Source organism: Sturnus vulgaris, chromosome 11, assembly GCF_052056855.1.
Source record: "Sturnus vulgaris isolate bStuVul1 chromosome 11, bStuVul1.hap1, whole genome shotgun sequence".
Classification (NCBI taxonomy): Eukaryota; Metazoa; Chordata; class Aves; order Passeriformes; family Sturnidae; genus Sturnus; species Sturnus vulgaris.
The window spans coordinates 16,098,282-16,241,590 of record NC_142253.1 but is presented as its reverse complement, the minus strand read 5'-3'; the positions used below and the strand labels follow the sequence as shown (position 1 = coordinate 16,241,590).

Sequence of the window (143,309 nt, the reverse complement as noted above, 5' to 3'; positions counted from 1 at the left end):
ATTTCTGGATCAACTATGGAAAGAGATCTGAGAAGCTTTTCTATTTGTAAGAGAGACAGAGACCAAAACATAGCTGCCTTCTAGAAGGCCACAGTCCTGCACAGCAGTTTTGTTTATGCTTCTACTTTTCTAAATCCCCGTGTTCTCACCATTTGGAAACAGTGCTGTTCAGCCAAAACATCATTTGTCTAAGGGAGAAACCAGATGAGATTTTCTGGAGCAGGACAGCAATGCGTGTGGCATTTCAATTTAACAGAAACAAAGCTGACAGCACACTGTAAACCGGGCAGCAAATGAAAATGCCAAGCAGAGTAAACTAAGCCACAGAGCATTTTAGGAAAATAATCAAAACCCTGCAATATCTCCAAAACGATATCTTGTGTTTTCCCACACCAAAATGATTAGTGAAATTCTAACCAGTTCCAATTATGGATATGGGCTAACAAGAACAACAGGGACCTCCCAATTACAGCATAGAGTGCTTGACTGACATATGGCTCTGGGGATGAATATTTTTGCCTGTTCAAGCCCTTTCCTCTTGAGTACCTCTGCTAAAATTCCATCCATTGAGTAATTTCTATCCAGACCCTGGCTGTGCTGGCTCTGTTTCCATTTAAAAGAAAACCTGCATGCAGAAAGCAGTGCCATCTGCCCAGTCAGGAGCTGCTTTAACGGGCAAGTTTGATGTGAAGGGGAACTGCCTATTACACTTTATCTTCAGTAGCAGGAGTGATGTTGTTCCTTTCCCAGGAGCAAGTTACAACAAGCACTCTCATGCCTGAAGTATTTGTCCACAAATATACATAAATCTCAATGGATATGTACAAGCACAACCTCCAGAAAAAAATCCATCCAGCATCTCTTTTTTTTCATGTTCAACTTGCAATTCAGTCCTTCCATTTCTCTTTACCTGTCATACCAGTTGGGTTTGTTCTGTGACAGCTTCATCAGCCTCCAGCTTCCGTTCCTGTAAGTGAATGATAACTCTGCCATACCACCTGAGAAGAATGAGCAGTGGCAAGGCCCTGTTGTCCCTACACAGAGAATTTTGCTCTGAAGCCATTTCTGAATATTTTTTTCCAAGCTTCTTGTCCCTTTTACGTAACTGCTTTGACTGGTGATTTGCTCTGAAGTGTCATCTGGAGCAGGATTGGGACTTGTGTGGCCCAGTTCAGGTTTCAGAAGAAACAAAGGAAAACTTCCCCTGAATATTTTCATCCTTGCAAATATTTTCAGGGCTGGGAAAAGATCTTTCTATTCTTGCCAATTAACCAAGCAGAGTTTTTATCCCTCCTTGTTGGGCAATCTTCTCACTAGACCATCTTTGCAGAGAGCAGTGGATTCTCTCTGGGCTGCTGGCAGTTTTACTTAATTGCATGTTTAACTTTTTATTCAGCACTTAAACCCATAAGGATGAGAAATGCACACAGGCAAGCAGCAAACTGTTATCTGCCATTCAAACTCCCTAGATAACTCATAAACATCTTAATATTGCTGTCATACTTCTGTCCCTTTCAGAAGAAAAGTGCACACATTCCACAGCTGGATAGGAAAAGGATGACAAACACATTTACATGGTAAGTTCAGTGATACATCAGCTGTTGCTGACCTGTAATGACTGGGGAAGTGGAACTTTGGTCCTCAATATATATGAAAATTTCTGAAAAAAATCAGCCAACTCAATCAGTGCTAAACACAAACAGGTATTAGAGACTCCACCATAGGTTCCTCCAACCCATCAAGCAGAAGACATTATCAGCACAGCAATTTCCATTCTCTTTTCCCTCTCCTCAACTCTGAGGGCTAAAATAAAAAGATATTTTCCAGATGCTAATATGCATTGGAATATATTTCCTCCTTCATTCCAGAGCTACAAAATTTGCTCTGGAACATACTTGCTGCTACTGGATTGCCCTCTGGAAAGGCAACTTGTGTTTTAAAATGCTTCCAGCCCTTATGACTGCAAACCCTTTGAAGTATGAATGATCTGTAACCAGCAACAAAGCCACTGAAGTCTTCAGGAACAGCAGATCAGCTTCAGCATTAACTATTATCCTTCATCCCAGTATGCTAAATTCAGAAATTAACGTTGCTAGCACTCCAGAAGGACCTGATTAATGGATCACCTCAGAGATGCAAAAATGTGACATTCCCCATGGCAGGTGCAAAACCCCAGTACCTGCAGTCTGTCAAAACCTCCAGCTTCCCTATGATAAACTTCTGGGAGTCAGCTACGTGAAGCTAACACAAAAGAGTGTGATAAAGTACACAAGAGTGTTGGAAATACGTGAATTAACCAGCAAATTATTGTTTATAAGCTTTTCTAGTTCCTCTATTATTTTTTTTTCAGTACCCAAAGCTGCCAGGTATTTCCAGGCTTCTCTAGCACAATGCAAAGGCTTTGGTGGGGACAGCAGCTCTGCTTGACAGAGATCATCTCCAGACCTTGGCAGAGCCTCCAGCTGACCACTGGCAGATCCACTCTGCTCCCAGCACACATGGAGTGTGTTTAGGGAAAGGAAGGATACCTGAGAGCCTCCTAGACCCATCAGATTAACACCAGTCAGCAATCTGTAACACCCATAAGTAATTCTTATGAAAATTACTTCATCTGCTTTTAAGTCTTCTGGTTCTGAACCATCCAGGTTCTCATTTAGGATGCTTTTTTTCCCCCTAATAATGCAGTTTAAGACCATCAGGGAAATTTTCAACTTTAAAAGCTGCAGAACAAAAGGCAAGTAAGCTTTATGCTCTCTAATGAATAGTTATTGCTCCATTTATTTAAGTGGTACTTATCACCATAAATATCTACTAAACTCACTTGCCACGCTGGTGTAATAAGTGCTTTCCCAGGAAATACCCTTGGTAAATGGATTGCAAATAAATGAACAACTAGAAATGCTCATTAAGAAAAGTCTTCAAAAAGAGGAAAGACTGAAGATCAATGAACATTTAAGTATTTCACAGCTTAGGCCTATTCACTGCACAAGATCCAAAATAGTTTCCTTTGTGAGTATTGCATAATATGTTCATTCAAAATCTAGCAAGTTTTCTCCCAGAACACACCAAGACACGGTTCTCTCCCCCGCTTTTTTGTCTTTTAAATATGAACACGAGAATTTCACAGCTGATAACATTACTCTGGAAACGACACAGAATATTCTGGAAAAGCCTCAAGCTGGGACTCCAGTGTTGCAATAGCAAAGTTTCCACATATCCAGATTCTTCATGCATCACTGCTTGTGAAAAGTAAGCAACAGAACAAGTAGCTTTTACAGGGTTCTGGGAGTGAACTCTGGCCCCCAAAACATAAATAAAGGAAAAAAGACAAAACACACATACCTTCAAAGCACATTTCTGGCCTGTTTCCTTGTTGAAACACTCCAGTACTTTGCCATTGATTCCTAACCCTAGCACACGTTTGGAGAGTTTGTAGTCGTCTGTAACTGCATGTTTTTTTATCTCTAGTTTGACATGGGCTGTTCCTCCAGGCAAGGATTTCACGCTGCTCTTGCTCTCCACGTGACTCTCTGCCTGGGATTCCTGTTCACCTTCACTTTGTTCCATATCAGGGAATGTCTGGGATGACAGAGATACCCCACAGGAATCTGTCGGGTATCCTCAGCAGAGCCCCTTCTCTTAAGCAATCAAACCCAGTGCTTCAAACAGTCCATTTGCTCGCCATTTAGTCCTGAGTAAAAATGTAAACAAGTGTTAGTAATCGATGCCAGCTAACTGCTGTCCCACCTCACCGCTTTTCTCCTAACAAGGAACCCAGAGAGGACAGAGGTGCAGGGTTAGCTCAGGAAAGCACACCTTGGCTTTACAGACCAGCCAGCCCAGCTCCAATCCACTCCTCTGGCTGCAGGTGTAAATCACTGCTTTTACTGCAACAAAAAGTAACTGAGTAACTGCTGAGTGTAGGAATCCACAGCTAAGCTCTGTACAGCAGAGCAGAGCTTTGAGCTTATAAACCTGCATCGACCACTTGTTGCCTCAATGTTTTATGTAGAAAGCCTCACAATGGTCCCCTGCCTCATCCCGACACTCCCAAATTACGCAAGAGAACCACGAATACCTGGACTGAACCCAGAGTGGCACTGCCTGAGCAGGCAGCGAACCCCGGGACTGTGCTTTAATTGCCTGGGTCCACAAGCGAGGAGCAGGGACCACCAAACCACCCAAGAACTGAAGTCCGTGGAGATGCCATGGCGTGGCTCCCGAAGCCGAGCGGTCCCCCGGGGCCCTGAGGGGATCCCCGGGCGGGTCCCGGTGCCGGCAGCCCCGTTACCACGAGCAGAGGGGCCGCTCGCTCAGTGCCCCGCGCTCAGGCGGCGGCGGAGGGCGGCGGAGCCCTGAGGCGAACCGGGAGAGCGGGGAATTGGCGGCGGCGGGAGCCGGGCGGGGGCAGCTCCACGCCGGAGCTCGATTACCTGCCTGTGGCGGCGCGGCCCCAGCCAAGGCTTCCCGGAGCGGCTCGGGGAAGGCGGGCTCTGCCTGGGTCCGCCCCGCCGCCCCGGGCAGGTGCGCGCCGCGCCGCCCTCACGGCCCGAACCGCGCCGGGCTGCCCGCGGTGGGACCGGCCCGAGCCCTGACAACCGGCCGGGACCGGGCCGGGCCCAGCGGGAGTGCCTCGTGTTCAGTTCCACTGCTCTGGTGCCCCTGAACAACCCTGGTGGGGAACAACCCCCGCGGTGATTTGAAGGTGATTTAGGGCGGTGATATTAAGCACGATATTAATTTATTGGGGTACAGGGCTCTGATAGCGGGGGGAAGCGAGGCTGCAGCGGCGGCTCCCGGCCGGTACCGCAGCGCGCCCGCGCGGTGGCACCGCCGGCCCTTCCCCCGCTGGCTCCGCCGGGAGGGCACAGTCGCCACGTTCGCTCCACAGCCTCAGTCAGACAGGCTGCTGCCATGAGACTCGATAGCCGGCAATGATCCGTCAGGCGCTCGGCTACCCTCACTACATGCAGACACTAAGCGCGACCAAAGACCGGTCAGTGTTTCTCGGCTCTTTCGGATGCACAGTCAGGACACTAAAAGTGATGGTTCCCACAGAAACTGTCGCTCATCACTGGTGCTCGGAGTGTGGTTCCAGGGATGTGAAATGCTGAGCTTTTTTCCCTACATGTGAAGATGAGTCATGCATCGAAATGGAGCTGTATTCGTATCACTGGAAGGAGCTTAAAGTTCACATGCTTTACAAGTTAAAAATACATTTGTCATTTTATGTAACATAATGACATCTGGAGTTCTAGCAGTTAGGAAAATAATTAAAAGGGCTAATGAGCCCTTTCTCCAAGGAATAAAAAGTAGTTCAACTTAGCAGGATGCAGATCTGCAGTACATCACCATGTGATGTGACGCTACAGCTATTCTGCCTCAGGTTTCCCTTCAAGGCTTTCAGCAGTTCAGCTGCTGGAGGGCCTGGTCCCCCGATTCAGTTCACCTATTCTGGGCTAATCAAATCCCTGAGGAAAACAGCTATTTCCAATCTTTTCAGGTTTAGCTGTCAGCCGTCTTAGTCTTTGCATCACCTCCCACTCCATAGTCTCAGAGAAATGTATATATAACTGTGAGCTCCCAGGTTGCAAACCTCCAATAACATGGTTCTGTGGTCACCAGCTTGCTCTGATTTTCCTTCCCATGGCTTCTGCCTGTCTTTGCTTTTCTGTTTGTCCTGGATGGTAACTTCCTTCTCTTTGCAACAGGTAACTATTAGTCCTCTTCTCACTCAGTCACTGGGGGCCAGACCCTTCAGACAGCTTCTAAATCTCTCTAGTCTCTTCTGCATACTTTAATTCGAAAACCAGACTTGCTCACACCCATCTGTAACTCCCATTCCTGGCCCTGCTTTGGATCTTTCCATGTAATTCTCACTCAAAAGCCTATGGCTGCCCAAAGCAGGCAGGAGTTACACTGACTAGCACACTGAAGCTGGTAGAAAGCAATTTATGTCTCCCTTATAGGAGATATTAAATGTTGCAAAAATTCCAAGCAGATGTCTACTTAAGGGGTTGCTATTTTTTATAGTGTGTCAGAAGGAATTTCATTAAGAAACTGTGACTCTAACTATTACAAGAATGAGTTTCTAAAATAATAAGTTGTGCATGGAAAGTAAGGAGGAAAAATGAGGGAATGAGACAGGATGTATGAAATTAGTTGGTTCTACAAGTCTCAGTTATGAGCCATCTCCTGATGAGAAGACTTAAACTGGGAGGATACAAACCACATTTTTCTAGTCAGATAAAAAGCTTGTTTGGATTCACCGCCTAATATTGCCTGGATATGCTCTTGGCAAAGTCATCATTTTACCAGCAGCCAGTCATAAATTTAAACAGGGCAAAGCACCTAAAAACCCCAATGTGAGTTATGGTTAATAAGGCCTTACTTCAACCCTCTGCTAATTTCAACCATCATAAACTCCTAAAAAGCTTTTCTAACATCAGCCCAAGTATCAGACAGCCTCACTCTACACAAGGATGACCCCAAAATAAAGAGCAGCTCCTGAAACCTTGAATTGCTCGTGGCAGGTGGAGCTCCATTAGCATTCTCTGGAGATGCAGGCCCACTGCCGTTCCTTGAGCTGGGGGACGTCTTTCATTTATTTCATTCATTCAAAAACAGATGTTTTTATTTATTTATTGATGTTTGCTTTTTGAAGTTAAAAAACCCCCCAAAATCAGTAATAGTTTACAGGCTAAGACCCCACTACAGCAAAAGCTCTTTCATCTTCACAAAAATCTCTAACACTGTAAATTAAACATTAATCCTATTTTTACCAAAAATCCCCAACAGCAACAACACAGAGCAACTTAAATTTCAAAAGAGAATTTGGTATAGTTCAGTTACGCCTGCTTTGTCCCAAAATATAGGAGAAAACAGCAAATATTAAGGTCCTGTTTTTTCAATAAGCTTCGGGGCAGCAGCCCCTTTCCTCTAACCATTGTCTTAACCTGGTGAAGCTTTTTATTTTAGCCAGCACACAGTTTGGATACATTCTCCCTGATTTTATCATCTTGGATATCACAGATACCTGCTTTACAGACAGCACCACTCTGTTTAAATAGACAAGGTTAATTTTGGCTATTCCACTGGGTATTTTCACTGCCTCTTTGCTGTGCTGTAGCAATTCAATAACTGGGATCAAAGACATTTCAGACTTTCAAATGTCTCATTTCCTAATAAAAATGAAATTAAATAACTGAGTTTGCCATCATCTGGAGAGCTAGGAAAGCTCACATCACCAAATGTTCTCTGAGGGATGGCATATCTTGAGGAGTGATACCTGAATGGTACAGGAATCTCCCTTTCCTTATATACAAAAGTGATTTACTCGGGGGTCAGCCCTTTGATAGCAATGTCTCATGGAAATCCCATCAGCTGTGATAAAGAAATTATCAGCTGAGAACTAGTGACTTTTTTTCTGAAACTTTGCTTTGTCTGAGTAACAGCTCTCTATTTTTTTCTGCTGTTATGAGAAATCCATGCTCAGGGGATGCATGACACAGATGTCACCAAAGAGAAAATCCTCTGTACTGTCAGGTTGAATTGAGGACACAGCTTTGTCTGGCTGGGCGGTTGCAACAACCTTATTAAATCCCCCAGCAAGTTCTTCAGAAACTGCATCTGTGATATTAAAAGAAAGAAAGGGCAGCTCTACAGAGTAATATTTTGATATGAAGGAGAACAAAAGCAGCCTTTTGTACAATCTTTAGTTTAGTCTGTCATGTACACAGAGGTCTGAAACACAAACTATATGCATGGTTTTTTGCCTGTCTTTTGGCTCTGCTCTGGAGGTGTCTGTCTCAGGCGTATCAAAAAGGCATGAAAAAAAACAAACTCAAAAAGCTCATCAGCAAACAGCCTGGCTGTTTTCTCTTCTGGCTGACACAAAACCAGGTTTATAAAGCTCTTTCATAGGCAATTATCTTTACTGATGCTTTGTTGCTAGAACAACTTTTATTCTCAACACTCTCTGTCCTTGTGTCTGTGGGATTATAGCATGGTTTCCAGGAGGAATTAAAATTCTGGCTATGAAGCAGCTTCTAGTTAAGGAAAGGAAAGTCTCAAGAACACCACTCTCACCATCTGGAGAGCCTGTCTTCATACCTGACTTGGTTCCTCAAGATTAATTCCTCCATGTTAGCACATAACAGGTATTTTCCTACAGAAATACAGACAAGGATAGAAAAGCTGCTTTTTTATGCCTGGCCTCAGACACCCTATTACAGGTACCTTGTCTTGGTCATTGAGAAGGTTTTGGGAGGCTCCATCTATGTTCCTCCACAGGTCATTGATGGGGGAGTCAGAGAGATACCAGCTGGACATTTCCCTTTCTGCAGACAAGAAAAAAGAAAGATACATTTTTTTTTCCACAGAAGAATCATAAATCAAAAGCATATAAACCCTTCTAATCTATCTACAAGAGATGGTAGATGGCTTCATTTTAGGCTGCAGTGGAGCAGAAGAAATTAATCTCTTTCATTGAAACATCCTGCAACTAATGGGTATGACAGCGCTGCCTGATAGTCCTGGGGTGGCCTTGCACATCACTCAGGAACACAATTTTTGCAGCTTTTGAATCAAGCAGCAGAACTCCTAACAGATGCCACACTGCCATCACCTTCTAGGTCACCATGTGCCACAAGCCTTGGGACAACGAATATGCCAAGCTCCTTATAATTTTTTCACAGCTTGATATTAAACCCATTCCTGTCTGCACACCCTACTTCTCATGGAGCCAGCTCAGATGTCCCTGTATCCATGGTACAGCTCACCCACACCCTAGAGACTCCCCCATTGTTACTCACAAGGTTGGGAAATCAAAACCACAACATTCAATGCACCACCTGTTGTTGATCACAGGAATTGGTGTGTCCTACTCGAATAATGAACTGGCCCCTCTAAACAAGGAACAGCTGTTTGTTATTGGTAACGCTGGGTGACTCAGTGCGGTTCCTTAAACTACAGCTCAGAGTAAGGGCTGGGCACTAACCAAAGGCATGACTTACTTTCAGTCTTTCCAGCTACTGGTGAAGGTAAATCCAGTCCCCAGGCACACTGGCCCCTTTCAAGAGTTAACGATTTTGGATGTCACTTTTCATTTACACCAACTCCATAAGATCACAGCAATGTTCAAATGTCCAGCAGAAGCTGTGTAACACCCGCAGTGGGAAGGGATTCTGGCCACCGGTTTTCCCAAGCACACATTTAGCAGCAGATGGTGCTGTTGTGTCAGTGAACCTTCCTGAGGGACTAACTCACTGTGTCTGGACTTTCTTTCGTGACTACTGCGAGCTTTGAGCTTTCTCTGATACCTTTCATAACTAAAGCCTAGCACTCAATGGTATCACTCAACAATATTTCTTGATATTGCCTCTGTAATGTCCTTATTATGCAAGACAGTACCCTGGAAATCTGTTTATATGACTATAAACTGTCTTTAAACAACTCATTTGTGTGAATAGCAGCAATTCATATTGACTGTGCAGGGCCTGGGACATTTGCAAATCGGGCACACTGTGCTGTTCCCCTCTTGGGACATTGGCCTGTGCCCGAGGAGTGTCAGTGGGCACGACGTTCATGCCGAGTGATGAAGCACTGCTAAGCGCTCCTGACTTCAAAACGATCACTGATTTTTTAGATAAAACAGCCCAGGCATTAGCCTGAAGTTTCCAATGCAAACGCAAGCTCCTTTCGTTGATGCGCACACCCATCAGCTACTTGGAGTCTGCTCATCCCTCCGGGTCGTGCAGCACTGTGGGCACAGCGGTTCGGGTCCGGTGACTGCGGCTGGAAATCAGTGCGGGAGAGCGAGACGGGCGCTGGGAGCAGCCGCTGCCCGCACAGCGCTGGGGGTATTTCCTCTGCACAGTTCTGAGCGTGGCTTCCCTGTGCAGGCGATACAATGGCTGCTCGGCCCCCAGCACAGAGCCTGCACAAAAAGCCTCCTCCAGGCGAGGATCACTAGATGGAGCCCAATTCTAAGTAGAAAAGAGATGCAGACAGCTCCTCACTGCCGGCGCTGCAGCGCTTCTACCAGCACACCAAGCTGGGATCTCAGGGTCCCTCCCGAGGCTGAAATAAACGCCTTCTGAATGTGCAGACTCAGTGTGGTTTGCCGGAGACAAGAGCTGCTCCCACCTCTGTAGTCTAGACCTGTTCAAATCCATCGTGCTGCTGCACCACCGACAGAAGGCTTAAACAAGCTCGGATTTAGATGTGAAGGGTCACAGGTACGCAGGTGTCCTCTGCAACCGTGAGCTAGGGCTACAAGGGGCCTCCGAATAATCGTCTAAATGTTGTGCTTGCTGTGCACAGGAAAGGCGAGGATTGCCATTCCTCTGCCAGCCCCTCGCCTCCCCTGGGAATTTACACACATTCAGAGGAAGTGTGAGCTGAAGTAGGAGGCTCAGAAGTAAACTGGTCAAGGAGTGTCCGCAGGGTGGCATTCCCACTGCCCTGAGGCCCTCAGAGTACTTAGATGGATGGATCAGGATACTGAGATGGCCCTCAGCACCTCTCTCTTCGCATAGCTGGGTATTATTAGCAGCAGCACTCATTACTGCACTGCCCCGATTCAGAACAGAAAACGGATGGAAGTGTGCAGGAGGCTGAGCAGCTGCCAAATGAAACTGCAAGGAGTGAAAGGCTGAGTCAGGAGCCCAACACAGCCTGCTTACTCTCAGGCTCATGTCCATGAGGTTAGAAGGGTGTTCCCTTCTAACCTCACCCTTATCAGCATCCTGCCTTCCCCTCTGCTCCCGGCCCCATCCACTTCTGAATGTTCTGAATGGTAAAATGATTACTAATATTTTTAAGTATTCGACCTACTCCAATGGAGGTGGCAGACAGACCAGTCTCATTCTCTCTTATCTCTAATAAGCGAAGAGGTGGCAACTCGTGGAAGGAAAGACAAAAGCAACCAAGCTTTTACTATAAAGTGTTCAAAAATAAAAGGTTCAATAACCCTAAAAGAAAATGAAGTATTTCCTCGTAAATTGCCCCGACAATGTTCTATCAATGCAGGTGGTGGTGTAGCCTTTTCCAGGAGACTTTGCTGAGCTGATACGTGATTTACAGGAGACTCTCAGGCGACCAATACAACCCTTTTAAGACAACCTGTGCAGCGTGACAACCACACAATCGCTGCCCAGAGTAGCAGACCCTGCAGCACACCCTCCTCCTCCTCCTCCTCCCCAGATTTCACTGGAAATTGCCCCAGTCCCCCTGTGTGCCCCTCCAGCCCCAGGGCCTTGCCCCTCCCCGCTGCACCGGGGCTCAAGCGACCCGGAGAGGCGCCGCCAGCTCGGGGAGGATGCAGAACCGTCGGGGAGGGGAAGCATAAAATGACACCAAAACTACAAACGCTTCAAAACAAATGGAAGGAGAAGGAGCCGTAATCGCGAGTAAATGCAGAGGAGGCGCGCACAAGGCCGGGCGGGAGCGGTGGGCGCTGCGGGCCCGCCCCGGGCCGGCCCCGCGCATGCGGCGGCGGCGCCCATTGGCAGCGCCCGGCGCGCCGGCCCCGCGTTCCTGGAAAGTTCTTGGAAATGGATCAGAGGCGTTTCCGCGAACACGCGCGGCGGTGGCCCCACACGGCTCCCCCGCCCCACACGGCTCCCCCTCCCCTCCCTCCCTGCCCGCCGGGAGGGCTCCGCTCCGCTCTCCTCCCTCCCTTCCCTCCCTCCCCGGCCATGGCAGCATGGACGCGGCCGTGCTGGACACAGCTATTTATACCTTCTCTCTTTTTTTTTTCCCCCCTCCCCTCGTGGCTGATATAGGAAGAGTGATGCGAACACAATACGATTCCAGGAATCCCTCACTTCCTGGAACAGATTAAAAGGGACACACAAAAGATTACCAAGGAGGTTTGTCTTTTTTTTTTTTTTTTTCTTCCACGGAGCTTCATTTCTCCGGAGCCAGCGCTGAGACAGGTCACTGCTCCGGTTCTTCCCGTACTACTCGGGGAGATCTTATTTATTGGTACCTATTTATTATTATTTCAGAGTGCTCTGAAGGAAGATCAGTTCCTCTTTAAATATATGTAATTTCCTTTTTCTCTGGTTATTTTTTAAATTTTTTTTTGCTTTTTTCTGGAAAGCAGAACAAGAATATTTTTTCTAAAGCACTGAGAGTGCACGCATTTTCTTGGCCAAAGTTGCTGAAGTCTTTGTCGGACAGCTTGTCTTCTGCTTGGCTCTCCTGTGTCTGAAACAACCTGCAGAAGGGGTTTGCTGGGACTCGCCAGCCTTCTCTCACCGTGAACCCCAACTAGAGGCTGAACTCGCTGCTTCGGGCAAGCAAAGAGGAGAAATCATTTCCCATCTTCTTGAAGACCTAATGCTTTTCCCTTGGTCCGGGAGTGACATGATCCTCTGTGTTCAGGGGTAAGATACTTTGTGCCTTCTGTGAAAAGTTGTGCTGCGATAATTGTAATTAGGAAGGTTCTCTGGAACAGTTTTTCAGCTCTTGTGTATTGCCATGTGTGACTATAATGGAATGGGAATGACTTTGGCCGGCTAAATGCTGAGTTCTATGTGTCTGTCCTGTGTGTCTGTTTTAGATTCCAAGGCCAAAATCCCAGAACCATAAAGTATTCCTGATTTCTGTGCTTTCTACTGCTGAAAAACGACACGGTATTCAAAGTCTTTGGGAGAGTAAGAATAACTTAGAGTGTGTTGGTCGGTGTGGTGGACGCAGCACCAGTGTGGACACCAACCCAACACCTTAGGTGCTCTCTCAAGTCCTCTTGGCATCAAACTGCTTACAGGAGAAACTTCCCTGGAGTCTAGGTGCTTTGGTCTATTTTTAAGGAGATATTTATGCTAAATTAACGTAAATTTCCTGTCAGTTTAAGTGTATGTACATATACACAGCTTTCTGTAGAGCGAGAGCCACAAGGGGTACACAGATAGTTCCACATCTGCCTTCAGGAGAGCAGGTGACATCCAAATGCCTTCTCTGGTATCAGTACTGATGTGTTGGTACTTAAGTGTCCCTGTGACCAGCTCGGTTCATCAGCAGAGGAATACCTGGTGTGCAGGAATCACTTGATATTTTTACACATGCTGTGTACTTGGAAATTGTGAGCATTTGTTTCAGTCTGAGACATCCTATCAGATTTTCCTATCACTCTGGTGTATGGTGGATTTTTCTCAGAGTAAAATCTTCCTTGTCTGCTTGCAGTGACTGAAGCATGGGGATTTTTCTGCTGTTTCCCCCAAAAAATCTGTTCCACAGGCAAGGAGAGCTTGTGCTTACCACCAATTTCCTATGCAAGGGGGTTTGTTTTCACTCTTATTTTCAGTCTGCAGCTGCAGTTCCTATAGCTGTGGTGAAGGGAATTCAGTTTTCAGCTTGGCCTTTGGGAAACCCTTATCTGAAGCTTTTCTCCAGGGTCAACATAGCAGAGCTACTGCTTCCCTTACCCACCAAGAACTTATTATGGAGCCAGATGTGTAGATGTTTTTCTTTTAATGTCTGTTTTGAAGACCATTTATTGCTCCATTTTCATTATCCTCTAGGATTTCATATATCTTGGACTCCATACTCGCTGTCCTATTCAGACCAAGCTCCCACTGGAGTGATGGGATGGGGCTGATGGAAGGGAGAGCAGCTCCACACTTTTTCTTGTAGTGCTTATACTGTTACCAAGTTTAGCTTATCAGTACAGTAACTACAAAGCCAACATTAAATGCTCTCAGACATATCTGATTCTCCTGAACTTTCTTGCCATTCCAAGGCTTTCTGAAACACAAATTGCCAAAGCACAGGCAAGTTCATTTGCTGTTTCTCTGGAGAGTGCACCCAGACTCCCAGCTAGACATGCCAAATTTCATGTGTTTGTTTCCTTCCTCCTTACAGCTGTTGTATGAGCACTTTGCTCTATTCAGTCCTGATTCTCCATGTCTCTCCTCTGCTTTCTCTCGCACAAGCACTATTAACAAATCCTTTCTTTGCCCCACCAATTGGCTGATTTTTTCATGTCAGCAAACCTTTTCCAACCTGTCCTTATCCCAGCAAACTCTTCTTAGCCCTCTTGCAAATGTTCTTGCATTAAAAGCTGTAGTCTGCCATTACTTGCTGATCCCTCTGCTCTCCCATTCCTGTGCTTGGAGCTGCTCTGTTTGCTCCTGGCAGCAGCTCTTCTTTCTTCCACCTACGTACAAAGTTGTTTAGGACACCAGCACCTCCCAGTCTGTCCAAATTTCTAGTCCTTCTCTCTTCCACCATGCTCCTTTGAGCCTACAGCTGCACTGGGATGTTTTGTAGGGGCATGAGGCCGGTGTATAGAAGGAAAATAGGAAATGTGTGAGCCCGGCCTGTGGAAGGATCCCCACAGTGGCTGTACAGGGTCTGGGCTCCTCCAGCCTCATGTGGCACCAAGTGTAAGGCAGCAGAGCATGAGTACAGTGGGAAAATTCATCTCAAGCACAAGATCTCTGTAAAAGAAATCTACTGAAAAATTCACACAGTTGATGTGGTTTTTGGAGAACTGAACTGTGAACTGGTATAGCCGAAAGCAACAACTTTCCTCCTGCTCCTTGGCAGACATTTCCCTGTGTAGCTTTGCTATCTCTCCCTTCCTTCCTCACCTCTCAGACAATTCCCAATTTCCTCTCTGAATCTGGAATATAAAAGGAAAAAAAAGTTCCATGCTATGAAAAGTTTTCTTTATATTCCAAACCTTTGTGGAAGGGTAGGCCAGAAAAATTGTCCCGGAGAAAATAAGTTCAGAGAGATTTGGCACTTGGACTGCAGTATTCGAGTTCCAGGGAGTGAATGGTGCAGGACTGATTTTCCTTAGTATCAGTCACAGTCATTTTCAGTTCAGGGAACAGTTGGTATGAGAGACACTGCTCTGCCAGCAGGCCCCAAACACCCTCCCTGTACAGCACCAATTGGTAATTGGGTTCAGCACAGGCAAGGATCAGAATCACAGAACATTCTGAGTTGAAAGGATGATTGAGTCCAACTCTGGATGACGTGTATGGAGATCAAATCCATGACCTTGGTGTTATTTGCACCATGCTGCAAGCAGCTCAGCTGGTTTATGGTCTTCTTGTGCAAAAAGGGAGGTAATGGAGAACTGGGAATCTCCTTTCCTCAAGGAGACAGGTAGCTAGGCATTTGTGACGACCATGACATTAAGAGGGAGACATGCAAATATCTTGAAAAATGTAGCCCTCAACACCTCTAAATGTATCTCCAGGAGGATTTAAAAGAGAAATCAGAGCTTTTCCAACAATGATCTCCAGATATAAAAATATATCCAGATGTACAAAAGCCCCTGAAAATGCAGGTCCTGTGACCAAGGGTCCCTGGTGAGGACAAGGGCCAGCAATCACTTTTATTCAGACTGGCTTTCTACCCATTAATAGAAATGAAGAAACATAGATTAGATGCCATCAAAGCCAAGCAGGTATCCTGCTTCTGAAATGTGATTTGACACATGGAAAAAGAAAAAACGTTCTTCCCTAAATACCAACAGAATAGCAGGGAGTTTGCTAGTGCAAGGGCAAGGAGTCTCTCTCTGTAGATTTAAATTTACCACTGGTTTTACAAAATCTACTCTAATTTAATTAAAAATGCAGAGATGTGGAACTGATCATGGTTTTCACCTACAAGATGTGAAGGTGCTTTCAGGTTCTCTCTAATCAACTTTCCTCCCACATCCCTTCATCTTGTTCACTGTCCCATACTTGAGTCTCAGCAGTTTGAGGTGATGGAGCGCAGCTATGACCAGGTGCAGATCAGTTTACAGCACATTTATTTATGCACCTGAAGTGTCCCTCTTCACATAGAGCACAGGGAAGGAGGAAAATCCAAAGGGAAGCACTTCTGACTTCAGAGTCTCCTTCTGCTTCTGTTCAGTGATGTGGGGAAGTGGCTGCACCCTGTGCCATCACTGTCGCCTCCAGTGGTGCTGTGGCAGTGTCACACTGAGGACTGAGTGTTTTTCTCTCTGCCATCTTTTCTTTAAAGTGTCTGAAAGAACATCTCATGTGTGTTGGTGATGCTGGAGGGATATAACACAGGACATGCAGCAGCACAGGGGACACAGAGGCAAAGAGCCTACACACATTGGGACAGAAGCTAATTTTTGCTCAGGAGCTTGCCTTGGAATGGAGACTTTCCTGGCCTCTGACATCCATCCTCCTCCTGGAGCTCGCTTTCCTGTAGGAATCTCCATGCTGCAGAGGAGGAGCACCTATGACCCATGAGAGCTCCAGGCTCTGTGAAAATGCATTTAGATGCTGAATAGCTACACCACTTCAGGCCACAGAGGAATACATGTTCTATCAGCCTGGCCATGGCAGAGCCTCCTCCTGCAGTCCTGCAGGGATTACAGCCACACTGACTGCTCCATCCAGCTGCTGAACAGTGGGGTGGGTATAGTACACAGGCTTGGCTAAAACAAGAATTCCCACTGTTCTCCTACACCATCAGCTCACTCTGAGTTCTGACAAATTCATTTAGGATCAGGTCATCCTTGAACAGAAAGTTGGTAGGACAAAACCCAAACTATTTCCAATTCTGCTTCTAATTATATTGTAGTAAATTACAATCCCACTGGCAGAAGCTGCTCCAAATGCTCCAATGTTCTAATCATGTAAAAGAAGCTGTAATGTTGTTATAAACCTTACTGCCCCTGAAACTACGTATTAAAAGGCAGGTTCAAATAATCCTAAATGGTAAGACTGACCACCTTTTATAAGGCCAAAGAGGCTAACTCCCTCTCCCTGCTTCTAAGGGCTTGTCTTTAGCTGTGTTCCTTTCTCCTCCCTTGCCTCTCACAAACAAAGGTGCTGAGGATCTGTTTGTAAAACATAAAATGTTGTAGTACAATGTGTAGCCTGCACTGAACAGACCCTTCAATCAATCTGGAGGCAAGGAGAAATAGCAGAGTGTGCCTTTTATTTCAGACCTCATCCTTTGCTGGCGGAGGAAAAGCTCAGGAGACTGTCACTCAGGGGCATTGAGGAATTCTCAGAGCCCATCATGCAGCCTCTCCCAGTTATGGCCTTCCAGGAGGAGTCTGCACCTGCCCTTGCAGCTCCAGTTCCAGAGAGCAACCCACCTCAGACACGAGACCCTGAAGAAGACCTTCTCTGCATTGCAAAAACCTTCTCCTACCTGCGAGAATCTGGTAAGACTCAATTGCAAAGTCACAGGGTCAGAAAGGTACAGGGACCCAACTCCACAATCTGAGCACCAGGAAGAATCTCCTGATGCCACTTCAGACAGGAACCTGGTTTGTCAGAGTCACGGCTGGCTCTTGTGTACACAGCAAGTGTATCTGCAGTCTGTACAAACTTTTATAATGCACTAATTTATTGCTTTATCTTTTGTAACTGAATTGAGATCAGGAATTGCAAAAAGCATATTGCTTTTTTTCTGTAAACTGCAGCTGCAGCAGCAGCCTCCAGCCTCATCCCAAGCCCCAGCACAGCAATGGCAAGCATAGGCAGGAAACCCTTAGAACTTGGTCTTAATTTATGAAGGTCTTGCCAGCTCTGGCTCTGGTTGTTTCCCAGGCCTAGAACGTGTTTGTCTTCAGGCTTCCCTAAATATACTGGCAGTCCTATAATCTGTTCTTCCCCTAACCAATTCTTTCTCGGATGTTTCCCCAGGTTGGTACTGGGGTTCCATCACGGCCAGCGAGGCCAAGCAGCACCTGCAGAAGATGCCTGAGGGCACGTTCCTGGTGCGGGACAGCACCCACCCCAGCTACCTGTTCACGCTGTCCGTCAAGACCAACCGAGGGCCCACCAACGTGCGCATCGAGTACACTGACAGCAGGTTCCGCCTGGACTCCAACTACCTGTCCAAACCTCGCATCCTGGCCTTCCCCGACGTGGTCAGTCTCATCCAGCACTACGTCATGTCGTGCACCACGGAAAGCAAGAGCGAGGCTCCTTACCCGCCCCCGGCTCCTCTACCTCCCCTGCAGAAGGAGATGGCAGCAGCTGCAGTACACCTGAAGCTCATCCGGCCGCTGTGCCGCAGGGACAGCATTCCCAGCCTGCAGCACCTGTGCCGCCTGCGCATCAACAAGTGCACGGCCGACGTGGAGCAGCTGCCCCTGCCCCGGCGCATGGGCGAGTACCTGAAGCAATATCCTTTCCAGCTCTGAAGTGTGGCTGCTCTCTCTCAGGCACAAATGACAGAGACGCAGCCACGAGAACTTGGTGTCTCCGTCCCGCTGAAGGTGGGCACAGCGAAGGCCTGATTGTCAGCAGAGACTGCATCCATCTTTCCTCTCCCCTTCTCTTCACATCCATTCCAGCCCCAGGGAGGAGTGGGTTGTTTCAGTGGCACCAGCTGAGCTCTGACCCTCGGGCCGTGCTGGCAGTGGCTGTGAGAAGCTCTGTGGGCATGGTCACACTACTTGAATGTCAGAGCTGCTGTGACACCGGACATGTTAACGTTGTTATTTTTGCTATTTATTTCCATGGCAGTTTCTCTCCTCATGGTATTTTTAAAGCACCTTTGACTTTATTTTTTTTTTTGTTTCGTTTCTTTTGTGGAATTAGAGATAGCATAAAGGCTCCCAGCCAACTGGCAGCCAAAGCTCTGTGGGAATTTGGATTTGGATTCACATTCAAACAATTTCTGTTTGAGCCTGTCCCTGTGACAGGTTACAGGAGTCCACGTCCAAGTTCTCCTAGGCTTCTGGGGTATGTGAGACTCAGATGATTGTATCCAGACCCACCTCTACAGAGGTAAAGACTATTTGTTTTTTCTTCCTTAGCTACAGAGGGTATCAACCTCAGAGCACAGTGGGAACTCCCAGAGATGTGTGCTGCATCACACGTGGACAGGAGACTTCTTTGAGGAAGCTCTTCTTCCTTGAGAGCTCTAAGCAGAGATCTGGATAGTGAGGTGGGCCAGGGAGCACTCATCCCTTTTTTTTCCATCTTCTCCATCTCCAAAGGAAGTTTGTGACAAAACATTTCAAAACAAGTAATTAAAAACCAAATTTTCTCATATGCAGGCAGAAGGATTTAATTTCAGAGCACCCTGTGTTTGGCTTGTGTTTTCAAAGTGCTGTTCCCTGACCTTGCCCTTGCCTGAGGCAGGGCACGACCGGGGGCTCCTTGAGCAGGTGCTCAGAGACAGCTCTGCTGGGCTGTACCAGCGACACGCACAGCTTCAGGATATTTATTTATTTATTTCTGGGGTAACACTTAGAGGATCTCAGCCCCCAGAGCTGCCCTTGCTCCCTGCTCTCACGATGCCAGACTGCAGCATGCTCTGCTCCTGCCAGCATTAGTCACCGGCCAGGCGGCTTCTGCCAGCTCCAGGCTGGAAACCACAGCTCCACACGCTGGAAACCACAACCAACATCTCTGTTTGCCAAGGTCCAGACCTCTCCTCCCCCCTGCTCTGACTTGCATGTTTGTTATCCAGAATTAGGCTTCTGGCTCTGGGGTTGCTTCTCACACCCCATCCCTTTCACCCCCTGCAGTTGAGTCTCTTCCCCTGCTCTTTTACACACAGGAGGGACAGACAGCAGATGGGATCTGCCCCAGACCACCACACACAAGTTGCTCCTTCCTGTTCATTTCCTGAATCCCGTCATCTTCCCAGCCTTGCCATCAAGTGAAAGTAGAAGAGGGAACAGACAGGTCTACAGAAATTACTCTGTGGCTTATTTTGCCCCTAAGACCCCCGACTTGTTCCTAGCATGAATGAACATGAAGGATTTCTTGTTCATCCCTCCCTGGGACTCTCTCTAAATCAGAATGGACAAAAGCCCAGCTATAGCTGATGTTGGAAGAGAAGATGGAAAAAGATGGGATGGTGACCCAGGAGACAAGCTGAAAAAATGGGTTTCTTCCACCCTATGTTAAAGCTGCCAAAAGGGACAAGAAGGCCTGATGTACTTAGTCAGTGGCCTTTTTTTTTCCTCTCCACATTTATACAAGTTCCTGCTGTTGCAAGCTTTGTTTTTGATACTTTGATGATTGACAGTGTGCACGTGTGATGTCAGGTTTGCTTTTTTGGTATATCCTTCCCCTTTCCCCTCTATGGCAGCAACCATGGGAAGGCACTGAATGAGAACGAAAATTTAGAAGGCAAAAAGGAAAACTTTTTAAAAATAATATAAATGATAAACCACTGAAAAGGCTTCCTTTTATCTGAACACCTCTGTCTGCCTGAGGACACTGGGAACAAGGAAACCACAGCTCTCCAAGGAGCAGCAGTGATCTCAGGATGCCCACACAGCTCAGCCACAGGCCTGGTAACTACAACTTGGGAAAAATCAGTAGGAGAAGTGTACAGCAGGAACGGGCAGGTTGTTCAGCTCTCTGAAACTTGCCTCCTACTTGATCTGTTCTCTGTTGGGGGTGAGGGGGAGGGCAAGCTGTGGGTTTGACTCACTGCCCCAGGAGAGCCAGGAGCTCCATGCTGACCCAGACCTGAAGGCTGTGAGCTCCCACGGGCAGGGACCAGCTCTGTTCTGTGTTTGTTCTGCATTTAGCACAGTAGGGATCTCTAGGTGCTACTGCAATACAACAAATAAACAATACAGTTACTCCAAAAAGTCAGTTTCTTCTATCTTGAGACAGTTTGTTAAAAATCATTTGACTCTGGATTTTAAATAAACATTTTAAATATACTTTAAAGCCACTCAATGTAAAAGTCTTTGGTAAAATCCAAATGGATAAATTCATACTCTGTTTAGAGAAATCCTCTCCAAGAACCCAGGGCAAACTCTTCACCATTTTTTTCAAACAAGACAAAAAGTGTTTTAATAACAAAGAGGCCCTTCAGACACTGGGAGAATAAACACCAAAATCCTCAGTGTGGGCCTGGTTCCTACAGCACACAGATGAGCAGTAGCAGATCCCAAGTTAATAAGGACTGAAGGCACATTTTTTTGTGATGTGGAAGAACACAGGAATGATTCTTGTATTGTTTCTGTGTGCCATAGAAAACCAATACAATGCAGGGGAAAGAAGACAGAACATAAATGGGCAGATGATGCTTTGGGTGAGATCCAGGTCAGATCCATTTTCCTCCCAGTAGGGGCCATTGGGCTGCAGTGTCCCTGTACCTGTGGTGTGGCCCTGCAGCCTTTGCCCTCACATCACCTGAGACACCTGGTGGGGAAACCACAGGGACGTGGATCTGCTCTATAATATCAGAGGGAGACAGAGGACACCCCATCTGTCCTGCTGCTGAAACACAGGGAACACATTGAGGCAATGCCACTACTGGGAGGTGACTCCACTGTGGTCCCTCCGTGCTCCTCTTCCAGAAGAGATGCCCAAGAGATGTGTCCCCATCCTGCCCAAAGCAAGCATAATGTGCTCCCAACCACTGGAAAATGGAAAACGCTCAGAAACCACTCACAAACGGAACTGTTCTTCTGCCATCCTTCTCCTCTGTGAATCCACGGGCTTCTAAGTTCCAAATACTGCTTTGAAGGATTCCTGAAGCACGTGCTGTGCTTCCTATGCCAGCCATAGAGCTGGCATTCCCTAGCAAATATTGTTTCCACAATCTCATCAATGTGAGTCCATGGGTAGACTTCCATTGCACACCAAACCAGGAAATGTTGGCAATGCCATAACGTGTTCCAGATCAAGTTGTTAAAAAAACAAATCACATCTCTGTTGCTTTAATGGGAAATATGGAAAGAGAACTACACAGGGTACAAGCAAACCACAAAATAAGCGGAAACACGAAAACAAAGGACGGAAAAGCTGCATCCATCTTTAAAAAGAAACTCTGCAAGCCCTGGAAAAACCTGGAAAGAAAAATGCAGCATTTCTGGCACATTATTGAGTGATTTCTTAGCTGGGCTAAACTCTTCCTCTGAGTACACATAGGAAACCCTGCTGTTCCCTTTGCACAGGCTGAAGGTGGAGATGATTGGCATGAGCCAGGCTGGTCCAGAGCTGCAGTCACACAGGGTTTTACCTCATCAGCTGTTACCTTAACAACTCCCACTCTTGTACCTCCAGCACATTTCATTAAAGAAAACAAGTTCATGTTCTGAAAACTCCCGTGCCAAACCTCTGTGCAGACTGAGCTGATTTTCACAGTTGAGTTCCACATCTCTGCAACCAGGAGCATTTGTGGCAATGCATATTGGCCTTTATCAGTACTGAAGTACAGCTGCAACTTCTCTCCCAGTGACACCTGTATGGTTTGTCGAGCCAGGGCACAACAATTTGGATTCTCTCTTGGTTTACAGTTTCTGTCTATAGATAGAAACATGGGTGTGGAGCCCTCACAGAGTCTGAAAAGCAGATTGATAGGATTGGGAATAGAAATCCCAGTCCATGAGTGAAACCACACTCCCATGGCCCACTGCCACAGCAGAACTTCCCAGCAGTTTGTCAGGCACATATGGTATAATTTTCTGTCTTAAATCATCATTTCTGCCTTCTGAAAAAGCAACAGATGCAAGAGTAAAATAACCAGTTCACATGCACATATCCCTATCCTTTCTAACTTACTGAAATCTTAGTCCTTTCCCCACATCCTTTCAGGTGCCCAACATCTCTCAGTCCAAGGCAGGAGAACCAGCATCAGATCAAGTGAATCAGCAGAGTGTATTTACTTCTCTTAGGACAGACATGGTGAGGTGTTTCCAGTTACTGACCTATTACATGTCATTTCTAGTCCCAATTCCATTGTCAGTCTTACCTGCTATCTATGAAATGAAGGGAATTAAAACCAAAATTAACTGGACACTGTGTGGTGGGTCACTGTTTGTGTGGCTGTTCTGCCACACATGCTCTCATGCTCAAATCTGTCAGAGGCCAATATCCCAACCCTCTGCTATGTGTCCCTAATGGCTGCTGAGACCCTTGCAATCCTGATAGAATTACAGTATCCTCTTCCCCTGCCCAGAAATCATCAGCAGTCCTAAGGTCTGGAGTGGAGGGTAAAGCAATATCCAAGGAAGATGTGCCAGAAAAACTTTGGATGCCAAGTAACATCCTGCAGCTCCCTCAGATCAGGCAGCATTGTCACAACATTCACACCATGCTGTCAGTGACCCCTACCTGTTGTTCACAGGAGAAACGGGAGAAAAACCCATCAGTCTGGGCAGCTCCTTACAAAAAAAACAAAACCAAAAATCCGGAGATAAAAAGAAGGTATTACTTGGAGATCTGCCCTGTCCTTGGGCAGAAACGTTCATCCTGTGTGTGTTCACAGCAAGCTTTGAATTTGGGAGAGGGAGTCCAAGGGAAGGCAGCGCTGCCAGCATTGCCCAACACAGGGCAGCCAGGAGCCCTGGCACTGCTCTGGGTGCAGATAACGTGAGCAGACTCAGACATGTCTGCTCCCTGCCCACACCCAGGCCTGCCTCTGTGGGCTTTTTCTACTGCCAGCTGCCACAGCCCAGGGAACAGGAACACGTGGAGGCATGGCTTTATCTGGAGGCTAATGCTGCCTGGAATGAACCTCGTGTTGATCTCCCACTTCCCGGGAAACTCAACCATCATGTGGCTCCTGCTGCTCCCCGCACACACAAGGACAGCAAGAGGCACAACCCTTGCAGCATCCATCACACATCTGTCATCACCTCTGCTGCACTGCAACAAACAAGCTCGGGGACAAATGACAAAGTGGCCCTAGCAATAGAATCAGAGTCTTTCAGTGTTCAATTATGTGGACTAAGGAGTTTACACAAACATACTCTTGCAAACTTTAGCAAGAACTAGTAATTTTTTCTACTTGAAAAATAATGTATTGCTCAGAAGAAAAGGCAACATGTTGACCAGAGAGAAAAAAAGTAATTTTAAGGGTTTCTCTGTTAGCTTGGGCATTACATTTCAAAAGAAAACTATGGAAATTAAAATACAATTTGAACTTAACATCAATAACAATCTTAACATAATAATTCAGAGTGGTTTTTTGGATTTGGAAATGGGAGGAAAAACAACAAAGTTTCGGAACTCCAGCTTATATTCACTACAGATGAGACAACAAAAGAGGAAGTTTTACTGCAAACCACTGCTGGCTTAGTCCTTCAATTCCCCTGTAACCAGTTGTGGCAGTGGTCATGGCTGGAAACAGGTTGTTGGCCCATCGATCCCCCCTGTTGCAAAATCCTCATTTGATTAATTTAAACACAAGAAAGAACAGACCCAGAGGAAGCAGCCTGACCCAGCAGAGGAAAAGGCTCAGTCAGAACTGCTCCAGCCTGACATACCAACCTAGATTTGCAGAGAAGGGTTTCCTTTCATGAACAAGAACTACCTTCTCCCTTTTGCTCCTCTTCCTCAGACCTCACTGGCAGGGTTTTCCCCTCAATGCCATTACTTCCTAAATGCAGTGTAAATACACTTTACAGCAGCTCAGATTTGAGTTGCAAAAACCAAATACAATGTTAGTTTTTGTCAAAATAGCTATTTTAAGAGAACACTCTATCTAGCCAGTAAAGACATTTAATTACCCCATGACAATAGAAGCTTGAAATAATACTGGTTACTGCAGCATCAGATTGCCCAAATAGATCATCAGAGACTTGGTATTTCTCAAAAACCAGATAAAAATATACCAGATGGAAGGACAAAAGAAGAACTAGTCAATCAAAACTCAGTGGCAGAGCTCAGCCAGGACTGGAGCTCCTTGGACTCTGGCCCAGCCAGTAACTCCATCATGTGACTGCCTTGGTCTGAAGGGATGCTGCAACTTTTCCAACTGTGGCTCTTGGAGAAATGCTGCCGTTTGCTGAAACAGCCCTGCCATGGAAACCTGTAAAACACAACGGGCTAAACCCCAAGGAGTGGGATGGGAATTCATTTACTTCAGGGCTGAATTTGGTCCACTTCATACTCCTAGTTTTACAGACAAGAATTTTATCCCTGGTGAAATTCTCACATGAATTTGTCTTCAAGGGAAATTGTAACACTGAAGTGCTGCTGATTTAAGACAAAAAACCCCTTTCTTTCACACACTGTCTCCATCATGCACAAACTCAGCACAGAGGTTTTTCTTTTAAAAGCAGAAGGAAAGCCCATGGTGCAGTTTACAATTAAGTTCTGGCTTTCTTGAATTCACCTGTAAATATTCCAGTCAGAACATGTGCAATGCCACTTCGGGATGTAAACATCAGCCCGTGGAAAACTGAGCAGCCAAGACTGAATTGATCTCAGCAAACTTATTTCACCTTGGCTAGGACAGAGCTTTCTGTGATGGCAACTCCTAAAAACAACAGATCTGGGTTATATTTGGGACAAAGAGACAGCAAGACCCACTGCTCATGTCCTGGGGTGCCCTTCCTTGCCAGCTGCCCCTCACTGCCTGTTCCTTGTGGGCTCACTCAGTGCAAAGGAGCAGAGATTTAATAACTGATCATAAACTATAGAGTCTTTAATGTCAGAGCTGTTTCCTCCCTAGAACAGCAACATGGTTTGAAACCTAGCTTACAGAAGGCAGAACTGTGTTTATACTTGTCAGAAGTTACCCAATTTGGCAAGGATTCTTCCCATAATGCAAGTGTCACCACAGTCATTGCCAAACACTGTAGAGGCAGAGTTCAAAACACTACCTCCAAGCCTAGAAATATAATGAAGAAATATGTTGCCCAGTGCACATGCTATATGTTTGCACTTGTCTGAAAGTGCTCAGCACTAATAAAAGGTGTTGTTATAATTAAAATAGAAATCTGAAATAGCCTAAAGCATGACCTAATATTATTTATTATTTCCAGGGAACTCTTTGGAAAATCTCTCTAACTTTTTGAAAATATCTCACTCTCTTCTAAGCCCTTGGTTTTGGAACACTCCTTACATTCTTTTAAGATTCTTTGTAATTCACCTCTTTCAGTGCTGTTCCCTCCAGTCCTGTGCCATGGAAATCACCTTGGCTGGGAGGCACGAGGCAGCATTTTGGGACAAAACAGCACTGAAGGCTGGGGATGGATCACAGGGGCAGAACAATCCGGGTGTGGCTGACATGGAGACTCCACATTACTCTTTTCTTCCCAAAAATGCAGGAGCCTGAAGGCTTCCCTGTGCAGGCAGACCCTTTTGTTGCTGATGAAAGCCTTTGGAGCGGGGTTAGCGTGACCTGCCAGGCAGCTGACTCAGGACTATCCACAAACAGCTGCTCCAAGGCACAGCCTGCAGCTGCTGTAATGCCCTCTGTGCCCTAAACTGCAAACCAGCTGGGACGAAAAGCTTGCCATGGAGCTTGCTTGGGTGCAGAAGGTGTGGATTGTGTTAAACAGGGAATAGCTGCACTCTCCCCTCTCAGTGCAGAGCTCTCTGATGACACAAACCAGACTGGTCCCCACTGCCCCTTCAGTCATCTCTCTTCACCCACAGCAGCCTCCATGTGACATGTTCATGCACCCCAGGCTGCACACAACCTTCTAGCTCGGCTCTGGGTTAAGGGAGGAATTTTCCCGTGGCAGGAGGGGAGGAGACCTTGTCCACACCCACCTCAGTGCTGGGCCCTCCTGTTCACAAGTGCCACATGAAGAAGGCACCTGAAGGCAGGTTTTGCATCCCTTAGCTCTCTCCTGCCTGGCTGGAGAGCATGGCCTGAAAGAGGAAACTTCACTACATAAGCCAGAACAAATCAGGCACGCAGCTGAAAACAAAATAACTTGTGCCAGTGTCAAGTGACAGTGTGACACTGACTGGTGCAGTAAGTGAAGATGTCACATGCTAGCTTCTGTTTCCTAACATAGAAGTGCATTGGCATTAACAGAAAATATGCATTGATCATCATGCTGGTATTAGTGCTTGTACAAACCATCATTCCAAAGGGATGGTTCAGCACAGCTACTGGAAGTGGAAATATTCCACCCATCTTGGATGAAAGACAGGTGGCTTCAGAAAAGTCCACTCTGTAACACAAGCAGACAACTCCATCACATATGATCAATCCAGACCTACTTGACTAATAAACAATAAAAATAATGTATTACCCTGCTTATGCTTCTCTACCCAGTTTGTAGAAGGCAACAAGCAGGATTTTGCACATTAATTTTGTAGTTCATTTTGTATTTGCCTTTTGGCCTATAATTTCTCCAATAATCACTTCCTTAGTCTCAGCTCTTCTTAGAGGAACTAGCTGATGAAAGAACAACACTTCTGTCAAAGAACTTCTTAAACCAAGCACAATCTTTGTCCTGTGAGTCAAAAGAAACATTCTCCCCTTATGCTTAAGTGAAATAGGAAACTGTCAAAGAAGCTGTTTTTTCTCTCCTCCCGTTTCTCACCAGCAGCATTGCTCTTCAGCCTATTACTTACGTGAGTTAAAACCCAAAAGGCTTACAGGAAATACTGTATCTCCTACAGTGATCCCTATAACTAGCATCATCAATTCTTATTGGAACCTGGTGGTTCCAGGTAGACCTGGATGTCATGGAACAGCCCAACAAAAATCATGTGACTCAGCCAGCTGAGGTCACACTCCTCGTGGGGTTTACCATGCCCAGCTCCAGAGAAAATGATAAATAAAAATAAAAATAAAAATAAAAATAAAAATAAAAATAAAAATAAAAATAAAAATAAAAATATAAATATAAATATAAATATAAATATAAATATAAATATAAATATAAATATAAATATAAAGTATTCCCAGGGCTTGGATCTTCCAAGGTGTTTGCTTTCCAAGACAGGTACTTCAAATTATGATGTCACAGAAACCAAAGTATAAGGGAATTATTTTTTTATCCTTTCCCTCAAGCCTTCCTAGGCTGATATAATCAGTGCAGCAGTGCTTGTTTGGAGGCAGCTGATCATTAAAGCCTACAAAAGGAAGCACTTCAAGTTCTGTCAGAGAACACAGACTTTTCATGTCTCCTTTGCCTTGTAGAGATTGCTTTTTGATGCAAAGGGAAATAAGCCAAATGAGGTTTGTATGTTATGCTGCCAACCAAAGGAAAAGGGGAAAACCCAGGCCCTTTAACCTCTCTGCCATCAGGTACCTGTGCCAGCTAGAATTACTGCTTAAGAAAGAGCCCGACTCATTACTGGGGAAGACACCCCCAAAACTCCACCTTTGTGGAGAATGCCAGAGAGAAAAGATGGTTCCCATAGACTCTCTTCAGCTGCATGTCCCAGCCCCAGTTTTAAACCTCGGGACCAGTACATATGCCAAGATGACCACGTTAAAAATCTGCATGAATCGTGTTGTGAAGTCCTGCCCCATGGACACAAACCCCTTAACTTGACCCTTATCCTGAAAGAACCATGGCTGGATACCTTCCAACAATAACCAGGAGAAGGAGGGTGGTATAAGGATAGAAGAAAACCTGTGAACAGTTTAAGCAAAGACTAACACTACAGCAAAATGTCAGACACTGACAATCTGCACTACAAAGTCTCTAGATTTTTTAATTTTTTGATTGTTTAGACCTATGAACTTCATCATAGGTTATGAACTCATGAACTATGAACTTAAACTATGTGCATGTTCAACAAACATAAGGAAAATTAGCAAATAGAGGAAGTTCCCTCTTTGGTTCTTCCTTTTATTTTGCAGAGATGTTGGGCCTTTGTGTGTCCTCCCCATAACCTCCAATGGGGAGGCAGGAACAAAAAGGTTGAGGACACCAGGACTCAATGGACATCTCGTGCATGGTACCTGACAGAAGTGCCTGAATGGGTGGAGTTTTCATATTATTCCTCACTTCTCTCCCTGTGCTGGTGAGCTCCTTCCACATCATCAGAAAATACCTGAATGATACAAAATTATCAGTGGTGACCAGCCTGACCTTGAGATGCACAAAGGCAACCACGAGGCTCAGCAGCTGAGGATAAACTGGGATGCTGAAGGCACTTGAAACCCTACACAGTTACCAAATAACAATTCTGTTTTCAAAGGCCAGCTGTCCCTGCCGAAACTGGGTCATTTCTTCTACATCAAAGTCAAAGCAGCCCGACCAGAGCTGTGTTCACTCAAACCAGTTATTCTGCTTACACCAGGCAGCTCCTCCTGCTCTCTTACACTCAAAGCAATCTTGTGCATCTTGTCCAAAACCCTTCAAACCACCCAACAACAGAGTTCGTATCATTCCTTCACCCAAGGGATGACACGAATGCTTCCCGTTGGGTCAGTGCATTTACAGGCAGTGGCACGGAGACAGGGGCTGCCCATGGGTGACCTGGGGAGGACCCTGGCCTGGGCTCGGGTCCCCCCGGTGCCTCCTGTGACCCAGAACCTCATTGGCGCCGGGCTGGCGGCGCCGCCGCGGGAAGGGCCTTTATGGACAGTGGGCAAAGCGCCCAGCGCCACAACAGCGGCGCTCACCCACGCCTGAAGAGCTCACCCAGGGCAGCTTCCAAACAGCCCCGCCAGCAATCCCAGAGAAATGCTTATGGCAGCACGCAAAGGGGGCGGTTCTGTGCGCCACCGCCTCCGCTGAGCTCAGCCCCGCACCAGCAACCTCGACACAAAGCAAGCCAGGCCCAAAGTTACTCTGTGCAAAGGTGACTCTTTCTTGCCCTTGCAACGCTGCCTCAAATCTGAGCAAGAGCAATTTGTGAGTGACCCAAGCTCCCTCGTTCCCTGCACTGCCAGAGGAGACAAATGCATTGGAGGGGTAGGACCATAAAGGAAAGCACCTTTATGGTGGCTTCTCTCATCCCCACAGCAATCCACGCCTCATTTCTGATCCTGGCTTCACATGCTCAGGGAGAAAAGCTGTCCCTGGGCTCTCACCATACAAAGTCTTCCCTTGGTCCTTTCCCTCTCAAAGTGCAAACTCTGGCTTGACCTCTGATCCCAGAGCTTGCACCCTGTGCTCTGTTGCTCTTGCACAAAGCCCAGTGCTGTGCTCAGCACTGCCCAACCTTTCCTCCCCACCACGGGAGCTCTGCTGACCAAGGAATCGCTGCTGGGAGCTCCCTGGGAGCTCACCCTGATGGAGCAGCAGGGGAGCACTGGAGTACCTGAACAGGTCTGACTCCTCACTAATGAGCTTTTCATGGAAAGTTGGATTCTGTTACTAATTACATCCAGTTACACCCTTCTCATGACAAACATCTCTTCCACCCTAGGTTTACTTGACAGAAGAAAGTTAAGAGGATTTGCCTGGAAAAGAATTAACTACAAGCCAGCATTTCCTCATGCTGTCTTCATACAATGTATCTGACTAGTTTCACTTCCCTGTGCTGTTAAATGTCAAGTCTTTTTGTTATTAATATTAGACTTATTTATCTATATATATGAAAATATATACACACAGATATATATACAAGCACTATCCTTATTTTTTGAGTCTCCAATGCTGACCAAAGGAGCTTGGAAAAATAAAATTTTAATTGTACTTAACCCCCTCTGCTTGGAAAATTACTTTTTGCCTTTTCTATAGGGTGCACTAATACATTGTAATGTATGAAGAATTCCTCCCATGTTGTGGAAAATGTGGTGCAGCTCCCAGCTAAGTCACTCAGGTGTGTGGGAAAGGGCAGGTCACAACCCTCTGTGCTGCAGTGGCTGCAGACAGCCCAACAAAAGGCTTTGATGTGGGAATAGAGGAGCCAGTGGGGGAAACTCAAGTTCCTGGGGCAGGAAGCAAAAGCAGAGTCCTTTCTGATTTTCCCTAGTCAAGAAGCAGGGTTATATTTGCTGCTGGTTGAGCACGATCCTTGGATCAAGTGTGACATCAACAGCAGTATCTCTTTCTTCTGCTTAAACTTCGAACCTGTGCAGGCAAGAAAACTTTAAATCTTAGTGCCAGTGGCACTTGAAGTCTGAGCTGAGACTCACCCCACACTACAGGAATGGGAATCAATCCCGAGTGGATAACTTCTCAGAGCAATAGTCTGTCCTGCTGAGAGCCCAGCAGACCCTGAAGGAGGTGGCAAATCCCTGCACCTCAGAGCACCCCAGATCCCCCATGTTCTGGTCTCAGTTTCAGACACAAGGTAATTAAGTCGTTTCAGTGAGTTACATAAAATCAACCTCTTGGAAGACACCGAGTACACAGAGCTTGCACAAGCACCTTAAATCCAGGCCCTGCCTCAGTTCACTCTGACTTCCTGACAAAGACAAGCTCCTGGACTCAGGGCAGCTGAAGCCACAGGCTCCAAGTTTGCAGCCTTCAGGAATGCTCTCACATTTTCCTAGATGGCAGGCTCAGTCTGACAGCACTAAGGCAGCAGCACCTTCCCTGCTCACACCTCAGGCTGCACCCACAGGACACTGCACCCAAAGCAAGCTGGGGTGGGAAGAAGCTTCCAGATCTTTCCACTGGTGTCTTATTTCTTGATTGTGGCACAGGCAGATTTTTCATTTAATGTGAACTTCCTTAGGCCCCTGCCATAAGGACTGAGATAGCATTTTTCCCTTTTTCCCTGGTTGCCCTCAGGCATGAGGCAACAGATATTTTGCCCAGATAAAAGAAGATAGCAGTGATTCTGTAAATATCAAAACATCTGTGGGATGACTGATCCAAAAAGATCAGTCCAGGCCCTATCACCAGTCCAGCCCAGAAACACAAGTGAGGAAAAAGATTAAATCACAGCTATGAAATTTGCAATTCATGTTTGCTCCTTTAAAAGCAGAGGGGTGAGAACAGTGCAAGTAAAATAGTGAAAGGTGAAGGAAAATATCATATAAATGGGAATATGATGCAGAATTACAAATCTCTAGTGTAAGGAAGGAGTGGACAAATTTATCTACCGAGCCTTTGGGTCTCTGGAGATGAGCAGGATGCTGACAGCACCCGGAGGCACAGAACCACCAAAGGATGGCCCGATGTCTTTACTGAGCAGGATGCTGCATTAACACCCTACTGATGTGACTGAAGCTGTGTGCAACGCTGGCACTCCCTCCCTTTGCCTGTCAGGCTGCAGAAAGGAAACGAAATGAGCTCTTAAAGCCATCGAGGCTCAGGCAGCCCTTCCCCCATCAGGTTTCTGTGGAAAGCCCATTGCTCCCTGGGGTCATTTTCATTGCGCTTCAGCTCTTCCAGGAACTGAGCCATGCTGACAGCAGTCCCTCCTCTGCCACACATCCAATCAGTGCACCGAGGGAGAGATTTCTAAGCAAAATAATTGAACAGCTTTATCGCAAAGAAAAAAAAAATAAAAAGGAAAAAACCCCACCCAACTGAGATCTACTGCTTTACTCGAAGAGCAAATTCTATGAAACACAGAAAACACAGAAAGGAAGATGGATCAGCTGGAAATATTGCCTAGGGAAGCACAGAAAGATGAAAATAAAGTTTCCCTGGAGTCTGGAAGGAACCACATCTGGCTCGCACCTTACATGACAAGGGGGTCTCAGTTTGGGAAGCAGTGCCCAGAAAGGAGGTAAGATGGAAACCCCCCCCACACTTTTAATGAGAGCTGTGGAGCAAAATCCACTCAGAATTCACCCTGTGACAGGAATTGCTGCTCACTGTGCAAACCCATTGCTGGTGATCACGCAGCAAATGGGGGAAGCAAGGCCAAGGACACCCAGCACATGGCCTTTATTTGTGGAGCTCCAGTGGTGTGTGTGTGTGTGTGTGCTCTCCTGCTGGGGCTGCTGGAGCAGGTGGCTCTGAGCTGTGGCACTGCAGCACCTCCTGCCAAACTGGGATCATGCAAACACCCCCCACTGCATCCTGGCAGCTTTAGGGGCCCGAGTGTTTCTGGCTGTGGGGTCAGGGAGGGCTGTGCCAGCAGGGCATCAGCCCCTGCACTGCCCTGTACTGTTATCACAGATGGTTTGTACAGCCTTTGAGCTGCTTAAACATCCCCTTGGGACTGAGAAGCATCGATAAAGACAACTGCTAATGTCTTATTCCAGGAAATTGTGTTGTTTCTAAACGCTTCACCTGCTCCTGCTCCCTTCAGCCTTCTCCCAGACAGTCTCCTGCAACAGGAGAATAAACCAACAAACAAGAAGGCAAACAAAGAGGGAGAGATACACAGTCTCAGGAGGGAATTAATACACTGGCACTACATCATGTTGCAGCCATATGGTGCTGTGAATGCCTTTGGAAGCTTCCTATCCACTGCTGAGCAAGAAAACTGCACAGGCCTTCCCCAAACCCCACCCAGGAGTCTGTTCACAGGGAAAATCCTCTTCCAAGGACAGCACTAATTTCAGGGTGGACAGATGTCTCCCCTGGCTAACAAGGCAGGGAGTGTCATGCTTTCTGCACCTTCTTTAGGACACCACAAAGAGACCAGGGCAGTCTTTAAACATTATACTGCAGCTATTCCCACTTCTCTTCAGCTGCTCCACACTCCTTGCTGTGCAGCAGCAAGCTGTTCCCAGCTCCCAGCTGTCAGCAGCAGTTCCATGGAGCCCAGCAAATGGGATTTTCCACTGCTAATCTTGCCATGACAACGTGGCACAGAGAAGACCCCAGAGGAGGAAGGGCAAAAGCTGCCTTTTTCTAGGAGCCCATGGCACAACCTAGTTAGCCAAAGAGCCATGGGCAGCCAGTCCAGTCTGCAGGGGACACAGCCATGCTCTGTGCCTCAACCCCAGGCATTGCTCATAACTCACAAGGAAACTTGCTCAGGCAGGAACTACCTCTGCATTTAATATCTGAAAGAGAGTTCTCTTATAGGACAAAGTAAGTATTATAGTAATAAATTTGTATGGTTAAGGAGGGGGAGGTTTGCTTTAGGACTCCAGTTTCCCATAGGAAAAATAAGCTGAACGTCTTCCTTATCCTTCATAATAGGTAATAAATTCACTAAAAAATAACTCCCTGACAGCTTCTTTGAGGAATCATTGCACAGCTTGTTTGAAAGTAAGCAGCCAGAAAAGTTGAGACTTGTTTCACCCTTTGCAGACGCACGTAACAAACGAGTTACGTGCAAACTTCAAAGCAAATGTTTGCTAGAAGGAAAGTCAATAGAAAATGCAACAATGCATGGATCAAAAATCCCTCAAGACTTCACAAACAAACAAGATAATTGCTCTACTTCTCTGCCACTGATCTACAACAACAGCAAGAAGCTTCTGTCATCAAACTACCCCTCTTTTCTAGCAGTGAGCAACAGCTGAAATGCAGGGTCTATCCACATAAGCAGCAGCTGATAACTGAGAGAATAATGACATGGAGCACCCACATCAGTTGCAGAAAGGGAAAAGGAGAGAAGAAAGTGTGTATTTTTCCCCCCTATCTTCATATAGAATTTTCTGGATTCCCCTCAGCTTCATCCTGTCTCTTTGCTGCAGCAAAGCAGCAAGTCACAAACCCAAGGAATCCTGTGTATTTTAAACACATGCCTGCATCCAAAACAAGAATAATTGGTGAACAAGGGAAAAATGTAAACACGAAAGAAAAGCTACTTCTGCTGTTTTAGCTACATTCAGGCTCAGTGGAGATGCTCTGAAAGATCCTGGGAATAACTCCCTTAGAGCAGAGCATCTACAAACAAAGCAAATATAATTGATCTCCCAGTTCCTGCAGGACTTTGCACAGAAAGGTAACAAAAAGGGAACTGAACCTGTATGGGGAAAAAGGAAGACTCCAGCTGAAGAGTATTTTCTTCAACAGCTTTATTCACTAGTACCTGCATCAACTACACACCAGCAAACTTGGGAGACCAGGAAGAAGCTGTGCCAAGGAATCTCTCTCTAGCCAGCACTCACCCTTGTGGCACAACAGGGAGAAGGGTTGAGGGAGGGTGGACTGGAGGGGCTGAGTTCAGGATTTCAGGTGTGTCCATGTGAGCAGGAAGTGAAGGAACCCCCTGCAGACCATGGGCAGGAAGGATGCTCCAAGTGCAGCTGGCAGAGCTGCTCCTGCCTGTGGCACCTGGAGACCCCAGCATCTGGTGAACACCCGACTGTGTCCTCCTTCCATGTACCCCTGATGCCAGGGGGTCTCTGCCCACCTCCCTGCAGAGCACAGGAAGTTCTTAGAGGGACATGATCCTAGCACAGCACTGCAACTCTTTTGTTCTCTTTCTAGGAAAGAGCTAAGCCTTTCGATTTCCTACCAAAATCTGAAAAGTAAATTAAATGTTAATAAACCCTTAATAAAGAACTACTCCTCTGCATTTTAATTAGTTGTTCATAGAAACCAAACACGTATAATAGGCTAAGAAAATGAAAGGCAACAAGGAAGTTGCCATGGCTTTGGCGGAACAACTACTCCAGCAGCACAATCCTGTGAATGCATTAAGATCTTTTACATGAAGAGCAAGAACAGCTGCCTCTCCCACAAACATTAGCATATGTTTCTTCCCAAACCCAGGGCATATGTGAGCTCAAAAGACTTTATTGGTTCTCATTTTATGGAAGTTTCTTCACAGTGGAAAAATACAGAGGAAATAAAGAATGAAGACGAGGAAAGACTCAAAAGCAGTATCAGAAAATCTAATCAAACATTAGAAGCAGAATCTCTATAAATAAATGGGGAGAAAGAGGCTTGGGGCGGACTGGTACCTGAGAAAGGCATTAAATGTGAAAGTAAAGAAAGAATCTGCACTAAAGTCTGGGGGAAAGCTGATGGCATTAAACAAACAGCCCCAGAGGACAACACACATGCTGGGTGGAGCACAATGTGACAGAGCTATGGTTGTCAGCCCAAGTCAAAAAAGAGCAGCAAAATTCAGGGGTAGAGTTGGTAGAGTTCAAAGGTCTTCAAAGAGTAAGACTATACTGGAAACAGTGTGCAAAATGATAACATTCCAATGAAATTCACAGCTGATGAAGTGAAGGCCTAGGGGACTCATCTGTTCTGGCCAGAGGCCACAAAATGTGAGTCCTTTCCTCCTGTCTTGGAGCAACTCGTGGTAGGTTAGCCCACCTCTCCAGGACAGAGACCCCTCCACATGTGCCCTACCCAAAAACTGAGAAGGCAGGCACTGTCTGCAGCATTGCTACAGTGACTGAGAAAAGTGCCTTGGAAACCAATACCCAACTTTCCAGCTTCCTCAATTCCCTGCTAATTTGAAGTCAACTCAGAGCAATTCAGTAACTGCATGTAAAAGATGTGTTTAAAGCCAAGTGCTGTGAGAAATTCACTCCTCCCAGGCTGCCAGCAGCATGTGAAATAATTTTAACTTCTAAGTGGGCAGTAAGAATAACATTAATTTGTCAGTGTCATGCTGAGTATTTTGCTTAGAAACTCTGCAGAGATTGGGAGAATAGTTGCCATCATCTCCTGCTTTGGAAGGAGGGAACACGCAGCAGAGGCCTGAACCTGGGACTGGCCAAGGACTGATGGAAGTCATGGCACCGGGAAGCACGACGTGTGGGACAGCACACCAGGCAGTGCTACTCCATCTGTCTCGCTTCACTTATGCAAGGTCATGTGGCTGTGGGAGGTTTCAGGGTCCCAAAATCTCTGTCTGAGCTCCTGGCATGCTCTCAGACTCCTACCATGGAGATGATGACTGATGGCAGGAAATTTTGACCTTTTAACTCCATATCCCTTTTCTAAATTCCTGTGGTCACTACTGCTGTCTCTTATGTAGCAAATTCCTTCTCCCGATCCCTCAAGAAGCCAAACAACATTCTGTAGTAAAGAGCTGAGCGGGGCATAAATCTCCAGCCCCTCCAGCCTCTGGTAATCTTCCCAGTCCCGTGGCCTGACTCCAAACTTTTGCCCCCGGCCTCGGGGGAGCCTCAGGTCACTGGACGAGCTCTTTTGCCATGCTTGGAATGGCAGCGAGAATTCTCTGAAGCGTCCCGCAGGGCCCGGGGCCGCGGTTCCAGGAACCGGCGCCTGCCGCCCGGGCCGAGCTGTTCCTAGAACCGCCGGGGCCGCGTCCCCCGGGAATGGGAACGGGGCACGGCGGCCAGGGCAGGCCAGGGAAAGGATGGCAGCAAAGAGCCACGCTGCACAGACCTTCCAGCTCTCCACACAGGCCCTTCTCCTCCTTCCTGGCATCCCAGAAGGATTGTTCTGACCCGCTTTTCCCGGGGCTGGCAGTGTCTGCACGGCGGCAGCAGCAGCAGCTCCCACCTGTCCCCCAGCTCCCCTGCCCGGCGCTGCCTTCCCTGCCACATCCCAGCTTTGCTTTCAGCAATTTCAGCCCCTGCAATTGAAAACGACTCTGCCAAAGGCAACAGCCACGCCTAAGTATCACACTGAAAATCCTTTCTAGCGTCAGCACACATTATACCAGGAAACATCAGCAATAATAAATAGCACCAAGATGGAAATCTGCCATACAACAGCGAGGTCTGAACTAGGCTGAGCCTAACACAGGCAATCCAGGCTGGGCATAATTTCCAGTACCAACTGGAGTTGTGCACAAGGACTACACAGCAGGGCAGTCCCTGGCCCTCATTTTATAGAGCACCTTTTTTACCTCAGGCTTTTTCAGAAGCCACCTTGGCTCCTAACACTGCTCTACTCATCTGTGTGCACAGCCAAGCACACACCTAGCTATAAAATTTATTTCTAGATAAATAGATGTCTGTAGCATGAACCAGACCTAGCTGGGAGCAAGTTCTTAGCTAATCCCATGCAATTTCTTTGGTTCAAGAAAACTCTGCCAAGTGGATGGAGAAGGAACCTGGCCACAAGTCTGGGCTTCCCCAGCACAGTATTTAGCTGCAGACACTTTTAGGGTTTACAGAAGGAAACCTCCTCTCTGAGCACCTGGCTGCCAACTAATAGCCAGAAAAACCCAGAACATGGTGGATGAAAATCAGGAGCTGAAGGAAAGTAAATAAACTAAATGGATTTCCCTGGTGTTGACAGCACATACTTTTCTTTCAATAATCTGCACTGCCATGAAAGGTGATGATATTGTTCCATTTACTGTGTTTTTCCTGGCCTGTCCCCAAGGCCACAATACTGTGTGTTTATTTCGTTTTTCATAAGGTCAAAGAAGCGTATTTGGGTAAAACAGAAAGTTTACTATGGACTTTCACCTTTGGGATTTAAACCAAGTGTGACAACTGCAATGAAAAATATTTACAGCTGTCTACATATATGGGGGGGGGCTTTTGGAAGAAAGAGGACTTTCAATCCCACATCTTTCTCAACAGTTGCCTTAAATATGATTTATTACACACAAGAGGAAAAAGAAGAAAATCTCAAGATTTAGACTGCACAATGATCCCAGGACACACTACTGATGTTTCAAGCCATGAATCACAGACAAGTGAGGCACTGGCCTGTGTGGAAGAATTCCAGCAATAAGCACTGCTGTTAGGGAGCAGGCACCTGGGGCCTCTGTGCTCACACACCAGTTTAAATGGGCAGAAACTGCAATAAGCAAGTGATGTGCAATACTGCCTTTTCCATGGCATCCAAAGAAACAATGGCTTTGCTTATCAGCTTACTTTCCTTGGAAACCTCAACAGGCTGGAACTTCACTTATTGCACACCTTGAGATGTGGTTGGTAAAATCAGGCCACTGAGTATGCACAGTGCTCAAAAAGCACTCTGGCCTGCTCTTCACAGCTCCATGGTCCATCTTGTGGCCAGTCCTTTTCCTGGTTGTAGTGGCCAAGGAAAGAGCCAGAAATCAAGAGGACAGTGAGCCTGACACTGGTCCACAACATGGTCTCACTTTTCCAGGAGGAACAACTGCAAAGGAAACCATCCCTTGCTACACAAGTGGAGAACAAACAACAAAAATCCACATTCCTTGACACCTTGTCAAGGGGTGGGTGGGTGGTGTGGGTATCCAAGGTGTCTGTGTGGTTATCCAAGTTGACCTCACCTTATCTCTGAATGCTAAATAGACTAGGCCTACGAGCAACACTTGGTTAGTATCTAGAGAAAATTTAAACCCTTCAAAAGCTGGGATTGGCACAAAGAACTGGTGAGGGATTGGGAGAAAACTTCTCCCACTGTAACTTCCTCACAGTAGGTACCAATCTTAAAGTAACCCCAAAAACACACACATAGTCTCTGATAGCCATGTATACATGTGCACACCTTTCAGAGGAAATTAAAAATCCACAGATTCCTCACCTTATTAATCCATAAAGCCAAATGGATAACACCATAGTTACAGGATCCATGTTTAGCTAAGGGCCTGCAAATGGGAGGAATACAGCCACGACCATGTGCCACCTGAACCAGGGTAAGCTACACCACATGGTGCAACCTAACCAGGTTTCTATATCCAGCACACAAAAAAATAGGTTACTCAAGAACTGTTATCCCTTTTTCACCTTTTTTCTCTCAATGCCCTCAGGCCTCACATTGGGCACCAAAATCTGCCTAGGTTTGCAAGACAAGTGTCTGCTGGGGAAGGCAGGAGCCTCCCTTGGAATGGAGAATGTAAACCCCCAACACCTTGAGAGATCAGAACATGCCAAATGGGGAAGGCCAGGAGCTCTTGCTGAAAAACCACCCACACTGACTCTGGACAAACCTGCACTGGCTTTGACCCAGCAGCACAATGTCTAGAGTGAACCCATGGGAATGCAGAGCCTGACTTCCCTCAGATCCAGGCCTCTTTCTGGCACAGAAAGAAAAGACATTATAAAACACACCAACATCACCAGAGGCACCATTAAGCTGTCTTAACCAGTGGCTTTTAAGCTGCAGCCCTTAGGACAGGGGGGTTTCCATGGATTACTGCTGCCATCCACAAAAGATGACTGACTAGAGGATACCTACTGTCAGGAGGACTTTCTGGTGGCAAGTCTTGACTTACTCATGTTGAACGTGTTGACAACCAGGCCCCTAGTGATGAGTGGCAAACAGTTTCCCTGAGTCTTTGAATGCCTTGGGTGGGAGCTGACAGGTGATGCTCCTCTTCCTCCACCCATACTCTGAGTTATATTCACTCCTTAATTTAGCTCCTCTTAAATTCCAAGCAGCTTCCTTGAGTAGTCGTCTCTAAAACTGAGACTAAAATGCAGCAGGTGCAGGAATGTAACCAGAAATAGGTTACAGATTCATCCCAGATATATGAAAAGGTTAACCATGTTTGTAACCTTTCTGTACCAATATCATGTAAAGCAGAACTCCCTTTTCCAATGGCAGCATCAGATGAGCCGGGCAACATTCATTTCACTTAAGGAAAATTCTTTGGAGGTGGGAGCTGGGCCTCATCAGCTCTACTATGAGGATCCTAGGAAAAACCTACCTATTAGGTATTAATGTATGGTATATGTGGGATAAACATGCAATAGACAGTCACATAGAAAATACCTTCAATCTATTTGAGGTACAGCTGCTGTAACTTAAACTGTTATTAAGTTACAGACAATACAGCCAACACTCTCATTCAGGCAGAGCACCTGAGGTAATTTTACTGGTATGAGAGGAGAAAGATGCAGGAAGCACTCCAAAAAATAAATCCACCATCCTTTCTTCTTCCTATTTACAAACCCAGCCATTATTTTTCCTTACTCTTCACTCCAATTCTGCTAGTCAAAACAGTGAAATTTTGAATCCCAGAAAAACAATCCCTTATGCAATTCCACCCTTTAAGCAACATAAAACTGCACAAATTGAGTACATAACCCTGCCTTTACATATTAGCTTCTCAATACAGTGTGTACCATCACTGCTGCCAATTTGCACACACAGCGTTCTCAAATCTGATAAATCATTGCTCTTATTTCTTTTTCCACAACTCTGTGCTGCTGCTTTGTCTTGCCTTTGACAGGACCTCAGTTCCACCTTTTCTCAGAAAACAACTGAATCAGATGAACAAGATATTCCTTCTTTACTTCATCATCCTGGATGTACTCTTTCTGAAGCCATCAAGGTATAACTATAAATAATATAAGGTATAACTATAAATAATATTTACCCCTCAAGACAGTGTGATTGAAGTTGCTCATCACTGCTAAAGCATCAGATACCTGTCTTGCACCCTAGGACCCACAGGATGGGAGTATTAAGAAAAGAAGTATCTAGGAGAGAAGAGCTGTTCTCCACAGCCCTCTTTAGTCCTTTTGAGTTCTCAGAGTTTAAGCATGACACCAACTCTAAGTCTGTCCAAACAGCCAAAGCCCATTTCTGAGAGAGCTCCTTCAGCCAGCACTTAGTAACTGATGAATTTCCCAGCAAACCATTGGTGTCACAGGCTTGTCTCACAGGACTTTAATTCTATACCCATCTCCAGCAGGTCTTTCTGCCCAGATAGCATAAAATGTAGAGTCATTCCCCACAGAGCTGGTTTCCAAACAGGGTTTGGATTGCCAGGATTTGACTTCATTGATACTCAGAATTTCTCCACTTTTCACCCCCCAGCTACACCTATCACAGCTGGGCAGCCATGAGATTTATCACACCAGTTTATCACCCCTCTCCTGTAATGAACTGCAGTTCCTTGCTGGGGTTGCTGGAACCAAGACTTGGGCAAAAAACCTTGAAAGCCTGATCCAAGCAAATTGCATCAATGCTCAGTGATGGCAGTGTGCCAGTGCTAATTACTTCACTGCCAATCAGTTTATCAGGAGCACCCAGCCAGTGTGCTCATCTCTCCAGTCCTCTCCTATGTCTCCAAGTGCTCCACCTTTCCTTTCTCCCCTGCTGAAACATGTGGGCAGCACCCAAAGAAACACCTTCTCTTCTCACAGGGCAGTTTATAGAGACAACAAGGGCTCTAAGATACAGGCTGTAATTGAATGCAGTGGAGAACAGAATGAGAAACCATAGTATAAATGTAAAGATGTTTTAGGTCCAGACTGGAGCATCTTCTCTGCTGCTTAACACAGAAACATGGAGTTAGTGCCTATATGGAAGGGTAGGAGGCAGCTGGAACAGTACAGCATGGGAGAGATGCATTCATTCTCCTCCCTTTCCTAGGAAGGCTAGGGAAATTAAATCAGGTCCAAGAACTCTTTTTTCTCCATTAACAGTCATCCATCATCACCTTCTTTGCAAGACAGTACCTCCCATCCTCCTTGCTGCACTCACTGCAGCCAGCAGCCAGGCTCTTCCAGGAAATCGGGGAAGAGCAGAATCCCTCATCTGTCAACCATTCAGTCAGACAGGGGGGCAAGAGATTGTAAGAGGAAACATTGTTTAAAAAAAAACCTTCTTACTGTTTCTTGGGATCTGGATTCTGTGTAGAATGACACACAAATAAACTCTTACAACACACAGTGAGGAATTCAGATTAGGGAAGTACAGAGAGAAGTGGAGACAGCTCTGACCCAAGCTTGAAAACTTGCAGATCCTCAACAGGCATGTACTAGGAACTAGAAGGAAAAAACAACCTCTGTTAAATGCTGCTGAAAATTTGGTTTAAACTGTTGGGGTTTTTTTGACACAGACAATCTCCATGCCTGAATTTGAGGTGGGAGGGAGGAAGTAAATGTCCGCCAACACAGCAAAGCAAATCAGATTGCACCAGGGACAATCCTGAGTAACTGAGGCTGAATGGAAGAAATGAACTCATGTCTCCTAAAGGGGTGACTTTAATTTAAAAAATCTCAAAACCAGAAGGAGCTCTAAACTCTTATGCTATTAATATCTCCTAGGCTTATTTTCAATACTTCTCATCCATATGATATGTGTACATAAAAAGAGGGGCAATGCACTTTTGTGAGCTTAAATCTTGGAAAGGTTAAACAAGAGCTGGTGAAAAAGTCTCAAGTTCTATAGTCTGGGCAGCAGTAGGGAATGCTTCTTTACAGGTTGATCCCTGCAGCCAACCTAAAAAACAAGTGATCAGGGACTACAACTCAAGGACTCTGGAAAACTTGTTTCAATTTATTGAGTAAAGCTTTCCAAATCTCCCCCTGGATCCTATGCAGGGAAAGTCAGCTACACCTGAGAGTGCCTTTGCCATCCTGTCCAGAGGCTGAGATTCAGCTTCTAAACTTTCAGAGGCACAGTGGCCCCAAGGACACAGAGGGCAAACACACATTGACCTGAGCAGCAGGGAAAGAAGAATAAAACAGAAAATATGGAACAGTTTACTACAGATTTGATCCATGAGTCAACACTTTGTACAGTCTGCCCAGGAAAGGCTGGCAACCTGAAACTGATGTAAAAATAAGGCCTTTTAAAATAATTTCAGAAACAACCAAACCCCTGTAACAAATCCAGTGAACTTCAGGTTGTCACCGCAGTGTGTTGCAACATTTTGGAACTTCCCAGAACAAAGCCTCTGTCCTCACCACACAGACACTTGCACAAAGCAAAAAGACCCACTGCTGTCACACTGAATTCTGCACACACACAGCCACTGCTGTCACACAGGGAATTCTGCACACAGACAGCCACAGGCACCAGTGTTACTCAGCAGGCAGCAATGGTACTTGCTCAAGCATCTGCAGATGGATGCAGCCACACACAAACAGAGCAATCTGCATGTACAGGTATTTATTGAATTGTACCAGCAAAAGCTTAAGTAAGAGATATTTGCTGTCATGAGCTCAGCAAAGCAAAGAAATAAAATAAATATGCAGTATTGACGTATCCCTCTTCAGGGAGATGGTTTGGAAAACAGGGAGTCTGCTGATTCAATTTTTCCTGGGCTCTTATGACTTTCTGGTAGAGACAGGTGAAGTGAAACTTAAGTAGGGTAACTCTAGCCAGAGAGTGAGATAGAAATAAACAATATTATTCCTGGAAAGAAGGGATAGTAGCTGTCCCTCTGCCAAAGTGCACTCCAGTCCAGAGCCTATTAGCTGCAGATTCTTTTCTGGACTCCACCTCCCAGTGTCAGGGCAACAGTCCCAGGTCTTGACGTCAAAGCTGCCTTTTGTTTGCTGCACAGACTTTCCCCTTGTGCAGGTTTAGCAGAGCGAGGCACCAGAGCAGACAGGCAGAGAGCTCTGCTCTGACCACGACTGCAAACTCTACACAAGCCTCCAAGGAAAGCACCCTCCCCATATCACTACTGTCAACCACTCCAGTGGAAAAAAAAATAAAAATAGTTCAGTGTGTCTAATTTGTTTTACGTCTGAGCCACCCTTTTGCTAACCTTTCTTTCAATTTGTGCCCTGGGTTTTTTCAGCTGTGGTTTTATCTTGCATTATTTAGACTGCAAGTGCTGCCAAGCAAGGACTCTTAGCTTAAGACAAGGCTGTAAAACTGCTTCCTTAGCTATCAGATATACTAGGAGACAATCCTTACATGGGGCATGGGGGATAAACTCCCAGTGTTCCAGAGAATGCTCAGGGATGTCAGAGGGGTAATAAAGAATGAGACCAGGTTCTATCACAAAATCCTTCCACATCTCCAAACTTAGGACAGCTAGAGCCAAATTGATTGTTTTCCAAAGTTAGAAGAGCAGCCTTTCCTCCACCCTCACCTGGACACACACAGACTATTCTTTGTCCTTTCCATCCACCTGACTCCCTGTCCCCAAACACAAGCTACCCAGTGGGAGCATAAGGGAAGAGGGACTTGCAGTAGAACTTGCTGTGTTAGGTCAGGCTTTCCCTGCTAGAAGCCCTTTAAGATACAACTGCAGCAGTCACTGTAGGATTACACCATTCCTAATATAAATTTGACACTCTATTAGAACCTATAGCTTTTTTTTAAAAGGTCAATAAAAGGAGCAAAAAAAAAAAAAAAAAAAAAGGAGCAGTCACATAATGCATAGAGAAATGGGCACAGTAAACACCTGCTACAGATTTCCAAGAGGAGATGCCAGTCACCTCACATGCTCACAGTTAAGATGTGACCATGTCTGTAATCCCTCCTTCTGACAGCAATGAACCTGACATTGGCTGGGACATTGCACAACGCAGCTCTTCTATTCCCCTGCCACTGAGCATCTCCAGACCATCTCCCTCCACCGACAGCAGAGGCCAAAGCCCTTACTCCTGTTCTCCAAACACAGATGTGCTCTGAGGCTCTCCTTGTTCCCCCTTCTGAAAGTTGGGAAACCTTTAGTATGTCTCAATCTTGTAAGACACCCCAGCTGCTACTTGGTGATTCTTGCAGGAGTGCTGCTGCTGGCTCTGTACACCTGTAATTGAGTGAAAAACAAGACTATTATCTGTGGCTCAGGCACGGGGCCAGCACTGTTGGGATGCAGCATTCCTGGGCTATTAGTAGCTAACAAGATGAGAAGCATTTGCTCCTGCTAATGAACACAAAAACAAAAACAAACTTTCTATCTGTCTGATCTCTGCTGTCAGAACAGCAGAAAATTCTATGCTCAACCCAGGCCAAAGTGTTTCATCCCTTGTAGAGTGTTGTTTTGGGAGGCAGAATGCAAGTTCCTGGTGTTTCAATGGGGTCTGGTTGTCCATGTTCTCCTTCTGACCTGCACAGAAAGCCAAAATTCCCAAAGAACTAACCCACATCCATTTCCCTGGGACCAGCTATTCACTTACTAGCGTGAGTAAATCTTCATTCAACAAGACACATCCTGGGTAGGAGGAGGGAGTCCTCACACAGTCACACTTTCCTCCCCTGTCTCTCCCCTCCCCTACCGAGCTACAAGCACACAAATAAACGCAGGAATTGGCTGTCACATTTCTTCTCTTTTCAGCTCCTTCCAGTGTTTTCAGACAAGTCATCCAGTACAGAATGGAAAGGCCTGCTCATTTCCACTTGCCCTCTACCAGCAGGGAGACACAAGCTTGAGGTCAGGAGGGTGATTCCCTACTACTGACACACAGGTGGCATTGGGAGCAGTGTCAAGTCCAGCAGCAGCTACAGCCTGATCCAGAGCCCTGCAGGGCAGTGCTACACCAAACCAGGCTCTGACTTTCTATCAGCATGTCCTGGAAACCCACACTGGCAGGCAGGTCACAGTGGAGATAAGCAGGACTTCTTAGACCTCATATGGATCCTTTCTCTTATCATAAAGACCTGACAAAATTGAGCCCTGGGGATGACTGGCAACCTGAACTTATTCATGTCACAAAGTACACTCTAGAACTAGGCTGTGGTGCAGAGAGAATATTTCCATGTACTGAAGAGGCAGCTATTTCAGTAACTCAGCAATCCCCTCCCATTCCACTGAAGTAGGTGAGCAAGTACTCAAGGCTTATTCCAAGTGCTCTCCATGCAGGAGTCAGCTCTCAAGAACACAATAGAACAAATGCTCATAGTTGGGGTGTCAGGGTGGAACAGCTGCATGGGACTGGTTACTGGCCTTCAGGCTGCTGATGCCTCATAGAGTGGTATTTTCCAAGCTCTCCCTGCCACTACAAGGGCTGAAAATATGCTCAAAAAATACAAGAAAAAAGAAATCCTATCCTAGACTATCTCATGACAAGAGAGACTTATAAATCTAGAGGCTTGAAGAAAAACAGCTACTCTGCAGAGAGAATCCCCTGATGCTGGAGACTGAGAGCTGGCACCAGCCTAAACTAAGAGCCAGCAGCAAGGCAAGCCCACCATCATTGTTCGGAATATCTTGTTTTGGTAATCAGCAGCTCTGCCTGCTCCCAGCTCCTACCTCTTCTCTCCATTCCACACTCAGATGATGCAAAGACAAACTGCCAGTCACAGGAGGATGGTCACTGGTGCATTTAATTTGTAGATCTATGATGGGGTGTTGCCAAATTAAGTAATAGAAACCAGCCATGTAACTGAAAGTGCTCAGCTACATCCCAGCTGTCTCAGGGAGCTAAACAAAACCCTCACCACCTCCTGAGCAGTGAGTGTCTCTCCATACTCTGCCTGCTGAGCAGAACTGCCTTCCCACTCCAACTCACAACAGACAAGGAGCTTGGGCCAGGCACTGCCATGGCTCAGAGACAATGCCTACCTTGACTTCCCTTTCTGTTACTTTTCTTTTTTTCTTGTGATGTTGGTGAAAAGACCTAAGGAAACAGAAGCCCTGGGAGGAAGTGAGTCAGGAAACCTGTACCATGTTTCAGGGGAAGTGTGACTCAGAGTGCTAGGAGCAGAGCTCGCCTCTCCCTGGTGCCCTGGAGGAGGTGATAAGATTGTGTAATCCCCAAGATAACTTTCTGCACATCCTAATTCTGCTGATCCTCCCAGGGGAGGGGTGCTTCTGCCGAGTACTGTACATTGGCTGATTTCTTAGAATAAACTGTGACAGCTCCCTGTGAGCTCATCATGTGGGAGGGGGTGCTGGGCTCCCTGCCTGCACTCTCAAAAGAACCAGGAGCAACAGAAACACCGAATTTATTTTAAGAGCGCAGCAAAGACCTGGCAAACCTTGTTTGGTCTGTTTGTTCTTCTTCAACACATGGTGTGAGGACAAGGGTACTCGACAGCCACAGAGGAACCAGTTATAAAGTGAAGGGAAGGATAAGAAAGACAGAATTTAAGAAACGACAAATGTGGTGGAGACAAGAAGGGAGGAGACAGTCTGTGCTGCTCAGGACTGAGGAGGGGACAGTCAGGAGCACAAGATACTGAAGGAAAGAAGCCAAGAGTGCAGGCCAAGCAAAGGAAAAGAGAAAGGCAGGGAGGATGGAGATAAGATCGCAGGGAGAGCCCCTTAGGAGTGATGAGGAAAGTGCAGCGATAACAAAATGCCCCTGGGATGGAGAGAGCAAAGAAACCCCACACTGAGGGAAAGGGGCCTCTGTCCCTTCTGAGCTCTCAGTGCACACCCGAGCCAGAGCTCGTGTTCCTTGCTCTCTGCTCACCTCTAAGTGCCATTGCTCAAAAACAACTGAAGCCTTAAAGCCAGGGAGATGCAACAAGACACAAAGCATTGCCCTTTTCCAGCCATACAGGATTCTCTCTTTCCTCCTGGCATGAGCTGTGCCAGCAAGCCCAAGCTGTGCCACTACCTGTGCCACCAGGTGCAAAGGGTCTAAAACACCATTAGGCTTCTGGAAATTTCTGCTGTACAAGTAAAGCTCCCAGGACCTTTGGGAGCTTGATGACAGCTGAACTCTCAAACTCCAACTCTCTGCTTTCTGGAGACCTTACAAAATTTTTTGGCAAACAAGCTACTGAATATGAACGAAGAGAGAAGGAAGCAGGAGCCAACAGTAATCAAATCATCAATTTCAGAAATTTTTACCCCCAGCTGAGGGGCAGCAAAGTTGCTGGCTGAGACTCAGAAGACCTAGAGCTTATTTCCCTTTCTGTCTGGACCTGAGACAAACCAGTCAGCTATCCTGAGACAAACCACTTGTGTATCCTGGGCTTCCAGGCCCCTTTTCCCCCTTTACTTGCCTCATTGGTATCACATACAAGCTTCCTGGGAGATGGCTTCCTGTAACATTAGATGCATCCCAGATTGCAAACTGCTGAATGGTAATGGAAGTGATAATGAGCACTTTGGGTTTCAAGCCTAGTATTTCTAGGACAATTGTGACAGCTCATATGACCAAATATCCCAGGGCTAGCAAGCCTGGGAAGAACTGTGGATGGGACCTGTGTGCAGGGGAGCAACTGACCCTGCAACTTCTGGTTACAAAAGAGGAACATTTTTATCATAAAATGTAAATCAAAGAAAATTCTCATTCTTCATGAATGAAAACTCCAGGCTGCTGGAAAACAAATTTGTTGGAAATTTGTGAGTGTTATCATGGGCTCATTCCTTATTTCACTGTGATCAGCCTGTTACTCAGAAATAGGATGACTGTATTTTATTCTTGTGGGTGGTATCTGCAAGGCCACAGTGCAAGGACCAAACCCATCAGGATCATGCCTGGCAAATGTGTGTTAGTTATTCTGCATCCTGCAAACACCCACCTTGTGAGCACAGCACAGGGATGGAGCTGTGTCCAGACAAGCAAATTCACACAGATTTCTGTTTAAATGATGTTTTGTGGGCCTGACTCAGCTGCTGACACCTCCTCACCACACAGGATGCCTGCAGTCTTTTGCAGCAGCTCTGGCTTTCCCTTTGAATCTGTGCTAGAAGGAAAATATCAGGTGGAAGTTATTTTTCTAGTTAGTGTTTTTCAAGATGCTGCCTGCCCTAGATCAATTCCAAGAACTGAGGCAGTCAAACAAAGAAACCCTTACAGGCTGATCAGCAGCATGAGCATTGCTGCTCTGGCAACTTCCCACGCTGTAAGAAGAATGAGCACAAACAAAAATAAGACCACACACACGAGAAGGGCTGAGCTCTGCACTCAGGGAACTGCCAGTGACAGCACCTGCAGCCCCTCTGCACACCCACAGCTGCAGCACTGTGCCACTGCCTCCCTGGAATGCACACTGCAGGACAAAGCTGCCCAAAGCACAGCAGTTATGTGAGCAGGCTGCAGATGGGCTCACTCAGATCACACCCCACAGTCTCTTCCCTGCCTCACAGGACTATGGGATGCTGGCCCTGAAGCCTGAAATTCAACTGAACAGCAGTGAAATCCCTTCAGGGGACAGGATGGGGCAAAGCAGAGTCTTGTAGGATCCAAGTGCTTCAGCCCTTCTTCCTTCACCCTCCATGACAGAAAAAAAAAAAAATTAAAAAAATCAGTCACTTCCATCAACTCTGCACAGGCACAAAAATGATCTCAAGAAGTTGTCTCATTACATGCAGCTACCAGAAATGGTGGTTTTGACACCCTAGGTGACCCCAACACCTTCTCTCCTTTGGGTGCCCTGTGCCAGATGCCCATGCTGGCACATATGACAAATTTGTTTTCTTTCCCAGGTTACTGCAAAGAGGAGCTGAAATCAGGGTCCAGCTCTCATCAGAGCTCCACTGAGAAAGTAAAGTAGCAGTGATGACCTGTGTCAGTTGAGAAGTCTAAGCCAATTTTAAGCACAGGGAAAGAAACGGATTTTTTTTTTTATCCCTTGAATAAAGAAAGCCAAAAACATTGAAAGAGAAAAACCTTTGGACTACTTCTATTAATTGCATCCATGGAAATGACACTAGACATGCCTACATCTGCCTGTTCTGGTCACTTTAAGCTATTTCCTGATCTCATCAGACTCAGCTAAATTTGGCACTGGGGCTATGGCTGTGACATTCACAGCTGGGGAAAAACAAGCTTTGAATCAGTCTAAGGAAAGAAGCAAATGAACCAGTGCATTTGCAGTGGTCTGGTAATAGCTTCTGCTTCTGGAGAGCTCTGCCTGGGGACCCCACAGGCACTAAGAAACTCTCAGGATGCCCAGCTGAACCACAGTGTCAGGGTATCCAACACTACTCAGGGAAACTGAGGCACTGGAGAACCCATCACGCAAGAAGAAACAGAATCCAAATTACAGGACCATAAACTGTAAACTCCTCCTCCTTATCTGCAACCCTCATAAAAGCAATTTCATGTAACTGACTGGAATTTGCCCAATGGCACAATTGTTATATGGCTCTAAAAGCAAAAAATCAAACATTCTGTGCATCAGTGCACAGCATCAAGCTGGAATTGCCCTCTCAAGGTTTTTCTTAACTAGGGCAGTTCTGGGGAAGTGTGTGGCTGAGTTCTCTGCTCTGCAAAAGGCACTTCCCTCACTGAGCACACAGGAGGACATGGCCACTGGTACAGCCTGGCTGAACAATTGCTCTGCTTCAACTCTGAAGGGCAAAAAAACCAATAAAAGGGGTCCCAGCATAAACCCACACCAGGGATGCATTTGCTGATGGTGTGACACTGCATTTCAGAGCAGGTTCCAGACACATGGCCCCTTTCTGAAAGGACACATGTTGTAGCCTGTCTTGGTGCAGAGAGGGTTAATCCTGGCTAGTGAACGAGCAGGATCAAGATCAGCTCATCTTTTCCACTGAAGCAGAGAGCTACAGAAAATGCTGGTTTCTTGATGCTTGTTGTGTCAGTGACTTCCAGGAACAGTGAGCTAAACTCAGCTGCTCTTCCCAGCATCAGCTGAGGGGGCGGCAGGGGATGGAACATAGCTTGTTCTTGGAAGGCAGGAAAAAATAAGGCTCTGGCAGAGCTGAGCAAACTCTCCTCCCTCCTCTCCCCAAAAGATTCTTTTCAGCATCTATTAATGCCTCAAAGTACAGCTGGGTTGGTTTTCCTTTTATCATCAAGCAAACGTAAGAGCAATGCAAGAAGGCAATTCTCAAGCAGAGAGAAGTTAATCAAATAAATAACCAATAAGCTCATCTCCATGAGCTCCCACATGCCCCATGATCTTGCTCAGTTTAGTGTATAACCTATTGTGCTTCTTAACATTTTCCTATTAGATACACACAGAAAGTTATAGAGACATCCAGCTCATAGAAACTATTTTTGGCTGCTTTATCTTCAAGCATTATGAATTCCAAGGGATGATTGGATATTTGGCCTTCTCCCAGCCTGGCTGACTGTGAAGGGAGCAGACAGTAACCTCATTGCTATTCTTCTGGGGAAACAAACATCTTTTAGAAATGACAAGTATCTGGCTTGTAGGTACAGCACTCTGAAGGAGACTCAGGGAAATGGAGCAGTCACCAGCTGTGAGGAATGTGAGAATAGCCTTGAGGCACAGAAAAAAGAAAACCAGGAACCAGAATGAGTTTGTTTCAGTGCTCCCCACAAGCTGCCCTAGAAATACAAGGCAGCAGCACAAAGTTATGAACAGAGGGAGAAATCCTGCTGTGAAGTTTGCAGTCAGTGGCACAGCTGGGTGAGAATTCACATAGCTTTTATAAAATTCAACCGATCTTGCTGGAAAATACAAGAAGTCCTGTGCCAGCTGTTCTAGGAGGTGTGACCCCCGTGTGCCTGTGTGTGTGTGCCTCAGCTGGGCACTCAGCAGCCCGGTGCCCTGAGCCACCCCCGGGGGTGGCAGTGAATGTCCCCGGCTGTGGCGCTGCCATCCCGGGACAGGACCTGGCCCGGTGCCACCAGGGGCTGCCCAGGAGCTGCTCCTCGAGATACAGGAGCTGCTCAGCTCACAGATAAGGCTCTGCCTCCACTGCAATCAGTCTCTCAAGCACTCCATGCTCTGGTTTTGTGTCTGCTGGGTGTTTCTTTCAGCTGCTGGATGGAAGGAAAGTTCCAGTCTGCTTGGTTACACGGGATGCTGCAGGTACCTGCCATGCCAAGGCCACACTCCCAGGGCTGGCAGACAAGCAGGCTCCATTGCTATCTTACATGGATTTTAGGGATATTAAAAACCCACCAGAGAATAGCACAGAAAGCAACACAGAGTGAGCAGCAAATCATGAGACCAGGTTACAGGCTGCTGAACATTTTCCTCTCTCTGTTTTTCAGGTTCTCAAGCACCAGTTAGAGATTGAAGCACCCTGCTGTCCCTCCAGGACTTCTGAACTCCTCAGCATGACACACCATTTATCTCTGCTCCCTTCAATTAGGAGCAGGAAGCAGAGAATTGGGCACTGGGCTCATTTTTAGCTGTGCCAAACTGATGACCCAGCTCCTTGCCTATAAATCAATGTAGATGTGCTCATTTATGCTCTGTGAGAAATTGGTTCATTAGCTAGAATTAAACAGAGGCCCAAACCACACCATTTAAACTTGAACAGTGCTCTTGAACACCCTGTTCTGCCCTGGATCTGGGATTTGCTTGGTCCTCCTGTATTTAGCATACAGTAATGTAATTGAAGCAATAAAATTAGACCCACAAATAGACTGGTTTCTCAGTACTTAATCAAGGACTTTTTCCTAGAACTGCAGAGGGCTGAAATTAAAAGAAAGGAATGTGTGGTAATCAGCCCCGTGGAGGCAGGAGGAAACCACCATGAGTTTAAACTCCAAACACGCACTCTGGCCAGCTGAATGTACCCTTGTTTAAATTAAATGTGGCTTTACAGTGACCCAGCCCAGGGTCAACTGCATGAACCACTTGAGAATGCACAGCTCACATACAGGGAATCAGTGAGCAGATAAAAATCATGGTCTGTGAGTCACTGAACAATAAGAATGTCCTTGGAGCTCCCATCTATAATGGATGAAGGAAACAACAGCTCCAAGGTACCTCTGCAGTAACAGGTACCTCTGCAGCAATGTCAGTTTGTGAACAGCAACAAGCAGAGAAAAAAGAGAATGAAAGACAAACCCAGTGTACAAACTGCAAAATGCATAAACCAGGCAGCAGTCACACTAGCTGGAAAAATGGCAGGAGCCTGCAGCATGGCACTTGTTCAGATTCACTAGTAACAGGTCTTAGAAGATAAACTGAAAAACTTCATTTTCTGGCCTTTTCTTCTGAATAATATAATTTTTATTGGGGGAGTAGTAAATAGGAGAAGTACATTTAAAAAGAATTATTTTCTGTTACCAGTTTTCATGTGAATATTATGAAAAATATCATCTTCATCATTCTAACCTAACAACTGCTAACAGAATTAGACACAGAAAATATTCTGTAAGCAGAAGCACAGTCAGACATTTAAGAAGTACTGAAATGCTTCAAAAACTGCAAAGTTTGTGGCTGACATCTGGAGCTTCGTTTTTATGGATTTCTGCAATATCAGCACCCCAAGCCTCCCAGTGCCACTTAGGACACACAAAGTCTGATGCAGAGCTAACACCTAAGGAGGCATTTTAACATGTATTTCTGAGCTGTGTTTTCCAGCTTTGGCAATACCCTTGAAGAGGTCATTTTACCTCCCCATCTCTTCTGCTCACAGCCTGCAACTGTTCTGCAAACAGATGGAGCAGCCTGTCACACTCACAGCATGCCCCTAAAACATCCTCCAAGCAGCTTGTGCCAAACAAGTTTTAGGACTGAAGTTACTTCCCAGATGTAGAAGCTACTGATTCCTGGAAAAAATTTTTCTGCATAACATGGGATCTCTGTTAGATCAGACAGATTTAGAGAGATTAAGAGTTTCCCTGAACTGGTTTCATTTACTGTATTCCTACCTCCAGGAGATAAGGACAAGCAGGGCCCCCAAGCTCACTTCTCTCCCTCACTGCATCTAAAAATCACCTACTGAAAGCTCCAGATACTGAGAATTGATTCTGTAAAGCTGCACCAGGAAAAGCATTCCTTGTATGGGGAAGATCTTTTCCACTGCAGGTCTACAAAACAATACAGCATAATTAAGCTTTCATAAATACTAATAATTCCATTTGTAATTCAATTTCTAGTTCCTACCATTCATCCAATAATTAATATTGCTTTTACATCAGCATTACAGATACCAGCATGATAATAGGAACAAAAGATTAGGCTGAGAAGCTCATTTGTAATGAATGGAGATGAGTAATACCAGGTGCAAAGTGCAAGAGTACAGAAACTGAATGCCCCTATCTCAGAATTAACTGAATACACAAAGGCCTCTCTATCTGATATTCACAGGTACTGGCATTTCCTAGAAGACTGAGAAGAAATAATTTACCCTTAAATTATGAAACACTCACTGGAGATGTCAGTACCTCTGAAAAATACACATTAAATAACAATTCAGGGAAAAGCACTCCAGCGTTTTAAGAAAAAACAAATTACCTTCCTAGCAAGGCAGCTCTAAGAACATAAAGTGGAACTACCACCTCTGCCATTGTGGTGAATCCATGCAAGCAGAGGCATAGGAGAAGCTGCAAGACAAAGCTGATGGGGAGGTGGGGGACTGTGCATATATTTATGTATTGAAAATACAATAAATATCTTTCATCATACAGCTGAAAGCAGAATGAGCATGTGAACAATGTAATGCTTCACCCTTAGCCTTGCCTTCTTGGCAAGGGAGACAAGCAGAAAAAGGCTGCTCCTTTGATGAGGTTTCCCCCTCCTGCTCCACCCTTTTGCAGTGAGGAGCTCAACGGGCTTGGCTTGGAAGCAGCACCCAGCATGTCTGCCATGTATGTCTGAACCTCCTTGGGCAGTATTTCACCCTTTTATGCTCCAGTTTGTTATGCAGGAGCAGTCTGGGCTGCCAGATCTCATCCAGGCCTCCAGCCCATAGCACGGAAGCCCCTGGTAGTGCCCCAGTGCAGACACAGCCAGCACACAGAACCTTCCTGGAGTTCATCTTGAAAATCCTGTCCTGGAGAGGTACAGAGGTGGGAAAACTCCCTCATTCACAGGCTGCTCCACTGAGCATCCAAGCCCTGGCAGTCCACAGCAACCCCAAAAGCTCACCTGCAGGCACACCTTTCCTTCAAAGGCAGCTCCAAGCTCCCCAGACTCCATGGCCCCTTCCTCACCCATCAGAGGAGGAATTACTGTTTCCAGCATCACCACTCAGAGCATTTCCACAGGAAATGAATCCTTATGTGAGCAGGAGCTTAACTCACTGGTGGACAGAACACCTGGGAATGAACAGCATGGGACCACATCCACTGCCAGTGAACCCAAAATCCACATTGCTTTGGGAACCTCAGCCAGCCCACCTCTCTCTCAAGGCAGCAGCACTTTGGGGCTTTTCTTGATCCAGAGCCTGTTAAAAATTTATTTATTTGATTCCATGACTCCAAACAACCTGTTCCTAAAGAAGCTGACTTGTCATTCTGTCCTGTAAGAGTCATGAGAGGCTGCAAATCCAGCAACTACACACAGGGATCATCTCCCTCAGGGCTTGTCCCTAAGCCCACAGAAAAATGGGAGACAGGGAAGGAGCCCTTCACTCTGAACTCCCCCCGATGGTTTTGCTTGACTAATCCAGTTTTCCTCTTGGCACACTCAAACCCAGCATCCTGGATGTCCCCACTTTAAGAACTGCCACATGCACACCACCTATCCTCTCAACACCTCTTCTGGGGCTCTTGCCTGAACGTTATCTGAACATGTACTTTCTAAAATTCTTATTACTAGTTATTATTTTATAATACTTTTCTTTTCCTGGTGACTAATAATTGAGAAATTATTTCATTGTCCTCCTGTGAGTCTACTGTATTATTCTGCTGTCATCCAAACACAGATCAGAAATACTTACTAAATGCTTCTACTTATTTTCATCATCATTAACAATTGAGGCATTTCCATTTCAAAGAGACCTTATACAATTCCTTTTTCTGTTTCAAGCAGAATGTTTAAATTCTTTAGCGCCCTTGAAGATAGCAGCCAAGCATAATTTTACATTTTCCTTTTCATTTCTAATTTTCTGCTCTTCATTTCTAATTTATATTAACTGCACTCTGCTCACCCTCCCCTTCCAGATTGCTTTCACTTTTTTGTTCCTAATGCTGTCTTCACCACTGAACAATGATCAGCTTTTATGAAGATAACTCTTTCCTGAGGGCAAATGACACTTTTTTGCACTGTTTTTAAAGAATATCTAATTCTAATATTGTTTTCTTACACAACACTCAAGTTTAACTCAAGAAGTCTTTTAATTTTGCTTAAGTTACATGTTATGGTATTAGCTGAGTCTTTTTTTAATTTAGGTTTATCTTTAACAGGTCACAGTCATGCAGCCACTACCAGCTTTGCTCCCAGATATGCTGGGTCTGTTAAAACCCTGTTTAATGGTTTCTTCAAAGTCCACATATCCCATCAATCCTTCCAGTCTGAGAAGCTGCACCTGCTGATTTGTATAACCAACCACCACACGTTTATCTTCTCAGGATGCACATTCCTGGACTCCTGTTGTCACTGAGTCAATGTGGCACGAGGGATTAACATGTCCCTTCACCCCCAGCACCAGGTGAGGACATTGCTGCTCTCCTTGGCATGCAGAGCATCCTCCCACTGCCCTCACTGGTGCTGGACTTACAGTTAGACCTTAGAGTGTGCTCCAAAAATGGGTATGAAGGAAGGGAATGAAAATATTATGGCTGGAATATTGCACAGAGGCACAAAGTAAGAGCCTGAATTCTGCACAGTGCTGATCCTGACACAGGCTGGCAGCTGGGGATTGAGACCCCACTGCCTTAGGGGGACTGAAGAAAGGACAAAAGGAAAGGCAAGGGAAGAGATGATCAGGGAAAGGAGTAAAAATATCTTCTTGGGTCTCTTTTAGCACAAAACCCTTCTAGGTGGAGGTAAGAGGATAAAAACAAGAGTGGAAAAGGACCACAAGAACAATAGCATTTCCTGAAAAGCTTTGAACTCCTAGGACCATGGGTATCTCATGCCACCCAACAAGAAGTTATTGCTCTCAGTCTCTCATGAAGTGTTTGGTCAAACTGTTCCCTCCTGGCCTTTTCACTGAATCATCCTGTGCAACGACAAACCTCCTTGGGGTGGCCAAAACCAACTGCACAAGACACCTCCAGCAGGCTGCTCTTAGGGCCAGCCAGGATTAGAAAAGCCCACAATGGGAGGGTGCACATGACACTAAAGGCACAGCTTCCTAGAGGTATGAAACAGCCCCTTTGCAGCTCTGCCATGGACTCCAGGAGTGATGACAGCTGTCACCAATACCTGTGGTGGCTGTTCCTGCTGCCTGTGCACTAGAGCTGCACAAATCTAGGAACCCCTGGCACAGTTACAACCACAGGCAGAATTTCTCTTTGCTCCCACTTAAGCCAGGAGCAGTTCTGAGAAACTGCTGCCACATGTTCCCTCCATGACTCAGTGCTTAACCAGCAGCTATTACTTGGTGCTGCCTTCATTTTCAGAGTGATTGCAGTGCAGGGTCCCACAATCAATGCCTTGCAGAACAAAGACCACAGCTGGGTAACTGTGGCAATACTCTACAAAGACATATCAATGTTCCTCTGGCTACAAACAAACAGGAACAGTGATACTCAGGGATAAGGTACTCAGGAAGGCTTCTGTCCTTTGGGTCCCACTTAGCCCCTCTTATCTGAGAAGAGTCTGTCCCAAAGCCTTCAAAAGCAGTCCCCCTCATCTCTGAGGCTCTGCTGACAGCCTGGCTTTAGCAAGCAGCCACCACTGAGGTCAGTGATCTGTCTGACACCTCACCCGTGCCATGTCCTTACAGTGCTGTCACTATAAGGGGTGAAGGGCCACTTCCACCACAAACCCACAAGGCACCTTCCCTTCCCCTCACTGGCCATGCCTGCAGGTCACAGAGGTCTCCTGCAATGACTCACAATTATTGACAGTGGCCAGGGAATCCTGTGCTGATACCCAGAGTAAAAAGGTGTCTTTGTGGGTAAGTTTTTCCAGATCAGCACCTGACTCTCCATGTAGGAGAAAGGCACAGAAATTCTGTGCTCTGTGAGGCTGCCTTCCACGCACAGGGAACTCGGAGAAGGAGGAGTGAGAATGCTTGACAAAAAGGGAAACATCTTTGAGGAAACCAAGCAGCTTCCATCCCACTTCCTTGTGCTCTTCTGACCAACCCTTGTGTTTCAGACACACAGGTAAGGCTAGATTTGTTTCCTTTCACTACACATGGAACTGAGAGACAAAGCAGTAACACCTCTGTGCTGATACAGTTATCCTGGGAAGTCAAAGCTTTCACCTATGCTTAGGTTCATGGGGGAAGGGACACTAGGAAAGGGAATATATTCACTTTCCAGAGAACTCTACAATTAACTGCACCACTGAAAATTAACATTAAGCACAATTCTTCACTTCTTTCCCTGCTCACACAGAAACAAACAGTGCTATTGAGGAAATAAATATTTGGTATGAATCAACACAAAGTCAATACAGCATCATTTTGCTGCAAACTCATCCCCACTTTGTGCTGAGCAGCACTGATTGTGCCTCAGTGCCTCTCTACCACTCTATCAGAGAGGAAAAGTGAAACAGGAGAAAAATTAATCAGCACCTGCTTTGAGAGACCTTTACTCTACCAAAGAGATGTGAAGGAGCACTCCTGCAAACCAGATCTGTGCCCAAGCTGCTCCAAACACCCTCTGCAGGAGACTAACTCCTGATTTACACCCAGCACCTGAGTAACACCTGCACCACCAGCAAGCACTTAAGAGCCCTCACCAGTCAGGAAAAGGCCACTGGCCACAAGTGTCCCCACTTACCACATGAGTCACTAAATACTTCAAACAGAGGTCAACCATCCCCAACATGGGCCAGGCTCAGCACAGAACATTGGCAGAACCCAAACCCAAATAATCTGGTCATTGTTTCTGTTGTCACTTAAAAGAGAATGGAAAAAACCACCAAACTCTTTGATGCTCCACAGCCTATGACACTTTGTGCTGTATCATAAATGCAGCTCTTGGGTCTCTCTCATTCAGGTAATGTCACTGAAAAGCCCAGGGGCTTGATGTGAGCTGTCAGCTTCAAGTGAGATGCCTGCCAGCAGAGCCAGGGTGTGGGGACAACACCTACATGAGCTGGTATGATCAGAGCAAGGGATCCTCCAAACCATGTGGCAGAGATTTTATCAGAGCTGGGAAGGCACCGGGCAGGCCCTGAGTCACTTAGCATGAGTCACCTGCCATCAACCCCTGCCAGCAGGATTGGGGTTGAAGGTGGGAAATTACAGGTGCTGCACATCGAGGCTGTGTAACAGGTCACTCTGAGGAGCTGTGCTGCACATGCTTCACCAGCTCTCAAAGTGAACTAGGTGTAAAGCCCTCAGAATATGGGTAAAGCAAGAAGCACTACACCTTCATAGTAACAGGCTAGAAACACCTCACACAAATATCACTGTGATCTTCCATGACATTTGCAGCTGAACTTCACTTTTACCAGATGATGACCTGTCTCTGTGTGATATCCTTTACTCTGAGGCAGTGAAGTGAAAGGCAAATGCCTGCAGGGACTGCCCAGCACTGCTTCTCCTGGTTAGCAGCAGCACAGAGGAGTCAGAACAAAAGGCACAACACTGAGGCTAGAGTAGTTCCTCATTTGTACAGTTCTTATCAGGATGTTACATCATGTTAGTTCATTTCCTCGAGGGGATTTCCTCTCCAGGGTCTGGCACCACTGCCTCGAACACAGATTGCAGCATCATACAAACATCCCTTCCTTGCTGTCCTTCCTGATTGTTCAGCTACATTTAAATCTCACCTCTGCACAATGCTGACTGCTGCCTGGACTTCCTCGCAGTCAGATGTACAGAAGAAGTGTCAGTATCCATAATCTTAGTCAGAGAAGTGGACATTAAAATCCACCTGCTCCTTAGGAGCAGGGCCACACTTCCCAGCTGGGCAATGAGCTCTGTATTACCAAGACTGCACAAGCCCAGTGTAGCCAGGGAAAGGAAAGATGGGGTAATCCCCATTGCCTGCTGCCTTCTTCCTCATTTCATGAATCAATCTTCTAATGCCATCTGCTCCTTCTTTTGATCTGCTGCATCCTCACACTGAGACTGCAAGCAGCGACTGAACTGGGCATGGGAGACTCTCCACATCCAAAACGCCCAAGATTCACCCCCTCAGACACTTCTACAATGAAATGGTACAAAATCCCATGACGTGGCACCGGTTCTAAGTGACACATTTCAAGAACAGGCTCACATCACTTGAATCTGAACAGAGCCACAGGGCTGTGCCAAGTTCCCTCCTGCCACACTCCCCCTCTGCCATATGGAAGGGTGTTTATAAATCCCCAGGGTTGGCTTGTCTTTCAGAGGAAGAGGCAAGGTCCAGTCCTTTGGGTGCTGGAATTCTACACTGCACAAGTAGCACCAGGCTCCTAATGCCTTATGGATAATGGCAGAGCTCGTTTTAGTTCTTCACCTTTCCTTCAGAGCAGGAAGAAACCATCTCAGCACAAGTGACCAACTGCACTGGACAAAGAACAACCCCAGCTGCCAAGCTGAGTGTGGCCACAGGAACAGCTGGTGGGAGCACAGGACAGGAGATGGGGTCTCCTTAGCACCACAGCTGCATTAATGTCCTGAAACACCAATGGGGGACATAACTTCTAGGATAAAGGCCTTTCATTATTCAGTGCAGGGACTTTATCCCTTTAATGGAAACACCTTGACAATCATGAGTAGGAGCATTCAGATTACAAGGCAACAGTAGCTGTGTTTTTCAATTTATTTTGTGCAACACACTCCAAACTCAGTTTGTTTTGACTGAAGAAACTGTTCCGAGTTCCTTCAATGGGATTTATGAAGAACCTTTGGGCAGTCATGTACTCCACCCTGCATTACTTACTACCCAACTGAGGCTGACACAACCAGAACTGGACAGGTTCGAGGAGAACCTCATTGCAACCACCCTCACCCCTGGCACCGGTGGGGAAAGAACGAAACTCAGCTTGAGGGAGGAGCTGAGCAGGTCATTCTGATAGGATAAGCAGGAACTGTGGTAAAAGGACCCTTTCATTGGGAAAAAACGCCTTGAAATGTCTTTTGACCCACTTATGGGTACAAACCAGCAAACACCATTCACCTTCCTTCTCTTACTGGAGAAATCTGCCTGGGTTGCTCCACGGCTGCCTCTCCATCCAGATGAAGGTGGGGTCTGACACCCACTGCTGGCTTTCACAAGCTCCCAGGTCTGTAGGGCAGCCCTGTGATTGTGTAAACCAGGCTAAACAGGATTTTGTGGCTCTGTCCTACAGGCAACAGAGAGATGTGGCAGTGACACAACACAAATAGACACAGAAACATTTTCCAAACATCTGCCATTATTCCGAGGGCACTGACACTCTGGAATGTCCATTGCTGAGGGATTCTCAATATCATTTAGAGAAATACACAAACTCTTGAGGATCCACCATTCTAAACTCAAACACCTGCAAACCCCTGAAAGTTTCAAAACTGAGTATGTACTCAGGGCAAAAATCCCAGTTTACAATTGCTAATTTTTCAGAATTCTTTCAGTCCTTGCTCATATCCACTACAGTTGATTACATCCACTGCTCTGGTTTGGAGTAGCAAAAAGGGAAGGCAAAAGAGATTTGAGCCCTTTATTTCTGTTACTGTTATTTGCCAGAACTAATATAATAAGAATAGCCCCCTCAATGGGCAAAAGTTTCTTACATTAACAAAGAGAATTACAAAGAAAAGGCATGAAACCAGTACAAAACAAACACCTTTCTTGGTTTCATTTAAGATGTGAGGGAAAGAAGAGAAAGAATGGAGCAGCAGAGGAGGAAAGAAAAAATGGAAAGAAATATAGAAAGATAGAAAGTTGTATTGACTATCCCCTATGCAGATTAATATCCATGTTAAATTAACAGAAAGTACAAAAGAATTTGGGGGAAGTCTGAGAAGGAGAGAGATTAATCTTATTTCTAATTTCTTGAGGCTTTCAGCTTCTTAGTGATGAGCATTTGTTGTATTCCTCTCTTCTATTTGCCAGGAGAGAAGACTGTATGTAGGCAACTTCTCCAAATGCCTCTGTGTTGCTAAGGCAAACATCCCACGACAGCTTAGAACAAAGATACTCTTGTCATAGCTGAACAGGCATTGTTTGGACAACTGAGGAGAAAACTTTTGTCTCTATAGAATAATAAGTCTCTAACTCTATTTTTCAATTACTGCAGAAAAAGAAAAGTGAAAGAAAATCCCTTCTCTCTGCAGACTACAGATGTAGGACTCACAGAATCCAACCACTAAATACAGTCAAAACTGGATGTCTGCAGAGCTCAGCTACTCTGAAACTCTCCTCTCCTTGGCTATTGATTCCTGATTACAGCTGCTTCACCTGCTCCTGCAAGTCACCCTCCTGTCTGGACTGCTGGCTCAGGCTGTCTAAGGCATCTGCATGCAGGAAATGAAATGAGACTGTGTCAGGAAGAAAACTTGCTACTGCAGGTTCCTCAGGCTCCTTTACAAAGCTCCCTTGGTTTCCATTTCTCCCTTTGAGACACTGCTCCAGAATCTCACTCCAATGGCTGAAAATCTAATTTACAGGCTAAGTTTATTAATAGCAAATTTGTACCACTTTGTCCTTGTGCCAGCATTGATCTTTATTACAAAGGACTTTTCTTCCCCTCCGGTATTTACTTGGCAATGAAGTGTTTCCAGAGAGACATCCCATTCTTTCCCAGGCTTTGTTTTGTAGGCCCAACGAATTCCTCTCTTTTGGTTTTCCCTCATCTTCCAGGCTTTCTGTCCCTCATTCCTCTCCCAGCCCTGTTCTGCACCTGCCCATTTTTCGGAGCAAACCCCACACAGAGTTCTTGGCACACTCCTGCAGCTCTGTTCAAACTCCCTGTTTGCAGCAGGGCTGTCCCCCTGACACCATCCTACAGCCATGTGAGCCCTGACTCTTCTCCACCATACATTCCTTCTAAATCTGCAGCTTCTCTGGCTCAGGCAGTGGTGACAGAAGGACAGAGTCTCCATTAGACCCTCAGATCTCAGACCTGCCCTACTCAGAAGTTCACAGCCCTTACCTGGACTCTGCAAGTTCTAAAATGCAGCCAAACACAGAGATCCACTGAACTCTCTGCTGCCATGAACAATGGGAACATCCTTCTCCTAACAAGGCTGTTTCCCCCAGGCTTCCCTGCTAATGAAACATCTGTTCCCTACTCAGTGGGCAAACTCCCTGCTGCCTGCATTTCACTGGGGTTTCCCTGCCGTTTTTCATACCACGTGTGTAGCCGTGCTTTCTCCCACATCCCAGCCTTCGCCTTCCTGCCTTTCCAAGATCCACTTTCAGTATAAACCCAGGTGGGAACAGTGGTATATGAAACACCACTTAAGGACAAGCAAAGGCATTCTCACACATGCTTAGAGAATCCATTTGGACATAGCTAGACCCAGATCTTAGCCTAGGAAATAAATTCTTCCAAAGCCCAGATCTGCTCCTCCACTGTGGATGCTACTCCCAAACTGAACATATTTGTTTATAACAAACAAGCTGTTTCTGCAGTATCAGTTCATTTTTTTTTAACTACACAGTGTAATAGCTGCATGAATTTAATTCAAGACTGATACACCCTTCAGCTGTGCTGGGATCCACATTGGAATTTGGTTCCCCAAACCATGGGTTCCCAGCAGTGTCTGCAGTGACAAAGGCTGCAAGGTAACCACAGGAACACGTTCCTCCAGAAGAGCAGCCAAGGCCCAACCACCAGACATCCCATTTCAGTGGAAAGCAGGACAGGAGAGGAAACTCTGGCTCCATTAATTTTGTGGCCTCCTAGCCATGCAAGCCATCTTCCTTGCTCAGGACATCCTGGAGATATTTTGAAATTTATTTGTGCTGAATGTTTGGGCAGCACTTTGGGAAGGGAAGCAGGCATAGTGACATTTGGCATTTCCTGCAGGTGGAGGAGGCTCCATGAAGTCCAGCAGGGAGAGCAGGTTGTCCTGTCCCCTGTGAGGGGCAGGAGGGACAGCAGCTGAGCAGCACGTTCCTGCCTCAAAAAGGAGGATCACCTGAATTCCCTCACACCTGACATGAAGTGCCATAGCACTGCAGAGCCAGGGAAGGGCAGCTGGTGCAGTGAGGGGATTTTCAGGACTTTGATTACAGTCTTGGGTTTAACTGAGAACATCCAAGACTTCTTTACTACAGTGCTCAGCAGTGCAATGAAGAGGCCTTTGCTGGGACAGGACAGCAGAAAAACCCAGCAAAACAACTTCTTGGGAAGAACTTCTTCTAAGAAAAGACCGTTTCTTTACTTTGTTTTTTGAAAGAACATTGATAAAAATTGCTGCCAAAGCTCCTTGGAGCAGCCTTGCTTCTGGCAGCTCAGAAGCTCCATTCCACAGCTTCCAAATTTTATCTTAAGAGGTCTTTATCCCACGTGCACCATTATTACCTTGTCCTGACATGATAAAAACAGTGAAGTATTTTATTACTTTTCAGATCATTAAGATGAACTGCTCTTTACTCCATAATAAAATGTTACCCAGTGTTCTAGATTAAGCCATGGCTGGGTGTTGTAATGGCAGTGCCAGATTCTCATTACATTGCAAACAAGGGAGTTCTTGTTCTAGGGAATGAGATGTTTCAATCATATTAAGCAGCTGCTTTTATTATAGATTAAAAAAAAAGTAACTAACTACCTTTTTTTTTAATATAATACACATACTGTGACCTGCCACTAGGCTTTACTTAGCAAATCAACAGGAAGCATAAGCCGTGCAACAACTTATTATGGATATAACTCAAAACAAGAATTCATAAATCCCAGAGCAAAACACTTCTAAAACTCAAAATCTGGGACACAATGTCCTCATAGGAATTTTTAAACATTATTTCATTCAGATTACAGGGAAAAGAAAAAAAAAAGCCAAACAATCTTTATAGCATCAGAACTTCCCAGGAAACAGCAATTCTGAGTTAGACTGATGTGCCTTAATTCCAAGAAGCATGAGCAGGATTTTCTGCTGGGAGCAAAGTCCAAGAGGATGTGGATGGAGGGAATTCTGCAGGGATCCACAGCACAAATAGAGAGGTTAGAGCAGGGCAGGCACAGCTGGCCCCAGGCTGAGCAGAGCCTTGCTGGAGCAGTGAGGCACTGCCAGACTGCAGAAGAAGGAGAGCAGGGGGTCCCTTCACCCCCCTGCCCAGGGGCTGCAGAGAGCAGCAGGTCACACCTGCACAGGGAGAAGGGTCGTGCTCTGTGTGGGATGGATGATCCCATCCAGATGGGAATGCTCACAGCTCTACTGGCAAGTGCCCACAACTTCCAGAGGGGCTCAGGAAACGGCCCAGCATCAGAGAGGGAGGGGCACCAAGCCCTGCAAAGATGGGATTACGAGCAATTGTTTTGTGACCAGGAATCCAACAGGCTGCAGGACATTCATCTGGACACCTTCATCTTTTAATTTTTGTGCTCATGACTGCCCTGACTGTAACCTTGTCCCTCCCTAGTAACAAAACTACATAATTACTAAATTAAATATTTAATATTTGAATAATGCTATTAAATTATCAAGCTTTCACAAGTTACCAAGACCATCACTCTAAAGACAAAATTTTCCCTCTCATAGTACTTATGGGGTTTTTCTTCCCCACATAGGCAACAGCAGAAGGAAAAGCCAAAATAAATAAATAAGTAACTACCTCCATAGTGTTGGCTTTATTACTGGTCAATAGGACACACAATCAAGCCCTGAATTGGAACAGACAAATTGGAGTTTATTGCACAACTCAGGACCTGCATCACGTGTGTGTGTGCGCTGCTGAGGTGGAAAAAGTTGAGCTGCTGAACAAAGGGCTCCTGTCAGCTGACGCAAACAAGACAAAAACACCACTGATCTGGAAGTACAAAATCTACTTTCAGCCTGAGTGCCGGCTGCCATCCACATTAAATGAAGAAGTCTTGTTTGAATGAAGTATGAGCTCAATCTGCTCTTCTCAAGTAGAGAGAGCACATGCCAGCACCAGGGCTCCACCCAGCAAACTTCACCAGCTGCCAAATCACTGAAGGACAATGCAAGACTCAACTGCATTTTAGAGGGGGATTTTTCTGTCACAAGGTTACTCCAAATTATCCAGCATCAAGAAATTTATCTATGCAAGCCAACAACATTGGCTGGAGGAGAGTTACACAACAAGATACTGGCGGGGGAGTAGAGAAGGGAAAACTTAGAAATGGAGCAACCTGTGAGGAGTTTCTAAGCACTGTGGCAATACAAACAAACTACAAAGGCTCAAAGAAGGATTCCAGAGAGGCAGCAAGCTCAAAGTCAAAAGGTGTAGTGAGAAGGTCACTGCTGGTAAGTGGCATAGCAATCAATACAGGAGAGGAAAAAAGATTAACAGCTTAACAGCCTCCAGTCCCTGGAAAGACTTAAATCAATGACTGGATGCTGGTTTCACAGAATACAAATACCACACAGCACCAGGTGTGCCAACTGGAATGACTGGATGACTCCACTGAGGTCAACACAGTTGTAACAGCTTGCTCTGGGTTTACATCTGGAACATCAAAGTACTACGCAAATCTAAGTAATTAATCATCAGCCAAATGCCAGGCCAGGAATTTTATAATAATTCAAGTCTTTTCCAACAACCCAAGCAACTGTGTTCACATTCCAGACAGTCTGAGATGAGTATTCCAGTAAGAACAGAGAGGATGGCAGAAGCCACACTCCCAGCAGCACTGCTGGGTACTGCAGCTCCTGCAGCAGCTCAGGCTGCCAAGGTAAGGACTCCATGGCCACAGGCACTGTGCTACCAAGCTGATGGACATGTCCCACTGGGAGCATGCTGCTGTGTATGCACAAAGCATGGGAGACAGGCTGACCACCAAGAAAGGAAGAAGCAGCAGGTGGGGAGCTAAAACTATAGGCAGCAGCTGACATAAAGTGGGAATGAAAAATCTCCCACTGCTGAGGACATGCCTCGAGAAGCAGAGTTCTGCCTCACCTATATTCATACCTAGCCAGGCAACATCTACAGAAACTGTGTTTATAGAAACTCAGACCAGTGGCATCTTTGTGACACACAGAGTGCTCTGCTCTTGATCAACAAGAGTGCTGTGCTCTGTCCACTGCTGCTTGCCATCACCTGTGGTCCACCAGGAATCCAGCCACACTGCAGAAGGGGCTCCACTCACCTGCCAAAGTGCTGGCATTGAGGAAAAATGCTCAGTTTGCCTCCTGTATGCAACTTGCACCTTAGAGAGACTCAGTCCCACACTTCTACTTATGATTTCAGAGTGGCAAAGTAGGAATGTGGCAGCACAGGCCTTCCCTCCTAAAACCTCAGCTTCATTTTAACACACCCTTTCCCAAGAATCTTATCTTCCCTAGATGAGTGTCATGTAATGGTTTCTTCACCTCTCCCTTGCTCCAAACAATCTGCTGTTACCATTTAGCAATCACTGCACCAGTAACACACTGAAAATTACCCTCCTGTCACATCCCAACATCATGGCTCCCAAAATCAAACATTTCTCTGGTAACACTCTCCATCAAGGAATAACCATCACTGCTTTCTGCTCTCAAGGCACCACCATCCTTCCAAGGAACAGCTGAGATGTACACTATTTAAAACACCAGTAAAGGGAGGAACAAGTACAGCTACAGCTGTGCTTGCCACAACTGTCACTAAGCATTTGTGCTCTTGCTGTGACTCTGCCATGGCTCTTCTTTTGCTGTGCCTCAGTTTCTCACCACACCTGGATATTTGAATGACAATCTCTTCTTTGCCATGTTGCAAATTTCAGCCCAGGACCTGCCATGGACAGGATGATCTCAGAACATCCCAGCTGCTTCAAAAGAAATGATGAAGTGTGAAACTACTTATGTAGACTTTGAAGCAAGCTGAACCCAGAGCAAACACTGAATGGGGCCAAGGCCCCTTCCTCCCCAGACAGCAGTTTGTTCACATGCAGTGTTCTAAGGACTTCCACCCTGGAGTAACCTTGCTCATGGTTATCTCTGTAATGCTGATAGGGCAGCTGCTACTGAAATCACATTGATGCCCACTCTGTCCAAAATGCTGAGATGAGCACACAAAACACTGAGGGGTGACCATTCAGCTGTGCTGGTCAAGGGAGCAGATGAAGCAGATCTCTAGAGCTAGAAGTTGCCACTTACAACAAAGGTACAGTTCTGACATGAGGCACACTAAGGAAACAAACCACAGAGATTACAGTATGTGACAGCACTTCTCTGCACCTGTCCAGAGCACAGCACATGACACTCATGCACTGTCAGAGCAGCAGTGGCTGCTGTGCACAGGATGCTCCTTCCCAGCCCTCTGCAGCAGCCCCTGTCATGCTCTCATGGTGCTCAGAGAGGCACTTGCTGCAGAGAAGCAACCGCTGGTGCTCTGCTCACTCCCACATCCCCTGGGTTTGCACCGGAAAGCAGCAAAGCCAACCTGGTTTATCACACTGCAGTGGGATGCAGATGAGATGAATTTTATAAAAATGCCCCCCCTGTGTTCACCAGAGACTGGATGGACCCCACTGAGATTTGCCAGCAGTTGCCAAGGAAAAGACACAGAGAATGACTGTGACATGACCCTCCACAGAGTATCTGAAACTTCTGACACTGAACTCAAAGCATCACAAAAATATCTATGGAAGAGGAAATAGCCTAGAAACTGGATTAAGTCTCTCTTGGTACCTTCATTATCTTCTTCAGTGTGAGAAAGAAGCTTTATTATTTGTTTCTCAGGATTGTATTTTATTAAAACTTTAAACAGAGTTTTTGGTAACTCTCCCCCCCCCCACCCCCAAACGTTAATGCAAGTTTTGGCTTGGTACTTACTTGAGAAATGACTGCTCTGTAACAGGGTGAGCTCCAGCAAGTTTATTATCCCACTCACCAGAGGCACAAGTATCACCTCTAACAAGTCTAAAGCACACATGGTCCCCCTAACATTTCTCAAGCAGGGAGTGAAGGATATACAAGCAGCCCACAGAAAGAAGTGCTGCAGTTCTTTGTCCCAGAAATGAAAACTGTGAGGAAATATGAGAACAGACATGGAAGGTGCTCTAAGGAGGACAGCTGTTCTCTACCTCAGGACACCTCAGAAGTGCTCAGCTTTAGTCACAGCAGAGCTGCCATGCCAAAAGAAAACTTTCTAGCAGGTAGAACCACAAAGCACAAGGACAGTTTGCATGCTAAAGTCCTTACCAGCAATGGGAGCCTCTGGGTCAGGCTGGGCAAACATTTGTCAGGAATGATGTAAGGCCAGTTGATGCTTACTTGGATAGGCAAATCGGGCTAGATGACTGTCAAATTCCCTTCCAAGACATTTTCATCTATGGCCCTACATTGAGAAACTGAGTGCTGGCCAGTAATCCACACACACGGTCATGTGGGACCCCAAAGATGTCCTGTGTCACCCTAATGCAGTCCCTCTGTGTCTGTCAGTTCCTCCCATGGAAAGCAGTCTCAGCCCTACAGGAGCACAGGCTCAGCAGAGAAGACTGTGAGGATAAATGTTTGTCTCTTTAAGGTCCCTGCAAAGTCCCTTTCAGCCCATATCTCAGGTGGAGACTGAAAGCATGGTCAGTGCTTGCACTTCAGGGTGCTCACATGGACATTACAGCAGAACAAGAACGGGATCTATCTCTGATCTCCAGCCCTATAGGGGCTTTGGGCTTCCCATTCCCAGCAGGAAGTACAACCTCACTCCTGTGTCACAGCTGAGTCCCCTTCCAGCCTCCTGACATGACCCCATCATGGCCCAGCACAGGAACTGAGGTTACAGCCCCATCTGCAGCTGCACCTCCACTCCAGCCCTTTGCTGACCCCAGTTCTGCTCTCCCTGGGCCCGCACCTTGCCCAGAGCGGGGAGGCTGAGGCAGGAGTGTCTCCAGCATGGACACAGCTAAACTGGGACCGCAGCTCCACCTGCAGGGCTCTGCCAAAGCGGCTCCTCCTCGGGGACGGGAAGTGTCACCCCAGCAGATACCACACCCAGTAACCCCCAAAACACAGAAAGCACAAACACAACCATGCTCCTCAGGGTCCTAAAAGCAAACAAAGCCCCCTTCGGACAGCATCACTGCCGGAATCAAATCATCATTTTGATACAGTTCCCATGACCCAGTAAATTCCCAGAGAATTCAATGTATGTCAGATACTGGATTATGCAGAATGCTGCGTGAAGCCTCAGCCTTTGTGGCTCCAGGGAGCAGCTCTGCCTCTGCAGAGCTCAAGAGCCTGGAGCTCTGCCACTGTCAGCTCGACCTCCTGCCCCCAGGGAACACAGACACGGCCCAGGGCTCCAGCCAGGCTCCTTAAAACCTCCAAAGAGCTTTGCCATGCTTCTGTACCAAGAGGAGCCCGGGCCAACGTGTGTAAAGCATCGAGGAACACACTGTACTGCACCAGCACATTCCCTCGGATGCGAGTCCAACAGGAACATCCAGCCTCCTGGGAGGAACAGCAATTTCTCCTTTTATGAAAAGTTCAGCAGCATCATGTGATTTTCCAAGATATATAACCACTATGCAATGCAAACACACAGAAATGCAAGCGTTTTAGTGATAAATATAGAAATTTAACACTTGTCCTACTGGATTAGACCAATAGTCTGCCTCGCAGGGGATTTGTCCTGCTCAGGGCTCGGACAGGGGATTGATTGCTGCTTCCAAGAAAAAGCACACTGCCTTCTGCACTGACTGCAGTCCAGACACTGGCACTCTTACAGGGCCACCTAACCCCAGCCTGCTGCAGGGAAGCAGCCCACCACCCCCTCCAGAATGCAGCATGATGCTGCTTCACATTCCCATCAGCCCATGGACTACCCAGCTTCTAAGGCCTCCTGCAGAAGCTGGCTGTGTATACGCTGTTTCATACACAAACACTGCTAACACCCCAAAAAAATCTGAGAACTCATTTCTTTAAATTTGCAAATAGAGTCTGACAAACTGAACTTAAAAAATATCCCTAAATTACTATTAAAAAAAAAAATCCACAACCACACGAAATACCACCCCTTTGACTGTACTTTGTACTCATTGCTCTAGGAGGCCAGAAATCAGCTGCACTGAAATCATATTTCCAAACCTATGCTCAAGTGCACCTTAACTGACCTATTTTTGTTCTCTCCTTCCCTAGATTTCCTCTACTGTGTTTAACCAGGGCAGGTACTACAGGCCTGAGAAGACTCACAAATTCAAGTAAAGAGTATACAAGACATAGTAAACTACTGGGGTGGATAAATGTAGTGTGACATGCACAATGGGTGAATGGGAAGTCTGTGAACAGAGCTGTGAGCAGAGAAAGGCTCCAGCTGGAACCCAGGTGCTGGTTCATCAGAGAGAGCTCAGGTGTCTGTGGGAAAGCAGGGCTGATGTTCAGAAGTTAAGGGCATGGAGGAAAAAATCATTTGAGGAGTGAGAGTGTGGGAGAGGCAGAGGGGAAAGGGAGCAGATGTTTAAGTGCTCATGTAACACCCTCTGAACCTGTTGCAGCCTTCCAACAGACTCATTTTGCTGCTGCATGTCCTGCGTGATGCCTCTGGCTGTGCAGCCCCAGGTGAGCCTGGGCAGAGGCTGAGAGCTCCTCCCTGGCACACGCACACACACATCAGGGCCCTGTCTGGACACTCCCACTCCTCCTGAGTGCTCATCTCCATTGGCCCAGCAACTGCTTCCATCTGGACTGGCAGAGCAGACCCTTTCCTTGGCTTGCTTTCCTTCCTTCCCTGGCTAGCTGTGGTCCAGAAGGGAACCTGCACCACTGGAAGCAGCAGCAGCAGCAGCAAGCAGCAGCTTGAATTGAATCCTGCCATTATTTACACTGACATGATGCTGACTGTCCACTTCAGGGACTTCTCTCAGTGCTGTTTCAGGTTGCCCCAGTCTGAGTCACCCTTCCCAAAGGGACAGCCTCAGCTATTCCCACACCTGTCACGAGACTGGGTCCTACTCCAAACTCAGCTTGTCAAATGTTGTGCAGGTCATTTCACCTCCTGTTTTTCAACTTCTCCATCTGCAAAACCAGAGCAGTGATTCTGGCCTTTTCTGTAAAGTATTGCAATTAAATGCCTCATGTGGAATTAGGCATTTCTATCAGTATCAGAGCAATGTGTGGTTGCCAAATGTTCATTCAGGCCTGCCAGCATCTCTGAATAGTTGCAGTGAAATTCTTTTAAGGACCCTGCTCTGAAGCACTGTGTTTATTGCAATGCTTTGACTGTTTCTGGCAGCATCCACCAAGTGTCAAGGGCTGTAAATTCAGGTGCTGTAATATGTGCATTGATCCTTCAGGGACAATCACTCAGCAGGAGTGGGAAACAAAGGGTGATTTGCTATTAAAGCATCAGGATCCTGGAACACAACTGCATTTGAAATGTGCACAACAGTTATGTCCTGTTATACCTGCAAATCCATGTATAAGCCAGGGTTTGGGCTTATCCTCCCATCTGGTCACATTCTATATAAATGTATCTCAAGGCCAACTTAAAAAAATATAATTAAATTCTTTCTAGGCCAAATGGGTGATTTGGCACGTCGGGAAGTTGTATTTTTAATCTGGAGCCGTGAACTCTTCTGTCTTGAGTCCTGAGATGATTGAGTCACTTTAGCAGAGCAGACTGAAATGTTTGATGCAGTTCCCTGAGGAAGGTGAAACACTTCCACATGCTCAGCTGAATTTCTGCATTTCTGGATGAGGTCTGTGTCAGGAAATGAGGGGTCTGCACTGCATGGAGAGTCCAACACTCTGGAGAATGGAGATTCCTTTCACAATGTAGAAGGAGTTTCCAACAAGCTGTTCAGCTGGGCTCAAGAGCAAAAAGCATCCTGCAAGGAGAGTTATGTCTGACACAGTTGTCAGCTGCTTTGTTTCTGGATGCGCAGAAACCTAGGCCTGTGGGAAGAAGAAACACCAGAGCTTTAAGTCTCACTAGGGACAAATGTGCCTCTACCTCCATCCTATAAAAGCAGTAATTTTCCAATGGCAATAACCCCAGCAGAGCCAGTCACCCCATCAGAAAAATGGTTACCTGTGTCAGAATCTCTGACTCAAACACTTGCCAGGCTGTCTCAGGATATCAGAAGGCTGAGATACTACCAGGGACCCCTGTTTTATCAAAGACTGGCTTCAGCTGTGAATCTGCTCTGGGTTCACTCAATACATAAAGGTGCAGGGACATATTCTACAAAGAACACAAAACCTCAAAAATGCAAAGGCAAAAAAAGACTTACTTGCCACAAAAGTCCTTGTGAGTGGCACGGAGGGTGAGCTGTAAGTCTGGGTGTACCTGTAGCCAGTGCTCCACCATATTTGGATGCCTGGGATCAACTTCCAGAAATACACTCCTGAAGAGACACATTTGGGAGTAGAACTGAGGAGATGCACATTTAGCTTGCTAAACTGATAAAAATTAAGATCTTTCTGTATGACTCTGGCCAGTGCAGGAAATTAAAAGGTCAGTAAACACAATGCAATCCAACGACCCTAAACCAGGTCATAGCTGTCCACATAAGACAGATCCCAGCTGCCTCCTTCAGGGCAGAAAGTATTGATCCTGGGGGGAATTCCATGTACTCCGTGTGAGCAGTTAAAGCCTTGTATTGAGATGTAATGAGCCCTTCTGAAGCTCACCCAGAGATTCCACCAGCAGTGTGTTTCTGAAATCCCCAATGATTTGAGGGCAGAAGGCAATTTTTATGCTGCAGGAACACTGAGCACTGGCCTGGCAGTCTGAAGTCCCTCTGTGTATAAGCAGTGAGACAAATGAAGCACAAGTCAGAACACACATTCTTCCACAGTAAATGTCTCCATAAATCAGTTATGAAAACAACACCAGCATTGAGGCCTACACAGAACTGATCAAATAACCTCAGTTAGGGCACCAGGACCAGGCCTGGACACTGCAGGCTACTTCCATGTCTGCCAGGCTTTATGACACTGGCTCATTTCCCATGTCCCCTCCTGTGACAAAGCAGAACCACCCCAGCTCCCAGGCACGAGGAGTGATGGAGCTGGTTATAGCCTGGGGCACAGCAAGAGACATGTAACAAGCAAAGGACACAGGCCAAACCCTGTAAAATGCTCTCCTGAGAACTCTTAAAACATCCCACACTGAATACTCCTTACAAATTCACCCGGCTCACTACAAGCTGGGTGTGGATCTCATTTCTGACCTTAAAAAACTTCCACTCCTCAATGGGGCTCCACGTTATTAAACAAGCAAAAAGAGAAGGAAAAGAAATAATCTTAACAAGCAACCCCACAGGACCAGTCTCTAATGCTGGGAAATTCTGAGGAGCATCTTCTGCTCTTGTGGTCATGCAAAACATGAGAAATGAATTCTGCATGCACTATGCCTCTCAATATTCCCATTCTTCTTCTCAAAACAGCAGAATTTCAACGACCTCTCTTATGGTGGCCAAATGTTAGGAATATTCAACAGGATGTGTGAATACCCTGGCACATGAACAGTACACTCAGACTTTTGGGTATCAGCACGTTGATCTTCAAAATGGATCCCACATGACAGAGAATAGGAACAATCAGTCTTGAATATTAATCATGGAGAAATTTAACATTTAAGAAACTATCCCTGACTGATCTTTCTCCAGGGATATTCAGCATTGTATACTGGTACAAAAAAAAAAAGTTTCCCCTAATGAAAGGGTGGGAGAGAAGTGGAGATTTACATCCAATCTCAGAGTTCTCCATTGCTTCTGCTGCCATGAGTTAGTCACCTTGTAAAGCTCCCCTGCTTTCTGCACTCTCTTTCTTGGTAAGTCTCTTCCATGTTCTTTTTGTTACTGCTTTGACCTTCAAAGACTCTCACTCCTCTAATAACCAGGAAACACCACCAACAGCCAAGGAAAGGGCTCATACCACTTTATTAACCAATTGCAAGCTAATTTTGCTTACACACACGACATTTTAAAAACTGCTATTATCAACTGGGGCAATGAGAGGACAATTGGCAGCTATTTTCCCTCTTCTTTGTTTTCATACAGGGAAATACAGAATTTACAGACGTGGATGGGTAAAAGACATGAAATTCAAAAGAAGATAGTTCTTACCCAGAAGCCTTCAGAAGAGAAGGAGCCAAAGCCAGAATTGTTTTAATGACTCTCATGCCATCATCTCCCCCATCCAAGGCATCAAGGTCCTCATAGCTGGAGTGAGGGAAGAAAAAGACATTTGACAGCAATTCCTGTGGGCCTTGAGACTGCATCACCCCATCAAGAAAGGTGCACCTGACACACCTGAGCTCCAGTGCTCCCAGAGCGGGTGACAGCACTCACCCTTTTTATGGGAAATACAGGGAGGGAGAAGGCAGCTACCACTGGGCTGAGAAACCTCACATTTAGCACAAGCAGAAAACATCCCTTGAAGTATTTCTGAAAATTAGGTGCCAACTGTAGCTGGGATCTCACAGTTCCTGCACATACATCTGTTCTCTCTAAGCTGGCCAGAGAGTGAGAGTGTTGTACAGCAAGGCCTTGATTGATCCCTGACAAACACCAGCTCAGGCTGTGGCTAACCCAGCAGGGCCAGCTGGGATGCAGAAAGTTCAGCCATCAGAACCTCCTCTGGTCCACATCTCATACAGAGGTGGGGGCAGGACTTTCTCCTCACATGCATGACAATCAGTTTTGGATTGGGAATTTGCTAATTTCAAACCGTGTGCTTTTTCCATTTTAATAAATCTTTACAACACTTCCTGCTGCTTCACGTCTGTAAGCAGTATCAAAGCAAGCCTGTATTATTAAATCCCAAATAAACACACCTATATTTTGCATGTGTATATTACATTTCCATGTTTTGTGTGCAATGGTGTGTAGTACAAGGAAGCAGACAGAAAACCTTGCTTCAAGGAACAAGAGAGGAAAAAATCTCTTTGTCTGATTACCGGAGGATTTCTGCATCCAAGGAAGCCATGTCTTCATGGAAAATATACGGGGGGTTACTGACTATGACATCTATGGGGCCCCAGAGCAGCAGCTGTTTGGCAGAACCTAGAAAAGAAGAAGACTCACAAGAAGCTCTCAATCCCAGCATCTTCCCTATAAGCTCCCTGTCAAGACTCTCCCCAGGAAATTGTTTCTGGGTACATGTAAATATGTTTGGCTCTGCTTAGTGATAATAAAATTTTATCCCATTTCTTTCTGCAATAGCCTGCCTTGATCCCTGTCCCAGAAGTGCAAGAGTGATACAAAGGAAAGCACAGATAAAGTATCATTTTTTCCTATCAAGAAACCCCTCTGCTTAACAAATCATGTTAAAAAGCACAGGGGCTTGATGCCCTAGAGCTCTGTGTCCACCTGGATCTAAAGCAACAACCAGAACTCAGAGAGCCCACAAAGGCCTAAGTGGGAGCTCAGACTGGCTGTCCAGATGAACATCCTTCCTCTTACACAGCTACACCAGGACCTCCAATGAGCTGCAGAGCCAGGGCCCCTGAGCAAAAACAACAATGGGCTGTTCTTCTGCAGACCAGGAGCAGCTCCCTACACTCCTGCTGCTGTCTGACACAGGCCAGCCCTGAATCACACCTCGTGGAACCACCTGAGTGTGGCACTGTCCTCAGGCAGCCTCTTGGCACAGGGCTTTCAGCTCTAAGAGATAGCAGAGTGCCAAAAACAAGTGTCAGAAAGGTGTACTAATGAACCACAGAGCTGCAGCTCCTGGCTCCACAGCTGCTAACAAACAGCCAAGCACTATCGACCTAACTGGATAGGCCCCACCAAATGTTAGTTTTAACTGGTTTCAGCTGGCTCTGGGGAAGAAAAGCATCCTTTCCTGGTTCAAATAACCTGATTTCAGGTGAATAAGGTGGGGCATTTAATCCAAGCTAAACATACGGGCTCCCTCTAACATCAATGGAGAGACAGGCATGTACATGCTTACCTAATACCTCCATGCCAGCATGGAATGAATTACACTCCTTATGTATTTGCCTTTCCCCAGCAACAGTAAAGAGCACCTGGACTCCCAGCTCAGACACAACCTTGGGACACCTAAACCCAGGAACAATTAACTTTCTGATATAATCAGAGACTTCTGATTGCTGATCATCTGCCCTGGAAATCTCTGCAGGGAAAAGCTTCACTGTCTCACTTCTTACTGATCTTTTTCTCTATTAACTTCAACATTCTTCTGCATCCCAGAGCGGTCCCTAGGCTGTCTCTCATACCTCCCTCCACCCATCAAAGACAAAAAGGGAAAAAGAAAAAGGGGATTATAACAGTGAAAACAGTTACTGTGTGAAACATCTTGGTGGATGATGTGAATCCTTTCTTGGAGTTGCAGCCTGTAAAATTCCAAATGCAACAAGAGAAAGAAGAAAGATTAGGAGGTGTATTTGTGTTCATGAACAGTACATTCTACAAACAGATCATTAAATGTTGCACCTCTTATCTGATACACGTGTATTAACTGCCAAGATCTTCCCAGCATATTCTCTCCTCCCACCACAGTGGCCTTGTACCCAAGTTCTACTCCCTTTGCTGAGGGCCCGTGGTCTTGCCCTGTCAGGACACACAGGCACCAGGAAAGGGAGGGATTCCTGCACTGTGTGCCATGTGGCCCAGATGGATCTGGCATTGGGATTGATCCAGTAAGGCTCATCTAAGCATTGAGAGAACACAGCTGGGATAAGGGAGCTCTGGAAAGCAGGCAGGATCTAAGCTGGGTTCAGTCAAGCAGTAACACAGCTTATCCTGCTGGCTTCTCTCCCAGGAGCTACAGGGCACCATGCCAGGGACAAGATCACAGAGATGCAATGAAAACATGCATGGAGAAATATGAAGCTCTCTGACATGGTATTTATACTCCCTCATCCACTCTTGAGCCAACAAGCAATATTAATAAGCAAGACAACTTTCCCCAGAGGCCAGAATTATAGTTTATCAAGGAGACAAAGATCTGGCCAGCTTTTATTATATCTATGAAAAATTGCAACAGAATTTGATTCGACACTGACACATTAGGAGGAAACCTCTGCTCCCCATTCCCTGTAACTGGGCTAGGAGGCAAAGGGTAACAGTGAGGTGACCAGTTTGGGAAGGGCTTGCTCCTATCAGCTCTTCAGACTCACACACAAGCTGGGACTTGCAAGAAGTGAAGAAATGCAGCCCAGTACAGCCAGCACCAGAAGCAGTCCCCCCAGTGCTGGCAGCAGCTTGGAAAAAGAGGGGTATGTGGGTCTGTAGACAGAAATCTCAGTTAATGAGTACCTCTTGAGACTCACAGCTGTACTGTGACTCCATGAGAAATAGCAACAGGAATTCTTTCTGAGATGGCTCTAATTAATGCCCAGGGCTCAGCAGTTACTGAGGACATGAATGCAATCTGGACCTCATTTGACAAAGCCTACAGAGACTCAGAAGCATACTGGGATTCCAGCTCTGGGCTTCCCTGTGGTAGTGACAGTCCAGAACAACTGGACAGAAGAACCAGCTGAGAAACCAGACAGACAAGTCTCTGACTTCAGCACAAGGTGATTGAGCCAGCAACTCTGAACATCCACCCTGCCACAGCACAGGAGGAATTGCACAGGATCCAGCAGCACCATTCCCACCAAACCAAGACTGCAGGGAGGATGCTGAGGGATAGCACACAGCACATCAGAGGAAAAGTGCTACCTGACTGTGCAAGCATTTCTGGAGGAGCAAGGACAGAAACAAGCCCAACAATAATGATTGAGGGAGCCAGAGAGAAGGGCTCAGAATACACTTGTCCTTAACCTCCTAAGTGACACAGACATTCCTACTTCAGTCCTGAGCTTCCCGAGTTCACAGGTAAGGGTAAGAGTAGTTACCAAAAAACACTTTGAAAACCCTTGAGAAACAGCATGTGAGAACCACTGCTTTATTTAGGCTGCTGTCTTTGCAAAGCACATTCACAGGCCAAAGAAATCCACTCTGGTAAACATAAGCTGCTTCTTTTCTGAACTGTTACACACTTAAGAAGCTCAACAATTAAACATTTTCTGGTTTCCAGTGGTGATAAACATGAACCACATGTACAAGTATTGAGGACTCTTGGTTTTTCTCAAGGAACAATTTACAAAAAAAATGAGTAATATGTGGTCTTGTACCTATGTGCATTCTCCCTGGTGAGATCCACAGCAGCCTCCTCTTTATCCATGGCTATGGCTCTGCTCTGGAACAGAAAACAACAACAAACCCCACTAAGCAGGTGTTGTAACATCAAGATTCCTAAGCAGACATGCTCTGCCAAACATGCAAGATCAGAACTGACAAGAGACTGCTCACTCTTGGCTCCTGACAGGAACAGCTCCTGAGGAATGCATGCAGGGCATAGCTGGGATCACGAGTGATGTGTGCAAGGCACTAAGGTGACTGAAGGCTCTCTGCAGCACAGCCAGCAGCCCACCAGAACAGACAACAACAGAGCCACGGTGACTCACCTCACCTGATCCCTCCCTGCTCCTGGCTGGGTGAGACCCAACACTGGCTAGTCTGGGCTAAGCACAGGCTGCAGGAAGGTCACATTGTCGGATTTATCCTCCCTAGCACAGACAGGATCCCTCCTGACACGAGCACAACCACTTGGACACAGATTCTGGCATTTTCCATCTGTTATGCAGACACCTTTTACCCAGTTACTCCACTGCAGTCCTTACACCAGATTCACTGCCTGTGTTGACTGCATGTACTTGACTGTGTGTCAAGTATTTGAGAGCTCTCCAGCACAATGGTAAGAGACAGGGCTCCACAAAGAGACATTTGCTTGACCTTCAATTCCACCTTGGGAAAACCACAGGCAAAGGCCTAACTTGGCTTTGCTTTGCTCAATGTTTTTTAAGCACACATGCTGGTAAGGATTTACACAGAGGACACATGCTTGAAGGAACTGCTTTGCATTTAGAGATGATGGTGTGATTTGCCATCATTCCTAAGGGGATTCATTTCATGGTGCCAGGCCAGCACCTACATACATGAAGCTCACCCTTAAGGTGAAGGACACAGCTGAGACCATAAACGAAAAGTTGCTGCTGTTTTCTCAGTACATTTGTGCCAAATTCTGCCTCAGACACTAAAGAGATTATCCAGAGTGTAATTCCACTTAGCTGTCAGTGTGGCTATCACTAATTCTAATCAGTCAAGGCTCCTTACTTCCCTGGGCACAGCAGTTTGGGCTGGGAAAGGACTGTTATGAGTTACAGAGACAGACTGACACAGCTCTTTAAACTAACAAGCAAGGAAAAACGCATAAAGCTCTTCTCCTAGCTCAGGAAATCAGAGCATATACTCTGAAGTCATGAAGCTCAAATATTAACCTTCTCAGGACACTGGGAAGAGAAACATCCTTTCCATTAGAGGCATCAACCTCTAATTCTTACACAGCAGGGCTTATATTTCTACAAGAGGAGGGGCTGCCACAGAAATTCTCATTCCTGAGAAGGAACTGGCTGGTCTGCAGTTCTGAGGAGAGTGGAATACTCTTCCCTTGACCACATGCAATGAGATCTTAGACTCATTACTCATTTTCTTGACCAAGAGTATCTCCATAAACATGTTACATGCCACAAGAATCAGGGGCAAGAAGGGCTTTGCTCACTCAGCTCTCAGTCTCCTTCCTACTCTTTTGACTTTGTTCAGAAGCTGTGGGTTGTTACTAGGGATCAAAAGACTACAAAAACATGGTTTGTCAGTTGTGGCAGTGAGATTTCCTTGTCTTATTGATCCCAAGTACAGATACTGCTATGGTAATCCCTTTCCTGTATCATTTAGTGTTCAGTTTCCTAGAGACAACACTTTTGGTTCACAGCAAGGTGGATTTTAGAGATGACCACCCCATAAATTCCACTAATAGAGTTGCCTCAGTCCCTCCTGTCCTCAGCCCAGGTTACTATCTTAAACCAACACCCACCGGTGCTTCAAGGTAAGGTGATTATTAGTGAGCTGCAGCAGCTCAAGAATGAGCACATTCACTACTTCCATTCTCTGCTATTCCTGTAGACAGATGAGGAGGGGGAGAAATTCCCAAATATCCCTCCTCTACCTATTAGGAACTTAGAGAGCCCATCAGAGACCTGAGCTGCCAAAGTTCCATCAGAGAAGTTTGTGATATCTCAGTGAAGGTGAGCAGAGTGGGACTGTCCTCTAACACAGGCATCTATTGCAGCAGGAGTACTGAAGGGAGCTCACCTGTGGCAGTTTACAGAGCAGACTCAGAGCAATTGCTCCAGAGCCACAACCAATTTCCAGGATCACAGGATGAGGAACGGGAACCGGGAAACCGAGGGCTGAATTCTCACATTTCTGAAATTCTTCCTCCACAACTAAAGAGACAAGATCCTAAGAAAACAAACAAACACAATTACTAAGGGAGCTGTTTTGACTCATACCTTTGTGATCTGAGGACTGAAGATTAAATTTCTTGACTCTGTACCAAATGAAATGTATTTTTGCTGCTAATTTTAAAAACACAGATGGTAGTAATGGAACTGACATGCCAGAAGTCACTTCAGCTCCATCTGCCCCACAGGATGCTTTGATTAGTAACCAAATCCTCAGGATACAATCTCCCACAGATCCTCTGAAATCTTTTAGCACTGTTGGGAAAAACAATAACCAGACAGCTGGAGCACATTATCTTCTGCAACACCATTTACACCAAAATTTTGGCTTTTAGAATTTGTAAGCTTCAAAACTCAAGATTTCTACACAATCTCAATATAGTAGGTGATCAGGAGGCAGTTGCACAGTTCCTAATAGCATCTAAACCAGTAACCCAACCTGCAGATGAGTTACTAAATGATCCAAATAAGCAGGTCCCAGATTTCAGATTGTGGACTCCTACTACATACTGTTGCTATAAAGTCACGTGGAAAAGATTTTCAGTCATGCTCCTGGATCTGTATGCAGTTCTGCCATATCTGCCTCCTCCCTCATGTCACTCTTTTTTAAATTCCTTTGCCATTCTATATAAAATCCAACACAGCAGGAGAGGTCTCAAAGATTTCTAAGGTTTGTAAAAATGAGATGGAAGAGCAAGCACACATGTGCCTCCCTCTGACTGCAGCATGAACTTCCTTTGTTAGTCCCTGGAGAAAACTGTAAGATAGAAATAAATCTTATGAACACCTTGAGAGCATCAGCAGCTCAAGCAGGTGCTCTCAGCTCCCTCCCATCTTTGTGCTTTCAGGGCACAACAGCACACACAGGCCTTCCTGCCCTAGATGTTCCCAACATGGCTAGGGTTCTCCACTTGAGAGGGCTGCTCTTGGATCTCTCCTGTAAATCCAGAAAGTTTTAACAAAATTTACAAAAAATAACTGGCATAAGCTGGAATATTTAAAAGGAACAAGTCCTGGCAGGCAGGTCAGCTTCTGTTTTACTTTACAATGGCTTTTTAAGGAGCCTGAATTAGACAGGCTTGTGCATAAGGGCAGAAGCCTTTCCTTGGATCTCTCACCCTAACTGGGGTGCAGGTTAAGAGATGCCTAGTGCAAAGCTGCAGTATTTCTGAAGAGATTCATAGCTGCTGGCCATCCTTCATAGCAGGCCACTCCACATGTGCAGTAAGTGGGAAGGGAAATGCGGACAGGTACAAAAATGAAGTGTTCAGGTAGATGAGCTTTGATGAACCATCCCTAGAGCAGGCAAGTTTGGGGACTGATATCTAAATATACTCAGTCAGGGATGGGCAGCCACATCACAAATGCCCTGTCCTGGTCACTGTGCCATTACTGGCATTACCCTCATATGGGAGTTTAGTTAACAGTCTCCAAAATCACAGATTCCTCACGGCTGCTCTGGGATTCCTTTCCTAGACAATTATGGATGAAAACACTCTCACAGGCTCCCAAACTGGAGGAAACTATTATAGGACTCAGACAGCAAAAGGGAAAAAGAAACACCTGATCCACCCACTTCTGTGGAAAGTGGCCTGGGCCATTCAAACAGCTCCAGACGAATCAGCCTGAGAACACTCGGGCACTGCAGGCAGCCAGAGAACGCAGCCACAGCTGCTCTGGCCAAGCAGGTGAGGTGCTGAGGATTCCAAGACCACAGAAAAGGCACACAAAAAATTCTGCTTGGCTATTAAATCACTTCTTTAAATACCAGCCATTTCTGGACACTTACAAACATTTCCTGGAAATCCCCACAGTAACTCAGAACCATCTGTTCCCAGAGTAGCACAAGTTACTGATTACAAATGTCCAAATGCGACTTCCATACACTAGAACTATTCTAACCATTTATTAACTTCCTTAAGGTTTATCATTACTAATTTCAAGCTTGATGGGTTTTAATGGAATGCCTACTTTATACATTCCACAGTGAAAGCATTTTAGTGTGCTTGCCAAAGCCCCTATTTGAACATGACTGATTTCAGGTTTTACCACATAAAATATAAATAAAATGGGATGTTGATATTCCTTAGGCTTTTATCCTGCTTTCTGACTGCCCTACCTCATTGTCTATATTATTTCATTACAATTCTTACTGAGGCAAAGGCTGGTTTTCTCATAATACACATTTACTATAACAGTACAAAAGTAAAAGACATAAAAAATAATGGGACAACCTAAAGGAATGGCATCATTTTCCAGACATTAGTACCTCACTACAATAAAAGGTTGAATAATTGTTTTCAACCTGCTTCACAAGCAAAGAAGATGATGTATTTGAACTGGCAAACAATCAGGAAAATCCAGCAACCGTGACACAGAGTATGTCCAGTCATCCCACTCCCATTAGGTTTCAGGAACGGTTAAATTATCAAAAATTGTTTTGCAACCATATTAGTGAGATTTTGCTCAGTATTTTTCATCTTCTAGCAAATGATCCAGCCAAAATCTCTGCTTCTCCAATCACACCATCACCTCCAAAATATCACCACTGGAAATTGATAAATTACAGCACTTTGCAGAACACAGCAGAGCCCCTTTCAAATCTCATCTTGGGAGATGAAGTATTTCTGGCTGAGTATTAGAGTGTTCATACAAAGACTACAAAGTATCCTGAAAGCCAGATATCCCCAACCTCTGCAAAAGAATCCAACTGGAACCATAGCTGGGGAAAAGCAACAGAGGCAAATGGTGCTAAAAAGAGGTGCCTGGGACTGGCACAGAGAAACTAAGACTGGGACAACAGCAACTGGCCAAAAGCTGGGTAGGATACCCCATGTCTTCTCGGACTGAACAGGTTCAAAGCAAAAACTCCTGCTAATAGAATGCCAACTTTGCCAAAAGTCATTTTAACCATCAGTTTGATCACCAGCTTTGAAGGCTGAGATATGAAATAACAAAAACTCCACTGGGAAATAAAAGAAAGCACTTTGTGACCCAGTTCCGTATTTGCCCACAGCATGCCAATCACTGGGTAGAATGAACTCTCAATTGTGGAGTTATTAACATTCAAATTAGTGCTTACAGTATAAGTCATTATTGTCAGTTACAACCCATTCTACAACAAAAAAAATTCTGTGAATCAGTGCTACAGGTACTGGCAGAACTACTTTCATCCTGGAGCCTGGTGTACACACTGGTATCAATGTGATAATTGTGTTAGAATGGGCAAGTAGACCATTTGGAAGAATTTTTCTCCTCTACGCTGAGCAAGAAGCTTCTTCTTGCAGCAAAAGTTTTGGAAGGAGTGAAGGGACTGAATGGCAAACAGAACCAGAAAGAATCTAAAATTCTCTGCCCACTTTTGCTAGCAATGGCAGCAAAGTGGAAGGGAAGGAAGGTCCCCCACACGGTTTGGGCAGCCCCACGAGGGAGCTGTTGACAGCTGCATACAGGGACAGACTGCACATTTCATTCCATAGACAGGTTAGCAGAGATGTTCTAACAAGGAGGAGGAAGAGGCAGAAGTCACATGGAAAAGTGCATTCAGTAGCCCCTGCTTCTCCTTGAAGCAAATCTTATGTAGAAGTTTCACCTCAACGTGAGGAAAAACTTCTTTACATTGATGGCGACAAAGCACTGGAACAGCTGCTCAGGGAGGGCATGAAGTGTCCCCCCTGGAGATATTCCAACCCTACCTGGACACATTCCTGTGTCACCTGCTCCAGGTTACCCTGCCTTAGCTTGAGGGTTGGACTGGATGATCTGCAGATGTCCCTTCCAACCCCAGCTGTTCTGTCATTCTGTGATTACCTTGTGCTTACATGTACAGGGGACACAAATATTTGCTTCTCATGCTATCTAACTTCCAGCACTCAAGAGGCTCTCAAGCTTTTGTCTCTCAGCCAAACCACTCACAGGCTGTTCTCACCTTGTGATTCCAGGAAATCTTGCTTCACTGCCAGACTCACCCTAAGTTCACACTGTCATTTATTTGGGTTCCACCCCCTCCCCCCATCTTCTCTGAGTGCAATCAATGCAAAACTTTGCGAACATCTCCAGCTTCCCCTGAGCCTCTGCCTCATCCTCCCACCCACAAGTGTGGTTGCCCAAGGCCCCCCAGCACCCTCTCTGTTCTTACATGCTCTTGGTGTCACCTCTGCCCTGCGGCCAGGGCTCTGGTTCACTGCATTTCTTGGAACTGCAGCTGCACACAGCAATGCGAGGCCAGGGGCTGCCAGCACCCAAACCACAGAGGCTGCACAGCTGCAGCCCAGGCAGAACCAGCACAGCTCAGCTGGGTTCCAGCCCCGAGACAGTCGGGAGGAGGCAGCAGAGATCCCTGGGCTCAAAGGTGTCTGCACAGCTGAGCACAGGGACAGAGCTAAGGGCATCCTCTGTGACAGCCCAGCACCCGGGAATGACCCATCATATGTTCCTGCCATCAAAAAGGACAAGAGAAAGTGAGGAATGGGAAAGGTAAGGGTGGAAGTCACAAACTCCGAGTGCATTCCCTACAAGCACCCTTTTTCCACACCCCAGGGGAAAGCAGGGAAGACAAGGTTCCAGGAGCAAGAGCCGGGGGGCAGGAGACTTTAAATTCCCAGGTCAGTCAACTGCAGAAGGAAAGCATAAAAACCCAGGAAAACCCTGGTAACCTTCTCTCTGCTCTCACACACTTCTTGGGAATGTTTCACTTATTTGTGTGCTTTCCAAAAACTTCTGTTCTCAGAATCCAGGACTTTTCATAGAACCTGATCTGATATTAACCCAGTCACCTCTCCCGTCCTGTTTGCCCACTTGGCTGCCAATCAGCACATGACAAACACCAGGAAGGCAAGCTGCAAACCCAACTCTATGGCAATGGCCCTAGAAGACCCCTGCCACATATCCCACTTCCAAAAAGCTGGTTCATGGGCAGGCAGGGGTTTTGTCCTGGGCTCTTCTGCCTGGCACCATCGTAGGAAAGAGAAAAATCACAGAATATTCTGAGCTGGAAAGGACCCACACGGATCATTGAGTCCAACTCTTAAACAAATGGCCCATGTGGGGATCAAACCCATGGAACTCTCACGGTAAATGTATGGGAATTGATCACATGAGTAACTCCAGAAGAGCCACTGATCCTGAAAGAAAAGGTGGCATTAGCAATGACACACAAGCATGTTCAAGCATAGCTAACACTGAGGAAGGGGTTTGGCTTTGGTGACACAGCAGCAGCTCCTCATGTCAGGGCACAGGCCACGTGCTGCTTCATCTGTTGGAGCAGAGGCTGTGACAGCACCCCGAAATGACTTTACCAACAGGCAGCAACCTGTATGTGCTCATGCCCAAGAGAAATGACCACAGCTGCTCCATCTAAATTTAGCCATGTCTGAGGGGCAGGAGTGGATCCAAGTCGCTGTACACTGGCCATACCTCAGGTGTCCAGCACAGAGCTCTAGCCAGGCACACCTCTCCAGAAGAAAGGTATTTTCTTTCTCTGCAGATACAGGCATTGACCATTGCCAGACACAGCATCTGGACAGACGCACTAGTCTAGTTTGCTAATCCCTAGCTCTAGTTATTTGGATGTTTGAAAAGAGTTTGACAGAGGAAATGGATTTTTTCCCCCTTCATGTGGGAATCTCCTTGAGTTCCATCTGTCACAGCCATTTTAGAGCTTGTTTTTCTCCAGTTCTAGTCCTACATCCTGCTTTCACTGCTGATGAGCTACAGGAGTCAGCAGAAATGGATGGAAACAGGAGGCTCTGTCAATCACAACAGGGAGATTAAATCCCCCCAAAAAACACAGGCATTAACAACTGAAAAATCTTGTATTTCTTACATTAGAAAAGTCTATATAAGTTAACCTGGAGGTCAGGTTTGTACGTGACTTAAAAGAACAGCTGCTGCTTTCCCTGCCTTCAGCACAAATTTTAGCTTTAAATTTCCATTTTTCAGTCTGTCCTGAAAATCAACTTGGAAGTAATTCTCTGCACTAGCAGAGTCTTGTTTTCTTGCATAGGAAGCCAGCAGAAACTACCACCACAGTTCATCTTGGCCAGTCATCCAGGAACAACCCTGTTTCTTCCATCATTTCTTTCTGAACAAGAATAAATCTGTCCGGGGAAAACATTCTGTCCTGATTTTCAAGTGGCCAGCAACAGACTCTTGCTACGCTGTTTCAGCATTTAATTACACTCTCTGCTGAGATAGGCACCTTTTCTTCTGCATTTATAGTGATTATTATACACTTGTCTGTGAAACCAGAGGGACTTCAGTTTTCAAATTTCTGCTGTCTATGCCAGATAATTTACCCCTAAGCTTGTCTTTGATGAGCTAGATAGTCTTCAACAACACGGCAGACTTTTTCAACCTATTAACCCACGTACTGTTTTTTCTCCAAATCCAATTTTCCACTTCTCCCTCAAGTAGTCAGTAACATAACTGGACATAATAGTTCTGCAGCTTTTCCTCTACTGCAATATTCATTATTTAACGCTGCTACATGCACATGGCACTCCCCTGTCCCACATGCAAGGATCCCATCAGTCCACTGGGCAGCAAAAAGTGGGTGCTCCTGGTCAGCCAATATCCCTAAGATACTGGAGATCCCAAATCTTTCTCCAAGCCCTTCTGGCAGCACAAGTGCCTCAGCCACAAGGCACAGGCTGCTCTATTTGTTTCTCTCTATATGATCCTATTAAAACACTTGTGTCTAGCTCAAAGGGCAATTCCAATTGTTCTGCAGCAACAACAGGCTTCCCTTGTGACTTCCATTCCCCAGCCTCTGTGCCACAGCCCACCTGCAGAAAATACTGCTCTCCTCCAACACACTGATGAAGTATTGCCTGTCATATGGGCAAAATCTGATCTGTGAGGCCAGGCCACAACAGCAATGCTCCACCTTTAGCACATTTGCTTACAGCTCTATTTTGACAGAGAGCAGATAATTTTTGATTTATTAAATAATGCTCTACTGCATTTATGTTTAATACGCCTTATACAAGTCTACACATATTTCAAGAAAGGACCTTAAGCCATGGGCACTACTAACCTTCTCATTTCTCAAACTGGCAAGCCCTTTACACAGAAATGGGAAGCAGCCTTCCCTTGAAGAGACAACTGCTCAGAGGCAAAACTATGAAAAAAGCCAATCCTCTGACTCCTGATTAATGGCTGTATTCTCTAGACAGTATGACCTTTAGACCTTTCCAAGAAGTATCCATCTGTGGTGAAGAAATTAGGGAAATGAAAGGACATTTCTGCATCAAAGGATTCCTTTCAGCACTGATTGGAACAGAAGATATGTCACTGCTTTGACATAAAACACTGGAGAGAGAAAGAGCCCACCCTGCAATCTGTTTATTTGCATACACAGATCACAAAGGGAAAATTCTCCCTTCTCTGTTTGCTGGACCTTCTTGAAAGGCCAATGATTATGTTTATCTAGAAATTAAACTTCATGAAAGGTTTCTGTGAGCCAATATTTGACTCAAGTGCTTTCACAGAACACCCCACACAATGAATGCCATTCCACAGGCAGGTGCAAGTAAACAGCATTGACTTCATGTTTCAAGCATGCTATCATGGGAAAGAAACAACTTATTTTGGGAGACAAGCAAAAAAAGCTTAAAAGTCACAGGTGGAAAAAGAATAGACAGAGACATAACTAAAAATTACAAATGCTGCAGTGAATGATTCAAGTATTATACAGTAAAAATGAAAGGTTTTCCTCTATGCTTAAATGAGCAGGCAGCACGGGAAGCAAAGAATACACTTTAACCACCTACATTACGAGATTTGCTGTCACATGATGCCAGGGAGGTTAGACACAGACAGACTCCAAAGAGGATTAAACAAATCAGTGGGGGTCAGATCCATTTGCAATTATGAAGCAGGATGGCCCCAAATCCAGCTGTGGCTAAGAGTAGTTCTTAACTGCTGACTGTCAAGAGAAGAAGGGACCCTTCCACACCCACCTTTTCTCTTGTCATTTTTGCTATAGGAAGCACAAAGATGGCCATTTTTGCTTCCACTGAACAATTAAGCCTTCTGAGAAATCCTGGACTAAGGGATAGGAAATGGAAAGGCAGGAGCTCGGTGAGCCTGGAGCGCCCTCTGCGGGTACCAGGCGGGTATCGCACAGCCCAAGCCAAAACAGTCCCCAAGGAAGCCATGGTGAGATCAGAGAGCCCGCAGTCACCCGGACAAAAAAAGGAATGACATATCCATGGCTGCCAGAATTCTCCTCCTCTTCGTCCTAGCTCTCCCAAAGCAGGGCCTTCTAAAACTTTGCAAGTTCAAAAAAGTATTTGCTTTGGGAAAAGATCTTTCTTCTCCATTAATAGTGAACGAGCAGTATTGAGACAGGAATGCCTTGACATCACAACAATCATTTAACAAAGATAATTCATTGTGCACACCCCATAACTTTGGTCCAAACATTCCCCAGTGCAGAAGCCTGGCTCTGGTGCCACAGGAGGCAAGCTGGGAGGATGCTGAGCTCCAAAGGCCTTCACAAACCCACTCAGCACTCGCAGCAACAAAGCTTTCCTCCCAGCAGGCCAGAGCTTGAACAGGAGCTGCTCTTTCCCTGCTTTTGGCTGCCTGTCCCCTCCCCAGCTGGATTCCCATGGAACAGAAGAACAAAGCCACATGTGCTGCAAAAATATTCCCAGAGGGAGAGAACAGGAGAGGGCTCAGCTACCAGACAGAACTAAATAGAGGACATGGGGGCAAATTTCACACAAGACAGAATTAAGCAGACAAGGAAGCTCCTCTCTCTGCATGTGTCTCTGTCCCCAGGCCTGAAACAATGCTCATGGTTTGGGTCATGCTGTGTTTAATTTCATGCCATTACCCAAAGCGCTGGGAGCAAGAGTCACAACCTTTCTGCTGCAACCAGAGAACAACATGTGCGTCATAAACATGGCTCCCCTTCTCCTCACACTCCAATCAACACACAGGAGCACCTGTAGAAGCTACTTACAGAAAATCAGGAAGAAAATTTTGAAGCTGCCTGTGCATCTGCACTAATGAGTCAGTTTAGGGAGTCACATTTTCTCAGCCAAAAACAAGACACGTGGTTTATGTGTGCAGTCACAGATAAACTTGAACCTGGGATGAACTGCTTCCTAAAGAACAATTATTATTTACAGAAATTACCTGGTGAGAAGTTTCAGCACTACTGGTTTTAAGAACACTGCAGACAAATTCTAAACAAAAGGAAGGCAAAAGATGCAATGAACTTGAACATTTCTGAAAGCAGGTATTTCCACTGCAGTTTTCAAGTCCAGTGAAGGCTGCAAAAAATTTCTCTGATGAAACAAAGCACAGACAAAGTCCAACCCAAACACATCACACAAAGTCAGATATTACCAACCTTTCCTTCCAGCAGAAGGAAAGGATGTGGACACCACTCTGTGCACAGGTTACACACAGGACACAGCTCCTGGAAGCAGCACAGTCTACAGTCATGTCCTGCCAAGTGCTGCTGAATAGCTGGATTTTGTCCCCATGGCTCTCCTGTCACAGGAATCTCCCCAGCACATCAAAGGCAAACTCCCCATTGCCCACAGAGCTCCACTCCTGAATCATTATCATAAACTTCTGGTCTTCTGTGATAAATGTACTTGTGCCTTCATAGCAAATTAGATAATAAAACAAAGTTTTGCCAGAGACGAGGTTTGGGTTAACCTGTTTACACTCCGTTTTTGCACCAGGGTATGCTAAGTAGTTTCAAACAGCACTGCACTCCAGTTTGGGCCAGCAGAGATGCTTTTACCAAAATCAGGCATGTGGGCTCAATTAACAACATTCTCAAACACTGGCCAGCCCAGCTTCCACTCCACACAATAGGTCTTTGTTTTGAGCCTGGCACTGCATTAGGACAACCAGAGCACAGCTCCAGAGGAAGCCTCACCAGCAGATATTTTGACCTGCAGAACACACAGGTTCTCCCTGATTTCAATGCTCCCATTGCATCCACGAACTAATTGAGATTTGAAGGTTGGAAATACTCTCTTGAATCATCCAGAGCAGAAATATTGTTGACAATAGCAAAGCCTACCATTGCTGGCTCCAACTGGAAAAATTATTCCTTGGAGCTCCATCTCCAAACTCAATCACCACAGAGTGATAAACCCAGACCAGGCAGAGAGCTCTCAACTTCTCTGGACACAAGTGTCAGCACTATGATTTAGGGCTCAGCAGATTCTCAATGAGGTGCTGCTGATGCCCCACACCAAACCAAGACTCTGGTTCTAAATATGCTTCCTCTCTGTGACTTGAGAGGATGTCTATGTTGTAGCTGTGCTGATTCCCACTAAATGCTCTGGAACCCCCTCACGGATTTTAGTAGCACCCTTTTCCTCCAAGGGTAAAACAGAAGCGCAGGTTGTCTTTGTCCTTAAATTTTTGTTTAACTTTTTCACATTACAACAGGCAAACAGTTAAAGAAACAACTACTAGACTGAAACAGGTTTAAGCTTCTGCAACTCATAAATGGACAAGGTAAAAAGACCACTTCATCTCCCGAAGTTAACACAGGCTCCAAAAGAAAACAAATTCTCAGAAGGTAAAAAACCCCAAACCAATCCAAAATAAAAATAAACAAGAAAATCACCTCGAAAATCCTAAGCCCTATTGAGGACTAGTAAACAAAGTTTCCTTGCCAGGATGGCCCATGTGCTGAAAATGAAAGCTAGGCTACCTCTGCTGGCAACCTCTGGACAATGTTTAGATTCTTGTATGCACTAAGCCACTGGGATATAGCAGCAGATGTTTTGAACTTCTCAGGAGTCCTTACTATAGCAGAACTAAGGAAAGCAAAGCCACATGCTTCCACCAATGGCAGTTGATTTCTATGTAATGAAGGGATACATCAGCTTGCAACATCCATCCCTCTGAGGCAGGAGGCAAAGGTTACCAGCATCAGTTAGAGATCACAAGCTTTGAATCGCCCCCGTCCTAAAAGAAGAGATCTCATTTCCTCATCACTGCAGCATCACAACATACAGGATGCCTTCACAACAATACCCTGACTGTATGGTGTCATGTAACTCTCACATTCAAGCTCGCCCCCAGCACATTCCCCACATTCATACCTCTGTTTCAGGCCGTGGAATAAACACTGGGGGTCTCATCTTCAGGGTCAGGTCCTGGAAGTCCCACTCTCCAAGCACGTACTGCACTGGCATCCTGCGGCAGGCAAACAGAGCGTGAGCTCTTTGGGACAGCGCTGGGTGACAGAGGCGCTCTTGTGCCACGCTTAGCTCACTGCTAACCACAGCCCCTGCCCAGGGACAGAACTGCATGAACGTTGTGCATGTGGGAGTGCAGGGGAAGCTCCCTTCCCACAGCCCAGTTTGTTATCAAGCACTGGAATTGGGAACTACAGGTCAGTCAGCCTCACCTGGACACCAGGGAAAGTGATGGAACAGAGTCCTTGAGGCTGTGTCCAAACATGCCAAGTGCAGGAAGGTGATTGGGACTGGTCAGCATGGATTTACAATGGGGAAATCACTCCTGAGTGAGATGATAGTCACCCACGACACAATGACCAGCTAGTGCACCAAAAACACATCTTGACTTTCCCTAGGGTTCTGACACTGTCTCCCATAACATCCTCATATACAAGCTGATGTAGTACAGACTGGATAAACGACGTGGACTGGAAACTGACTGAACTGGCAGGCTTGGAAGGCTTATTTCAGCAGCACAAGGCTCAGCTGAAGGCTGAGTCCTAGTGGAGTGCCCTGGGATCACTATCCCATATCATCTTAATGGTGAAGGGTGAAGGGACAGAGCACTCTTGGCATGCCTGCACTGAGAGAGAATTAACTGGGAAAAGCAGGTAACAGACTAGATGGGTATGCAATTTTCAGAGAGATTTCTGGAGAAATGGGCTGACAGGAATCTCATAAAATTCAGCAAGAAGTAATATGAAATAATAATAACTGGGGAAGAATAACCCCATGCACCAGCACAGGCTGGGGCCTGACCAACTGGACAGTGGCCTTGTAGGTGGACAAGTTGTGCCTCTCACTTGAATTACCATAAGAGATGAAAGACCACCACAGCACAGTTACTTGACATGTGAGCTGCCTTCCCTCTGCTGCCATTCTCCTGGCTGCTTTTAGGCTGAAGGAAGGCTCTTCAAAGAACAGGTACAAGAGGATGCTCCTACCTTTGTAGCCGCTTGTGGCTCAGCTGCTGGATTTGCTCCTGCTGCAGTGCTGTAAGTGGAGTGTGGAGGCTTTTGGAATCCAGGCTCTGAAACTGAAGACAAAGTCACTTCAAAACATGCCCACCTGTGCCACTGGAGGGCATCCTCCAGTGTGACACAGGATGCTGACAAACAATTGCCTGGGACTGCTGGAAACCAGTTGGAGAGCGATCAGAAGAACCTATCTGCATGTTTAGAAACAAACCTTTACAACTGTTCTTCTGCTACTTTTTGAGGTTCACAATAATAATTAAAATTAAGAATCGCTTCATCAGGCAAGTCAGTGTGGATGTTTACATTACACTTCAGTGTCTGCAAAAGAGAGCTTTTAAGAGACCCCTGAGTGTTCTACTGGCAATAATAAACTACCCCTCATCCTCTCTGCCATCTAAGGGAGGATAGGTTGTTCTGCTTCCTCTAAATACAATTAAAAGGTAAGAGATTCAACCAAAATGAGAAAGTGAGAAGCATACACATTATTCTTTTCCTATTACTTAACTGTTTTTGCTCCCAGGACAAATGACACAATATATTGACTGGATTCTCGTGCTTCGGGGATTCCATTTGTCTCGAACACCTTCTGCCAATACTTGACCATATCAGTGGCAGTCACAAGCCCAGGCCCTGCACTGCAACTCTGCCTCAGGAACAATTGCTTTGGACTGAGGACAGCACCTTTACTCAGAGTCCCTTGCCCTGGCACACACTGAGGTGGGAAGCTCAACAACTTCCTGAGCAGTGGATGGGTGAGGCATCTCATTGTGGCGAAGTTTCTGGCTTCCACACTGTTCCTTGTTGACACCTACTGATTTGTCAGTGCTGAAATTCACCTGGTGCTACCACAAGTCACTGGCTAAGCACCAGCTGACCACAGTCAGTGAGTTCTCCACAGGGCAGCATTTGCAGCTCTTCAAGGCTAGAAAACAAGGCAAGAGAAGAGCGTGAATTCCTCGGACAGGTTCCCCTGTGACAGAATGCAGACTGCTTGCCCTAATCCAAGCCCACAAGTACAAAACCAATTACTCACACCGTATCAGTAACAAAGGACTAAACTCTAAAAGAGACTCGTGACACCAACCAGCTAAGTCACTAGAACCCACTTTTTCCCAGAGCAGCCCATCTCCAGAGGTCAGAAGGCAGTCTATACCCATGGCAGGGCAGAAGCGAGCTGCCCACACACAGGCACAGCTCTCCTGCTCGTCCTTGGTCCCAGAAAGCCACTGACACACCAACCTTCAGTTCCAGCCCTTGGCTGTCCACTCCACAGGTCGGTCACCCTGGTTTCCCTGTAGGAAGAGTGTCAGTCTCTCCTAGATTATTTCCTTTATTCCTCTCTCTGTTCATAAACCACAAGTTGGAGGTTGGCAGGGATGCTCACAGAAGACCTGGACTTCATGGATCAAGGGTCTTTCACACTGTCACCATACCCAGAGGGCAAAAAAGGGGGCATAGAGCCAGAACTGAACTGCTAAGAGCAGAGGAACATACACACAGTGTACTAGAAGGAAGACAAACACTTGAAAGATGGGAAGACCAGAAAGGACAAACCCTGCTAGAGGGAAGTCGGTCTCTTAAAGGAGAGAAGAGGCAGAGCCAGACAGAGGGAATAAAAACAAACAAGATGACTGCAGTAGACAAAGGAAATTAAACCTTACAAAACAGCTGCTGCATATCACACTTGGAACTGTTCGAGACAAACAGAACAACAACAACAACACTTTCCTGCTGTGATCCATGAGAAATGAGGGCCCCTTTCCTTTCTGACTCACAGTCCCTGGAGCAACTATGGGTTTTCCCTGAGTACTCATTGCCATTCCTCTATTGATGGCTTATTTTCAACACTGTCTCAGAGACGCCACCATCTCCTCTACTCAAATTTCTCAAAAAAATCACCAAACAAACAACTAAATGCCGCTCCTGAGCAGCTGGCAGCTGCCCCCTAGTAATGCTGCTGCAGGGAGAGACAGGGGGACCAACGTGGCCCCAGACTGGCAGATGCTGGCACCACAGTCCTGCTCCTGCAGCACAGGAAAACCCTGCAACAGTCAGGCCTCCACTGCCATCCTCTGTAAAATCAAATACAGCCCAGGGAAGCAGCAGAAGGAATACCCTGCAGCAAAGATCTCCAGATTGTCTTACCTGCTACCTCCTGACAAAGGGATGGATGCTCTATGAGCCCAAGGATCTCCTTTTAACCATCTGCATTACTCTCAACAGAGAGACAAACAGCCCCCATGAAAACTTGCCTTTATGTAAAGTCTGGCAGCTATAGTACTTATTTGGGAAGCTTCCTGCTCCAAGGCCCTGTTTACTGCTACAAGAGAAACACTAAAAGAATAAAACATTAACAATCATTAGTGTTCTAAGGGAGGCAGAGAAGACTTTAATTGGCTGTGGTTGAAACAATTTGCACAGAATCACAGAATTGCTGGGGTTAGAAGGGACCTTTGGAGATCATCCAGTCCAACTTTCCAGCCAAGGAAGGTGACACAGGAACACGGCCAGGTGGGTTCAGCGTATCTCCAGAGAGGGAGACTCCATGAGACACTTGAGCAGCCTATTCCAGTGCCCTGCCACCTTCAGTGTAAAGTTTCACCTCTTCCTAATGTTGAGGTGAAACTTCGTGTGTTGTACTTTATGGTCATTATTCCTCATCCTGTTGCTGAGCATCACCCTCTTGACAACCCCCCCTGAGATATTTATATGCATTAACGAGATCCCCTCTCACTTTTGTCTAGACTAAACAGGGCCAACTCCTGCAGTCTCTCCTCATAAGACACAATATCCAGATCCTTCATCATCTTTGTTGCCCTCTGCTGGACCCTCTCCAGTGGCTCCTTGTCTCTTTCAATAAAGAAGACCAGCTACTGACGTGAAGCCCCTGCATGCTACTTCTTGGTACAAATACCTGTCTGCACACAGATAGGAAGCACAGTTCCTTTCCCCTCTGCAGTTTGGTCCTTTCAGCCCCAGCTGCCGCTCCCTGTAGCCTCACACGTGCACACGTGGCTGTGGAAAGGCCCGGCCACACTCACAGGCCTGAGCAAGGGCCGGAGCTCGCACTGTCCCAGTCCCGTCCCAGCTGCTGTCAGTGTCCGGCTGAGCCAGCGCCGCACAGCCCCGCGGCCACACCGGGGAGGGCAGCCAGGACCCGCGACCCGCGACCGTGAACGGGCCGAAATGAGCAGCGCCGGGACCAGAGGAGGCTCCTCTCCCATCCTTTCAGCTTTCCCTGCACATGCAGCACCATGAGCACGGCCGAGGGCTCCCTTCTCCTGAGGGGACGAGAACGGGCCCGGGGCTGCTCTGAGGCGAGCGCGCGCACAGCGACGCCTCACCTCATGGCTCCCGGCATGGCCGAGGCCACAGCCGGCTCCCAGTGGGGCTGGGGCCACAGCCGGCTGTTTCAGGGCCGAGCCGTGAAGCAGCAACCGCGCACAGAACCGCTCCCGAGCGCACCGCCGGCCCGCCGCCGCCGCGCGCATGAGTGACAGCCGCGCCGACCAATCACGAACCGAGCCCCGCGGGCGCTGACCAATGGCCTGGGGCGGCGTGCGGCGGGGCGGGGCCAGCGGCGGTGCGCGCGGAGCCCAGCGGCCCGGCCCGGCCCCCGCGGCCCCGGGCGCGGCCCCCGGCGGCCGCTCCGCCCGCGCCCCGGGGGGACCGGACACCTCGGCGGGAGCGCGCAGTAAGTGCCGGCCTGGCCGCCCCGGAGCGGGGGGCGCTTCTAGGGAGGGGCGGGGTGGGCCGGGCCGCGTCGCGGGGGTGTCCGGCTGCGCCGTCCCGTCCCTCCCGCGGGCACTGCGGGGCGGCCGCGGCCTCTCGGGGGCCGGCGGAGGCCCGGCCGTGTCCTGGCGGCAGCGGGCTGTGAGCCCGCGGCGCCGCTTGGGCAGCGGAGGGCCTCGTACCCCGTTATTCGCCTGGAAACTTCTCCTCGGGATGGGGAATGAGGCACTTCCCGCAGGGATGGAGCCCCGCGCAGCGGTGGGTGGCACTGCCCGCACGGGGACGGGGCGGGTGCTGTCATTGCAGTGTGTGTCAGAGCGGGATCCGAGGAGCGGTGACATTGCTGGGGAAGGTCCCTGCGCCTGGGCCAGGCTGGGATGGCACCGTGTCCCTCTCGGACAGCGGGACGGTGACAGCCGGGGAGCTCCGGGGCAGCGGGAACACAACCATCGGGGCTGCCCCGAAGCCTGGGCAGCTCTGGAGAAGAGCGGGGGAAGCCACATCCTTTTACCAGCAGCAACTCAGTGCCGCTTGCACTGCTGAATTACTAGAGATACTTGCTCTTCTTGAATTAATGCACAAACTACACTTGTTATTATTCTTTATCCAGAGACCCTCTGACCCATCTTCATCCCTGTGATACAAATCTCTGTTCCTGTCACACCCAAAATTGAAACAGCAGCACAGAGAGATTAAAACCAAGACTTCAGAAAAGGCTCAAGGTGGGGCCCAAAACAATTTTCTGCATTTCAGAAGTGAGCAGCACCTATCAGAGATCAGTTTGGAAGTGCTAGCTTGGGAGAGAAACAAATTCTCCTTATTCACAGAGTCAGCAGAGCCCAGCACAGAGCAGTCCTGGCTGTGCGAGGAGCTCTCTTGGTGCAGGCAGTGGAACAATGCCAGCTGGCAGCAGCTGAGGATCTGGTTCCTCTTCTGTTCTATTTGTGCATGGACTATGCTGGAACCTACCAGTGATAGGTAGTAGCTGTCCCCGGCCCCACAGCTGCCATCAGAGGCTTGGAGTGTGCCCAGCCTGCAGATCAAACTTCCAGCACCAGGATGACAACTGGGAAAGGAAGGTGGTGGGGAAAGATGATCCACCCCAGCTCTGCCGTGTAAGTGCGGGCCCTGGGCCATCCTTGCACTCAGCCTCCCTGTCTGACTGTCTGCAGCCCGGACCAGGAAGAGCTGGGGAGCAGAAGCAGCCCTGTCTGAACCTGGAAGTGGCTCTCTAAGCCAGGTCAGAAACCTCTGACACAGGACTGCTTTTAGAGCTAGGTCTGGGCACAGAAATCCTTTAGCATGAACAGGACATCAAGAGCAAGAAAAAGAGGCCCATTCTCCCTTGACCAGATTTCCAGCTGGCTAATTTTAACCCAGCCTTTTTTGTTTTTTCAGAACTGATACTACATTCGGTTGAAGACCTAACCCATTTTGTTTCCAAAATTTAGGAGCTGTTCAAGATATAGAGCCATAGTCTGCAAAGCCCTTGAGCCTGCTCCACTCCTTTCACTTAGGCTCTTTTTCCACTTTATTTCCTTGGTAGTGGCTTTTTTAAAAATGGGTATTATCATTATGGAAAGTGTCCCTGAATAGCACAGACTGATGGATTCTGCCTGAGCAGCTGGTCGATCTGCTCAATAATTCCTTCCCTTTCCCTGCTGGGCTGTTGCTGCTGCTGTTGTTGTGACAGTGATTTCAAATTTGCCACCTTTGTGCCCAAGCGTCCTGAGCTCCGTTGTGGTCAGCAATGGCTGGAGAAGTCCAGGTCCCCGTGGTTTAAGCAGAGTGCAGGGCTTAATGGTCAGTGAAGGGCACAGTCCCCTTCAGCTGCAATGAACTCGTGACGGAGCACAATGTTAGGAGACATCAGAACAGAACCCTTATTATTCACATTTCTCTGGAAACTCCAGGGAGTTTGACAGCTCCCACAGTGTCCCAGGCACTTCAGAATTTCCCTTTGCTTCACAAAGTTGTTTCCAGGGGTCTGAGACACACTCTGCATGTGTGGCAAGGCATTTACCTGCTCAGGGAGCTGCAGGACAAGTTGAGGTGACTGCTCCAGCTGCTGACTGACCACAGCACAGCCTGGTGCTGCTTGGTGGGGGTGGTTTCCCTGCTGCTTTCCGTGGCAGATGTTGATCACGCTGCTTCCTGCAGCTGTGGACAGCAGTAAGGCACCACGGTTGTGGGAACTGCACAGTAACCTTGGAGTGGAGCAGAACAATGGCTCGTTCCTCTTTGCAGGCACATCTTTTTCTATTCAGAGCTCACTAACCCCTCTGTTCCAGCTGCATTCCAGCCCAGGGATGTAATGTCTGCTAAACTGCAGGGAAGTTACCAGAGAACTGCTACAGAAGTTCTCAAGTCAGCTCAGCTCCAGAGGTAGCTGCGTTTTCAGGGAAGCCTAAAGTTACATGCAGTGCTTTTATAAACAAAGTGTGCAAATACTTCCCGTGGGCTCATCCCATCGTATTTTGCAACTCTTGATCATTTGAACAATAGAAGTATGAAGCAATTAAAGCCTTTAATGTTCTCAGCATGAACAGATCTATCAAATTTCACAAGCAGAATCCAAAATTGGACTAATTTTAAAATTAATACTGATAATTGACAGTGCATGACTAAGCTTGAGTGGGTGCTTTCATGAGGAATTGAGAAATACTCTATCTTTAGATGGAGGACTGATGAAACCCACCCTTTCCAGAGCACATGGGATGAGCAGCACTGGACCAGTGGATAGTGCAGGGACTCACCACAACAGGGAACTCCTACTTTGGATTCAGTAAAAGGCATCCTGAGATATGAATGCCTTACAGCTGAGTGTCATTTTATTGGGTGTGTTCCCACTGATAAGGGGATCAATGCAACTTTCCAAAAATTAAAAAGAAGAGACAGAAGCAGGAAAATGCTCTATCCTGGGGCAGATAGAGACCGCCAGGTTCAGCCTGGGGCACCCCAGAGACAAGAGGCTGTCCCCACCCTACACACATCTCCAAGTGACTGCATGGAGGCAGAGCTGGAGTAGTGAGGGGAGAGTTATCACTAACTCCAAGTGAATCAGGCTTGATTGTGGGGGTCCTCAGTATGCTCAAAGAACGTTTTTCTTATTTTGAGCAGGTATTCCAAAACTGCTGGTGAACTGGGGAGCTGTGGGAAAGGTTGTGCCTGTCTCCAAGAGCTCCACATTCTTCATTTGTTCTCGTTCTCTCCTAGGCTGAGTCCAGTGTGGTTCCTACCCCAAAGAAAACCCATCAGTGGTGATGCTGCAGGAGAGGTCTCACGTGAGGGCCCTCCATTGCAAGGGCAGCTTTGCACTTCTGTAGCTGATGGGAGAGGACAACGGCTTGGTAACAGGACCTACGAAGAGGTGGCAGGATGAGCTCCAGCTCACCCTCTGTGCATGACTTGCATCACAGCACCCCCACCATGGCCAAGCCAGAGCCAGGGACAGCTCTGGATGTGACTGTACCACAAACACTCACCATAAGCCCTGAGACTACCAGTTTCAACAGCACCAAAATCCCAGACATGGCCAGCACTGGACCTGGCATGAGCACCATGCTGCTTTCCTTTGGGATCATTACTGTGATTGGGTTGGCTGTAGCAATGGTAAGAGAGCCCAGCTAAACATTTCTGTCTCTTGAGGGTGGAGGGTGGCTAGAGGTTCTAGGACTGATTTGCACTGAATAATTTATTTGCATTCTATTAAAGTCTCACCCAAAACTGCTGGGAACGGATAGTTCCTGAGATTCATTTCTTTTGAAGGCCTTTATCAAGTGCTCCAGTATTTCTGCAGTCTCCCTGAGGTCTGGTCCAAATGGGATGCTCAGCAGGCCTAGGAGCAGCCATATGTAGTATCAGTATTTGTTTTTAATACCAATATGAAGTTCTGTTAAAAGGAAGAAAAGCAGATTCTGTTCTGACTTGTTACCTGGAACAGCTGCATTGATTTAAACCTTTTCTTGGGCCCCACAAGAATGTTTATCCGTATTAACTTTTTAAGCAGACTGTTGAAACCATATTAGTCCCTCCTGTGGACATGGGATAATTCTTTTTGAAATTAAAGTGGCCTGAATCCATCCCAACAAGACTCACCCTGGACTGCATTTCCAAGGTTCTGCATGCTGGGTATCAGTCCTTGAGGGTTTGGTGTGTTTGGCACTAACCTTGCCATTAATGCTGTGGGCAGAAGCTTTTCACTAGTTCTGGGCCTGCCATGGGCAGTGCAAGGGCTGCAGCTCTCATTTTATGTAACCAGATCGCTTCCCTGCCAACAGAGAACAGAAGGTAGCAGCAAACTCCCATTCCTTGTATGAGGAAAGGCTTCAGTAATACAGCCATCAGAGGAGCCTACTGCAAAATTTCATTGCAGGCCCCAGGAGGAGTTTTACAAAAGCCCCTAAGAAAACCTGGAAACGGTCAAAAGTTCCCAAGAGCAGCATCCAGCGTTCGTAGTTCCCAGAACAAGGCTGTGGAGGCCCAAAGCCTCCCTTTCTTCCCAGCACAGGCTGACAGAGGCAAGTCCCTGAGCATGCCCTCCCTCTTTGCTTCTTCCCTTTGTACTGGGGAGGGGGTAGCAGCACTTCTGCGCTGTAGGAAATCAACACGTGAAAACCAAAAAAGGGAAGCTTTTTCATCTACTCTGAAATTGCAACATATGTCCTGCAGCCACAGAAATGTGCTGAGCTACACCTGATAATACACCTAATACTCTTACTCCTACTAACACACCTAATAACAGGCCACTGAGCACTTAGTGTCAGACATGATGTGCTGCCAAGCTCACAGTTATGCATATGAAGTGTCATTTTCCTTGTCACTTCTCCCTTCCTCCACTTTGGTGCACAGTGACAACAACCTTCTCTACCTCTTTCCTGTGTGCCCAAAATTTCTCTTCTCAGCTATTCCCCGTCCCACCTGGACTGCTGTAATGATGCTTCTTTTTCTCCTTCAGGTTCTGTATATCAGGAAGAGGAAGAGGTAAGATCTGTTACTGGCTGAAGGGAACTCAGTGCTTCAAAATGCAGAGTGAGCTCAGGAGATGGGGAGAGTGTCAGGGATGGCTGTGTGAGAACATGGTGTGACTCAGGCTGGAACACTGCCCTCCTGGGACTGGGCATCCCCCTGACACCACAGTGCAAAGATTTCTCCACAGCTTTGGAAGGAGAATAAGGCTGAGCAGAAGAAGGTCAGGGATCCTGCAAACTCATCACACTTCTCCTATGAGATGCATCAAAACAGAGAAGTTTATGGGTGTGTAAAGAAGCTGGGAACTCCATCATGAAAGGTGTGGATCTCAGGTTCCAGCCATTCACAGATTCCCGTGTTTTCTGGCAGCCCAGGCAGTGATAGCAACTGGCAGCAGCACAGTGGAGATGCAGCTTCAGCCCAGGAGTTAATGTCTTAATTTCCTTGCTAAGCTCCTGGCTGAAAATAGACAGGAGAGGAGCACGCAGGGAGAATCGTGTCTTGATTCTTCCGTCTCACAGCAGGGACTCGGGTGAAGATCCATAAGCTGTGGTACCTCCTCCTCCCTCCCTGACTCCTTGCCACAGACTTTCAAAGTGCTGCTGCCCACTGAAAAATTTCGAAGCCCAGCCCCAGAGCCCAGGTCTGGGTACTGCTGCAGGAGCAGCCAATGCCTGGCCTGTGGAAGTAGCACTGCTGGAGATAATGTTTGTTCTGGTAAGCCCATAGAGAAACAGGGGAAGAATGTGTCATCCTAACACTTGCCAAAATAGATATTTGTGGTGACACTGCCAGTAACTGCTTGTATGTTTCTTTCTACTCCAAAACTCAGCTATAGCTAAAGGCAGGACTTGGTGTTTCCCCACCACCTCATCCATCATCCATCTCTGAGGAGACCCTTTGAGTAATAATTCATAGCTCTGTCTCTTGGAGCAATAGTAGAGGAGTAGAAACAGTATCCACAGGCATCAGCCCCCTCTGAGAATCTCGTCTTTCTTATTTTCTATTTATTGTTTATTATTTTCTGTTTAATTTTATGTACTTCAGCCCCAGAGTTAAAGTATTCTCAGGGCATTGGAACCTGAAGTGAACTGCTGCTGGCAGACTGTGACATGCCAGCACGGGCTGGTGTGGGCTGTGGGACAGGGAAAAGTCACAAAATGCCAAACCAGTATGTTTCTTTTGTCCCTCCACATAAATCCTAATCTTTTAAGGTCTGCAAGAACTTAAATCCTGATTCCTCTGTGTGTAAATGCCTGCCAACATAGATTAGTGATGGCAATGAATCCCTGTAGCAGCACTCTGTGTGTCTCCCACTCCTGCCAGCCGTGTGTAGTAGGTTCTTATCCTCATCCAGCCATAGCCACAGGAGCAGGAGAACAGCCTGCAGAAAGCCTCAGCAATGGGGTGGGGAAGCAGCCTGAGCCCTGTCCTTCTCAACCAACCCTTTCCCTCCCCTCCCACGGGCAGGTTGGAGAAGCTACGGCACCAGCTCATGCCCATGTACAACTTTGATCCCACCGAGGAACAGGATGAGCTGGAGCAGGAGCTGCTGGAACATGGGAGAGATGCAGCATCTTCCCAGGCATCACAGAGCAAGGTAGGCACAACCACCACGAGTGTCACTGCAGCCACTGCTACCTGCACTGCTTTCTTACAGGGCCAAGGAGATTTGGCAGGGCTGCTAGCTAGAGAAGCCATGTAAGGCCTCAGGAGGACTCCCCATCTCTGCCGGCCCTGGAGACTTGAGCATTTTGGAGTGCTTAGGCACTGACTGAGGAGTCAGGCAGGTCTTTGACAGGAGGCTCTCTCCTGCCCAGTGTAACAAGAGAGATTGGAAAGAAGGGCTTCTCACCACTGTTTGGGTCCAGCTTCACAGTGTTGTCTGTTCCCTTTGTCACCACCACCATACAAAAATCTTTTTTACAAGAGACAGCAGGGATGGTTGGAAGAGGTGTCTCTTAGCCAGTGACACAGCCTGTCCTTGGAGCAGACATACCTTTCCTGTAGCAAGCTTGGTGTGGGCCAAAAAGGAAAGAGGGAATAATAAATACAACTGTAATTGTAAAATACTTATATTGAGACATTCTCAACCTGCTAAAGAACATAAAGGAGAGGTGTTGGAATATGAAAGATAACTAACATATGGAATATACTAATCTGGAAAAGCAGGAAATGTGGTGTATAAAAGCAAAGGATCTTGTCCTCCAAGAAGCACGTACTAGGATAACATCACATCCCTCTATTAGTTCACACAGGGGGCTTATCTGGAGGTAGTAAAGGGGGGAAATTTTAAGGCCAGAGTTAACCCCAGAACAATAAAACCAGAATCATCCTCTCCAGGGACTGGCCAGCAGGATACCTCAGATCCCTCTTGCTAATGCTTGGGAAGTACAAGAGTTTGAAGATTCAATGTAAAAAGAGAGGGAGAGTCTAAAACAACAGCTCAAGTTCAGGCAGTGGCACATTTCCAGGCCTTCTTGATATCTCAAGCCTTTTCATGCTGCCTTGTATGTATAAATAGTGAGACCCAGTAATCCAATGATGTGGGGATTTTAAACTGGCATGGATGTGCAGACTTATTCTCCAGCCTGTTGTATTTTCCTGTCACAGCCTTGTTAATGCCTTGTTAGCCAGGCAGCCTCCCCTGGAAGGGGTGAGTGCAGTTCCAAGTGTGCAGCCTGTGCCCAAGCAGAGACGTGAGCCAAGGCAGCATTGCTGGCTCTGAGCTCTGGTGCTCCCCTGCAGGTGCTGCTGCCGAGCCAGGGAGCCGTGCAGAGACCCAGCCGCCTCGTGTTCACTGACGTGGCCAACGCCATCAATGCGTGACCGGGACCTGCCCTGCTCCGGGATCCTGCTCAGAACAAGGACGAAGCCAACAAAGCAGTGACTTCCCTCAAGCATGGCTGATCCACTGAACCCAGCTGGTCACCTGTTGGTCTGTGTTATAAACAGGCACAGGAAGTGCCAGCACTCTGGGAAGCAAACCCTTTGTAAGGGCAGTGGTGATTTTCTGGTGTGTGTGCTACCACTGTAAGGTCCTGAGCTCCAGTTCCTGGGCTGGCACTGCCTGACGCCACCTACCGAGCTTTGTGCTTAGGGACAGTGCCTGCTCTGTGTAGATTAACCTGTCAGAGCACAGAGCTGTGCTCTCTGGGTCAAGGAAGGGGAGAGGAGCACATTTCAGAGACCTTCTCTGCTGGGTTTGTGTGCCCAGGCCCCAAGGAAAGTGATGGATGAGCCTCTCTGTACAGTGACCACAGCTCTGGCCAGGGACTGGTGGCAAAGCCTCATTGAGCCAGGAGAGCTGCCTGCCCCAGCTGAGGGGTGACCTGGGGCACAGCAGGGAGAGCACAACCATGGGATTATCTCCTCCCAGGCCTGTGGCTGCTGATAAACCTGCACCAGGGTGATGTTGAAGCATGGTGAATTCACTGGCTTTAAAAAGTGAAACAGTGAACGTTTGGCCGATAATAACTGAGGAAGTGGCTGAATATCCCAAATTCGAGCTACTATACAGACAGAGAGGATTTCACACAGCTAGAGGCACAGACTGTCACTGTCTGGCTCTGTGAGCCCTGCTGCTAAGCTAGGAGTAACAGTGCTTGGGCCACAAAGAGGAGTTAAGCAGAACTAGGGTTCCAATACCATTTATCCCCTCCTGCTTTGGCTCAGGGAAGTTTCCATAGTACAGAGTGTTATTCAGGAAAAAAGATTAAGCTTTGAAATACTTTCTTTTAAAAAAGGAAAAACACGTATTGGCTCAACAACAGCCCAATGTCTGCCCCCAGAGATGACTAACAGCTCGTTTGTACTTCCTTACCTGCCAGGACCTGCAGTCAGAGCCTTCTCTTCTTCCTGCTGAAGGGAACACAGAGCTTTGCGTTAGCCTCTGCTCGAGTTACCTGCTAGGAACAGGTAGGTGGGACTAGACAGGTAAGCCAGGGGTTTCCCTGTAGCCCTGAAGCATCTCTTTGCCTGTGCATCCTTCAGGGCTGCAGAAGGAAGAGAGGGCAGAGGGGTCTCTGGCCACCTTGGCATGTGGCAGTGCAGTGTGGGGGCCTGTTGGCTGTAAGCCTTTTGGTGGGTACTGGCCTGGAGTGCTGTAGACCACCACAGCAGCCAGGGACCAGCATCAGTGCCCAACTATGCCCTGATCCCCACCTGGTCTTTGTGTGGTTACAGGCATTTGTTAATCAGATTTTATTCCATACACAGCACCAGCTAAAAGGGAATCGGGTTAAGCCAAAATTTGAATGTAGATCTAAAGCTTTATTCAAGGAGTTGTTTCAGAGTGGCAATTCAGGTATCACATGCTTTGTTGCAAGTTTGGATCTGCCAGTTAGTTTTTGTCCTCCCAAATATTTTATTCTCTTCCTCTGTGTGATTGTTTTTCCCATATTCATTAAATGCAGACTCCTTCCTGGGCCCAGGCCCCTGACCCCTGCAGGGCACAGCTCTGTACTAGCCTTCCCCTCTTCCACTGACAGAGCTTCCCTTAGGGCAGCTTTGCAGAGCTAAATTGTTTTAGTTTTTCAGTATCCAGATGTCGTTTTAGAACTGGGGATTTCTGGGAGTACATGAGGGGTTGGAGTGTGGAAAACAGCCCAGTCCTCATAGGCAGGAGATGTGGAAGGAGGCACCCCCAGGCAGCTGCTGTGTAACCCTCGGGATGCTGCTGGAAGGAAGGTGCATGGGTACAAATACTCAATGCAATACAGATTAGATACTCCTTCGAATTTGGAGTCTGTGGGTATTCCCAGCAAGCAGCTGAGAGACAAATACCTCCCACCACACACACACTTCTCAGCTCCTCCAAGTGCTCACTGAGAGCAGCTGCACATGTCATTTCTCCCCTCACTGCCTGTCCCCTTTCCGTGCTCTGCAGCAGCACAAGGATGCACGTGGCAGTGGGGGGGGGTCCAGCTGTCTTAAACTGCAGCATTTTCTCCAGAACTCTTAGGATTGGAAATTCAGTGGTTGTTTTAAACTCCACAAAAGGGAAGTGTGAGCTGAGCTGTTTCTTCAATGTGTCAGCCCAGTGTCTGCCCTTCTCCCAGCTCCATGTGCTGCAGCACAACAACAAACTTAGTGACAGAGGACTTCTCCTGAAACATTCTCCCTGTGATGGTAGGCTTTGTCCTGTGATGACTGCCCTTAGAGTAAAGAAGTACAGACAATGAGACTAAAAGAATATTTTGGGTAATTACTGGGCTCATACTGGAGTATTCTCTTAGTTCCCTAGCACCTCCTCTCTGTTCTTGGATGTATAATTTAGCAGAAGCATTATGATGTAATTTATTTCAAGTGTTTCTGTGTTTTAAAGCATTGAAATACAATTAAACTATTTACATGAAAGTCTAGTGTGATTGTCTTTTTCCCTTGTCATTTGTATTTTCCCACAGAAACTGCTAGAGTGTAGCCCCAGTATCTGCTGGTAATTTGTGAACAGTGAGTGACCCTACTCTTTCAAAAAACTGAACTAAATGGGAAAAACTTGCAAGGGGAAGCTCTGTGAGGGTCAAAGTTTAGTGTTCTACAGCACAGAAACTCAGATCTCTTCAGAAAGGATAGCTGGAAGAGCCAGGAAGGCCAAAGTTCCAGCTGCCAGTCCTGGGCATCCAGAATATAAAAAGAAATCCCAATTGAGCCTTAAGCTGAATTCCTGCACAAACCAGGGGTTCATCAGCTCACCTGCAGCTCTGCCCACACTGAGGGGAACAGAACATGGTGACATTGTTGACGTGTTTCAGATTTGCTGCTGTCTCATCTGGCCCACAGCCCCAAAACTTGGATCAGTTAGGAAAGCTGACAGATGAACTGAAGAGGAAATGCACAGGCAGAGAATTAATTGTATGAAAAGCTAAATAGCTGTATAGCCCACAGAACATGTGGGGGAGAAACAGACTCGACTGTGGAGACTTCTGGGTGTACATGTGAAGCAGAAATGGCCTGTGTTCCAATCAAGCCTCCAAGACACAAAAGGATGGAGTTAGGAACCCACATTTGGGTTTAGAAGCCTGTCTGGTGCAATTCCTCATATTCATTTCTTGTTTTCATATCCATCTGGGGCTGCTCCTAAATGACCAAATTTTTGTTTATAATCCCCAGAATTCCAGGTCAAGAGACACCTTGTCCAGCAATGTGTGTATGTGTGCTGAGAGTGTTGCACAAGGAGGAGGCAAAGCAGGAGCCTGAGGGGCTTTTGTTTAACACCTTTATTTAAGACAAAATTCAAGGCTAATTTGCAAGTTGCCAACACTCTCTATGCCTTCACCAAAACCATTTATGGGAAATTTCCAAGCTTTTCTAGACAACAAACCTCGCTCACCTCCTGTGGTTTAACCAGCTGTAATAACCTCCTGTTTTTGGCCAAGTCAGACCAAAACTGCCTGAGCTTAAAAACACCTGACATGCACTTGCTTAGAGGTAGGTCTGTCTACACAGAAAAAGTAATTAACTATGGGAAATAACATATAAAAATGTTTATAATTGCAAAAAAGACAATCCAAGTGATCCAGTGTAAGATCCTAACTCCCTGAAGATGTGTGGAATTCTGCCCACCTTTCATAGGCATTGACTTCCATTCTAATTCTCTGCATAAACATGGAAGGTGAAGTTAGGGATTGGGGTTTCAACTAAATACAGCAGAGTTCCTAAAAGAGTGGAATTCTGTTCCCCTCCAGCATTTGCATTTTTATGGAAACAAGTTCTTTACTGTGCTTTTTCAGCAGAGTTAAGTCACAAAGACTAAATTTTTGGGGGTTTAAGAGAAGTAGTACTTTGCATGCATTTCCCAGAGGAATACTGCTGACCTAAAGCAGATGGATTTACTATCTAGCCAAGGCAGTTTGCACCCCTATTCCATGCCACCAGCTGAGAAAGGACTGACTGATGTCACAGGAAAAGCCTGAGTCTCTTACAGATGTAATCCCTAATCCATTTAGAAGCTGAAGTTCCAGTCTCACCCTGCAACAGCTATTGCTCTCAGGTAGCAGAGGTTAATTAAATAGGCAGTACAGCCCTGCAAACAGAGTTCTGAACCTGCCAGCTCAACTGAAAATCAGGCCCAGAAGTTGGTAAAATATTTTGGTCTGCTACTGGAGTGGCCTTTGAATGCAGATGTGAACTGCAGCTGAACTCGTGTGTGGTGTGTGCACTGAAGAGCAGCAGGATTCAGGGAGCACCTGCTGCACCTTCTCATGTAACCATGAACAGTACAGAGTCACCTGTGTCACGTCCCACCTGCAGTTACCCCCACAGCAGGAGCTGGGGGTCAAACTCCTCCTATAGCACAGGATTTAGGTCAGTCCCTGTCATCTAATCCATTTAGTCCTTGATTTCTCAGCTGTTTGGTAGCGGAGGCACAAAGATGATCTGTGATGCAGTTTTCTGCTGTGACCACCAAGCTTCATACCTAAGAGAGTACCCTTAGGGCACACCAGACACCACACAATTAGGACTGGAACTCTCATCAGTACTAAGCAGAATTAATGGGATCAGGACTCATCAGTACTAAACTGGGTGGACTGGACAAAATTACCTAGAAGGAAAAACCCCACTTTTCCCCCCATTATCACTCCAATCAGCCCTTCTTAATTCTGCATACATTTTCTTGTGTTAAATAAATGCTTGCCAAGGGAACAGAACTCTGATGAAAAGATAATAAATGAGTTCAATATATACAGCCATTTCATGGGTTTCTACTATGCACCACCATAAATTTAAAGCCAATTATGTTCTGTTTAAATATTTAACACTGTATAGCTAGCCAATTTTACATCCTGTCAGAAATAATTGAAATACCAACTTTGTCCCTTTAATAGCCAGGCAGAACATCCAGGAGAAGGAAAATACTACTGGGATTCCACTATTTGCAACTGGATATTGAAAATACCCTCAATGCCTCAGAATTTAACAAGTTCAGCTCTAAGACCAAAAGCACAAATCTGGAAACAGTGTGAAACTGAGAGCAGCCAGCAACAATCTCAAACCAACAGGCTACTGCTGTCTCCCAAAACAAAACTACCAGCAGCTTTTATTTGCATAGCTGAGACACTAGAGGACCCCATACACACATGTTAGGGACTGAATTTAAACTAATTTGAATTGAATCCCAGGGTTCTGCAAGGAAGCAACTTTTGTATAACTGGTTCTTTACAGACACTTCTTTGAAGGGATGAAATCCAGTGGCTGTGACTAAGCTTGTAAGCACTGTGCACTCAGAGCTGTTATCAAACTTGGGGAAGAGCCACCAGGCCAGAAGAAGCTATAGGAGAAGGTCCTGAGCTGATCACATTAAGATGAAAATTTCAGGATCAATCCCTAAGACATCAGGTGCAAACATTCCCCAAAGCATGCAAGTTACTGGCCACTGGAAGAGCAGCACAGGGCAAGCTGGAAATGCCATGAAGGTTTTTCTTTCTGAAATAGTCAAGAAAAGACTCGAAGGCTGTACCTATGGGCAACACAGCAAAACTTAACTCGTGGCACTGCTCCACCAATCTGCTAGATGTGATATGGCAGACAAGCTCAGCCATTAGCTGTGTAAATAGATTTCCTTCCCTCTATCTGTATTGCTGAGTCAACTTCTATTAAAACACTGCTTTCTGTGGCAGGGCAAGGCACCAGGTTATCCAAGTATTTAAAGAGAAATTATTACACTCAAAGATATACTACAAACTGTAAAAGGCATCTCTCCAACAAGGCATTTGCCATTTCTTCCCCTAAATCCTTGTTTGGATGTTTGGGGTGAGCAAGTCCCCAGGCAACAGGAGAGAACTTGGCTAAAATTATCATCACAAAGAATCTGAAATACAACATTAAAAGTCCCGTTTGCTTTCCAGTCCTCTGGCTTCAGCAAGACATGAACAGGTGGGACACTACTGAGCTGCAGCAGGGATGTTACTCAAGACATCTCCTAAGACCAGTGGTTTTGTTGGACCTGGAACCATCTTTTCCAGTGATGCCTAAAGGAAAGATCACATGAGAGAGAGGGTTAGAGCTTTGGGTCCAGGAGCCCTGCTGCCCAATACTCCTTACAGAAGCAGTACAAGGTTGAGAGGTGACAAGGATCCACTCCCCAACAACCAAAGGTCTTCACAACAATATTCCCATTGCTCTTGTACCAGCTAAATGGAGCTGCTGAAACAAATGGCTTCCCTGGCACCAGGGCTCAGCATGAGGCTACTGAGGGCCCAGAAGTGTCAGTCTGTATGGAATTGTCTGGTTTCTGCTCTGCAAACACTCAGAACCACCTCTACTGATAGCAATTACATATTTCCTTGAATCCTCATGAGACACCAAGTCCCCAAAGTGCCCTCCCTAAATATTAAACACCAGGGAAGATGATGTGTAGAATATCTGGAAATGGTGTGAGTGGGGAGTATTTTTGGCTACACAGGCTTGCTGTGATCTGTGCCTCACCCCTGGCTTTCAGGGGACCTGAGGTAACCATCAGGGCAGCAGAAGAAACAAAGTGAGACAAAGTCTGTATGAAAAAGAATGCAAGGACGGCAAGAAACAAAAAGGAACAAGATCCCAAGGCTGCTGCTGGGCTTTGCACTGGCTCTTGGAAATTTTACCATAAAGCAACCTCTTTCCTCCTCACATCTACAGCTCATTAGCCAAGAACAGTTACTCAGACAAACCACATCTGCCATTCATAGGCTTAGGAGCCTATGAAATGAGATTGATCAATCCTTCAGTAATGGTACTCACAGAAAAAAACCCCAAATGCTTCCTGACTCAGAAAAACAGAAATGTTAATGCTGGAGTTATGACTGGCAGCATCTAGAGGTAGCAACACAACAGAGCCTGATCATTAACAAATTCCTGCCTGCTCTTTGATAACCTGGAGTCCCCCATAACCAGTGCCTTGAGAAAACCAGAATTAGATCCTCAGGCAAAGGATATGGGAAAAAAGCCAGCTGGCTTTAAAGCAGCTCTTTGTCCCACTGAGGGCTTGCAAATCCTGTGTGTTTCTAATTCAGCTCTTCGTATATCTTTATTTTCTCCACAACACACAGAGAGACAGTGTTTATTTCAGCAATTCATCTGAATGCTGCAGACAAGAAGCCCAGGGCAGATCTCTTTCTTACTCAGAGTTGGGCAGTGTACAACCTGCAGGATGGGCAAGCACATGTACCCTCCCTGCTGCAGCACCTCAAAAATCCTCACCTGGAATGAAAGGGGAAAAAAAACCACCAAAGCCCTCCATGACCAAAGGTCTGGCTGTGTCCATAGCAGAAGATCACTATGAAATCACAGACTCCTGCTAACAAGTCTCAGAGCAGCAGCATCCTGCATGAGTAGCACAAAAACTTGCAGGCATATAATACCCCAGTTAAATCCAGACCCACAGAATGGGTTAATCCAGAAACTACCTGACTGCAAGCTGCTACAGCTGCACTGTGCTTATAAACAAACCCCAGGATCTACAGTTTCCAGGAATCCAGAACAGCATGCTTCTCCTTTCTCTTGCCAGTCAGAAGTTTTAAGCCAGGATTACCACTCCATCTCAAGCTTCTGAGCAAGTAACTTAAGAACTTTTCCATAGGATTGTCTGGTTTCATACTATACATACTTATCCCCACTGATTTCCTGGCTGTTTTTTTGTTCTCACAGAAGTGCAGACGCTCTCCAAGAGCAGAAGTCCCCTGTCCATGGCCGGCAGGGGCGAGCACAGCGGTTGGGGCTGCACTATCACGTTCTGCACGGCCGTCTCCAGCGACCACAGCATCCGCTGATCCTGTCACATCTGTGCTACCTCACTGCAACGGCAGGGAAACAGATTCCTCCTGCCACTGCCCCGGGCCCCAGTCAAACTGAAAGGAAGAAGAAAGTCCCCTCAGTGGCTGTGGTTTGGGGCGATGTGTAACTGTAGCGAAGGCGGCCGGAGGTGAGCTCATCCCCCGAGAGCCTGCGGCTGTGCTGATGTCAGCGCACGGCTCCGTGGCAGGAAGTGATACGGGAGCAGGAGCCCCAGAGGAAACTGAGTTGAGCAACTGAGGTTAACTCCCCTGGCATTTCATCAGGTGGCATTTCCAGGGACTTTCTAAGAACCTGGGGCTGGGCTGCCCAGTGTTGCTCTGCACACCAGTGGCAGGAGGGAGCAGCTGTGCTGCCACATGGCAAACCAAGCAACATCTGCCTCCCCTGGGCTCCTGGCCCCTTCTCCCTCCAGGGAAAACATTTCATAAGAGCTTCTACAAGGCTCACTGATGATAGCACAGAGATGCACACAAGTTTTCCTGGAATCTGCCTCAGAAGCAGTCCTGAGCAGTATAGACTCAGATTTGTATTTTCACAGGGTTCAGCTGAGGTCGGGGCTCTGGTTGGTGCATCTGTATTTTCCTACAACAGTGCTAACAGTTATCTGAAATACCATCTCAGAGAAGCTCAGATAAATTGGAGCCTTCTACAGCAACTGGTCAGTGCCATCATTGTCTGTGCTGCTGAGGCACCTCTGCCAGTGCCAGGCACTGCCAGAGAGCTCTGCCTTCAAGTACAAGCCAGGAATAAGAGAAGACCATCCTGGAGTTAATCCAGAATACTAAAATGTCCCCAGTACCAAGGGATCTTCTATTAATAAAGTTTTTCAAGTAAGGCAAGACATTAGTGATAGACTATTATCACTTTTTACCACCAGCCAGACAATTTCACTGAGCTGTACCTGTACCAGTGACCAGAATCTCAAATGTGTGACTTTTTGGAAAGACAGACATAGGTTTTCTTCCCTTCCTTTTATTCTACCTCCACTTCTGCTAAAGCAGTCACAACTGAATTAGATGGAAGGAATGTGCCTGGAAGCCTTCCAAATGCTCCTCTGTTTATAGAATTTACCAGAAAGACTGCAGCCAGTGCTAGAGCTTCTGGGTACATGCATGGTTTGCCAGAGCATGGCTGCACTGTTTAGTCTTGTGTAATTAGCATTATCTAATTTCAAACCTTGTGTGGCTGGTGATGAGTTCAAATTCAAGTCACTGCTTTCCAGGGGATCTTCTCCTTGAGATTCTCCTTCTTGGACCACTGCTTGAGGCTACAAAGAAAAACACCAAAAAATAAACAACCCCCTCCTCTTATGCAAAATTAGGTGTCTAAAGACAAAATTGCAAATATGCAAAGTAGATGGATTATTATTTAACAAGACTATGCAGCCCTGACAGTACATTCATTTGTCACCAACTTCTACATCCAACCATAGGCAAGAGCACACATCAGGGCATGTAGTGTCCACACATTCACAAGTCTCTGAATGGCTGTCAGAATCCCTAATAAACCATCCCATTACCAGACTTGTGAGACACTGCCCAACACTTGGAAAAAAATCTGCCTGTTATGCAGGAGGAGATTTTCATCAATAATATTTTCTATATTTCAGGTTATTTCCCTGTCTTGACCAGCTAAACATTTTGTTTATTGACAGTTAAAACCAAAATGATTCTTCTTTTTCTTCTGCTTTGGTTTTTCTCCCCAAAAATTCTTCAGCTGTTTAATTCGGAACTGAAACATCAGAATACTTTACTAATCCAAGTTAAAATTACACACTGAAATATTTGCACAGCTGGTTGCTTTAAGCACTGGTAACACAGGCTTCCCTAATCAGTGTATTTAAATAACATAATATAAATGGGCTTAGGGCAAGCAATGGGCATTGAGCAAGAGCAGTGTGCTGCACTAGACTTTTACAATCTCACCCAAATTACAGAGAAGGAACAGATTTATGGAACAGTTCTCTTGGCTGGGGCATTCTACACAGGGTTTGCATGCAGTTTCCCACTATCCAGGAAATATCTGCATGGCAAGGTCCCTGTCACATTAGACAAGACTGCTGATCTCTCCCATATCCTGGCACTTCCTTACTGGTGAACATTTCCTTCCAAGCCCTCTGCATGGCCCTCACAGGCTGCTCTGTCCTTCTGGTTCTGCTGAACCACAAGTGTTCCCTTCCCTCCTGAGCACTCCTGTGCCACCACAGCTGTACAACAAACCTATGGATTCCTGCAGCAAGTGCACAGCTTGGGTTTGGATCTAGCAATTTTTGTGATGGACACTAAATAATGATTTGTGGCTGTTGTGGGGTTTTTTTTAATCACTCCTAATGACAGTAACATACCATTACTAGTTCACAGGACTAAATAGCCATATTGATTAAAAGCTTTTGTCTTGTTTTTACACCTGAAATGTTTTATTCTTAGCTACTGATTCTTACTAATCCTTTGTTTGCTGCATAGAAGAGCCTCCTACCAGCAGGACTCAAAGTTTCTCCATTAATCAAATTTCTGTTAGCTTAAAATTAAGTTTCTTCTTTTGAAACAAACTGACATGCTAAGAAATCACTTTAGTCTTTCATGTCTCCTGGGAAGACAACCCTTCTCTCTAAGAAAGGATGGAATTTCTGGTGTGACATTCCAAGTCTGAGAAAGTGCTATACTGTGGAAATCTAGTATGTCTTGAATTAAGTACAGCATCTCCCTCTGGGCTCTCAGAATTCTTCAGTAGCTGAATCTTGGAGGCCATCAGGAAGGCAGTCAGAGCTTCCCTAATTATTTCCAGGCTAGCAAGGCTGAAGGAATGTTGTGGCAGACACAGAATCTGAGAAGGGCAAACAAAGCTGCAAGTGCCCCAGGATCTGTGACTGGAGAAGAGGGAAAGGATTGAACACCATACTCACCCACTTGCGAGGCCTCCCTCTTGGCTTCTTCCCAGCAGAAGGTTCTGCCTTGATTGAAAACAAAGGGGGAAAAATATTGTCAGCTCTCAGATTTGCTGGGCATTGTGACTAAACCACTGAATGTGGTGGCCAAGGTGACCTTTGTGTAAAGGTTTCATCTTACAAGTAGCAGAAAAAGCGAAAGCTGGGGATAGAAGACAGTTGAGGAGGAAACACCTGCCTGACTGCACTGGTTGTGATTATTTGGCAGTGGTGGAGGAGAAACACTGGAAGGAAACTGCTGAACAAGCAGTGGCAACACAGGAAGGCTGGGAGATGAGTAAGGACTAAAAACCACAATAACTGATTTATCCAACAGTAGCAATTAAAGCTGAGCTGAATTAGAGGTAACTTTCACTATCTTTAAACCAAGAGAAACATCCCTGCATGTCTCTCTGGCAGTGCTTCTCTCCCCTGTAAATGAGTATAAGCAATTTCCTCTCACCGTTCCCCCAGTTAGACCTGTCACTTTCTTGCTTCCTTTTGGCCTTCCTCGTGGTTTCTTCACTGGCTGTGGCTCCACAGCATCCTGTGGGACAATAGCTGTGTTTCCACCATCCTCCTGGGATAAAAGGAGAAAACCATTTAAGCAGGATGATCTCTCAAACAATTTACATTCTCTCATTCTGGTTGGTCTTGGACTGTCTTACCCCACTAAGAGCACCCAGATCCCTAAATAGCTGGTTGTCTCTGCTTTTCCAGTTGTGAAGTGCTTTAGAAGATGACCAGCAATATTCCTACCTCTGTCTTTTGGGCTGGAGAAATGAATAAGTTCCAAGAACTCTTGGCCAGGGGTCTTGCCTGTTCTATCCAATTACAGGTGCAGAAACAGAGGGTGACAACATGTGAAAGTCTCCAGACTAGAACAGAGACCTAGCCAGCCCCTCTCACACAAGTCCTGGCTGAACTGTCACTGTCTGTCACATCAGAGGTGCCTTTGAGGCCAGGAGCTGAGGTTTCCCAGGGTGCAGATCCTGCTCCTGTCCTGGGTAGCCCCAGCATTTATCACAGAACACCTCTCCTTCCTCGTTAGCAAGCAGCTTCCCAGGGCTGCCTGCAGAGCCCATTGGGTACTGCCATGGCATCCTCAGGCAGCCTCTTGGGATGATGTTCCCTCACCTGTGGCTGCTTCTTTGGTCTTCCTCTCTTTCTCTTCAGGCCCTCAGTCAGTGTGGATGACATGGGATTCTCTGGCTCCTCGTTGTTCATGTTGGAACCCTCCACTGTTTGCAGATTATAATCCAACAGGTTATTTTTCCTGGACTGGGAAAGAAAACTTGTCTCCTCTTTTTTGCTTTATCTTGTTATGGATTCTCTTCTACCTGCAAGGCTGAAATGATGAGAAATAATGAGGCATGGCAGCTTGCTATTGTTTTTATCAGCTGCAAGAGTTCAGGACCCAGTAGACATTTGGGAGCATAACTGTGCTCTACGGAACCATTCTTTTACCTGGCCTATTCCTCAACTTTGAGGCTTCTGGCCAAAGGAGCTGAATTGCTCCAGGCATGGACTATGCTGGTACCTGCATCTACCTTTTCCTGTTTAATCTGAACCAAAAAAGACAATGTCTGCAGCTCTCTGAACTCCTCTTTTGAGGCTTCCTCTGCCCAAGGAGGAAGGAGGTGGGAGATAAAGTGGTGGTGGTGACTTATAAATGCACCAGTCAAGGATACCAAAGCTAATCCTGAGACCAAAATCAACAGCTAAGAGAGCCTTACATGAGGATACTTGAGAGAGCAAGTCCCAGGTACAAACTCTAAGAAGTCTGGCTCTGGAGCTGTCCCTCAAGAGTTTGTTCTTTGTCACCGCCTGAACAGGCACTGTCTAGAGAGGTGGCCTGATCCCATTCAGTGCACTCAGCCCTTGGTCCTACATAAAGCTCACTGTTTCCTACAGGACAACACAAGCTCCTAGACCTGGGCTTTGCTCAGATCTTAAGCACTAGCTTGTCTGCTGTAGGTTGGAATCAGCAGGCTTGTCAGCCTCCTGCCTGGCCCCAAGCTCTGCTTAGTGCCTGCTGTAGTTGGAATGAGCCCTGATCCAAATTGTTTGCTCTAAGAAATAACCAAGATCCCAAGCTGTTGAGACTACACAGGAAACCAGTAACTTTCCCTGCTTCTGCTTGAGGTTCCTCCTCTGGCCTGCCTGCCAGAGAAGGTGGAGGTCTGAAAGTAAGCCTGGACACCCTCACATCCCAAAGCAGGAAGAGGAAGGGAAACCTTTACCAGAACCTCAGCAGAAACCTAAATCCCAAGCACATTAAGAGAGGTGGGGTCACTGAAGTTTTGCTTGTGTGCAAGTCAAAACCCAGCCAAGGATCTGAGCTCAGCCCACTTGCAGCACCTCCAGACCTTGGCTTTCCTTTCCCTCCTGCACACAAGGGAGGGCTCAAGAAGATGTGAGGGGATGAGGAGGCTGAGCTCAGCTGTTCAGAGGCCAGCAGTGCTGGCAGAATCCTCTTTTGTCAGTTGTTCTTATCACAAAATACACAGCTGAGAACAGTGTAAGTTAGGAAAGCAGGAGCATCTAAATGAATCATGTATTTCTACCTTCTCTGCAAAACCTTGAAAATTTGTTTGTTTTGCAACTCTTCACTTTACCTGTTTTACTACTTCTTTTCTACCTGCTAAATGAAAGATAACAGCAAGCTTAAAGAGCTCTTTGACCCATCAGCCTGGAGCACTGCTAATTCCCCAGGTACCTCCAGCAGGCTGTACCTGAAACAACAAAGGCAGTGCTAAGTAAGGACACATCTGTAGAAGAGTGTGACTTTTTATTTAAAATAATGCTGGAGGGCAGAAGCTGGGCTCAGTTCCAGTTCATGCATGAGCAGCCCTATGAAGGGAACTTCCTGGATGTCCCTTTGTGCACACTGTTGGGCCCCAGCTCACAGGTGCTGCTGCACACTCAGCTTTTCTATCAAACCTCTGATCATAGAGTGATGGAAAGACTACAGCCCAGGTCTGAGTTCAGGCTGCATCTGGAGGAGAGGCAGTTAGGAAAAAAAAAGTTTCTTTCTACTTATAAGCTACGCACAGTTGCCACCAAGTCCCTGAGAGACAAGCATAAAACACTTGCAGTCTCTTTCAGAAAAGAGCTGTGCTTTTACAGACACAGTTTTGTAGCCTGATCAGATGTTCAAGTTTCAGAGATGAGAGGACTTTAACTGAGGATGAAAACAAATATTCTGCCCTCTGGCCAGCTACAGTTCCTTGGGCCTGCCTTTTCTGGTCAGAATTGGGGCTCAAACGGGCTGGTGTCAGCATCTGGAGTTAGCTGAGGCAGGAGGGGGGGTCACTGAGACTTGCAGGAGAAAAGCTCTAGTGCCTCTTCCCAAAGACAGGTCTAAGCCAGGCCCAAGCCAGGCCCAACTAATGTCACACACATCTGCTCCTGGATCAGCCCAGTGTGCTGCAAAGCTGGCTTGAAGCTTCCAGAGCCTGAGCCTTCCCTCAGCTGCCAGTGGAAAGGGAGAGATATGGCCACAGGAATGGACAAGTGTGAAAGTGCTGTCCAAGCCAGACCCCAGAGCAGAGATTACAGCTGCTTATCTGGGGGACGCTGTGCTCACAGGAGGGTGGAGTTAAGCATTTTCATTCTATTTTTCAGTCACAGCTTGCATTCTCTGCTTGGTCACCACAGGCTGGACATGAAGAATCTGAGTGTCAGCCACAGATGCAGCAAGGAAACTTCCAACCTTCACTCCATACCCTAAACACAATGCACAGAGTTGTAAGAGACACTGAAGCCACTGCTGTTACTGACACAACCTCTCTCAAGAGTTCACTGGAACTGACACCTGCATGGAATCCAAATTTTGCATGTCATTCAAGTGGGAGCAACCACAGTGTACAGAATTCATTTTTCTCCAGATGCAAAGAAAGTCAGTTCTTGCACAGTGATTTTTTTGCTAGACCTTGCTAAACTAATACACTCTACAATGCCTTTAACATATCTGGCCAGCCTTCTACAGGCAGGACTGCACACAAATGCCAGAGACTGCCAGGAGTTAGAAGTTGCTTTGTACATCTCTTCCACCCTCACATCACTCACCAAAGGAACATCTTTTACAAAGCTTGGGGTGAAAAGAAAAACACACAAGCAAAAGTACACGAGATCTGGCCTTACAGCTTCTGTTAGGTTTACATGACTCGAGCAAGATGCACACAAAGCAGAAGCACCCACTGCAATTTTACTTCAAATTTCTCAACTTCCCATGTATACATCTAAACCCCAAAACCAATACTGAGTCCCACTATATACCAAAAACCAAGTAAACCTTCCAGGGTCACTGCATTCCCTGCTGAGATTGCAGCCAGCATGGCTGAAGCCCAGACCTACACCATGTCCACAAGGGCACAAAATCTGAAAAACCTACCCAAATGTTTGTGGGCCTTAGATCACCTTTATGTCAGCCATATACACAGCTTTGCAAATGGCACAGGGATGTGAATGCATGATTTTGGAAGTATTGAGACCTCTGTGTTGCAGGAACATCACCTAAAAGAAAGCCTAATGTCTCAAATGCATTTCCAGGCACCTGCCAGAGGGCACAGAATCCTCACAGCCATAGTACTATACACCTGATGCAAGTCCTAAGTTGTACAAAGCCAGCTTTTCTCACATCACAAATTCTCAAGAAAAGTTCTTCTGGGAGCAATGCAGACACAGCCTAACACGGTATTGAACAGCATTCTTGAGGGACTTTTCCTTTTCCACAGACTACAGAGGAAGACTTTGGGATGAGGCCAGGTAAATTAAATGGCAGAACCCCTCTGTTTGTTTCCTGAGGGAGGTTAGATTTCAGGCTATGTCCTTAGGAGAAACATGCTATGGCACAGGGATGCCTGAGGCATCACACTAAACCCCCCAAACCATGTATGTGATTCACTGCCAGAAATGCTTCTCTAGCCCCACTGCTCACTTAGAAAATAAAAGCTTGCAAAGCCTTTTACAAAGCATAATAGGAGTGTGATAAGAGACCCTGCATTATAGCCTTAACTCCATTGCTGTCACTGTAGTAACATGAACAAGTATCTCCCAAACAATTCCCATTTAGCAGCACAGCACCACTGTGCTGCTGTCATGTGTCACAGCAAACCCAGGGGATCTTCACTGGCAAAGTGGTCACTCTTTATTCCCTCTAGTAAAGGACTGAGCTAAAAATTTGGCCCAAACCCTGCATCAAGCAGAGAAGGATAAGACTTTGTTAGTCAAGACATCTAAAGAAGAGGACTAAGAAGGCCAGGCAGGGAGAAAACTCATTCCAATAACTGCAGCAATAACGATCTGTGCTCGTATTATGAGAAATTACTTTCACCTTCTGAGAAATCAAACGTTAACATCTCTAGATCTTGCAGTAGATACAGCTGTAACACAGCTTGCTGCGGTTCCCCATGGACAGCTCTACCAGAAAAGCACTGGAACAGCTCCCTTGGGAAAGTACAGTGGCAGTACACTGGCAAATGTGCCTTGTCTGCCAGACTTCTCTGTAAAAAGAGGAACTTATGGGCTACTAAATGAAGTTTGTGGCAACAGAAGGTAACTGCTGTTGCCTCATAAATCATTTCTCCAATTCATAACTAACCTCTCTAGGTGATTTCCCTATGTCTAAAGCTTCTTTGATCTCATGCTTAAAACGTCTCCTAGTTCCTTGCCTGTTAGCTGGTTTTTTTTTTAATGAGCAATTTATTGTCACTTGTTCTTGCATGATCAAGTCCTTCAGCAGCAACATTTCTCTCTCCTCCATTTTTCAACTCTACCAGATCACACATCTCCCTCATCTTGCCTGGCTGAATAAACCAGCACATTTGTTTCTTGGATGTGATCATATCTCCTGATCCTTTTGGTTGTCATTTACACCCCTTCCAATCTGATCTCAACACTTTGAGTACGATAACAATTCTTACTCTCCAAACTATTTTCAGTGAGGACAGCTTGGCTAACTGAACTTCACATGAATCTAAGAAGCACGGCCTAAGAGACACTTCAGTTGGGAAAATTCAGTTCCTGTGTAATGTTAATAGCATTGGCTTCCAAAATGATTCAACCAGCAAGCTATTCCATCACCTCCAGTGTATCCTGACTGATAAAATACCCAGGTCAGAAGACAAACTATTTAAGTTTACAAAGGACAAAAAAATACAAGAACCCTATAGGCTTCCATGCTTCACATTAGCTCTAGAGATTGCTCAAGGTCTGAATAAGAGTTGCTATAGCTCAATAGTTACATTTCCATCTTGGTTCTAGACTCCTCTGTGCCACCCTATCAAAGTGCCCTTGTGTGTCTCAGTTCTCCATCCACAAACTGGTGCCTAGGTCCCTGACTGCTGAGCTGCACTGGGGATGGGGTGAGGACAGAGAGCCTGAGCAAAGCAGGCAAAGGCCATCCTGCCCAGGCCTGTTCTGACACAGCCAGCAAAGGAAAAGAGCTGATGATTACTGAGTTTCAAGCAATGATGTGGACAGGAACAGGCTCTGTTTCCTCTTTCCCAACTTCTCAGTCCCCAGCATCAGCACATCAAGGCACTGCAAGAGCTCTCGTGAATGAGCCTTGCTTGATGCACGGCCTTCCAGCTTCTCTTTGCCCAGACACTTAAGCCAGGTATTACTTTTGAGAGGCACCTTGTTCACCCTAATCCATACCAAAACTAGTCACAGAAATACCACCATGGTTCTACTGTAGTTAGACTGAAGTACTCCCAGTTCTTCCTCAGAAAAGTGAGGCTTTGCACTTGCCTGTACAATGAGTCAAGCCACACATGCAGTCCTGGTTGTGCTGAGGTCCTGTTTGTCCATATGCACAGGACTTCCCCTGGAGAATGCCACAGAATTCCACAGTGAAGAGTTCAACCTCAATCCTACCTCAGCATCATCAGCTTCCAAGCCCTATCAAAGCCCCAGGCTTCTTAGGCAAACCAAGGAGGCAGTTAACCATCCCAGGAAGTCATGGGAAAGCACTGTGGGAATACCAAGATGAGAAAGGAAGAGAGATCTGGAATCTCTTCCTGACTCAGAACTTGGCAAGTCATGTTATCTTTTTATGCCTCACATTTTCTCTGTAAGATTACAGAATAGAACTGAACCTCCCTCAACCTGGGGTGGAGGGATTGAGGATTAAGTACTTATTTTTTGTAGTATCACACTAAGAACCCCCAGTAGCAGAGAACAGAGCAAGGCATCATTAGATGGATGCACCAGCAGCCTCCATGTTGTGTTCAGGAACACAAAGGAGAGGTAGTAGAAATAGAACAAATACAGCTCAGGATTAGCCACATCCTGCTGAGCAGCAGAACACACCCTCAACCTCTTTCTCCAGGAAGCTGAAGGCTCGTGGGACCAGTTTGGCCCAAAGCTGTCAGGTGGAGTTCCCTGCCCTGGGAACCCAGGACACAGCATTGGAGTGGCAGCTGGGTTCCCCAGAGCCACACAGCACTTCCCACCCAGCCCCAAACCCCAGCAGGCAGGGGACACGGCTCAGCTCACTGTGTCTATCCAAGCAAACCCTTGTACCAACCCAGGATCCCAAGTCTTGAAGTCTGGGGTCTGAAACACCTTTTATTCATACTCGGACACTTCTAGCAGTTCTCCCAAAATTATCAATTATGAAAAGTATCAGATCAGTGAGATTCCTGTGTGGATTGTAGACTCCCTAGCATTACACATTATGAGCCTGTTAGAATTCTCCCTGAGGGTATTTGTCCAAAGACCCAAACGTTTGCTAAAGGACTCTTAAAGTTTTTGTCCAGATACTTTCATCAAAACGCAAGCACCCCAAGCACTGCAGAGTTAAATCAGCAGAGAAAAACCCAATAGTACCAACAGGAAAATAACAGGAAAAGCAGAAATCTGTGTTTACCAAGGATTTAAAAAACACAGTTATTTGAGATAGCATCAAGCCTTCTTCCTCTATAAAATACCTTGTACAACTCAACTACTGATATCTGCAAAACACTGTCCACTTGTGAAAAGCCAGAAAATGTTCCTCTGCACTTCCTGCAGAGGACTGGCATAGTGGCACCTGGCATAGGGACGTACAAGGCAGCAAGTTCTGTACCTTAGACTGCTTCAAAGTAGGTTCTCAATTACCAACCTGCAATTCATTCATCCCCAGACCCCAACAAACCCCAGCACCTCACAGATGGGCTCTGTATACGCATTTCAGATGACACGGGAAGAAAGGAACAAGATTTACCTGTTGAGAAGTTGGGCAGCACTGCCTGACTGAGCCCCAGCAGAGCTAGCAGGGAAGGCAGGAGACACAGAAGAATGAAGCAGCTGGGAGCCCCTGCAGTGGGGAGAGCAGCTATCCCAGGTCTCTGCACACTCGTCTCAGGAGCCTCAGAGCAAGCCCAGAGCCGTGGGCTGCACTCCCAGTGCGCGATATGGAAACAGTGCGAGCGCTGCCGGAGATCTCCTTCCGATGGCAGCCCTGAGCAGCGACTGCAAGAGAAATCCACTTCCACCAGCCAGCTTCTACCTACTGGCCTGATTACTGAAAATAAGGCCAGTTTCCAAATGTGACATGAATGATCTGAATAAAGGGGACAGATCATTCACGTGCTTCCCTCTTTACAAATGCTAGAGAGAACCATGCTGACCCTGTTATGAAAGAAACAAAACCAAAACAAAACAAAAACCTCAAATGGGCAGCCTCAGGAAGGCTTGTGATGATAAAGTGGTTATTAATCTGAGTGCAAAATGTGCTCAGGGCATTTACTTTAAGCCACAAATAAAAATGGGAAGCTGAGCTCAGTTGAGCATGAACATATTTAGAAAGGAGATGTTGCATGGCTCTAAGTCAGGTATTTTGTATTAATTCTGTGAACAACTGCTAGATCTCACAAAAGTCCCCAAAAGTATTTTGCAAAGGAAAAACGCAGACCTTTCATGATTGCCTTGACATGTTCAAGACACCTATATTGGGTTTTTTTGGGCTCATCACCATTAACAAAACCACAGACTTAAAATACCTCGATCTGTACCTGCACAAAACCCATTACAGTATCTTAGAAACAAAATCTGAGGCTTTTCTTTATGTCAAGTAGTAAACTGCTTACAGTGACAGTACCACTGAGTAAACTGAAGATAAATTTCTTTTCTCAGAGTCATCCATACAAAAGCTTTGCATCACTTGAGCTCCTCAATAACATCTCTAAATCTAAATGTGGCACCGAAATCAGTGTGGAACAATACTGATCATGACCTTACAACCCAGGAATGATGTTCTAGTTAAAGCTGTTCCCAGGGGCTCTGGAATTGTGTCCAGTCCCTGGGGCTTCCTCTGGGACCTCAGGACTGGTGCCTTTTCTCTGTACTCCATTTCCCACAAGGAAAGTGGGGATAAACCAGTAACATCTGGCTTGTTTAGACAGTATTTTCTTTGGGAAGAGATTAATTTCCCACCATGTAATTTCATGTCTTAGGCAAAGTGGCCCAAGATTTTGTTTGGAGCTCCAAACCACTAATAAAGTAAAATCAACATGAAATGCCAAGAGAGCCCTTTGGTCACCCCTGCAACAATGTTCCAAATGAAAAAATCATTAAATAACATATGAAATCAAGTGTCTGAAAATTATTACCTGTTAATTTAAATGCATATGTATAAAATTTATCAAATATCCTCCTGCATATGTACTACTATTCCATATGAAAATATGCAAACTTTTCTCTTTTTTAATGACTTACTAAAAGTTTTTTTTTAAATGTCACTAGAGACAAAGCTGTAAGCATGCTGTATGAACATAGTGTAATCACAATGCCTGAGTCAGAACTTGAATTGTTACACTTGGTACAAAATGAAGAAATCTGCATTTCATACAAATGCCTCCCAGCAAGTCAGTATTAAACGTGATTCTACAACACTACACCAGAGATGGTTGACAGTCCTGAAGTGCTAAAGAACATTATTAATATTCTAGAAATTAAACTCCCAGTTAGGAAATGGCAGATACAAAATTGGAACATGGAGTCCTATTTAATCTTTATTGGGCACATACTGGAGAACAGTGCCTTTAATTTAATATCCACACTTCATCACTTCTTAAGTATTTAAGGCCAAGAGAAATTATTTGATCATTCTGTATATAAATGACTGACATTTCATCATTATTCTTGGACTGAGTCCAAAAATCTCACACTTGACAGAACCATCAATCCCAGAAAATGTGTTCCTGAAGACAATCACAGAACCACTGGATTTGAAAATCTCCAAGATCATAAAATGCCACATCTGAACAAACATTTCCACGTCAACTGAACCATGGCACCAAGTGCCATGTCTGTTGCTTCTTGAACACCTCCAGGGATGGTGACTCCATCCCTGGGCAGCCCCTTCCATTACCTGACAGCCCTTTCTGTGAAGAAATTCTTGCTGATGTCCAACCTCAACCTCCCCTGGCACAGCTCGAGGCCATTTCCTCTCATCCTGCCACAGGTTATCTGGGAGAAGAGACTGACCTCAAACTGGCTCCTTTCAGGGAGTTGCAAAGAATGAGGTCCCATGGGATAGAGAATTCACCATACCCTTGGACAGGTGTTCCAGTGCCTAATCCCTCTAAACAAGGTGCCTAATTTACACTTTGGTTTGTGCTTTCATATTATAGGGGCTGGTTCCTATCATCCTTTTCTCAGAAAAGCACCCAGCTTCCCTTACTCAGTTATCAAGTCCACTCAAACTACTTTTTCTGAAAAATTAAGCAGCCAGAGATCCTTAAGTCTTACACACTAAACCATTAAAAAAATCTAAAAATCATTGTTGTAGCCTCTCCTCATCTCCAAATATTAGTACCTTTAGGAAGGGAGGTACCAAAGCAGTGTGCCCACCTCAGGAGCAGCCTCAAGCCCTGTTAAATCACTGCTGTATTTTAACAGCCACAGATCACAGAAGTCCTTTGCAAACACAAAATTATTTTTCATTTCATAAGGTGTCCCTTCCATCCAACAGACATTGCTGTTTCCTTTCACTCCTTGGCCAGTTCTTCACTGCTCTGTGCACCTCTGTTCCTGTCCCAGAGCACCCTGGAGAAGAGCAGCTCCTGGCCAAGTGCTGAAGCCTGGTCTCAAGTGCACCTTCTGATGAAATGTCCCTTTTGGAGGTCCCATGAAGGAGGGACAAGCATGACCTAGACCAATCAGCAGGAAAGCAACAGCAGCCAAATCTAGAGTACAAGGATTCCTTAGATGGCATGGAGTCAAATCAGCACGATTTGAGTGACCTACCAAAACATTCGTGTTCCCAGAGAGTTTCATGTATCTGCAGCAAGACTTGACCTGCACAAGGCCTAGGCTGTGCCTGCAAGACACTTTCTAGTTTCCTTTAGGAAGCATCCACATTTTACTACAATGCACTGCCTGTATTCCTATTCCTTATCTTTACTCTTGCAGAAACCAGACCAGTCACTATGGCACAGTGTGAGATATGTAGGCTAACACCAACTATAGATTCATTTGTGTATAATCCCTTTCTGTTAGACAGGTGTGTATAAAAAGCTTCATTCACTGCTATTCTGATCTTGTCACAACCTCTCATGTGCACAAATCTCTATCTCCTAAGTGTAAGGAAAGCTGGATTCATAGTAATTGTTCAGTATGTGCTTATTATTCAGACTGTATTAATGAATATTTTAACTGGAGATTAGGCTGAGGTGTGATTTCCACAAGATAAGAAATAGATTTGCCATGCTCTATTTTACCATTGTAATGGAAGTGTGCCCCACAATACCGTATTTCTTAATTCTTTCATTCAAACTCTGGATGACACAGGGTTACAAAAATCTCACTGAGAAAGTTGTGGACTTGCTGGAAGGCTCCAAAGAAAAAAAAAAAGGCTCAGAAAACACAGGCTGTGAGGAAAGATTGAGAAACTGGGTTGTTAAACCTTGAGATAGGAGAGCAGAAATGACATGATAATGACTTTCCAAAACACAGAACAGTACAACATCTAAGAAAGTAATAAAATGTGGACAGGATAAAGAGTCAGTTTAAATGAAGTTGAGTTGAACACTGAGGGAAGTCTAACGACTTAATGGTCAGGACAGCAAAGCACTGGAATAAGTTTGAGTTTGTGGAGCCTCTCCCCATGGAGAAACTACAAATGGGTCACACAGATACACTAGGATTGGCAGAGATGGTAATAATAATTCCCTGAGAAATGACGTGTCTGGCAGCTCCTCTGCTGACATGAAGTTTCTAACTAAGTTGTGGTTATGTATGTTTATGCAGAATTATCTATGAAAGGGTCAGAACAGGTGACTCCTGGGAACCAGAATGAATTTTTACTTGTCCTCCATGGCTGCAAAATCTTCTGAACTGGCTGGGTATTACCTGAAGCTTTAGAATCCAGCTGGTTGTACAGCTACAAAGCCTGGGATTCATACTGAGAAAGCTAAAGAATATTTCACAATTTCAGACCCCAAATTCTGTCAATTACCAGAGGGGATAGAATTTGATTCTTGTAATGGGAAGAATAAAACTTGCCAAAGTAATGCCATAAACACTGTCAGCTGCTAAGAAGGGTGACCTTTTTCTACCTTTATAGCAGGAGACAGTGTACCTGACAACATGCAGACAAGGAAGGTGGGACAGAGTGTGAAGTGAAAAGGGAACAGCTTTGCTGCAGGCAAGAAAGGTGCAGCTAGAATTAGAAAGAGCTCACACTTTGGTCGATAAAGCCATGTAGAGACATTGTGAAATCTGGCCTGGGGATGGCCTTGAAGGACCTTTATAACACAAAATGAACCCTCCACCAGCAGATAGCTGGGTGTGAAGGAGACCTAGATGGGAAACTAAAAACCTGGGGGTTGGTGTACATAGGGAGGAAGATATGCATTTCTGAGGGAGACAGTTCAGGTCCATGACAATCCCTTAGGATGCCCTCCAAGGGAGGGACAGAGCAGCACACACATAAACAGTGTGTGGGTATTTAAAGGAACAAGGTAGTGCATACCATGATCCCTTCCCTGATTTATCAGCATATATCCCATGTGCAGCTTCAAGACACCAGTAGTTGAATCCTCCTCACAAGAGTGAAAGGGACACTTCCAAATTCTACCAAATTTCTTGTGATCAGGTTGAAGAGCTCATGAAGCCTGGCTGCTCTGGAAGGATGTCTGCAAAGAGACACTGATCATATGGACGGTTCAGCTGCAGAGCCAGTGCCTGCCTTACAGCACAGGGAAAGCCTGCAGGCTATGCCCCTGGCAAGGTGGCTGCTGCTTACTCCTGTTCTTTCTCCATTCAATCTCACAACAAACAACTTCAGAATGAAGCCTTACCTTACCTGGAGCAGAACCCAAAGCAAAATAACCAGACTTAATATATAAGCTATAAAGCACCGAAAATCAAGAATTAATGTGTGAGACCTATTGGTCAAGTCAAATGACCAAGTTATGAGGATGCCAGGACAAGTGACTAAGACAACTTTAGTCTCAGTATAAGCGCTGTGAGTGCAGAATGCACACTGTAATAGAGCTATGATCCCAGTCCAGCCTGGCATTGCTGGCACAGGTACAAGAAAGCACAGCCCTGAGTACCTGAATTTGTGTTGCCTACAGCTGAGGATTTGTAACATTGTTTGGACAGACCATATTTCAGAACACAACATATTATCTGTACATGTCCTGTTCTTACCTCTTTGGTACCCTGTCCTTGAGGAAAGGCATGACAATAACACAACTGGAAAAGAACACATTTTGCCTTACCTTTGTCAAAAGGCTGTTGGGGAGAAAAGGGAAGGAAAAATAACATATAAACAAAATATAAAAGTGTCTGGAGTACTGCTACTGCTCCTTTTACAACCCAAACCCTGAGAACAAATTGAGCATCCTTGCACTAATTTCAAAGAGCAGCTCTTTCCACCCCCTCCCCGTGCCCAGCACGCCGTGCTCTGTGTCACCACACAGCGGCACTCTGCCCACACATTTCCCAGAGGGAAACCTGCACGTTTTTTCCCCATTACCAAGATAGCCACAAGCATTTGTGCTCAATGCTGAGCAGGCAGGGCTTTCAGAAACTACCAGCACTGAAACACACAACGTGGAACCCGCAGAGATGGTCAAGCACCTGCTTTGACAGCACAAGCATTAGCTGATTACAAGCTGTTAGAAAGCAAACACTAGGAAAATCTGATTTTAAAACTGCTGGGAAATCTATTTTTAGGATCTTTTTTCTTTCCACCTTCTTCTCTGCACACTTCAACTGCACTTCAACATTCTGGCAATACCATTTTGAGATCTCAGGTACTTCACACCACTTCTCTTCCGTAATTCCAGCAGCACCACTCTAAACTCTGCTAGACCATTTATTCTCCATAACTTCCTTAGAGGAAAAGCCCCAAGGACTCCCAAGCAGATACCTATGCACCAAAACACCACTCTGCTAGACACAGAGTTAAAGGTGACAGTAATAGTGTGCTGATAGGACTGTGCCAGAGAAACAGGACTGAGTAAGGGGGAGTGACAAAAGTAGAAACTAGCTGGAAAAGAGCTGTTCATACAGGCTTTCCTGAGAAGGGTTGATTTTTCTCCTTAAGTCCAAGGCCAAATGCAAGACTTGATCTTTATGACCTAAACATGACACACACCTTGCACAGAGACAAGATGCAGAGCTCATGTCTGTAATGATGCACATAAAAGAGAGGAAGCCTATACAATAGGAAAAGTCCTGCTCAGCCCTCCCAAGTGACCTTTAGATGGGGCCATGTGCTCATGTAGGTGGGAGCTGGCCTGCTAGTGATAAAACACCGTCCACCCCAACACTTCCCCACGTTCTTTAAGCCACTGATTGATGGGGATTTGCAGATAGCAAATTCAGTATATTTAGCATCCAGTAAGACTACGCAGGTGCTCTGCAGTGCACACTGAGCCCTGCCCCTTCTAACTCCCCGTTCTCACTTCCCCCCTTACCCAGCTCTTATGGAAGGCCCTGTGCTGAGGGGACAGAGATGACAGGGCAGTCTGTGAGCAATGGTGCAAACATGGCAATCAAGCGTGCAGCACCTTCAAAGCAAAAGGAAGAGAGGTCACCAGAAAGGGTCTTATCAATTCCCAGCTATTTCTAGCCAGTCTCCACCTTTGCAGCTGCCAGTTGTAATGAGCCAGGCTGGCTGCCAGTTACCCAAGCAGAAGAATCCCAGATGCCTACAGAGATCAAAAAGATTATCATGCATGTATGGCATAAATACCAGTGAGTGATTCATCTGGGTGAGGAAACTCCCTCTACATCCAAACCTCGATTTGGAGGCTGGGCCAGAATAATGAATGCTTCAATTATCACACAAGATTTTACCTAGGGGGACTCTGTCTTCCCTTTTCAGCAAAGAAATTCAGATAGGAAAGCAGTATTTCTCAGGAGAGATGATTCTGCTGTACATGAGAAAAATCACCTTCAACAGAAGAGGTAAGAACGTCCAAGATGGTTCAAGCAAAGGCTTTCTTTGGAAACCCCTCGTTTTTGTGTAGGGGAAGGCAGTCAACAGCTCTTCCACCTTTGCTATACTTCTCACACATCTCCTCCAAGCTGAGGACAATTTCTCATTCAATCCTATACAGAAGCTGTTACTGGAATTTTTCCATGTCTAGTATACTCCTTGAATATGAAGAAAGCAGAACCACATGTTATATTCAAGGTGAAAGCATATCAGGCTTTCTTTAATTAAAACAAACAAGCCAACCGAAACAAGGCTAAAAACAAAACGCCACCTTGCTCTCCAGAACCATGCAACTGTTTTCCTGGTTTGTTTTTTTCTTAGCTTCTAGTATTTGATTTGTCTTTTTCTCTTAAGCCTGATCTGATGCTTTCACAAGGTTATATGACATAACCCCAAGATGCCTGGTCAACTCCAAGCCCATGATTTTAGATGCACAACAATCCCTATTTCTCTGCATACCTCATTTCACATTTATTTACTTAAAATTTCATCCACTATTTCACTGGTCAGCCATTAAATCTCAGGATTTTTCAACAAGACTTCATTGTTAACCATCATCTTTGCTGTCTTGAAAAATTTTCTTTTAAACAGGCTAGTTTGAAGTCTCACTCTCCTTGTTTTCAATGGTCATTTCTGAATAGGTTCAACATTAGAAATTCCAGCACTGAACTGTGAAACTCCCTGGCAGCCTTCTCCCACTTTGTTTCCAATCTCTTTGCAAATTATTTGTAAATCTCAGAACCTTGCAGTGTCTGCAATAAGGTATTCTGAACTTAGAAGTCTTACAGAAATCTAGTACCAGCTCTTTCACTCTTATCCACATTCTTTTCAAGGAACTCCAAGAGGTTTGCAAGACAAACATCCTGCCTTCATATAAACCACATGGACTTCCCAAACTGATTGTGTTTATCTCATTGTCAAACATATTGTCTATTACAGCTTTTACTAACTTATATACTACAGATGCCAGGCTTACAAGCTCTTGTTTCCTGGATTCTCCCAAACCTTTTTTTTTAAAAGATTAATGCTATATTTACCCACTCTCTATGCTTCAGGTGCAAAGAAATTTTTAAAAGCAATGTTACCCAGTGTCTTTGGCAATACAGCTATTTCATACTTGAGTTCCTCAGACCTCAGGTGAAGCCTTCCAGTCCTGGCAATCTGTTAGCATTCACAGCTGCTCAAACGTTGGATTCTGGATCCAAATCAGAAATCTGTTTTCCCAGCATTTTATGTTCTGGGATGAAGTAGGGGAGCAAGAAGCAACACCCTCAGCAGGTGGGAGCTCAGAATGCAAGGAGGCCTAGTGAGAGCTGGGTATAAAGGCCCCCACACATCCTCCCACACAAAACCCATGCCCTGTGTGGGAGGGTGGGACTCATTACAAATATAAGAGGTACAGTGATCACTGCACTCAAGATCCAACAGTGGAACTACATGGCATTTACCCAGCACTGATCTACAATGGGCCTCTGCTCCCTCATCACAGAGTGACAGCAGTCACACAAGGGGTGTGCATTCAAGGAATTTAATTGTTCAGCCATTTGGCCAAATGAAGCAAGTCCTAAGTGGGTGGTTATCTTGGAACAGACATTATCACTCACCTCAACCCTTACAGCCTGATGGAGATCAGGTCAGACACAGGGCCCTGGTGTGGTCTTTGCCAGCCATCACACCAGTGTGCTAAAACACATGGACAAAGGTAACATGTTCAAGGAAAGAAAAGGGAGATGTCAAAGGCTGTGTTTATTAAGTCTTCACTAAGGGCTGAAAGAGGAGGTGTCACTCCACTGAAAACATGCAGATGGGAAGATGACATCAAGTTGTGCACCAAGACAGTTGGGGTAGAAGTTGTGATCAAGACAGAGTTTTACTTGCCTTCCCCACCCCTGCATCACCCCCAGATACAGCCACGACCAGGACAGACAGCAGCACAGTCCAATGGTACAAACACAGCCAGTTACCTTCAAGCAGGCATTTAAGAGATGGATAGAATAAGGTTAAAAATAGAAAGTCTCACTATACTGCACTCTTCTGCCATGACTGGAACCCTCAGCCTTGCTGACCTCCCAGGAGCACACAGCTGCTTGGGGTCCAAGTCCTCACTTCACACCCCAAGGCTTCCCCAGGATGAGTCTCATGGGCTGCACAGAACAAGAAGGGGAATGGCACAGAACAAGTGCAAGGCACTTGGAGAAGGATACACATTAGGTCTTAACTCACACCTCAAAATAAACATTGTACTTTGGTTATATTCATGAGTGTTGCAAATTTGGATGCCAAAAGATGGCTGCAGTTAGAGTATTTACTTGTATTTCAGCTTGACTAAAAACACAGCAAAATCTCCAGGCTTGTATGAAAATTTCAGCAACACACCTTGGGCTTGAAAAGGAACAGACCTGTAAGAGCTGCAGTGTCAAATGAGGCTGGGCCCAGGTCTCTGCACTATGATTTACTTTGCCATCTGCCCAGGACATTCCCACAGGCTGCTGCCTTTGCCCAAGGGCAGGTCTCCAGGGCTGCTGCTGTGTCACCCCTGAGACAGGGGACCTTCCATGCTGCAGGAGGCCCCTGCATCCAGCTACTCTGCTTCCATTCCTCTCTAAGATTGCCCTGTCTCCCATCCCTGCTCTCATTCCTAGTATATTTTATGAATTCTCCACAAGCCTTTCCTTTTTCACACCAGAGGCTCTGGGAATTCATTGTTCTTCCAAAGGAGTCTATTTGTCCCCTCTCTCCAACAGATGCACTTCATGTGTATCCCCCTCATTCCTTTGTCTAGCCACACTTTGTTTTCCCCATTTCTTTACCAAGGCTTTGATTTCCTTTCTTTCCAAGGACTTCACATGTCATGCATTTCATTGTTTTTAATCTCACTGACAGGATCACAACTGCTGGGAAAGTCATGCCTCTTTTTCCTCTTCTGATCTTCAACAAAATCAGTGGCTTTCTATCCAGAAATCAGTCCTGAATATTACAGCTGATCAGATGCAGCTTGTCACAGGCAGATAATGCAGAGACAGGTAAGTTTTTACTCTTTCACCTTGCTTCTCTAATGGGCAGATCAAAAACACTAAGTGTGTGACAGAAATGAAAATAAAGTATCTAGGCTCCTCAAGATGTATTCATTAACCAGGTGCTAGGTTTGCCAGGGATTGCAGTGGCTTGGGGTTTGAGATACAGGCTTTGAATTTTGATAACAGTGGTGCCACTTCAATTGAGGCAGAATTCAGATTCAACAGATATGAAAAGTGTTCATTAAGAAGAAAAGGGAAGGGAACTAAAAGAACAATCCTGCAGAAAAATCAATCTATTTTGAAACATCGGCTCAGCCACAGTAGGAAATGAAGTCCTCAGTCTGTTATCTGGCTTTGGACTCCACTATCCCAGGAAGAAAGGAGAGGCCAAGGCGTGGAGCACAAGGACCTCTGAATGCTTTAAGTGTCTACAGATTAGTCTGAAATAAAGTAGTTATGGTTTTGGAAAGTCTTGTGCTAGCAACAAAATTGAATAAAAGAAAATAGTTTTGCAGACTGCTTGAAAGTCGATGAAAACAGGCAAACATATTTGACAAACCAACCTGTTTTCCTTACAGTTCTCAGTTCCTGGAGAGTTTCCTCTGTGTTTATTAGAAAGTTAACTTGATTCCAAGGAGCCTGATGCTGCTAATCTCTTACTTGGCTGACCTGGGCAGCTTTAAAAGCCTGTCTGCTATCCTACAGGCCACCAGGAGACAGGAAAGGTTCATTTAAAGGAGAGGTGATCAAACAGAGAAGGGCAGAGGGAAGCTGACAAGCACCAGCCACGCATGTGGGAGCCCATCTAAAATTTCAAACCCTCTTCTAAAGGAAATCAGACAGATCAGGCTTGGGATTCATTTGCAGGGGAATAATTTGCTTTTCTAATTTGGTCCTCCATCCCTATAGCACACCTGTGACGTGATATCCTCCTCCTCATCTGTCTCTCATTCCTGATCCAAGCCTCCCTTCTGCCCACACAATGCTGCACCATCCCACTACCTCTCCTGGTTGCTACCTGTGCCAAGTGAGCCCAGGCACAGGCACTTGCTGTGACTCCTCATTACTGCTCAGAATTTTCCATTGCCCTCTGCAGCCCTCATGGTTATTATACTCTCATCGCCTGGGCAAGTGAGCTCAATCTTCGCCCTTCTGATTTTCTATTGTCTGTTTATTAGATGGGCTCTTTGTGAACTCAGCAGTTCACACTCTCCTGTGGTGCCAAGTGTAAAATTAATATTGACTAAAAAAATCTGGGCACTTCTTTCTGGCCAGAAAGGAGACATTTCAAATTAATGTGAATGTTATAGTGTTTCACACCCACTGTCATCCTTCTGAACCCTCTAACTCTAGCTGCTCTTTCTAATTGTAGGCATTAACTCTTAATGGGCCCTGTGTGTTCTGGGCAGGTGGGTGCCTCCCTCAGCCAGCCCAGTGCTCACATCCAGGGCTCACTGTTCTCCTCACAGGCAGCCAGCAGAAGTGGTGCTGTGTCAAACAGCTGCCTGGTCCTGCTCACTCCTTCAGAGGCAGCCAAAGCCACTGCCTCTTCCTTTATGGGATATCCTAGCAGCCCAACAGGGCTTGGCTGAGGGCTCTGCTGGCACCCAGGGACACAGCCCAAGCCCTACTGTCCACCTTGATGCTGCTGAGCTGGCACAAATGTCTGGGAGAATGGAGATGGTTCTGTCTCTGGTTTCAGTTCAGCTCTCTGGCCAAGAGGTAACTGCCAGTGACTGAGGGGACAATTACTGACAGATCTGGTAGGCTATTTACCCCCACACAGCAGTAGCTACCTGGTCTACAGCAGAGACCACAAGCTTTTTTTGCTAAGTATCATCAAATAGCCCCTAAAGAGATGATAACTTCTGCTAGCTCAGAAATTTCTGAGAGGAGCAATTCCCTATCAGCCAAGTATGGGCTGATGACTCATGGTGGGGAAACCCATGCCACAAAGTCCAGTTCCTGTGTCTCCCTCCAGACATTCCCTGTTTCCATAGCAAAGTGTCAGGCTTTTCTAACCTGTGTATCCCCCACAGGTAGTTATGGCCAAGTAACAGATTTGGGGTTTTTCTACTTGTGGATCAAAATCCCTCAAGGAGGTAAGAAACACAGTCCAGGAAGGAGAAGAGGATTAGAAAGATGCTGAACATGCAACTACCACTTCAGGCAAAAGGAATCTGGCTCTTTTATTCCTTGAACATCCTAACCCTTTATAGCCAAGAGCTCTTAAAACAAACATACAATGCAATTATACCAATGGAACACCTTTACCATTATTACCTCTGGGCACCTGCATGGCAAGTGTAAGAACAGTTTGGACCATTGTGTTGACAACTTGAATCATCTGAGAAACACTGAACAGAATTTGTTCCTGTTTTCCTCACTTTCATTAACTGTCCCTACCCAGACCATGCCTGCTACAAAAGACTCCAGGATCACTGCTCTTACTTTCAAAATGAAGATAATACTGAATGAACCAACTAATGACAGAGGTCTGATGTGAATCTCTCCTGTCACCTTAGACACATTGGCTTCTGGCCCTATTATAAATGAAGGAACGATGGAATATTATCACACATAGGAGAGAACCAAGGCACAGCAAAGTGCTTGTCACATCACATGGCACTGGATGACCAGGAACTGAGCTCCCACCTCCAGCCATGACAGATAAAGAATTTCCTTTTTTAAACAGAAAGAACACATGGTCTCTAATGCTTCACCTGTGGATGCTTAAAATAACTGGATCTGGACAGATTAAAGACAAATGGCAGTTGCTCAGATGAATATAGTGTACTATATGGAGCTATGAAAACTGCCAAAAGTACTTGATTTTCAGATTATACCAGCCATAAAAAAATACGGATGACAGAACACTGTCAGGAGAGGACAGCAAATGCTTTCCAAATGAAGTGTCAGATGAGGCACTAACAAAATTGTGCACCTGCTAAGCAGGGCCATGTGCAGTGAACCCCCTGCCCAGCAGAGCTGAGCTGCAGGTGTACAACCACAGCTCACACACAGCCAGCACAAGGCTCTGCAGCAGCACAGAGCCACACGGGATCCTGCCCTTCCCTTCCTACAAAGGTGCAAAGTTCCCAAGCGTGCAATTGAGTCAGCTTTCCTCACACCACAAATAACGGGCAAGACCAACAACCACAGGTTTTGAAATCCTCATCCTCTGGCTCACAGGAGGATCTATTATAGTGAAGGCACAGAGATGTCATATGAAGAATTTCATTTTACTAAACCAAAAATTAAAAACCTTGTCCTCAGAAAAAGATAGCAGGTTCTTCTTTGTCTTGCAAGATCTTTACAAAAAAGGAAAAACCATGCACTCCAAGCTCTCCACTTCATAAGATAAATCAACTTAAGAGGCATATTCTTCTCCTGTGTGGTCCTGTACAACCTACAAATCAGATTGGCAAATTGGTGGCAGATGAGATGAGGACAGGCTGGCAACAGCTACTTAGGGTACAGCCCCTTGTGGGACAAGCAAATCAGCCCTGCTGCACACCTGACAAAAAAAACTCTTCTTGGTCTTTCATGTGTGTGCTTAAAATAGAAGGAAAGTGCAGCTTTGTGAAGACAGGCCCAGCCCTCATGCTAGAAAAAAACATGTATGTCAGTCTTCACATTAAATCTGTGAGTAGTCTCCAGGAGCATCAACCAGGGCAGGAATGGGAGCTCCTGAAACATGGCTGAAACACGTTGTTTGTATTGAAATATACCTTGCAATATATACATTTTCCTTCTTCAGATAAAGCAAAAAAGGTAAGGAAACAGTACCTTGTGCTTGGTTTGACTATCTCCACTTAATATCAACAGCTGAGACTTGACATTCTCTCATTTGCTCATACATCATTTTTTCACAAAATGGCCACAGTGACCATTGTGCTATTTGTCTAATAAAAATGTAAAAGGTACATTTTACTTAGCAGTTGTTTATGACTGTGATGAAGATAAACTTCTTCAATAACCATTCAGTAATGATTAAGGCATGTTAGAGTTTAAAGCTCTAGATTACAATAACCTTTAAAACCAAATTGTTTTCCTTTGCATTGCTGCAGGGCAGAGTAAAGGAGGTTAAGATACCTTAATTGCATTTCTACTCCTAGCATGTTTTAAAATCACGCCTGGACTACTGCTCTGGAGTCTAAGGCTTCAGCTGAAAGGATGTCACCTGAACTCCAAAACCAGAAAAAAACCCCAAACTAACCAAGAAAACAAACATTTCCTGAAATTAAATCTCAGCCAATTGGGATATGTCTGCACTCAGCAATGATGCAGTGCAGAGACAATGGGGCTAAACATCACACAGCACAGACTACCTCAGCTGACCAGAAAGGTGTGCCAGGTCATTCCACATCCAAAGGGTCCAGGCCCCTAAAAATTTCACCTTGGCAAACCTGCTTCCAGTTGTGAATGATTCTTCAGCAGCTCAGACACTTCTGCACTGCAACACAGTGTTGACACCACTGACTCTGCATCCACTCACACCTTCTCCCTGTAGATTCACCAACCAGACAAATTTTACAGGTAATTAAAAGCCATATTTCACAACAGGAGAGGCAGAGCAAAGTGCTCCTCTGATTCCCTGTAGAGTTCTTGACACAGCAAGCTTGTGTCAGATACACTGAGTTCTGACTCCTTACAAAGTTTTGTGTGTTAATTCAGAGAGCAGAAGTTAATCTGGGTGCCACTGGCTGGAGGCAGGTGACAGAATTTTTTGTTCTCTAAATGGGAGTGGTTGCTTCAAGCACAGGGGCATTGTAATAGCAAGTCTGTTTCTCACCACAGCTTTAATAAAATGTATGGGAGTGCAGCACTCACTCTCAATTTGTGGGAAATGGTTTGAAAGCTATTCTCTGCCTCCCAGGCTCACGTGTGATGTGGCTGGGATTTACAACCTCAGTTAACTGAACGTAGGTTTTCCAATTTGCATCTATTTCCTGAAAGATTCAAGCTTAAGGAAAGTGGATGCTAATGTAGGAGCCTGTATTTGGATTGGTGAAGCAGATAATCCAAGATTAATTTCATCTGACAAAAGAAATCTATTATTACAGTGTCAAACTTCAGTGTGCAGCTAGTAGCTCTCAGCAAAGCTGGAAATGCAACTCAGCACCTGCATTCTTGCACACAGGTGCTACTGGAAAACACCCAGGGCAATGGGAGTTATTCCCATAGGGGCAAAGTCCCCGGGAAGAACATCCTGTCTTATCACCTGGCTCCTGGACAGATGGAGCATTGAGCTGGTGTGGACACTGCAGCAATAAGATTAAGCTGGCCACTGATGGGCACAACAGTCCTTTAGAAACCACAGAGCAGATCCAGCTCCTCACCACACAGAGCTGCCTTCAACAAATCACCCACTGCAGATGATTCAGGTTCATTGCACCTCTGCTGCCCAACATTCATCTCCCCATTACATCTTCAGAAAAGATGTTATGGTAATTTTAGCAATTATAATATTAGCTGCTGCTCTGACATTCAGAAATGGTTGTTAGTGTGATCTCTATTGTAATGAAGACATTTTCTTTCATCCAGGCCTATCTATGTGCTCATGCAAAGCCCAGAGGAATACTGCCATGACCCTCAGTCCCCCAACTCCTGCACCAGACACCAACATTAACCCCAAAGCTTCTCCAGACGTGAGAAAAATGTCTCAATGTCTGCCTGTGCTTCCTCAGGCAGGGAAGGAGAGCAGGAGATGAAAGAGCACCTGCACATGGACACACAAAGGCAAAACCCAAACAGCTGGTCATGACAATAACACATTATAAAGCTTATTAATATTTTTTTCCTGAATATTATGGGACTCCATCTGCCTGCCAGAACCAGGCTGTTGACACCACCCTGGCAAGGCAGAAGACAAGAGCTGCACTCCCTGGCTCTGTCCTGCCCAGCTGAGTTCAGTGGGAGCTCTGTAGCCACTTTCAGTGAAAAAGGTCAAAGTGTTCTACAGGCTTCTAATAAACCCCAGTATTGCTCCCAGCTCACAATCCCAAAGTGTTTCACCAACACTTACCACTTTACTCAATATTGTGTTTAAGGACCAGCAGTTTGAATAGAGATGCAACAGATGGAGGCACTTTCCCAGCTCAGCTCACTGCAATCTGGTCAGGATGGCCTGGCAAGGAACAAGCCCTCCTTGGCACGTACAGCCCTGGAAAAGGGTTCCCACTGACACAAGAGCCATTTGTGACCTGGCCATTGGGAACTGGACTGTCATCCAAACCCCATGGCATCAGGGAACACGGATTGTCAGTCATGGCAGTTGGTGACTGGTGAAAGCTGAACAAGTACTGAGGGAGGAAGGGTAGACCATTTCTACAAGTGAGCAGTTTTCAAGCCACCTTGGCCTACTGATAACACCAGAAAAGTCCTTTCCTGTTGAGATCAGAACCTACCAGAAAATACCCATAGACAAAAAAAATAATATCCAACAACAGGATTAACTCAAATCTCAACTATGGAACAGAAACTTTATAATTGGCTTTGCAACGCTGATTACTGGGTGCAGACCACCTCAACCTCCTGGCATCACACTGGGGATGTACCAGAGCACATGCACCCCTTCTTGAGCAAAGGAACTTGGGCAAGCCCAGAGAAACCTCAGTATGCAGCCACAGGATCTCCCCACTCCAGGTGATCCACAGAAAAGCATTCATTCTATTTGTCACTGAATGTCAGAGTCCATTCACCTTCAGCACCCTGATTCTTTTAAGTTCAGATATTTGCACCTTCAGGGTAATGCAAACACTGAGGGGGGAGAGCAGGGATAACATCATCACCTTCCCAACCTCTGCTATGCAAACAGTTTACACACTGGAGCACAGGATTTATTCATACCCAGCCCAGCATGAATAATGCCAGACCTCAAGCAATCCATCCTTCAGACTGTAGCAGAATGAGCTGGTTCAATGACCTACTGGGGTAGCAATTGCCCCTTGATGGTTACAGAAACAGAAAGTCCTGTCTGATCCATGCCCTGGAGATGATCTGAAATCCCCATGCTTTCCTGAGAGAAGACATAAAAGGATTACAGGCTTAAGCCATCTGTGTTGGGGTCCTCACTCCCTATACATGCCCCATGGTGCAGAGAAATATATCATGAGATATGACACTGTCTTCCTCCTGTCAAGCTGAATCTGTCTCCTTGGAAGCAACAACTCACAGTGACATGTCACAAACACATGAAGATGCAACACTACCAATATTATAACGAACCATAAGTCTCAAAATAAGTCTTCATTCTTTTTGCTGGAAGCAACAAAGATCAATGGAAAAAACGCAAAAAATAAGGTGTCTCAGACTGTGGAGAAGGTAATAGCTTAGAAAATAAACCCTGGGAAGGTAGGAGTACTGGGGAGAAGCTTTTAAAATGACCCACAACAGAAAAAAAAATCAGCAGGGTCTGACAGAGATCCTCATCTTTCCTGAGTTTAGCTTTTGTGTCATGTTAACTCAACTCCTTGTCAAAACAAGTTCTGTTTTGCTGCTGTCAGCACTGTGGGCTTAACGTAGCTTAAGGAAAAACATCTCACATTATTCTTCATACTTCATTTATCATCTCCAACAAGCCAGAGAGCAGAAAACAAGCTGCTCCTGTGCAGCTGATTATTGGTGATCATGTACATGGGCAGGCCCTGCCATGGAAGAACACTGCCAGACTTTGCTGAGCTCTGGTTTTAGCTCTGCACAGAGTAACAACACAGGGGGAGCCTTTGACTCAGGGAAACACCCAAACTGTCAACTACAGAAACACAGAACAACATTTTTCAGCACTAACAACTGCACCAGAGAACACCAGTCCAACAAGTCCCTTTTACATGGTATTCATTGTTAAAGAGCAACAAGGTTGTTGACCATACAAGACATTTTCACATGTGAAGACTACTGGCAACAATATGAAAAGTCAGAAGAGTTGAGATGGAATAGCCACTGAGAAAAAGTACTGCTAATAAAAATGTCAAAGCAAAACCTGCCATTTGGTCCTTTCCTTTCTCAAGGAGTCTGGCTGCTAATCTGCTAGAACAGCCAGTCACTCCGTTCTTTATTGTTATCTTATTTTGGCCACATCCATTTCTCTGGTTGGTATCTGTCTCTGCATATACAGTAATTTAATACAGCTTCTGGATTCAGTTACAGAATGTTAACTAGTTCCTTATTTTTGTTTAATTGCAGAAAACAAGAACATTCTCCTAACAGCATGTTAGTAAAAACTTGTGGGATACCTCCCTGAAATAATGCAGGTCCATTTTCTAAAGCATCAGCTATTTAACTGAGGAGAATCCCAGAAGACATGAAGATGATTCCTGATACCAAAGTATTCCTGCCAGTGTTTCACTGTGCACTGTTTTCTTTTGCATATTCACCCTGTGAAAATCTCTCATCATCATTCTCCCCTGGTACTCAAGAGAGATCTTGTACTGCTCTCAGCAGTCAGCATTATAGTCTTCATACTCTCTGCTGAGATTTGATGGTTCATTTCCTCCGCCCAGACCAACTTCAGCTTGTCAATATTGCCTTGCAGTTCTGTAAAAACGTACATGCAAAATATACTTATTTGTACTTCGAGCAGATAGTTCATCTTGAAGTCTCCTTACACAGCAAGGCAGTGGTGATAAAACAGGTTTAAACTACAGGCTTTTTCCTTTTCAAAGCTTCCATGCTAAATTCCTGGACTTTGCTGACAACATGCTTGAAGTGGTCTCGTTCTGCTCCTTTGTGAAGGACCTGACTGTAGCAGCAATGCTTATTCCTCATCACTTTTCACCAGGCTGGGAGTTTAGCATGAAAAATTTAAAAATACAGGATCCGGGGTGTGGCTCAGAAGGGGAGGTCTGTGTTTCCAAGTCCAGTCTGTGCTCCTGCTGGCACTTATGTCCTGTAATTCATCAGCAATATCCTAGACAATGAGACTTTTCTTTCCCCAGTTCCTATGAGAAATGTACTTTACAATCTCACTCTGATGGTTGGAAGCATTTTTCTTATTTGCAGCCTCCATTTGTTGAGGACTAGATTGTATATTCTTACACTCACATTTCCCTAGGGCTTCAATGAGGCAGCCCTTCCCCAGGTACCTCTTCCTAGGATGCATTAGTAGACAGTTGTCACAGACCTGTCAGACTTTTATATTGCTAGCTACATGGCTAAAAATTTGACTCCTTCTCTTACCAAGCTGGGTCTCTCTTAGCCAATCACCTCAGCTGTCCTCATTTCCCAAGCCAAATTCAGAATGTGAGATGGGGATGTGGAACA

General features: G+C 46.0%; 5 protein-coding genes across 8 annotated transcripts in view; 2 read left to right on the top strand and 3 right to left on the bottom strand.

Moving 5' to 3' along the window:
* The window catches only part of MAPKAPK3 (MAPK activated protein kinase 3), a 45,460-nt gene extending 41,849 nt beyond the window's left edge, over nt 1-3,611 (bottom strand). Inside the window, exon 1 of the mRNA XM_014869695.2 lies at nt 3,343-3,611. Coding sequence (XP_014725181.1) covers nt 3,343-3,567 — 225 coding nt within the window. The 5' untranslated portion in view covers nt 3,568-3,611. The remainder of the gene's footprint in view (nt 1-3,342) is intronic.
* A 7,906-nt stretch (nt 3,612-11,517) lies between these two features.
* CISH (cytokine inducible SH2 containing protein) lies at nt 11,518-20,639 on the top strand. Of its 3 annotated transcripts, none has more exons than XM_088171605.1 (4): nt 11,518-11,988; nt 12,110-12,392; nt 16,932-17,155; nt 17,640-20,639. In XM_088171605.1, exons 2-4 carry the CDS (start codon nt 12,346-12,348, stop codon nt 18,140-18,142), a joined length of 774 nt encoding a protein of 257 aa, XP_088027731.1. In that variant the 5' UTR covers nt 11,518-11,988; nt 12,110-12,345; the 3' UTR covers nt 18,143-20,639. The 3 variants fall into 3 exon arrangements, with proteins under 3 accessions (XP_088027731.1, XP_088027732.1, XP_088027733.1); XM_088171606.1 differs by having other exon boundaries at nt 11,568-11,873; XM_088171607.1 differs by adding an exon at nt 15,991-16,394 and having other exon boundaries at nt 11,664-12,392.
* Nucleotides 20,640-71,847: 51,208 nt separating this feature from the next.
* Nucleotides 71,848-96,645, bottom strand: HEMK1 (HemK methyltransferase 1, mitochondrial release factors N(5)-glutamine). 2 transcript variants are annotated; one of them, XM_014869691.2, is made up of 11 exons: nt 96,529-96,645; nt 93,690-94,106; nt 93,152-93,243; nt 92,070-92,163; nt 80,831-80,980; nt 78,754-78,818; nt 76,916-76,965; nt 75,565-75,670; nt 74,732-74,827; nt 72,893-73,006; nt 71,848-72,554 (listed from the first exon to the last, which is right to left on the bottom strand). In XM_014869691.2, the coding sequence occupies exons 2-11, from the start codon at nt 93,948-93,950 to the stop codon at nt 72,518-72,520; spliced, it is 1,065 nt and encodes a 354-aa protein (XP_014725177.2). In that variant the 5' UTR covers nt 93,951-94,106; nt 96,529-96,645; the 3' UTR covers nt 71,848-72,517. The 2 variants fall into 2 exon arrangements, with proteins under 2 accessions (XP_014725177.2, XP_088027730.1); XM_088171604.1 differs by lacking the exons at nt 80,831-80,980; nt 96,529-96,645 and having other exon boundaries at nt 93,690-94,093.
* Nucleotides 96,646-96,782: 137 nt separating this feature from the next.
* Nucleotides 96,783-107,245, top strand: C11H3orf18 (chromosome 11 C3orf18 homolog). The gene is made up of 5 exons (XM_088171603.1): nt 96,783-96,878; nt 100,133-100,528; nt 101,874-101,899; nt 103,358-103,487; nt 104,636-107,245. Exons 2-5 carry the CDS (start codon nt 100,295-100,297, stop codon nt 104,714-104,716), a joined length of 471 nt encoding a protein of 156 aa, XP_088027729.1. The 5' UTR covers nt 96,783-96,878; nt 100,133-100,294; the 3' UTR covers nt 104,717-107,245.
* Nucleotides 107,246-108,090: 845 nt separating this feature from the next.
* Nucleotides 108,091-123,935, bottom strand: LOC106849229 (uncharacterized). Its single transcript, XM_014869690.2, has 6 exons — nt 123,796-123,935; nt 116,721-116,931; nt 116,047-116,163; nt 115,563-115,610; nt 113,837-113,927; nt 108,091-110,856 (listed from the first exon to the last, which is right to left on the bottom strand). Exons 2-6 carry the CDS (start codon nt 116,808-116,810, stop codon nt 110,792-110,794), a joined length of 411 nt encoding a protein of 136 aa, XP_014725176.1. The 5' UTR covers nt 116,811-116,931; nt 123,796-123,935; the 3' UTR covers nt 108,091-110,791.
* Nucleotides 123,936-143,309: the final 19,374 nt, after the last annotated feature.

Coding starts and splice junctions, on each gene's coding strand:
- CISH (XM_088171605.1), top strand. CDS start 12,346: ATGCTTTTCCCTTGGTCCGGGAGTGACATGATCCTCTGTGTTCAGGG. Junction 12,393..16,931: donor ATGATCCTCTGTGTTCAGGG/GTAAGATACTTT, acceptor CTTTTATTTCAG/ACCTCATCCTTTGCTGGCGG. Junction 17,156..17,639: donor CTCCTACCTGCGAGAATCTG/GTAAGACTCAAT, acceptor ATGTTTCCCCAG/GTTGGTACTGGGGTTCCATC.
- LOC106849229 (XM_014869690.2), bottom strand. CDS start 116,810: ATGAACAACGAGGAGCCAGAGAATCCCATGTCATCCACACTGACTGAG. Junction 113,928..115,562: donor GAGGGAGGCCTCGCAAGTGG/GTGAGTATGGTG, acceptor TTTTCTTTGTAG/CCTCAAGCAGTGGTCCAAGA. Junction 110,857..113,836: donor CTCATCACCAGCCACACAAG/GTTTGAAATTAG, acceptor TCTTTCCTTTAG/GCATCACTGGAAAAGATGGT.
- HEMK1 (XM_014869691.2), bottom strand. CDS start 93,950: ATGAGATGCCTCACCCATCCACTGCTCAGGAAGTTGTTGAGCTTCCCA. Junction 78,819..80,830: donor TGCTCTGTAAACTGCCACAG/GTGAGCTCCCTT, acceptor TTTCTGTTCCAG/AGCAGAGCCATAGCCATGGA. Junction 76,966..78,753: donor ACCAGGGAGAATGCACATAG/GTACAAGACCAC, acceptor GGAATTTTACAG/GCTGCAACTCCAAGAAAGGA.
- C11H3orf18 (XM_088171603.1), top strand. CDS start 100,295: ATGAGCTCCAGCTCACCCTCTGTGCATGACTTGCATCACAGCACCCCC. Junction 100,529..101,873: donor TTGGGTTGGCTGTAGCAATG/GTAAGAGAGCCC, acceptor TTTCTCCTTCAG/GTTCTGTATATCAGGAAGAG. Junction 103,488..104,635: donor CCCAGGCATCACAGAGCAAG/GTAGGCACAACC, acceptor GCTCCCCTGCAG/GTGCTGCTGCCGAGCCAGGG.